The sequence below is a fragment of the Ochotona princeps genome, chromosome 6 (genome assembly GCF_030435755.1).
Source record: "Ochotona princeps isolate mOchPri1 chromosome 6, mOchPri1.hap1, whole genome shotgun sequence".
Classification (NCBI taxonomy): Eukaryota; Metazoa; Chordata; class Mammalia; order Lagomorpha; family Ochotonidae; genus Ochotona; species Ochotona princeps.
In genome coordinates, this window is record NC_080837.1 from 1126969 (window position 1) to 1262982 (window position 136014).

The 136014-nt window shown below is 45.0% G+C and overlaps 1 protein-coding gene and 1 pseudogene across 5 annotated transcripts; one reads left to right on the top strand and one right to left on the bottom strand.

The window, feature by feature from the left end:
- Window positions 1-6219: 6219 nt before the first annotated feature.
- Window positions 6220-104764, bottom strand: UACA (uveal autoantigen with coiled-coil domains and ankyrin repeats). 5 transcript variants are annotated; one of them, XM_058665424.1, is made up of 19 exons: window positions 103878-104761; window positions 64274-64407; window positions 59886-59974; window positions 56191-56255; window positions 52041-52098; window positions 43201-43271; window positions 42994-43100; window positions 39355-39536; window positions 36848-36885; window positions 34114-34182; window positions 32680-32787; window positions 27628-27660; window positions 26608-26706; window positions 23299-23335; window positions 22506-22558; window positions 16509-19244; window positions 11015-11167; window positions 9236-9301; window positions 6220-6414 (listed from the first exon to the last, which is right to left on the bottom strand). In XM_058665424.1, the coding sequence occupies exons 1-19, from the start codon at window positions 103953-103955 to the stop codon at window positions 6343-6345; spliced, it is 4248 nt and encodes a 1415-aa protein (XP_058521407.1). In that variant the 5' UTR covers window positions 103956-104761; the 3' UTR covers window positions 6220-6342. The 5 variants fall into 5 exon arrangements, with proteins under 5 accessions (XP_058521407.1, XP_058521408.1, XP_058521410.1 ...); XM_058665425.1 differs by lacking the exon at window positions 103878-104761 and adding an exon at window positions 66109-66329; XM_058665427.1 differs by lacking the exon at window positions 64274-64407 and having other exon boundaries at window positions 103878-104764.
- LOC118760826 (U2 spliceosomal RNA) lies at window positions 23963-24083 on the top strand (annotated as a pseudogene).
- Window positions 104765-136014: the final 31250 nt, after the last annotated feature.

The window sequence follows — 136014 nt, forward strand, 5'->3', positions numbered from 1 at the left end:
CATGGTGGTCTACCAGCTAAAGTCCTCACCTTGAACGCACTAGGATCCCATATTGACACTGGTTCTAATCCCGGCAGTTCCACATCCCATCCAACTCCCTGCTTGTGGCCTGGGAAAGCAGTGGAGGATGGTCCAATGCCTTTGGACCCTGCACCCTCGTGAAAGACCCAGAGGAAATTCCTGACTCCTGGCTTTGGATCAGCACAGCAGCGGCCGTAGCGGTCACTTGGGGAGAGAATCCTCAGACGGAAGATCTTCCTCTCTGTCTCTCCTATTCTCTGTATATCTGACTTTGCAATAAAAATAAAATAAACTTTTTTTAAAAAAATTGCATCCAAAATAAAGTGAGGATCAAAGGTATTCTTTTACTAAAATTTAAAAAATTTAAAGCTTAGATTTTTTTTTTTTTCTGTTTAGGCTGTACCAGCCAGGTTTTTGCTTGCTTGTTGTTTTAAAATTTATTTTTTGTATTGAAAAGGCAAATCAGATTTGCAGAGAGAAATATCTTCCATCCTCCAGTTCACTCCCCAAATGGCCACCGTGGCCAGAGCTGAGCTGATTCAAAGCCAGGAGCCTGGAGCTTCTTCCAGGTTTCCCGCATGGGTGTAGCGCCCCAGGCTTAAGGCATCTTCCATTCCCAGGCCATAAACAGGAAGCTGGATGGGGAGTGGAGCAGCTGGGACATGAACCAGAGTCCGTGTGGGATCCAGGCACTTGCAAGGTGAGGATTGGCCATTGATCCAGGTTCCAGCCAGTTTTTCTTTAAGGCTGTTGCTGGTATCATTACTTGGTAATAAACTCAGATACTCTTAACTATGTTTTGTTTAAAACAGTAACCTTATGTCAAGTAAATCCTCTTATTTTTGTATCATAGTGTCAAATAGCAGTAAAACAAACATGTTAAGATCCTTAATCTACTGCTATGTTTCACTGTAAAATTTACCTTTGTTAAAACTTGCTTCTGTTCAAATTTGTTGAGACCACACGTAAAAGTATCCTAATATTACTTTGGCTGGTATTTTCTAATTACTGTATAATATTTTGGGAATGCAAATTTCATTTGAATGTCAACTGCAGTTAAGCATGTGCCGTTTGTTTTTCTTACTCAGGTTTTGTAATTTGATGGAATGTTTTTACCACAATTTAATAAATGTTTGCTTTATTTAATAAAAATAAATAAATAAATAAAACAGTAACCTTTCTTTTCATTTTTCATTCTAATTGTTCATGCTTATGGGCAGGGTGGTGATTCCATACATGTACACAACATAAAACAATCAGATCTGTTTAATTAGCATTTCCTTCTCCTTAAATGTTTTTCTTTAATTTGGGGAGCTTCATACTTAAAAATTGTGCAGACTTATAAAGCAAGAATGTTTCCAACTGGGGGGAAACAGGGATCTAAATGTAAAAGTAAACCAAGGACGTGGCAGAGGTAAACATTTGGTGTGGCAGTGAAGACCCCCTTGAGATGCTCATGTCCCGCAGGGGAGTGTCTGACTGGAGTTCTGGCTGCTCTGGTCCCGGACAGCATCCTGCCCATGTGTACCCACATGGCAGCAGGTGATGGCTACTGCCCCTGGGTCCCTGCCACCCACAACAGAGGCTCTGATTGAGTTCCAGAAAAGGCTCTCGGGTTTTGCCTGACCCAGCCCTGGCAGTGGCAGGCACTCAGGAAGTGAATCAGTAGACACAAGATGAGCTCCGTCTCTCTGCCTCACAGACGGTTTAAAAACAACACCACCAGCAAGGGTCCTCACTGTCATGTGCAAGTGGGGATGACCGCTCTACTTGGACGGCAAGGATGGATAGCCATTTGTGGGCAGTCCTACCAGTACAGGTCAGTTGTAGGAATGTGTCTGTGCTGTTCTGTTCCATGACGAATGTCCCTGGTTCTTTCAGGCCCGGTGGGAGTTGGGCTTAATGAATTGAAACGGAAGTTGCTCATCAGTGACACCCAGCACTACACTGTGACCGTCCCCCGTGAGTTGCGTCCTCCTTAGCCTGCTGCTCTCTGCCTTGCCTAAGGATGGATGCTGAGTGCTCACAGAGCCTGCGGGGCCCCAGCCCTGGGCAGCATGCCTGAGGTTGGCCCTGCTGCTCAGAGAGGCGACGGGGCTTGCTGCAGACCGCAGAGATGGTAAAGGCATGACTACCCATAAGGTGCCAGGAAAGCTGGAGCCAGAACTGACTGAGGCCCTCTGCCTCAGGTTAACAACCATGCAGTGGGGTGCCCAGGGTTGGAAAAGCCCCCTTTGGGTTCTCAGTTGCTGGGTTGTATTCTTGGCTCTGCCGCTGATAAATAGCCATGTATATTCTAACAACACTGGTTATGGTATACCAAAGACTGGTGACCACAAACAGTCTTTAGAACAACCAGATTCCAAATACTCTCGAACACTCCAACATATACATTTAGATGAACAGAGGCTTGGGGATTTTTTTTTTGTCATACAAAAATTGATGAGAATAATAAAAATAGGTTTAAAGCAGCTAAAGGATTTAGACCAACTGGAACGATTCTGTTTTTCTAAAAAGCCTTCCAACTCGAGAGAATGCACCTTTCGATCAGCCAAGGATGCTAGATGGATTTTACAGGAAGTGAAAAGATGCAGAGAATGTAGGGACGATTCAAGGACTGGGCTCCTGCGCTCCAAGGGACGCAGCTAGGCTGGTATTGCAAAGGGCATTTTTTTGTTCACACAGAACACAGTAGGACTGGAGAAAGGCAGACCTCGCAAGAGGAAAGCCGTTGAAGCATGTTTTCCACCTGTGAATAGCTACCACCACAGGCGTGAGCCATCTCATAGTGGCATCAGGAAGTGGCTTTCTCATAGGCTGTAAGAATATGAAGAAGACCTTGTGAAGGTCATGCCCTCAGGAAATTTCACTTTGTGAGACCCCATCACTAGCTGCGTCCAGATCCTTAGGGTTGCTCTATTGTGTCTACAATTTAAATGTGAAAATGCGCCTCCAGTGCGGCCTTCAGGGCAGTGAAGACAGACCCAGGGAAAAGTAGCCAAGTGTGTTCTATTACTGATGGACCCTTCACTGACAAGAAAGGACACCAAACGGTCACTGGCCTGCTGTGGTTTAGACTGCCTTTCCTCTCACTGAAGGTTGTAACCGGCTACATTGATGGGATTAAAAACTTGATAGGCATAGTGGTGTCATACATTTAGGGGTCAGGCTTTAAGGTCTACCTTCTTGGCCAAGTGCCTGTGCAGGTTTGAGTGACGTGTTCATTCCGGTAGTACAGCTTCAAGCAAGACTATTACAATTGCAGATGTCAGAGGAAGCTATGACCAGTGCCATCTAAAATCAGACATATATGTGGGCGTTGAAATACCTCATTACCAGGCATATGAAAAAAAATTCCCAGTTCTTCTACTGTGAAACTAGTGCGCTGCAGGACCGCCTCAGAGAGGGAGGGAAGAAGCAAGTGTGTAAAATCTGTTAGTGGAAAGCCAGTCCTGCAATGCGGGACATATTCCCACTCAAAACCTGGAAGATTCTGCAAGGAGCAATGAGGTCACATGGTTAGAACAATAGAAAATGTTAAAACTCTGCAAAATACAGCAGGGTCAGAAAGAAAGAAAAAAAGCTTGTGGAAGAGGCAGTCTGTGAGAAAGACTAAGCTAATTTACGTAGAAATAAAAAAAAAAAAATAGGTATAGGAAGCAATTACCGTCTTGAGAGTAGCATCCTTGTGGCAGACCTGGCCTGGGGTGTGGGGGACACTGAGGCACGCAGGGCCAGAACTGAAAGAACAGTCATGGACCTGTTGGCAGATGGATCATTCTTTATTCAGGCAGCAGCAGCCCACAAGGTTTGAATCCATTTATACAGGGTTACATAATAGAGGTCCTTGAGTTAGCCCACAGAAATGTACCAAGCCTGCTGCGCCCACTGACCAGCAGAAAACGTGGTCTGTCCCAGGGCCCTGCCTGGCTGCCAGGGAGGCACAGCAGCTTGCAGTCTTAACACTGTCAACATGTTTACTTGGATTTTCTTACAGTTCCAGCCCCTTCTGACCCTGACCCTCTGTCTAAAGGAACAACTTTTCTGATAACATATGAACAATGGGGGAAAATGTCAATGAAAGAACAATTTAGCTTTTAACAGAGGACTGTATGGCAACAGGAATTCATGACCTTCACCAGAATCCTCACAAACGCGTAGGCAGCAACTACTCCTCCTGCTTCTGCGCCACAGCTCAGATCCCAGGTCTTCTTCAGAACACAGAATGGCCGAGCCAGTACCACTCTCCCACTGTTTACCTGGGAAGCTTCTGCCTTCAGTATCAACAAGTGAGAGAATGAGACCACAGCGTTAGTTTCCAGGGCTCCTTGGTATGTTATTCTGGAGCGCCAACTAAAAGTGGAAATCATCATCTGTACTTGGGACTCTATTCTACTCCAAATTCCCCAAAGATAACAAGCCAATGGGCTCCTCTGACTTGTAACCGTTGATAAAGATGTTCAAAACAACATCCTGCAGAAAACATTTTACTACTGGTTGAAGAGAAAAATACACACAAGCTCCCATTCCAGGAAAATAGAAACTGAATGTGAGTGTTCTGGTTAGGCCTTTGCTGCATCAGGTCCACAGATGACGACACGCACATGGGCCAGACCGATCAAAGCCAATGCAAACTGCTCACGCCTACATGAAGAAGGAAGAGGAAACCTGAGTTTGACTTCTCCTTGCTATCTGGATTGTTCTTTGCCATGAGGATCTATCATGATGCTCCTTTTCCTTATTAAGACAGAATCAGAAACTTGGTTCAGGATACACAGATCACTGTTACGGCACCTACTGCAGTCCTTGGAAAATTCAGCAGAAATGATCCATTAATTCAAGTATTTGCTTAAAGTCAAGTTCCCAAGTCTCAATACAGGTAGTACATACAATATTAATACAAATAATAAGAGATGTAAATCTTTCTTAATGAGATGCAGGTAATAACAAGTGCTTGTTACATTCTTATAAACATGTCCAGTTTTATTATTTTCTTACTATATATTTATATATATATTCTTAAATTTTACCATATTATCATACTTTTTTTTTTAAAGACTTATTGTATTTTTATTGCAAAGTCAGATATACAGAGAGGAGGAGAGACAGAGAGGAAGATCTTCTGTCCGATAATTCACTCTGCTAGTGACTGCCATGGCCGGTGCTTTGCTGATCCGAAGCCAGGAGCCACGAACTTCTTTCCGGCTCTCCCACATGGGTGCAGGGTCCGAAGGCTTTGGGCCATCCTTGACTGCTTTCTCAGGCTACCAGCAGAGAGTTGGATGGGAAGCAGGGCTGCTGGGATTAGAACTGGCACCCATATGGGATCCTGGCACGTTCAAGGAGAGGACTTTAGCCACTGGGTTCATATTATTATACTTTTTATGTTAAATGTTAAGGCTGTTTCCCCCAAAACAATTCCCTAAGCTCATTTTGTAGGAAAATTATACTTCACATTACTGCTGTATTACTTTCCTATAAAAAAGTATTAAAAAAAGTATGAACATGGAGGGTACAGGTTCATTTGCTCCTACTACAGAAGCAAATGTCAAAATGACTGATTTAAAAAAAGTGCAAAGCTCTTGCCACTTTGAACAATCTAGTATATCATTTATCATAGTTCTTCAAATATTATGGCAAGAAAAGTCTCCCCAAGTAAAATTTTAAATCCTTTTACAGATTTTAAAGCCATTTTATTTTAAATTCCTGATACATGACACCCTTGATTGTTTTTAACCTCAAATAGAATTTGGCACTGAGAATCACTTATGAAAAAAATGTATTTAAAAAGGTTTCAAAGTCAAGAGCATAAGAACTCAAAGGCGCTCACTAAGCGGCCACAAAGATGGAACCTGTCCAGCCAGGTCACAAGGCCGTCCCTGAAACTCCAGTAGGTCTCACGGCTCCACTGCGGATCTGAAAGGCTTTTGGATCCCCTTAAAAGTGGCACCCACTGAATCAACTCTTCTGAAAGAAATCTTTAAAAATAACTTTAGCCAAATCCCTCTTCATATGGACCCACTCTGATGGCTCAGGGATAACAAGGAAGCTCAAAGACTTAAACAAATGTAATCATGCATTCCTGAGAACCAACCTGATAAGCTACTGGCTTCCCTCTACTATTAGTATATACAAATGTAAGATTTTAATGGATGAAAACCTCGGTAACATATGTATTTCATGGAAAGGACCAACAAATGGAACAAATACATTTTATTTGAACTGCTCCAGCCCTGGACATGCCAGGGAAGGCCGCGGAGTTGCACCCAGAACATTCAGCACCAAAGGGAAAGGCAGGTGTTGGCTGCTCATAGCCGGCTGCTAGCACACGAGCCCCTGCCGCATCTGTATGATCTGAAGTAAGGCCGCCTGAACATCCTCATCCATGTGACCCTGGAGAGACACGAGAAAGGGGAGAGAGTGAGAACATTACAGACAAGGCTTTGTCACACAGCACGGCTGAATCTCTGTCACGGTGACTAAGAAAGTCAATTCATTAATCATGCACGCCACGATTGCTCTTAATTTCAGTTAACAGGAAATAGATGGACACTCTGCCCCCTTTCGTTTTAGTAATGGTCCCAGCAGCCTAAGCGATCAGCAAGTAAACAAGGACTTTTCCTGTTGCTGCTCAAGCTTTGGTTTTCATTCAGAAGAGTGACAGAAGAAAAACAAATCCCCATAGCCACATAGTTTACATAAACAGAACTACATGTCATTATCACTTTGCAATGTGCTTTTAAGAAACACTTCCTCGGGCCCGGCGGCGTGGCCTAGCGGCTAAAGTCCTCGCCTTGAAAGCCCCGGGATCCCATATGGGCGCCAGTTCTAATCCTGGCAGCTCCACTTCCCATCCAGCTCCCTGCTTGTGGCCTGGGAAGGCAGTCGAGGATGGCCCAAGGACTTGGGACCCTGCACCCGCGTGGGAGACCTGGAAGAGGTTCCAGGTTCCCTGCTTCGGATCGGCGCACACCGGCCCGTTGCGGCTCACTTGGGGAGTGAATCATCGGATGGAGGATCTTCCTCTCTGTCTCTCCTCCTCTCTGTATATCTGACTTTGTAATAAAATGAATAAATCTTTAAAAAAAAAAAAACTTCCTCCAGGTACTTAATTATTAGACAGTATCATATTCTAGGGATGTTTAAAATGTGCGTCTTCTTGCCCTAATGAAGAACATTTGAGATATTCCCAACCTGTTGGACAGAATCCCAAGAAAAACCTTGCTGGGTCAAAAGCCAGGCTCAATTTTTAATTGCACAAAATCCTATGGAATTTCCTTCTATTGCAATACATCTTACACTCTACATGCACACAGTTGTCTTCTGACATGAATATTAACCATGCATATGTATATATATATTTTTTTAAAAATATATAACACATTTTAATATATACCTGTTTTAATCTGACAGGCAGACAAGACAGAATAGTTGTGAACGTCCATCACCTGGTTCATTCCCAAGTGCCTGCCGTGATCAAAGCTGGGTTGGGGTGGAAGCCAGGAGACAGGAACTGAATTCTAGGTCTCCCATAGGATTGGCAGGAAACAATTATTGGAGCAATTACCTGCTGCCTCCTCAGGTCAACAGTGACAAAAAGCTCAAGACAGGAATAGAATCCACCCACCATAACACAGGATACAGGCATTTCAAAGTTATGGTAAATACCTGCTCCCACCACACAGATTTCAAAAAAAAATAAATAAATAAAATAAATTAAAAAAAAAAAAAAAACAGTAAGAGAATGATTAAAGGGAACTTAATAGGCTTCCAAACCCGCTTCATTTGTGTTTTGTTTTTACTGGAGTACAAGAATAGGGTTCAGCACAACATTTCCTGTTTATAGAAGTTTGGCTTCCAAATTTGTTCCTTTAACATTAGCGTGTTTAAATTTCCACCATTCACCACAGCTGGCCTATCTGATTGTCTTAGGTAACTTTATGATGCCAGGAGACAAGATTATTTCCAAGGTCAATTACTTTTGTTATGATTCATTACGATTCACTCGCAAATCATTTCAAAATTCAGCAGTGCTTACTGTGCAAGTAGAAAGGCTTGTCGGGTGGTTGCCTCTTTCGGTGGCCCACACGATGACCTCCTCATCTGTCCCACCACAGTTATCTGCACTTTCCTTTTTTCTTCCCAATCATCCTGTTCCACGGTTAACCAGTAGGCCTCTCTCAGGACTGCAATAAACTAAACTTCCAGCCTACTTCGTACCCACTGAACCTTATCATCTTCTAATTCATTCTTGTTGACTGGTTTTATCTCCACTGCTTATACAAAATGCCAGCTTATTAACTTTCAGATTTCTTTTTCTCATTTTAGTTCTCTGTTAAAAGCTATCTTTGAAAAATTTTTTATACGTTTTTCCTTCCCTTCCATCTGTCTTTCATGTTTTTATTTAAACTGTGTCACCCAACCCAAATGGTTCTTCTTACCGTTGTGGTTTATCATCAACACACACGGATTTGCTCATCTTCCTTACAGAACTATTCTGAGAACTCTGGAGACACTTCTCACCTGGTTTTCATAAATCATTAAGTACCACATGCTTCACATTAATTTTTATCTTAACGTATTTTATGATTTAGTTCCATAGGTTCTGGGTTGTCCGTGCCCTTCCCCAAGGTCCCACATTAAACATCTTCTTAGTGTGATGTTTTTCAAAAAGCCTTCTCAGGATACCCCTGAAGAAGGGCACGATCTGTGCTTTACTGACCCAAGGCTGACTTAGACATTAGTATCTCCTAAAAGACACACTTTTCTTTAAAGATCACCATTATGTGCATGTCATTTTTATACTTCTCTAGTCCTTTCTGCGTTTAGAGAGTAGTCCGAAACTACCAAGAAACTTCTCTCCATGCTCTTCTCTTGGCTGACAGCCTTACGATAATCACTGCAATGATGTTCCACAAGGTCTGGAGCATGGAGGTGGAGGTGAAGGGGTGACTACCAGGACCATCATGCGGATAGCTCAGGCATTACTGCCAGCAAGGCTATGTGTTGACACACTGTACTCAGTGAAGGCTGGTAAGACAACTGTGAACTTATGCTGGACCACCTACAGATTTGTACATTTTCCTGGGATATAAGCAACCCATGATGAAAAGAAACACAACTGCTTTTAAATATGGTTTTAAATAACCATATGGGGTAGTTATTTTAAATTATCATCTATGGTACCATTTCTAAAGAAGAAGCAGTTCCTTACCTGCGCAGCACTAAGAAGGTGTGTCCGGTAGATTGCAATGACTTCTTGGTGCTGTCTGTTGGCATCCTAGAAATGCGGACAGAAGAGAGTATCAGCATTCATGTTCCCAAAGACGGCCAATGACGGTGCTGCCCTTAGGCCTGACATCACAGGGCAGTGTTACTAGGAAAGTGCATCTGCTGCTTTTTGGTAACAATCCACCCAGAATCTGCCAGATGCAGGGGCCCCACATAACAACAGCATGCCCTTTACCAGTGAGCGTGTGGGGACACGCTGAGTAAAGGCAATGCCACTCACCCTAGGTGACTGGATACTCTTGCCTTCTCACACGCAAGGCAATGCCTGAGCAGACACACATTTCCTCGGCTGTGGGTCAGGGACACAGCTCCCCAGCTCCTTAGCCCACAGCCACACCGTGCTTAGCTCAAGCTTCTGAGGCTGAGGGAGCTCCTTCCTCACATCACTTTGGGCTTCAAAACCTCAGGGGAGAATCAGAGTAATCAATGGCATCCTCAGTATGGCCTCAGATATAAGCATACCTCAAAAACCCCAGGGACTATGGTATTGGAACATATTTATTCTGGGGCAAAAGCATTTTGAAACGCATGTGCACACACCAGTTCCTATCCACAGGCAGGCCAGAAAGTTTACCCTGGGCCTCCATGTGCTTTTTGCTTTATCCAGGAAGACCCTCCCTTTACTTAGGAAAACACCACTTATTTTACAAATTCACACCAGCACTCCTCTCCCCTTCAAAAACAAATCCTACAATCCCAATTCTCTTTCCGGAACCTGCTCAGGTAGGACTGTGTCCCTTGAGTCCATGTGTTGGAGTCTTAGTTCCCAGTGTGGAGAGATTTTATCCTCATGGCTCAGGCACGGGGTCCTAGTGGAGGATGGCTTTGGCTCTGCCACGGCTCCGGACTGAGGTCCCAGGGGAGCACAGCTGGCTCTGCCCCAGCTCAGGCTTGGGGTCCCAGCGGAGGACCACTTTGGCTCTGCCCCAGGTTAGGAATGGGGTCCCAGGGGAGCACAGTTGGCTCTGCCCCAGCTCAGGCTTGGGGTCCCAGCGGAGGACCACTTTGGCTCTCCCCCGGGTTAGGAATGGGGTCCCAGAGGAGCACAGCTGGCTCTGCCCCAGCTCAGGCTTGGGGTCCCAGCGGAGGACCACTTTGGCTCTGTCTCACTTCCTCCTGCCATATGATCATCAGCAGGAAGCCCCTCTTGAGGGATGTGGCCCCTTGATCGTGGCTCTCCAGCCTCCAGAAACATACACCAAATATTTCAGTTCACTCTAAACCTCCTAGATGGTGGTATTGTAACAATACAAATGAACTAAGAAAAAACCTTTATCACTTAGAACCCACTATAATAATTTCATTTTTTTTTAATATAAAATTTGCTTTTTCCGTTCGACAGGCAAAGGGACAGAGACAGTTAAAAAGAGCTTGCACTGACTAGCTCATTCCGCAGATGCCTGATAGCAGCAAGGTACCAGGGCAGTTCAGGCTGGGAGCATGGTCCGCCACGGAGGTGGCAGGAGACCAGCTGTGTGAGTTCTCATTGTTGCCTGCCAGGCACTCACCAGCAGTCAGAGTCAGGAATGTAGTTTCTGACATACAGAAACAATATGATCTGGCATACAAATCAATATGATCAAAAAAGCAGTGTATCAGCAACTTTTAGCAAAAATGACTCCGTGTGTAGATCTGGATCCTTCAGGCAGCCTGACACACACTTGCCCCCAGGAGCCACCAGGAGACGCCTCTGGGTACTCACGGCCAACTGCTGCCTCAGCGACTTCACTTGGTGCTGCAGACTGTCGATGAGCTGGCTCTGCCTCTTGGTGGGGCTGCCGCTCGCGTAGGTGAGTTGGGAAAGGCCGTTGAGTGCCTGTTTCAGCCTTTCTACATCAGTCAGCAGTTCAGTTATCTTTTTAAAAGAGGAAAAGATGGTGAGAGAAACACAAATTAACTTATCCAATGATGATGAGCATCTTTGCACAGAAATAATTTCTTTTCTGAAGCAGAAACTTCATCTTTATATTAAAAAAGTGAGGTATAAATACTGCCAAGATGTTCACAGTATATAAAATATAACTCTATTTCTAAACTAAACTCATCTCAGTATACACCATGCAGAAGAAATATCAAGAATTAATAAATAGAGAATCAAGATGGCGGAATAGGGTAAGGACACGTTTAAACAGATGGAGAAACATTTAATCAGGATGAAGCAGAGAAGATACATTCCAGGAACTAGGAGAGGACAGAACAACAGCAGAGGGGTTCCTGGAGACAGACAGACACAGGAAAGCAGCGGACACAATGGTGTGGTGTTGCAGTGACTGATACTCCAGCGGCATTCAGCTAACAGTGATCTGAACTCCACCAGCAGCCGGAACTTCACCAGCAACCAGGTGGGAAGGGACTTTCACTGGGAGCTTGGGAGGTGAACCCGGGCAAAGAACTGTCCGTTCTGTTGATCTGTTTGATTTGACCAGGAGCAGAGACAGAGCAGCAGATCCCAGATGGGCAGTGCGAAAACAGGATAGATTTCACAGCCCAGTCAGCCCTTCAGAGCCAAATTGGGTGCCATTTTGTCTAAGCAGGCAAAAGCAAGGGAAAGGACTGAGCATACGCCGAGCTGGGCGTGAACATGTTTTTGACTCAGTGAACTGTAGCAACGCAGCATTCTACAGGTTCCACCCAAGACAGGTCTGGGTAGCACGCAGACCTAATGGCCAGGAGATCAAGAACTCTAGTAGTGGTACACCAGGCACCATTGTGTACACTGTGGCAAATGCTTTAGGACTACAGGGGACAACAGTGAACTGTGATTGTGCTGAGCTCGTGAGAACTCACTGAGCTCAGTGGATTGCACTAGTTCCGCAGGTAAATAATACCAACTGTGGCTTCGTACGGGTCAAAATAGGTCCGCGTGGCACCAAGAACTAACGTCCAACAGGTTCTAACAAGATCAGCACCACCAACAACCTAGCTATATAGGACACCTGGTGTCTTCCCTAATCCTGGGACCTGCTCCAACCAGAAGTGGGAGAAAGGTTGTACAAACAACGGTACAGCCTCAGCATGGTATCACAGGGGGTGGTGATCGGTGAGCCAGCACTTGGGGCTACGGAGACTTAGTGGAAATCTAACATAAGAAGCCAGACCTGGAACTCGCTGGAGGGAGTGGCTGGAAGCAAAGAGTTGTGTACCAACTGCAGTAAGTAAAATCAAATTGTAGACCTGTGGGTGACACAGCTTAAAAACCTGCCCCAAGGAGAAGACTGCTACCCAGAAGTACAATGACCAAGAGCAAAAGAAGAGACACAGGCACAATGAATATTACTGAAAAATCCCCTGCAAAGGAGCAAAACCCTATGCCAACCTCAGAGTTCACTAAGGAAGACATCGAGAAAATGGGGGACACAGAATTCAGAAAACTCATTTTAAAGCTTCTGATCAACAATGAGAAGCTCATACAAGAGTTCAAAGAATTTCAGAAATATTTTACACAAGCAACAGCAGCAATAAAGAAAATCAAGGCTGGTATATCAGAAATTAAGAACACAGTAGAGCAAATTAAAAGTACAGTGGAGAGTCTCCAAGAATTGGAAGATATCTCCTATCATCAGGGGGTAACAAACAAAAAGCTGGAAGCATAGCTGGATCAGGCCAAAAAAAGTATTCAAGAATTGAAAAACGCTATTAAGAAGCCTAATATAGGGCTCGGCAGCATGGTCTAGAGGCTAAAGTCCTCGCCTTGAAAGCCCCGGGATCCCATATGGGCGCCGGTTCTAATCCCGGCAGCTCCACTTCCCATCCAGCTCCCTGCTTGTGGCCTGGGAAAGCAGTTGAGGATGGCCCAAAGCTTTGGGACCCTGCACCCGCGTGGGAGACCCGGAAGAGGTTCCAGGTTCCTGGCTTTGGATCGGCGCACATCGGCCCGTGGCGGCTCACTTGGGGAGTGAAACATCGGATGGAAGATCTTCCTCTCTGTCTCTCTTCCTCTCTGTATATCTGGCTTTCCAAAAATAATAAATCTTAAAAAAAAAAAAAAAAAAAGAGGCCTAATATAAGAGTTATGGGAGTCCCAGAAGGTGCAGAAAGAGAAACTGGTTTTGCAAATATATCTAATGAAATAATAAAGGAAAATTTCCCTAATCTGGAGAAAGAATTGGGAAACAACATCCAGGAGGGGCACAGAACTCCCAACACGCCTGATCAAAAACGATCTTCACCAAGACACATGATCATCAAGCTCTCTTCAATTGCACATCGGGAAAAGATCCTTAAATGTGCACGTGAAAAAAATCAATTGACATATAAAGGAATGCCAATTAAGCTCACAGCAGATCTCTCACAGGAAACTCTACAGGCAAGAGAATGGAGTGACATATTCCAGATCCTAAAAGAAAAACATTGTCGGCCTAGGATAACATATCCAGCAAAGCTTTCTTTTGTCTTTGGAAATGAAATCAAATTCTTCCACAGTCAAGAAAAGTTACAAGAATTTGCCTCTTCCAAACCTGCCCTACAAATAATATTTCAAGATGTTCTCTTGACAGAGAAGAGGAACAGCACCCAACAAAACCAAAGGCAAATGGGAAGAACATCTCAGTAAAATGACAACTGAAGATTAAACCAATGAACAACCCATTCCTAAAATGACAGGACCAAAGTACCACCCATACATATTAACCCTGAATGTAAATGGCTTAAGCTCAAATGTCATAGATTAGTAGACTAGATTAAAAAAAACAAAACCCATGTATTTGTTGTCTAGAAGAGACACACTTCACCAACAAAGATCAGTGGAAACTATATCGCATGGGTTTTGATATTTTCTGTTGGTTTCACCTCTTCAAACACTTTCTTCTGATTAAATTCTTTAATGACTCATAGATCATACGTAGCATCATTTTCTGCAAGAAGGTTCTTGATTTTCATTTCTTCAGCTACACGTTAGTTATTTAGTAGCATGTTATTTAACTTCTTGGTGTTGTTAATTTCTTTTTCTTCCTGATGTTGATTTTGTTTTGTTTTTTGTTTTTTGTTTTGTTTTGGCTTTTCCTTTAAGGGAATGTATAATAGCTGTGTAATGGAGACTGTCATATTGAATAATATGCTATTTAACTTCAAGGCATTGTAAATTTCTATTTTACTCCCTATTGTTGATTTTGTTTTATGACTTTTCATTTGAGGGGATGTACAGTAGCTGTGAAATGGAGACTAACATATCCAGATGTGAGGATACAATGTAGTATGCATCTCTACTTCCAGACAAAGATGGACTTACAATGAAACTATATCTTTACAATAGGATGCTGGACTCTCTGCCATTGTCCATGCCCGCAATGATGGCCATATGAAGAACTATACATTAGTAATGATATACAGGAACTAGGTGGGGGTGGGGGGGTGGGAAATACCAGGAGCCTATGGAACTGTATCATAAAAAAATAAATAAATTTTTAAAAAGGATTAATAAATAAGTATACAAATACTAAGGTATCAGTGTGAAATTAATTTTCTTTAAAAAAAAAAAAAAAGACTTTAACATTCGCTTATTTAGAGACAGACTTGCACACAGGCCTCATCTAACCAGTTCATTACAGAAATGCCCGGAACTCAATCCACGGGCCTCAGCCAAAGTCCTCAAGTCAACACTTGCTGCCTACTGAGGTTGTACATGAGTCAAAAGCTGGAACTGGGAACACAACCAGGAATGGACCCCAGATACCACCATGCAGAATGTAAGCAGTTAAAGTACTACCCCAATTCACTCCTCTCACGAAATGCAGACTCTCTCAGAAATGTGTCATTAGGCTGTTGCGTCCCCTTTGAACATCAGAGAGTGAGTCACAGAAACATGGATGAGATCACCACACGCAAGTTCAATGGTTTCAACATCATGATGTGGTACGTAACTGCAAAGGAACACCTAGGAAGAAGTAAATGCAGTCTTCCAGAGAATTATCAGGCCATAAGAAGTGGGATCCCCTGCGTCCCCTACATGCCCTGTTGCATTCGTCAGAAACACTGCTTTGTGTGGTAAAGAGAAACTAATCGGGGGGCTGAGATTAGTAGAAGCAGCACTGGCTTTGATGTCAGAGAGAGCTGGCTTGTGCGAGCCTGGCTAATTCCCTTTGACTTTTCTGAATCACAACATTTTCATTAGTGAAGGCTGAAAAATTTTTGAGAATTAAGAAAAATCAAACTCAGTGATAAATACACACCAATGGGTTCAATGAATGGGCAGCTGCAAGGCCAATAATCAACTACTGTAAAGTGGTATTACTATACTCACAGCTACCTTCCCAACAAGCTTTTCAACACTGGAACCCTTGATGTGCCAGAGTTGGGGACTTTCACTGAGTAGGGCTGCGGCTGTTCTCACTCACCCAGCTACCTGGCAAGAAGCGTTAATAACTGCTTCTCAAACTGACACACAACAACAGTCACCCCACATCTACATTTGACCGATTTGCTGCAAATACCCATTTCAAGCCTCTTGAGTACTTTTTCTGCAAATTGCCCCATGAGTACGGAAGACAGGAAGGAAGAAGTTATACACCCTGCTCTAAAAAGATGGCTGAAGATGAACCACATAATGTGAACACTGTGATAAACATTTCCAATGGGCGGTAAACAAGGGAGGGAGGAAAGCAGGAGGAAACGAAGAGGAAAGGAGGGAGGGAGGGAAACTAGGAACTTTGCAAGAACCGTGCACTCAGGTTAGATCGCTCAAAGAAGGCAGCAGGTGAGAGAAGAAAGTGTGTGAGGATTCAACTTAGTGAAAAGACAGGACAGGACAGCCATGGGCCAGGAGACTGGTCTGCAGAATGATGGACCTTGGCTCCTGGAGACAAGTGAGCCAAGACCAAGTCTAGGATGCAAGCTCCCTGGGGTCAGGGTTCCTTGCAACAAAGAAACAGCTTTTAGCTCCTCTCCTCCAACCCCATTCCTCACATGCCATAAATCACTGGATCCCCATGAAGCAACTAAACCCTTGTCTCCCCATCTGCCTGCAACTCTTAGCGGCTCTAACTGCAGCAGCAGAAACAAAACTGCTTCTGACATTGTGAATTCCCTTTAAAAAAAAAACAGAATTCTTTGCATAGCAGTGGTCAACTGGACAGTTGACCTGTTTTAGTAGTAAAGTGAGCCTATCTATGGGATGCGATGAGGGAGTCCCATTCCCCTACCCTGGCAGGCCCGGACTGGCATCTCTGATAAGCGGCCATGGAGACTTGCTCTATGCTTACCTTGTCATCTTTGGCTTCAAGCTGTTTAGCAGATTCTTGTATCCTTCTCTGTAGCTCGGTGACCGTTGTTAGGGACCTATCGCATCGCTCCTTCTGATCCTGGAGTTCCTGTTCAATGTTGAAATGCACAGATTCCTTCTGCTCTTTTGGGGAAAGCTCCTTCTTGCCACGCAACCTCTCCTCACAGACTTCCTCATACTTTCTATTCAAACTGGCCAGTTGTTGGTTTAAGTTGGAAATCTGAGCCTCCAAGTCTCTTTTCATTGTGTTATACTTGGACAAATCAACTACCTCTCTGGCTTCCAGCTGTTTGATCACCTGTCGAGCCCTCTGAACCTCAGTCTGGAGTTTGGAGACTTCTTCAGTTCTGCTTTGGCTCTCCTCTTCCTTTTCTCTCAGACGAGCCCGAATGAGCCCAACCTCCTCCTCCAACGTTCCCTTCACCTGCAAGTGCTCTGTCAGGGCCACAGAAGAGTTCTTTTGGTTCTCCAGTAGTTGGTGCAGTGTGGCCACTGTCTGCTGCTCTTCCTCGAGGCATTTCTTCTTCTTCTTCAGTTCCTGTTCTAGATGTTCTATTGTGCCGTTCAGGCTGCTCTTCAGAGCCTCCACCTGTTCCACAGGGATGTGCTGCTTTTGCAGAAGACTGTGCACTGCAAGCATCTCAGAGGTCTGTTTGGCACTGGTTTCTACCAGCTGCTCATTCTCCTTCTTGACCTCTGCGTATTTCTGTGACAGGTCACTGACCTGCTTGCTGAGCTCGTCAGCTTTTTGGCTGAACGCTCTTTCCTTTTCCTGAGAATTCTCAATCAAAATACCCTTATTCTGTAAATCTTTCTGAAGAGCCAAGATCTCCTTCTTCAACTTGTCATTCTCCTCTTTGGTTTTCCTAGTCTCTTCCTCTTCGATTCTAGACTTCCGTGTCTGCTCTGATAACTGCTCTTTCAGCTCTTTCTCAGTGGCTTTGAATTTGCGCTCACACTCTTCAAAGCTGACGATGGGAGCGTATTTGAGCTGAATGCACTCCTGTATCGTGTCCAGCTCCTTTTTCTGGGCTTGAATTTCAGCATGCAGCGTGGCGATCTCCTCCTGACCTTTTCCGTAATCAGCCATCATTTCTGCCCTGTCAGCCTGTGCCTTCCGCACGCTCTCACGCAGAGCGCTCACCTGCGCCTCGTGCTCTTCTAGGCGGATGTACTCAGCCTTAATGTGGTTCTGGGTGTTCTCCAGGTTTCTCTTTAACACTTCATTCTCGTCTCTCATTTTGAAAACTTCCTGATTTGACTGTTCCATTTTTTTCTTCACATCCAATAGTTCTCTCTTAGTTTTATCTAAAGTGTTACTCAATGCCATTTTCATCTCTTCGTGGGTCTTAGCTGGCACATACTGGGTACTCAGAGTCTTTTTCAAGTGAGTGTTTTCAGACAGAAGCGCACGTATTTTCTCTTGACCTTCATCGCATTTTTTATGAAGTTCAGACAGCTCTTTTTGAAGTTCAGCAATACTGGATTTCAGAGCCATTAGCTCCTTCTCATGTTGCTCAGGAGGCACGTACACGGCTTCCAAATGGCTAACATTCTCACGTAAACTGTCATTTTCCAGCTGCAATTTCTCTGCTGCCAACTTCTTCTCTGTGTATTTTTGTGTTACGTCTAAAAGCTTTCTATTCAGGTCCTCGATATCCACATCATGCGATTTTTTCAGTTCTTGGTTTACTGTTAAAGGGACATAGTGAGTTTTGATTTCCATAGTGAGATTGTGTACTTGCTGGTTGAGGAGTTTATTATCCACACAGACTTTTTCCATTTCCTTTTGTAAAGTCTCGTTTTTCACGGTGAATTCGGTGAGCTTCTTGCCAAGCTCTCCTGACTTCTGCTCAAGGCTGCTCTTGAGCTGCTCATGCTCCTCTGGACTGATCCGCAGAGCAAGTTTGGCCTTCGCATCGTCGAGTTCCCTCTTTAACTGCTTGATTTCGCTGACTGACTTTTCATAGTCTCTTTGTGTCTCCACTAGCTTTTTGGCTTTCTCATTCACTTCACCGGATAATAGGCTTTTCATGCTTTCAAATTTTTCTTTTGGAATAGAAAGGGCCAACTCTGCTGATAATTCTTTCAATTGCCGCTCCATCTCTAACACCTTCCTCCCTTTCTTCTCTCGGTCCATTTCACACAGACTCATGTTCTTTTGCAATCGTTTGTTTTCTTCTATCAGCTTGCTCTCACCCCTCCTCCGCTCTTCCACCAGCATCTCGTTTTGTTGGATCTGATTTCTTAACGTGCCTACTTCTGCTGCAGCGCCTTCGTATTTGGCCTTCATGTCTTTCAGCTGCTCCTTCAGTTCCTCGGTGAGCCTGAGGCTCCCAGGAGCTGCCTCATTTGTGAAGTGCTCTTTCAGGGCCAGAAAATGGGTCTGCATTTGTTTAACTTTACCTTCTGACTCATACATCCTCTTCTGCACGTCCTTTAATGCATCTTCCAGCTGCTTGATCTGCTCATCCGAGTCCTCCTTGACCCGCTCACATTCCAGTGCTAGAGCCTTGCATTCAGCCACCTTGTGAGCCAGCTCATTTTGCAGCTTGAGTCGGTCTTGCTTTGCTGAATCACAAAAAGTTCGCATCGCTTCCAATTCTTTCTTTAAAATTTCATTCTCCGAGTACGAGCTTTGGTTGGGGGAAGATAGCTCCAGAGGTCTTAACATGGATCTGCTTTGGACGTGGGCTGCCATGCCTGAGGGAGGACACTGGAAAGGGGAAAAAAAGATACCAGTTACGAAAGTCTGAAGAAGACGCCCTCCACACTTACCAAACCTTCAGAACAACTTTTAACATCACCAGTGGTCAGAGCATTTTCAGGCTGCCAAGATGGGGGGAAAAAAATACTGATTTTTGTGGCAAGAAAAAACAGTTCTTGCCATAATTTTTCTTTCCTTTCCAGTTCAATATGTCTACCTACACCAGATGGGCAAAGACCGTAACACAATATAAGTATGCACTCGTCCTATTGCTTATGGCAGGCACATAATGTGCTGGGAACACCCACAGAAACCCTGAAGTAAACACAAGGACTTCAACTTTAAATATTCAAATAATTTAAATATTTAAATCACATCACACAGTATTTATCTTCCAATAACAGATAAGACTTTTTTTTTTTATTGCAAAGTCAGATATACAGAGAGGAGGGGAGAGAGGAAGATCAACAGCCGGTGCGGTGCCAATCCAAAGCCAGGAGCCGGGAACCAAGAACTTCCTCCAGGTCTCCCACATGGGTGCAGGGTCCCAAGGATTTGGGCCGTCCTTGACTGCTTTCCTAGGCCACAAGCAGGGAGCTGGATGGGAAGTGGAGCTGCCGGGATCAGAACTGGCACCCGTATGGGATCCTGGCACGTTCAAGGCGGGGACTTTAGCCACTAGGCTACCAAGCCAGGCCCGAGATATGACTTTTGAGTGCCTTCACCCATAAATCTGATTGTCCAAGGCAATGGCACAATTGGCTAAGCCCATTTGGGTGCCAGTTCATGTCACAGCTACTCCACTTCCCACCCAGCTCCCTGCTTTTGGTAAAGGAAAGCAGTGGAAGATGGCCCAAAGCCTTAGGACCCTGTGCCAACATGGGAGGCCCAGAACAGGCTCCTGGATCGGCTAAGCTCCAGCCATTGTAGCCATGAGGGGAGTGAATTAGTAGGTGGAAGATCTTTCTGTTTCTCTTCTCCGTAAATCTGCCTTTCCAATGAAAATAAATAAATCTTTCTCTTTCAAAAAAAAAAAAAAATCAAACAAATCGAGCTAGTAAGAACTTATAAAGAGAACACTGGACAACTCAAAAAAGAAACAAGTTTCCTTGTCTGAAACAAGATACACTAGTACGTCACATATCACCTGAGTATTACATGTGATTGACATATTGTCCCCTCCATTAAACAGTGACCAAGAAAAGTACAGCACCATTAAACTTCTTGGTGTAACAGTTCAAGTGCTAGATTATACAATTAGCAAAGATTCAATTTAACTATATTTACTTTCCGTATATACCCTGTACAGATACTGATTTTTTTTAAGGTTTTATTTGTTGGAAAGTCAGAATTAAACAGACCGAAAAGAGACAGAGAGATCTTCCATCTACCCAAATGGCCATAAAGGGGCAGAGCTGGGCCAAACAGATACAAGCCAGGAGCCAGGAGCTTCTGCCAAGTCTCCACTGTGTGTGCAAGGGTCCAGGGTGTTGGGCTACCCTTAGCGCACTGCTTTCCAAGGTGCATTAGCAGGGAACCAGATTGAAAGTGAAGCAGCTGGACTTCAACCAGCAAGCAAATAAGATGTCAGCACAACAATATCCCCATTATGCCACAATGTCAGCCCCAACAGCTTCTGATTTTTGACAAAAGATCATGTACTATAAATACATTTTATTAATAGGTCTCAATATTACTTTAATCTTAGCTGCCTTACTTAAGATACATATATTTTAAAAATGACAAGAAATCATTTCCCAGGTATGGTTTCCTGTTAAATTGTCTTTCACGTTAGCAGTTCATTTTAGAGTAAGACTATCATAATTTACCAAAAAGTTACTCACACAGCTTCACAACCTGTACTTGTGGTCATTTTTTTTTTTTTAAGGTTTCTTTATTTTTTATTTGAAAGACAGATTTACAGAGAAGAGACAGACAAGTCTTCCATCTACTGGTTTACTCCCCAAATGGTCACAATGGCCACAGCTGAGCCAATCCAGAAACAGGAGCCAAGAGCCTCTTCCGAGCCTCCCACCTGGGTTCAGAGGCCCAAGGACTTGGGCCACCCTCCACTGCTTTCCTAGGTCGTAAGCAAAGAACTGGATCAGAAACAGAGTAGACCAACTGGCACTTATGGAATGCTAGTCCCACAGTCCCTTACTTGTTTTAATATCTTATCTAATATTTACCTAATCTGGTCTAATATCTATCTAATCTTTTAGAATATTTGTCAGCTGATTTAGCTTCTTAGAATTCTCCATCTTGGGGCCAGTGTTGTGGTGAGCGGGCAAAGCTGTTGCCTACAACACTGGCATCCCCTTTGGGCACTAATTCTCGTCCCAGATGCTTCATTTCAAACCAGCTCCCTGTTAATGGCCTGGGAAAAGCAGCAGAAGCACCCCTAAGTCATGGGCTCCTGTCATCAAAGTGACCGATCTGAATGAAGCTCTTGGCTCCTGGATTTGGCCTAGCCATTGCAGCCACCTAGGGAGTGGTCAGTAGACCTAGGGAGTGGTCAGTAGAGCTTTCTTTCTGTCCTCCCCGCCTGTTGCTGTAACTCTTTCCATATAAACAAATTAACCATTAAAAATAAAGAATCTGCCATCTTAAAGAGATCTTAGACATCATACTGGCTAAGTCTCTCACCCTGCCTACAAATGAAGGTATGGTATGAAAAAAAAAAAAAGCCAAAATATTTATCAGTTACGTAGTCCAGAGAAGGTGTCAAAAATAAAAACTCTGAATCTACTGGAAAGAAAGGGGAAGGAGTAGATTAAAAAAAAAAGTAAGAAAATGGGACCATACTCTCCCTTGAAAGCTTTCTTCATTTTGATATGAATTTCTAAAACACAGAATATGTACTTAATTGCAAGGAAAATAGATTGCAAAGTTAAAACATTTTGATTATCTATAACTGGCTGCCCGTTTATATGGACAAATATGAAGAGTTACAACACTGCAATTCTACTCACTGATTTAACACACTGTCATCATAAATCTTCTATAGGGAACCAGAAACACCACCTTTTCCTTTTATAATTAAACACAAGAAGGTAAGACCCACTTCAATCATGAAAATCTGAATTATACACTTAATTTTAGATACAATGCTTTTCCGTTTATATGAAGACCCCTCCCCCCACGCAGGTGCAGGGTCCCAAGGCTTTGGGCCGTCCTCGACTGCTTTCCCAGGCCACAAGCAGGGAGCTGAATTGAAGACCAAAATATTTTCATTCAATATTTTAATAAAATTTAAAGCCACAATATTACCTGTGAGTCGGTCATATATATTTGGCCTTGTTTAAGAAGTATATCTTCTTTTCCTAAATAGATGCAATTGAATAACATTAGTTAACATATCGCATTAGTCTAAGTAAGCACTTTTAAGGAAGGTACTATGAATTTAAGTGTGATTCTCTATTATTCAAACATAGGAGAAACAGGTACAACATTAATCATCATTATTCTAAATATCTGTACCATTTCCTTATTTGAGAGAGAGAGAGAGAGAGAGAGAGAGAGAGAGAGAAAGATCCACAGCCTAGTGAATATCATATGTATCTCTAAATGTATGTAAGGCTTTTGTACTAAACAAGCTACATGATTATTACGTTAGCTTACTCTTAGTCACAATAAAAATAGCATTCTTAAAGCTTATCAGATAGAATCACCATGGTTTACTAGGAAGTCATAAAAATAAACTTTTTAGAGAAACTACATAAAATGGGAATAAAGGTATAAAATTAATGATGGAGAGTCTTAAAATAATGAATCAATAAATGCTCCTGGAACTTGTGTTTTTAAATTTTCCTCTTCCCATAAGAAACAAGCCCCAAATTTCATGAAGATCTCATAAGCAGTATGGCAAACTGCCTAAACCACACAACACACAGTATAGAAACAGAAGAGGCTGAGCAACCTCAAAGCCTCAGAGACCACCATGCTTGTCCCAGTGATCCCAGCGCAGCGCCCATGTTCAGTAGCAGGTAATTTATCAGGAACAGTGAGACAAATCAACAGGCATGGATGAATGAATGAATAACAAACCATACTTTACACTTACGATTACTGAAGTGACTTCCTGGTCCTAAATGATCACTCTGAAAACAGAAACACAAATTAAGCCATGTTAGTGTGTGCTGCTCCATTCTGTCATAACCACACCGTTACAATCCTCACTTCTCATCAGTCTGATTGCATAAAATGAGAGAATAAGCCACAACAGAGAGATCGGCTAGGAATAAACCACTTTACTAAGCAGTTTAATAAAAGCAGCCAGGGACCTATTCTGTGGCTCAGTAAGTTATGCCTCCACTTGTGATGACAGTATCCCAAATGGGAGTGCTGTTAGACTTACAATCCAGCCCCTGCTAAGGTGCCTGGGAAAGCAGCAAACACGGCCCAAGTCCTTGAGGCCCTGCCACTCATGTGGAAGAACCAGATGGAGTTCCTGACTCCCGGCTTTGGTCTGTCCATCCCTGGCTGTGCAACCATTCAAGGAACAAACTGGGAAAGACAAGATCACTCTGTCTCTCCCTTTCAAATAAATACATTTTTAAACAATAAAACCAGGTAGGTAATCAAGGAACACTTTATTGCTCTGCAGAGGGAAAAAAAAAAAAGTGAGGCCCAATGGAATGAAAAACATGTAGTGTTCGCTGCTGCTTTCCCTCAGAAGGAAGAGGTATCGCCTTCATGTGAGGGACTCTCTTATATCACCACCAGGGATCGCTTCTCGGGCTTTTGCCTAAGATCAAGTGTAGTATCTGTCCTTATCAGTTTAACATCACCACCAGGGAGCTGAAACCTAATCCATCTCATTGACTGGGACATGTGATTTAAGCCTTTGCAAAATTATGAAATATCGACTACTGTCAAGGACAAAAGACTTATGTGATTTACCAAAACTGAGTCAAAAAAAAAAAGAAAGAAAAAAGAAAACCTGATTCAGTAGTTGTCAGAAAGAGACGAAAAGGAAAAAAAAAAGGCCAAGCCCCAGGACCATACAACTTGACTAGCACCAACTCTTCTTAACCCATTGTTTGAAAGAGAACCCTCTAAAAATCATTCTCTTGAGGATAGCATGATCTTAATTTCAAAACCAGACAATGATACAATTCATAAAACTATAGACCAATATCCTTGATGAACATAGATGGTAAAAATTCCTAACAAAATAGTAGTAAACATAAATTCAACAACAACCAAAAAGATCATCCATCTTGGGACAAGTAGGATTTATCTCAGGGACCAGGGATGGCTCAACATTTGCTAATCAGTAAATGTGAGAAACTACATAACAAAACAAAAGATAAAAGTTATAGAAGCAACACAACAGAAACAGAGAAAGTACTTGAGGAATCCCACTGATAATTTTTAAAGTTAAAAAAAAAAGTCATCTATAAGTAACACACCACAATACAATAAACACAATATTATGTCAAGCCCATAGCCAGTTTCTAGAAGCCTTTTCACTAAAGACCAGGAATGAGATAAGGAAGTTCACCGTCACCACTTATTCTCAATACAGCCCTGGAAGTTTTGGTCATGGCCAATAGTCAAGAAAAAGAAATCAAAGGAACACAAATGGGAAAGGAAGAAGTCAGTTATCCCTATTTGCAGATGGCATGACCCTTAATAGAAGGCAAACCATGAGACTAAACCAAAAGCCTACTAGAACTGAAAAGAGAATTCTGCAAAATCGTGGAATACAAAACCAACGTAAGTTCCTACAAACCAGTAATAGTCTGGCTGTGAAGGAACTCAGAAAAGCAATCACATAGACAATAGCTACTGAAAATAAATAAATAAAGGAAGGAAGGAAGGGAGGGAGGGAGGGACGGAGGAAGAAGAAAGGAAGGAAGGAAGGAAGAAAGAAAGAAACAAACAAACAAAGTCCGTCCTTGGGATAAACTCAGCAAGAGATGAGAAAGATCCCTACAATGAAAATTATAGACCACTGATAAATGAAATAGAAGACTAACAGGTACTGCACAGTAGCCTAGTAGATGAAGCTGTCGTCTTGGTGCACCAGGCTCCCATATGGATGCTGGTTTGTGGCCTGGGAAAGCTGTCAAGGCCAGCACATTTTCAAGGTCCCTGTCACCTGTATGGGAGACCCAGAAGAAGCTTCTGGCTCCTGGTCTCAGGTTGGCTCAGTTCTGGCCGTTGCGGTCACTTGGGGAGTGAACCAGCAGATGGAAGATCTTTCTATCTCTCCTTCTCTCTGTAAATCTGACTTTGTAAGGAAAGGAAGGAACAGAAGCCTATCAAAAAATGTAACAATCCGCCACGTTCACGGACTAGAAGAATTAGTAGTACCAAAATGTTCATATCACCCAAAGCAATTTACTCAAGTCCCATTGTTAAGAGATGGGGTCTGTTGTCAAATCACCACTGCATCCACATTCATGCAAAGAGGGGCAGGTAATGAGCCCCAACAGTTTGTACCCCCCCTTCCACTTCTTGAGGACACAGCAAAAAGGCCCAAACACCAGCACTTTCAATGGCCAAAACCCTGAGACACAAATTGCTGGTTGTTTGTAATTATCCTGTCTCTGGCACTTGGTTAAGGCAGCACAAACACCCGAAGGCTCTTACTGTTCGCCATACTTCTGAGACACTCCCACCAGGCTAAAACGACCCATGCTGAATCAGGAACATGCCCTGGTATCCTCAGTGGTGACACACAGTGTATGGACAGTCCTGCAGCTAACAGTAAAGGAGGGACTGGGGACAAGCAGCAGGTGAGGAGGACTTCGCGGGCTGGTGATGCCTGGTTTCTAGATCTGCATGTGTCCAGCTCTGGAAACTCACCTGCTTTGACTATAGTTCCCTCCTAAAGGATGCTACTGCTCAACAAAGAGTTAAAAACTTTAAAAATCCTCTGTAATGGCCCCAACCCAAAGTGAGTATATGCTCTTGACATACACTGCTCTCACCAGTGTCCTGACTATCCATACATACACAGTCCTTTCTGCAACGAATGTCAATGGACCATTGCTCGTTTATGATCCTTTATCATCCTTCCTACCAACACCGGTGCCAGTCTATACGTAAAAACATAAACTGTGAAAAAGTTAAGTTTGGACAACCAAGAACTCAGGGGAAGAAACCCAGGAAGAAAACTAAATGTCCATGACGTAGGGCCAACTGAAAGGATCTCACTTGACTTCCGCAACTCAGTGGAGAAAGGGGCCAATCCCCAGTCATCCCATCCCCTCCACCCCAACCACCCCCAATTCTGCCCAAGAAGAACAAGCTCAGGACCTTCCAGAAGTTGCCCCAGTCACACTACAAAGAACAGGTCAAGTCGGAAGCCAAACCCTTTAGCACTACTCAGGATGAATTAGAGGAAATAATTTTTCTATACCTCAAAATATTTATATCTATTTTTCAGAGTCTCAATAGTTCTTAAGCTTTCCTCATGTTGCTTTTCTTTGGCTGCCAAGAGGGACTTCAGCTTTTCTCTCTGAAATAGAAAGGAGCAAATACAGAGTAAAATCACGTGGTGCTTGCAACTGGGTTAAAGTATGCGTTACAAAATGTAAACCGGAAGCACTGTGGAGGTGAGAATTACTGACTTCCAACCTCGCAGAGTTTAACTGTGAGTACAGTTGGTAATGAAACGGGCAATACAGACAAGTAACACTTGGCAAATTCAAGCCTCTACCGACTGTGTTAAGTCAGCATACTCAGACATTTTCTTTGAAGTCAGTTTTCCATTTTTCAGTGACATGTTTCACAGAAATGGACATTCAGAGGCAATAAATACAAAACCACTGTACCCATAGCTCCTCTACTGTCACATGTAGGCTTCGCTTTTTCCCTTCAAGCAATGACCACAGAGAGAATCCTGGCCTCCATCTCAATTCAAGACACCTCAATGACAACAGGGATGTGTGTGATGGTTTTATTTCAGGCCCTTGTCATACAGAATTAAGCCTTCTCAGGGCTGATGCAAATAAGGTGCACAACATGATAAAGAAAGTGATCACACACAGACAAGGAGCACAGACTGCCCTGCACAGAGAAATGCTTGACATGAGTGGGCAGTGGCCATAAAATTAGAAACCAGGCAAAATCAGGGAGAAGAGACAGAGAGGGGCCAACAGTCCCTTCACACTGTGGTCTGTGGGAGGAGAAAGAGAGAGTGCCTCCGCGGATGTGACGCTACCTACATAAGCTCCACATGGCGCTCAGTATTCTTCCTGCCATCTAGCCTCTTTCCAGGTCCCAGACAAAGCAGGGGGGGTTCTGATGGTGAAGCAGGAAGTGGATCACCACAAGGGGTCACATCATTTCCAGCTCACCACATCTAGTGTATGCCTCACCCACATCATTACTCTCGATTTACAAAACAATCGCTTTAAAGTAAAATTCATCATTTTACCTCACTTTCCAGATCATCAGCAACCATCACTTCCTAAATTTAAAAAGAAGAAAGGTATTTTAATCCCTGAGACCTTACTTGAAAAGACATGAGCTTGTCAAACACCTGCTCATAAGAGCAGCCCATGAGTGTGTTAAAGTACCTATGCTCCACCGGCTTGCTGTGCGAACTGCTCCTCGCTCTTCCTGCTGCCCAGCTCAGAAGCACTTCTGACCTCCGTTCCTAGCTGCTCCTCCTAGCCAGCCACCTGCCCATTCCTCACTCAGAACCCTGCTGCTTCTCTCCCAGAATGCCAGGAAACAGTTCTGTCCTTTCTTAGTACGATACAGGCAAGTGATTACTAATTGCATTCTTCTGTTTTAACTTCTTTTTGGTAAAACATATATACAAATGCATATACAATGTCCTACTTATCTTAGCATTTTACTAAAAGATTTATCTTAACTGGAAGGTAGATTTACAGAGAGGAAGAGACAGAGAAAGATCTTCCATCCACTGGTTCACTCCTCAAGTGGCAGCAACAGGTAAAGCTGAGCCCATCTGAAGCCAGAAAGGAGGAGCTTCTTTCAGGTCTCCCACGTAGGTGCAGGGTCCCAAGGCTTTGGGCCATCTTTCTCTGCCCTCCCAAGTCACAAGAAGGGAGCTGGATAGGAAGTGAACTAGCCAGGAGACAAACCAGTGCCCATATGGGATCCCAGTGCTTGCAAGGGGAGTATTAGCCAATTGCACCAGGCCCTTATATCAGTATTTTAAATAAATGACTGCTCATCTGTGTCACTATTCCTGCACATACAAAAGAAAAACAACATTTTTATGTTACACTAAAATGCTATTGTTGTTCAGAACCCCAGAGAACCCCCAGTGGCACTGGCATTAGAGTCTTTGAACAAAGGTTGCATCAGGCACCTGGAGGCAACCCTTCTTCCCTCAGCCAGCACAGTCCCAGGGCTCGACCACAACCAAGCCAGCCTCTTGTGCCAGAACCACAGGACTAACGCACTTCCAGCCTCCTGATCTCAGTGAACGTGTACGAGCTAACAGGCATCTGCTTAAGCTGCCAAGTTTAAGGGCAACTCCTTACAAAGCAACAGAGGACTTAGAATTCACCCGGCACATCTGAAATGATCTATTTCCTCATCTGACAGGGTACTCGGCTGGCTATCAAATTCCAGTGACTATTTTTTTCTTCCAAATTCTGAAGGTGTTGCTGCACCATCTTCTTGTTCAAAGGTTTCAGACAGAGATTCAAAGATATTCTGGTTTCTGAACATTAAACACGGCACTTGAGAGACAGTGTGTGTGTGTGTTCGGGGTGCTTTGTAAGGTCTCCTTTGGCCTCAGTACCTTGAAGTTTCACAGTGAAGCCTCAGAACAGCCCTCATTTCACCCACTGTTGGTCTCGGAAACTGAAAACATCTTTCAGTTCAGGGAAATGCTTAGTTACCCCAAGGATGACTTTCTTCCCTCTGGTCTCTCAGCAACAATGACTTAGACACTGGACTTCCTGCTGTCCAGTCTCCCTACTGTTTTCTATTTTCCAAGCCATTATCTTTTCCCAACACCTAGAAGACACTTTATCGGCTTTAGTTTTGCTATCAGGATGTTTCTCTTCTATAACACCCTGTTCTTAATTCAAAGATAATGACATCCTCTTGTCTCATTAAAAAATACCAGGCAAGTCTAGGTTGATTTTTGCTTTTTTTGTTTTGTGAGAATGTGGAAACAGACTGACAGAAATCTTCCATCCCCTGGTTAACTCCCTTAGTGCCCAAAATAATTGGCTGGAACCAAAATCAGGAACCAGGAACTCATCCAGGTCTCTCACACAGGTCAGAACCTAAGTACTACAGCCATCACTGCTGCCTCCCTGGCTCACATTGATACAATACCAGAATCAGGTGTTCAAGTTGGGTATTGAACCCAGGTACGCCAGTGTGCGACATGGTCTCATAAACAGGACCCTAACCAACACGTGCTCCTTAGGAAACACCCCCCACCACAGCCGCCAAATCCTTTTAATGCATGATCCATTTCTTCCGAGTTTCTCCCGTGTGCAGAGCCTCCATCATGCACAGCAGAGGTACTCAGTTACCAGGCATCCTGGTGTCTGCCACCGCTTAAGAACTTAACTGCAAAGTAATACCTCGATTCATTAAAGAATTTCCCTCACAGGCTCTGAGAATCCTTTGAGAAGCCCTCTAAACTCGTGCCTGGCTGGGGAGGAGCTCCCCAGGGTATTCAGTAACCAGGCAGGTGGGGACTGGGAGGGTCTAACACTCACAGCATCAGTGGTTTGCTTAGTCCTGCATGTCCTGAATGTTCTACTCATTTCACTACACTCAGGGACCTCACTCAAAAAGAGACAGCTTGGGGCCCGGCGGCGTGGCCTAGCAGCTAAAGTCCTCACCTTGAAAGCCCCGGGATCCCATATGGGCGCCAGTTCTAATCCCGGCAGCTCCACTTCCCATCCAGCTCCCTGCTTGTGGCCTGGGAAAGCAGTCGAGGACGGCCCAAAGCTTTGGGACCCTGCACCCGCGTGGGTGATCCCGAAGAAGTCCCTGGTTCCTGGCTTCAGATCAGCGCAGCACTAGTCGTTGCGCTCACTTGGGGAGCAAATCATCGGACGGAAGATCTTCCTGTCTCTCCTCCTCTCTGTATATCTGACTTTGCAATAAAATAAATAAATAAATCTTAAAAAAAAGAGAGAGAGAGAGAGAGAGACAGCTCTTCAGCTATCAAACTTCTTCATTTTCCTTAAAAGGAGGAGAGTAGAGTGGAGCAATTGAGGCTAAAAGGCAGAATACAGGGCGTATAAGAACTTATTTCTTAAACAGATTTTTAAACACTCCCAAATTCAGAAGTCTTCTCAGAGGATCTGCTTTATATGTCACTTGACTTTCTCCACTGCTAGCCCCACACTGAGATTTCAACTTCTATTAAGCCACTTACTTTTATTTTAACCAGGAATTACCCCAAGCAAAGCGGTACCTAATTTTTTAGCAAACAGATTTTTTTCTTTTTATTCACACATCTTGCATCCATGTCTATGCTTTCCCATGACCAAGAATTAGCCCATACCTTTGCCCTGTGCTGTTTCATGTCTTGCCAGGAGTGTATTCTTAAGCAGTTCTTTTTCCAAGGGACTAGAGGGGAAAACTCTCAGAGGGTAGAAGTCTTAAAATGTCTTTATTCTGTCCTCATTCTTCAAAATCTAGGTTGAAGGCTCATTTGCATTCTGATGATGCTGTTGGGTCTCTCCTTAAGACTGATAAATCTGCTGTCTGTCAGCATGTTCTTTCTACGAAGACCCTGCTTTCAAAACTGACGAGGCAGGGCTCCACAATGTGCTATCTTGCCCTGCCTGTATCCGGTAGGTATATGCAAATCTGTACAGTTGTTTGAAATCAAAACCTTCCTCGTTCTTAAAAATTACCAGTAACTATTTTCTTCCTATATGATTTGCAAATGCTCTATACCCTTTTCTTCCTTTGCCACAGTTGGATGAATTTGTTATATTACCCAAATGCTTGGGTCCCTGCCACCCTCACGGATGAGCTGGATGGAGTTCCAGGTTCCCGCCTCTGGCCTAGTCCAGAACTGGCTGGTGGAGCCATTTGGGTAACTAACCAGTGGACGAAAGATCTTTCTGTTTCTCCTCTTCTCTAGATATCACCTTGCCCTTCAAACAAAGTAAACAAATCTTTTTTAAAAATTCACAAATTTGCTTTTGAATATATTCAGCTTCCAGAAAATCTAAAACAAGCAGAGTGAGGCAATAAAGAAAAATAGAATCATAAGGTCACAGTTGCACTATTACGCACTTTGTACTCTTGAACAGGAAGTATTACCCAAAACATTTACCTATGACAAATCATGGGCATGATGAAATGTACATTTAAAAAGTGAAACAAGGGCCTGGCACGGTAGCCTAGTGACTAAAGTCCTCGCCTTGCACGCACTGGGATCTCATTATGGGCACCGATTCTAACCCTGGCAGCCCTGGTTCCCAGACAGCAACCTGTGTGTGGCCTGGGAAAGCGATCGAGGACCCTAAAGCCTTGGGACCCTGCACCCACTTGGAGACCTGGAAGAGGCTTCAGGCTCCTGGCTTCAGATCGGCACAGGTCTAGCCATTGCAGCCATTTGGGGAGTGAATCAATGGACAGAAGATCTTCCTCTCTGTCTTTCTTCCTCTACGCATATCTAACTTTCAAACAAAAACAAAATCAGTCTTAAAAAAAAAACCAGGGTTATACAATTGGGCCCAGCGTAGTAGCCTAGTGGCTAAAATCCTACTGTTTTGCATGCACCAGGATCCAATATGGGCGCCAATTCGTATCCCAGCTATTCCACACTTCCCTTCAAGCTCCCTGCTTGTGGTCTGGGAAAGCAATCGAGGATGGCCCAAAGCCTTTGGACCCTGCACCCAAGTAGAAGACCTAAAGGAGGTTCCTGGCTCCTGGCTTCGGATTGGCTCAGCTCCAGCTGTTGCAGCCACTTGGGAAGTGAACCAACAGATGGAAGATCTTTCTGTGTCTCCTCCTCTCTGTAAATCTGACTTCCAATAAAAAAATAAATAAATAAAAAGTGAAATCATTACACTGTCACGCATTGCCTCCTTTCCTTCTGAAAGCAATAATTCATGCACTTTTTCTAGCTTTTCAGCTTTTTCAACACAGAATAGCTTACAGATCACACCACTACTGTAGATTCTGTCCCCAACCCTGCTGTCTCAAATGTCCCCTGACACCTTCTAGCTCCTGTCCATCCTAGCTCCAGGAGGAAGAGGCCTGTAGGAGGATAGCCCTCACGGAGCTCCTCCTCCCAGCATGTCCATTCCACTGCCCTGATCTAGTTTGCTCCAGGACTTTATATTTAACATGCAGTTTCCTGGAACAGCCTTGGTCACTAGGAAGACATGACTCCCCCTGAGGTCTGTGATCTGATGCTACCTCCTTCAGCACCCAGCTCCTGGGATTCTGAGCAACTTCTCAGCGATGAGGATCACCTGTGCTCAAAGTCCTTGGATCTTTTGTTATACAAATTATTTACCTCATTCAGTTGTAACTGCAAACCATTGACTTTGTCTACAAGTATTCTTTGCTCTTGCTGAATTTTTCTCAACCTCTCTTTCAAATCTTCATTTTCAATCTCCAAGTCCTTAAGTAATAAAGATAACATATTGTAGGGCAATCTTTACAAAGTCTTAGGAAAGAAATTCTTAAAATCAGCACACTATTATTTATAGACACATACAACAAAGGTAAGTATAAAAATACAATAATTTCAGTGACACTCGAACAACTTAACATTCACAAGTCAGTAACACGAAAATAACTACTTGATGATGTCTGATAAGTGAAAGTATACACCAGGGACCAACTCTCATGTTTCCAACAAATAAAAAAAATATCAGCACCTGGAAACAAAGCTTGCCATTCCAGCTTTCCCAAAGGTTATGAGCCCATGCTGATGTTTTGTTCAGCAGAAATGGCTGTTGTTTTCAGGTTACAGTCAGGGACAGGCAGTGGGCCTAGCAATGAAGGCATCCATGTCCCACATGATCCCATAGGTGCTGTATTCAGAGTGCCTGCACTGAATGCCCAGCTTTGAACCTAAGTCAGCTCCCCATTAATACAAACCCTGGGAGGAAGGGTTGGCAGACCAAGCACCACCCATGTGGGAGACCCAAACTGGGTCCCCAGTTCTGGCTTTAGTCTTCAACATGGGGGCATTTGAAAAGTAATCAATTGAATGGAAACCCTGCTTCTTTCTGTCTTTCAAATAAACTTTTTTTTAAAAAGATAAAGTTCATCTTGTCAACACTACAGAATAACCGAAGAAACACAAGTAAAAAGCTTTCATTATACAGAAATGTCCATTTCATTTGTAATTTCATTGTGTTGCAATCACAAACTAAACTAAGTATGGATTCTCTTCTGACATAATCGACATAATTATTTTCAAAACGTTCATCAAAATAAGAAATAAAAAAGTGTGTCTAATTTAGCCAAATTATTTTCCCTAATCAAATTCAGGAAGATTTTAAGGAAAAGTTCAGATGTTATTTTATCCATATTAATGACCATCACTTTGACCTTTATTACCTAATTTTTATTTAATTTTCCAATATGAATACAAACATGGTTTGCATCACAAAACAGATACATTTAATCAACAAAGGCTTAAATAAAGTTATTTGCTTTCTCTTGTACATAGTTAACAGGACTTTCTAGAATACTCTCTAATGCCATATAACTTAACTACATAGGGCTGGCCCAAACATTGGTAACAAAATTCAATTCCTTCAGAAGGGACTAAGTTAAACAAACACTAGGAATCACAAATCGTAAGACACCTTACTTTCCCCGACACATGTCACCCTTTCTCCATTTCTTGTTCCCTGACTTCTCCCCACCCCACCAATACCACCAGAATTCATGCCAAGGGGAAACAACTCTCAAGGGTTTCCTTTTTCCATTTTACCTGAATGTTTCGATGCTGCCTCTGATTTGATGTTGCATTTACTTCACCTTGCAAAAGTGTCAAATTGCGCTTTGGGAAATATAAGTTGGCAGGTAAGTCTGTTTTCTCAACAACAATACACCCACTTAGCAGTTTAGCCTATCCAATATTAAAACTAGCTGCGTACAACACAAGGTGGCAGTATTTCCACTTACAAACTCAAAACGGAACCTAGGTCCAAGACAATTTGGTATGCAGCCCGTACTACTTCTTGATTTAATTGAAACCTTTTTTTTCTTCTTCTTTTTTAACTTATTTTATTACATTATGTTAAGGCATTTTGATGAGAAAGGAGCTACAATCAGGACAGGCCCATTTTAAAAAGGTATTCTCTAGCTATAATTGTGCCCAACCACATCTGTAGTCTCTGCTTTTCCAGTGGGTTCTGATGTCTGCTAGCCTAATTCACGCACTCAAGCCTTCATTTCAGAGTCCTCACCAACTGCCTTATGTTCCAGCCAACCCAGCCCAGACCACATCAACCCATTCTTTCCCATCTGCCTCCTGACGTGCAAGCCACAAATAAACTCTCCTGCAGATCTGGTTCCATGGAACCATGCACAGCTGACTGGTGGCCCAGCCCCTGTCCCTGCTATGGCTATTGGTTTTCGGTTATATGGTTGGTTATATGGTTATTGGTACACATCATAGTGCCTGTTACCTCCAGGCACTGGTGAACAGATATCCATAGCCCTTGCTCCTCCTCTGTCCCCAAGGACACACTCCTGCCACACTGTCCTTGATGACTCACAGAGATGCTAAACACACTTCCACCTTCCCTCAGTGTATGAGTCTGCTCCCACAGAGCACCCCCGTCTTTAGCCCTCCTCATCACTTAATTCTATTTTGTCTTCAGATATACAGACCTCTCTCTCATCTACTGGGAGCTCTGCGAGGGCAGGGATATTTCCCACTACAACATCTGGCACTCGGAAAGAGCAGTTAGAATGCTGTAGATGTTCAATATTTACTGAATGACCAACCAAACTGGTCTTTTAAACTTGCCAAGTTCAGTAAAAATTATGCTTCAACACAATAAACTGCTAAATACAAAAATGAAAACAGACACGAGACAGCTGAATAGTATCCTATAACCATTTTAAGGTGGATAGAAGCCGGTTGTATATAAACTAAAGTTGAAATGTTAATGAAGTAGTCACAGGATGTGGTTAAGAACCCGCATTTTCTAACATATCAGTCACTCAATACCATGTCAATTAACCCCATAATGTTGGAAACTGTTGTTGATGTTATGTTATGGCTTTTAATTGGTCGGAACGATATTCTGCCAGCTCTGCCTTTAGAGATGGTCTCCCCAAGAAGCAGTTGAATTTGTCTGGACAATAAGATGCTGGACTCTATGCACGGTACATGGTTGCAATGAAAGAAACAAGACTGCATTTGAACTGTAATACTGCAACAAGGTGGAGTAATCCACCAAGGGGGGAGGGCTTGGGGAGGGGCTGGGGGAACCTCAGAGCCTATGAAACGATGTTATAAAATGAAATCCAATTATAAAAAAAAAAACCTAATTACACAGTAAGCTTCTTGAAAACAGAGATTACGTATCTTTTAGCACCATGAAGAAAAAATCCAATTTATAGCAGATAGTCACTATGTTTATTCAACAAATATTGGAAATATAGAAGCTCACAGAAAAACGTTAACTCCTTGTGCTACTGGATAAATGCTAAAGCGCTGAGCAGAGTATCGTTCCCATGTTAACACACAGGTTCTATGCAATTCACGAGAAATGGCTGGCATACACATCACAGCACACATCTGCCTTCACTCTACTCCATTCTATGTGAAAAATGACCAGGTGGGACAACTGTCCCGGATGGAACACAAAAATGTCAACAGACATGACCCATGCGTGAATGCATTCACTGTTATCAACTGAAAAGGAAAACAAGCTTTGATGAAGTTTTTGAATCAGGTGACAGGTGATCAGATGTAGTATGATGATCAGAAGGTACCTGCTTACTCTCCTTCGGGGTTTGCAAGTGCCCAGGTTCCTCACACTAGAGAGAAGCTGACAGCCTGGAAGGAAACAGCCAGCAGTGGAGGAATGCTACCTGCACTGGCGTTGGAGCCGGAGTGCTGAAAACCAACCCTCATACTTTAACAGAGAGTGAACAGTGAAAAGCACAAGACATTTATTCAAACTGACACACAAAACCAGAGTTATCCAGTGATTTGTTAATAAAGTTAGTACAGGCTGTGAATTATTTTATGTATTAAATTCCTAAGGTCTCCAAATAAAAACAGGGGGAAAAAAGACTGAAATTTAAAATAAAAAAAAGGTAAAGCATAATCAGGTTTGACTTGTATTTCCTTAATTTCTTACTGCATTGAAAACATTTTCCCACAAAAGTAAATATTCCACTTAATTAATAAGAGACCGTAGGAGAAACTGTCTATGATCTTCCACGTTACAACTCATCATTTCAGTATGTCAGTGAGGTGTGCTATCTGCTACTTGAAAGGGCTGGATACTCAGGCCTCCAGTTAGAAGACTGCATTGCAGTTAAGATCATTGTCTCAAATGATAGGATCTCACGATCTTAATATCCAGGGTTCCACAGGGTGTACGTGGAGCATTGGCACTCAGTACAGTTGTAAATAACCATTAGCTGGCCACCCCTAGGGACTGCTCTTAAACCTCACATATAATTTTTTAATTAAGATCTACCTGTTGTACAGGTGGTCCCTTCTTCCAATGTTCTCTCCCTGAAGATTTAAAAAAACAGAAAAAATGATGAGAAAGTAGTTAACTCCGAGTTGCCCATCCCCTAAAGTACACAACTGAGTTAATATGAAATAAATCTCCAGGAGCTTATTCTTAACCTAACAGGCTAGACACCTGCCTCCATATCCAAGTAGCTAGGTTTCACATCTGGTTCTCGCCCCTGAATCTAACTAAAAAACTAACCTAAACCCTTGGGAGTCAGGAGTGATGTCTGAAATAACTGTGGAGTTTCTAACATGGGATTCTTGGATTGTAATTCTCAATGGAACAATCATCGTGGGCATTTAGGAACTGAATTAGTGAATGGGAATTTGTTCTCTCTCTCTCTCCTGTCTCTTGTGTCCCTCTTCTCCTGTCTCTCCAAACCAAAAGTTAAGATAAAGTCAAAGTTTCTTCCAAAGCTTGCTACTTTTTCATTTTATTTCCAACACTTAAAGCAATACTAAAACACAATTATATCTACAAAACTACTAGTTTTTGGATATACAATATTCAAGGTCAGAGAGAGGAGAAGGAAAATAGACAAATTATACCATGTCAATACAGGCTAATCCTCTGTAGGAAGCATCTCCCATGGGCAGTGGTTTGTGTCCCAGCTGCTCCATTTCCAATCCAGCTCCCTGCTTATGACCTGGGAGAGTAGCAGAGGATGACTCAAGTACTTGGGCTCCTGCACCCAGGTGGGAGACACAGAAGAAGCTCTTGGCTCCAGATCAGCTCAACTCTGGCTTCTGCGGTCTTTTGGGGAGGGAAACAGTCAAAGGAAGATTCACCAGTCTCTCCCTTAGTAAGTCTGACTTCCAAATAAAAATAAATAAATCTATTTTAAAAAAAAAAAAAAGAGAGAGAGATGTACACTCTGAAGCCGGTGATACAATTTCTAGGAAATGATCCTAAGAAGATAATAAAAATATGCTCAAATATTTACAAATAAAGACATGGTATTGCAACTAGTGAAAATTTACAAATACCATCTATAGGAAATTGTATTTATTAAATGAAATTTAAATAAATTTTTAAATCATATGCATGAATAATAAGACATTATAGTAAAAGATTTATTTATGAGGAAAAAGCATTCAAAACATAAGAATATAAGGTTGAACTCAGGATTACAGATGGTTTCAATATTATATAAGGAAAAGTGAATGATATTCTTCACAATGTTCACAGAAACTCTTAGTGGAAGGAAGAGTGATTTAAATTTACTCACTATACTTAATTTTCTAACTTGCTTTTAACAAGTTGATTTAATTTTTATTGCAAAGTCAGATATACAGAGACGAGGAAAAACAGAGAAGGAGATCTTCCCTCCTTTATTTGACTCCAAGTGGCCATAACGGCCTGAGCTGAGCCGATCTGAAGCCAGGAGCCAGAAGCTTTTTCCGGGTCTCTCATGCAGGTGCAGGGTCCCAAGGCTTTGGGCCGTCCTCGACTGCTTTCCCAGGCCACAAGCAGGGAGCTGGATGGGAAGCGGGGCTGCTGGGATCAGAACGGATGCCCATATGGGATCCCAGCGACATGCAAGGTGAGGACTTCAGCCACTAGGCTACCACACCAGGCCCTATAACTTGTTTTTAAGAAACAGAATAACACTTGCTATGAGTGTTTGATAAATGTAAGTGCGAAGTATTTATTTCAAATGCACAGAAAGGAAGAGGAACAAATGGCGGAGGAGAGGGACAGAGAGGTACAGAAAGAGACAGAGACCCCATCTCCTGGTTCATTCCCCAAAAGCCCACAACGGCTGCAGCTGGACCAGGAGGAAACCAGAAGCCTGGAACTGGATTTCGGTCTCCCACAAGGCTGGCAGGAACCAGCCACCATCTGCTGCACCCCTGATGTATCAGCAGGAATTTGGGTCTCAAGTGGAGGCTGCGCCGGATCCATGGCATTCTGACATGGAACACAAGTGAACCAAGCAAGAACTCGGTGACATGCTGCGCCACAACGCCTACCTCAATAAGGCTTTTTAAAGTTTGCTAAGTTCCAATGTTACGAGTTTCCCTACTCCTTATCAAACAAAAGTTTTACCAAAAACAAACAAACAAACAAACAAAAAAAACACCTTCCATTGATTCTTCCTCCTCAGTTTTTAAATCACTCTGCAGTGTCAGGGCTCACTAGATAAACTAGATGAAATACAAGGGCTCTTCAAAAAGTTCCCAGATGTGCATATTGTGGAAAAGTTACGAATGTATTTCAAAAATCATGTACACTAAAATTATCTTTTAATTCTCCTGCATGGACTTTCGGATGGACCCTACCACACAGCACACTGTTGGGAATCCTGCAGACTACAGCAGAGCCAAGTCCACAGCACTAAGGCAGATCAGCTAATCCTACTTGTCAGGAAGGAATGCTGTGCTCTTGAGACTCCAGTTCTGCTATCTAAGTCTTCAAACCTGTCTTTATTACCCTGGACTGTTGTCACACAACACTGCTGGTACCTTTGTGGGTATTTTCTGATGCCGTCTTCAATAAGGTCAGAATGTCCAGATTGTCACCAATTCTTGCATAGTATGCACTGTCGTGGCCCAGGGCATCCAGCAAGCTGATGTCAGCTCCATTCTTAATCAAGACGTCCACTGCATCCTTGCAACCATACTCACAGCCTAGCATGAGAGCAGTTCTGAAAGTGAAAACAAAAGAACACAAAATTATGAAAAAAAAAAAAAAAAAGAAAGAAAACAGTTCAGAATTTTTTTTTTTAAACCAAAGGCTTCATTCTTAAATAGCAAATGCCACTTGAGGAAGTTATATTTGTTGAAGATTTTACTTCATGTTTTTATCTTGTATTCTAACTTCATCATATGTATAAAAACATAAGTGAAACAAATGCTAAAGACAAAGAACCCTACCCACGTAAGTTCTGTATCGCATCAAAATGTCCTAGTTTCACAATTATATTCCATGATCTCTATTTTAGTCAACAGTTGATGAAACAAACAGCTACGTGGATACAAGTGAGATGCATTTACGTTTCTCAAAGTCTAAGAGCCATGTGAATATTTGGCCCCGATTTTATTACCAATAAAAAGGTTATTCTATCCTTAAAACTATGATCTTTGCTTTTTCTACAATAGAAAATCTCATGATATTGTTCTTGATCCTTGGGTACAAGCTTAAGACTAATCTGTTTAACTGTGATAATAATTTCTCGCTTTTGATAAAGTGTCTTTCACTTAAAAAAAAAGAACCCTAAAGAAACAGTGTCAAAAACTAAGATATCTAGTCTACGCAACACATCCTGCCCTATCTGACAGCTTTTGGGGTGGATTTTGAAGCAACAGGAACAAAGTTGCCTTGAACAGAGGGGCTAGTGTTACAGTGCAGAGCGGCAATCCACCACCCGCAATGCCAGCACCCCACAAGAGCCACCCAAGTCCAAGCGAGTTCCCTGCTAACAAGCTTAGGAAAGCAGCTGAGGATGGCCACTGCCACGCATGTGAGAAACCCAGAAGGAGTTCCCAGGCTCCTGGCTCAGGCAGACCCCAGCTCGGACTGCCATCGTCACGTGGAGAGTAAGCCAGTGCATCGATGGTCTCTGTGTCTCTTCCTCTGTCTCTGTAACTCTGCCTTTCAAATAAATAAAACAGATCTCTAGGGGGGAAAAAAAGAACTATCTATGTGACTCAGTCAAACCATCCCTCTCTGGGATTTTGAAAGTAAGGTTTCTTAGTCATACTTGGATCAAACCATATTATCTCCAAACAAAAAAAAATACAAAAACACATTTCGTGATAAGGACATTAGCAGTGGACACAGGGCCTGTTGTAAAAAGGAGAATATGGCACCTCATTTGGTGCTGTAGCAGAAGAACAGAACCAACCGGACAACAAACCCAAACAAACGATGACAGCAAAAAATCTTGGAGCCAATGAACACTGGGAGGGTGACATTATCCTTGATCGGTGGTGTCGGCAGCATTTCAGATTTATCCAAACCACTTGGACAGAGCCCTCGGAATATGTACACACTGAGACTCTGGGTTGACATGAGGTGGCAGCTCCTCATCCCTGGGTACTAGGACGTGTGGAAAGGCATAAGTGGTTTCCCCGTGTTTCACCCCTTGCCCCAGGAACAAGAAGAAATAGCAAATTTGGAAGCAATGAGTACACCCATTTTCTCTAAAACTCAATCTTTCCCACCCTGATCCACCATGTCATCATTATAAAAAATAAAATTTATAAAAAAATAAAGATAAAAAAATCACATTAATATTTGAGATGTTCTAGAATTCCCTTTTATGAGATGACCGGGCAATAAAAATACTGAGAACTATATAATCTGACGTGTAAAGTCTACTTATCCACTTCCAACAAACTACAAACAAGACACATTCTCAGGAGAGAAAGCATCAGTTTTACTGTTATCTTCTACAAAATCGTAGAAATTTCAATGTTAACCCTCCACAACACTTCATCTAAATGTGGGGGAATAACTCAAGATATTTGATGACTGAAATGTGATCATAAACATCAGAATTATACTGGAGTAAACAGCATGATAAACTAGCTCTGAAGAAAAACAGGAGGAAAGCAGATGTAAATCACCAGAGCCTATCAACTGAAATAACACTGAATTCAGGAGTGAGAATACATTGAGGGAATGCAGGACATAGAAGGGACTTTGTTTCAGAGGAGGCAGCACTGACTCCTGGCAGTATAAGGAAATGAAACACTTCAAGAATATATCACACAAGGCCCAGTGCGATGGCTCAGGGGCTAAATCCTCGCCTTGCATTCACTAGAATCCCATATGGGCACTGGTTCTAATCCCGGCAGCTCCACTTCCCATCCAGTTCCCTGTCTGTGGCCTGGGAAAGCAGTCAAGGACGGCCAAAGCCTTGGGAACCTGCATCAGTATGGGAGACCTGGCCCCTGGCTTTGGATCAGCTCAGCTCTAGCTGCCGTGGGGAGTAAACCAGCAGACAGAACATCTTTCTCTTTGTCTCTTCTCTCTGTAAATCTGCCTTTCCAGTTAAAAAAAAAAATCGAAAAACAAAGAAAGAGTATCAATCACATAGACATGACAGATTCCAAAACACCCAGGAATCACTTTCATCTCAAAAGATCCACAAACGAAGGAGCAGAAAACAAATATGATTTAAAATAAAGTGTCTTATTTATCTATCTATCTATCTATCTATCTATCTATCTATCTATCTATCTAAAAGGCAGATGGCAGAGGGAGAAAGAGAAACAGGAACAGCTATCTTTCATTTTTTGGTCCACTCCCCAAATGGCCGTAAGTGCAAGGCTGCGCCAGGCTGAAGCTAGGAGCCAGGAGCTTCATCCAGGAGTTCCACATGGGAGGTAGATGTCCAGGTACTTAGGCCATCTTCTGCTGCTTTCCCAGGTGCGTTAGCAGGAACCAAGATTGGAAGAACCAAAAACAGTCGGGACTGGAACTGGCATCCACATGGCATGCTAGCACTGCAGGCAGCAGCTTCACTCACTGCGCCACAGTTTCAGCTCCTGGATATGATTTTTAAATCTTATTTATATTCATTTCATTAAATATTTTCTTTAAAACTTAAAATAGGAGCCAGTTTTGTGCCCACAGGGTTAAGACACAACATGCAATGCCAGTATCCCACATGGGCTCTGGTTCAAGCCACTGTTACTCTCCTTGTGATCCAGCTCCCTACTAACGTGTCTGGGAAGAGAGCAGAGGCCGGCCTGTGCACCCATGCTGGAGACCCGGATGGAGCTCCTGCCTTCAGCCTAGAACAGCTCTGGCATTGCAGCCATTTGGCGAGTGAAGCAGTGGGCAGAAAAATCCCTCTGTCTCTTCATCTCTCAGTAGCTTTGCCTTTCAAGTAAACAAATAAATCTCATTTAAAAATAACTGTGATGCAATTCCTCTTAAATTTGGATGACAAAATGGTCAAACAAACTAATAAACTGCTTTCATTCAGCATTTGCTCTCCTCATCATCCCCTATTTTCCTCTCCCTGCTTCCTAACAGATGGAAAAAAAAAATGAGAAATGGATCCTAATTGGTAAGGTGAGTAAATTCAGGAAGGGAGAACCAAGAAGACTAGGGAGGCAGGGCACAGCAGCAGACAGGAAGCAAGCGGTCACCTGTTCTGTTTGTCTCTGGAGTTAACATTTGCTCCTCTGTCGATTAGCAGTTGACATATAGCTGGCCTACACATCTGAGTAGCCAGGACAAGCGGGGTCCGCCCATCCTAAGGAACAAGAGAAATAAAACATCATCAAGGCAACAAATGCAACAAAACAGTTTTACAATGCATGCAAAGAAATCAGGATAAATTTAATTTGACTCACTATGTCTTTGGCATTCACAGAGGCCCCGTGGTCGCAAAGCAGCTGTATGCTGGAAGGACAGTCGGCCATAGCTTTGAGAAACAACAAAAATGACCAATGATTGATGTGTTGGTACAACACATGGTGCTTTACTAGGTCAACATATTCCATTTCTTTTTTTTTTTTTTAATATTTATTATTATTGGAAAGCCAGATATACAGAGAGGAGGTGAGACAGAGAGGAAGATCTTCCATTCGATGGTTCACTCCCCAAGTGAGCCGCAACGGGCCGGTGCGCGCTGATCCAAAGCCGGGAACCAGGAACCTCTTCCAGGTCTCCCACGCGGGTGCAGGGTCCCAAGGCTTTGGGTCGTCCTCGACGGCTTTCCCAGGCCACAAGCAGGGAGCTGGATGGGAAGTGGAGCTGCCGGGATTAGAACCAGCGCCCATATGGGATCAAGGCGAGTTCAAGGTGAGGACTTTAGCCGTTAGGCCACGCCGCCGGGCCCGAACTATTCCATTTCTAACACACCGAGCCACCTCCTTCACAACCAGTTCAGCATTTGTTCATAACATCAACTTTCCATCTTAAAATACATTCAATCAGTTTATGAATTTTTATAATTTATTGGGACAAAGAAAATGGTGTGGAAGACAAGAAGATACTGCCATTGTAAGGGAGAACATGAATAATATAAATAAAATTTCTTATTAACAAATTTCTAACTATGACTACTATTGTCTTGATCTTTGCAGTTACCCATATTTTAGAAGAATCATTCACATGATTATACTGTGAATAATCATGTGAATGATTCACAGTGAAATTTTTTTACAGATTCATTTTTCTTATTTTTATTGGAAAGTCAGATATACAAAGAGGGGAGACAGAAAGGGAGATCTTCCATCCGCTGATCATACTCCCCAAGTGGCTGCAATGGACAGTGCTAAGCCGATCCGAAGCCAGGGGCTTCGTACAGGTCTCCCAGATGGATGCAGGGTCCCAAGTCCTTAGACCATCCTTGACTGTTTTCCCAGGCTACAAGCAAGCAGCTGGATGGGAAGTGGGGCCACAGGGATTAGAACCAGCTCCGATATGGGATCTGGGCATGTTCAAGGCGTGGACTTTAGCCTTGGCTGGGCTGAAACATCCAACAGGAAGAAGTAGAATGGACTGAAGGCCAGCAATGAGGGCTGGCCCATGGACCTACCAGTAGGCACAAGATCTGACATAGGGAGAGATTCTGATGGAGGAGCTTGGGAAACTCCTCTGTCAGGACATAGTCCCTACAGGTGAGCGCAAGAATGATGATAGGGAGCAACCCAGAGCAAGCCAGAGAAAAGATACCCGCTGGCATACATATGGCATAGGTAGGAGGTCAGACCAGGCTGAACCTGTTTATATCACCCACTGGTGAATCCCAAGCACCAGAATAGAGTGTGGGTCGGGCCGGGTTAGGTCACGAACCAAACCAGTGCACATTAAGGAATGCCAAGGTGAGGTGAGCCATACCAGATGTGGACGCAGCGCCCAAACAGCACACGTGAGAACAAGGGAGGGAGGGGACGGAGCCAGCAGGAGCAATGTGGGCTGCCTTGCTGGACAACCACTCCCACCGGAAAGCGTGAGTTGGGATGGGGGCAGACCAGATCAAGCAGGGCTACAATACCTGTGGGCCTCGTGTGAAACAAATCAGAGAAGAGCCAGGTTGGGCTGACTGTTCTGACTGGTGCAATCCACAATTAGAGTGGGTGAAGGTTGGCTGGGCTTTGCCGCAGCATTAGCTGACAGAGGCTGGCACTGGGGCCTTAATCTGTCAAGTTAAACTCCAGAACCACCTGGAGAGGGCATAATCCAGGTGAGCAAGTGGCCTAGTAGGGAGATAGTGGGCACCTCCCTCTTGGGTTACCACTTCCACTGGAGAGCACGAAAACCAGGACAGTGGCAAGGGTGGCTAGACAGAAAGGCACCCGCCAGCATGCGTGTGGGCTGGATAGTAGGGTTGGTTGGGTTGAACTAGGATTCAATGTCCATTGATATGTAGGAGAGCTAAATGGGATATGAGACAGACTGAACAAGTCTGTGGTACATACTGGCAAGCATGGGTTCCAGGATAGGGGCAGGTCTGGTGGGGGTTATGGGGAGTTGCCCCAAATAGGCTGCAGCTCCCACTGGTTTGCATGAGGGCCGAGTATGAAGTGGGCAGGATCAGGCTGGGATTACAACACCCATCGGTTCACGTGGAAGATAGGTCTAGAAACAAGTGATGCAGCAATTGCAACGACCAGCATGTGCATAAGCTGACTGGGGCGATGGACTGTGCCGGACCCTGTACTGGCAAGCACACACATAAGAGTCTGGGATCATCTCAGATGGAAGTTTCTTTGGAGATCCCTCCAACTGAACTGCTGATCTCAGAACCCCAACCAGGAAGAGACTATGTCAGCCAGGGGATTTTGAATAGATTTCATCGCGATTGGAACAGTGAGATTGGCAGCAACCCAGAACTGCTGAACTACCGAGCAGGACCCTCGGAGTGTGCCTCCCATTGGGGACCTGGGATGGGTGGGAGGCTAGGTGGGGCTTTTCCCTTTGTTTCTTCCCTGACCCCAGATACAGGGGAAAAAAGTGATGAGATTAGTTTGGAAATAATGGTATTAACCACTTTCCTGTAGCCCCTGACCCTTTGCACCCTAATCAACCAAGTAAGATTATTTTAAAATAGTAAATAAATAAATAAATAAAATTACAATGCACATACTGTTGCTGAAACAAACAAACAAACAAAAAAGACCTGGCTCCCATATGGGATCCCAGCACGTTCAAGGCGAGGGCTTTAGCCACTAGGCTACCGCGCTGGGCCCATTACTGTGAATTTTTAAAATATGACTCATATGGTTCATAATCCCCACAAGAGCTGAGATTGCAGTTTCTGACCTTAATGATACTAACGGAGTCATTTTGCAAAACTCTGTGATCAAATCACATCAGGCAGGCATGCTATTGCCAGGGCTAGCCATACTCAGGCAGCAGTGAGGCAGCTGGAGGAACCAGGGTTGAGCCAGCCAGGTGAAGGGCTCACAGACAGCCACCCCATCTGCAGGAAGGAGTTGGGGTCTGGCCCAAGTTGAGAGCACAGTGCGTGTCTCAGCAATGACTTACAGCAGATACTCTTCGAGTACAGCCAAGTTGTACAAGCTATCACAATCAAAGATAAAGATCCCAGCAAGAGTAAAGCAGAGGCAGACGTTGTGGTTTAGTGTAAAGACGGCACCAAACTGCAGCAGGGCAATAAATAACGCCATCATTGGGTGGAGTGACAAAAACAAGCACTGTGACTGGAGCAGCCGAGTTCACGGACGACTAAGCTGGCACAACAGTGGGGAAAGTGGACGCTTAGGCCATGCCTATCCTAAAGTTATGCTTGGAAAACATGAATCTCCAAAAAAAAAGAAAGCCAAATTCATGAATCAGAAGAAGAAATAGAAGAAATAAAGAAAGTAAGATGAATGCAGGCAGCCTCAGCCAGGTTACAGTCCCCCCAGCACATCAAAACTGAAGGACAAACAAATGGAAACCCAGACCAAGGAACCCCCCCACCATCCCAGGATTCCAGATGCCCGAGAAGATCTGAGTGATTGAAATCATATTTATTGGGTAACTATCCTTTAAAAAGTTCAGTTGGGCACTAGATTACTTTTAGAAGTTGAACATAAAAACACTATCAATATACTTTTTTTTAAACTAAAAAAATAGTTCACAGGAAATATGAATATCACTTTTCTATTTTGCCTAAGTGTGGCACACGTTGAACATCCCTAATTTGAAACCCAAAATGCTATAAAATCTGAAACATTATTAATACCAACATGTCACAAGCAAGACTTTCGATACTTTGGAACTGTTTCATGAGCATTACACATACTTTATACCTGAAGGTATAATATTATTCACATTTTATACGGTATAAAATCACCTTCAGGCTAGGTGGATAAAGTTCATATAAAACATAAACCAAATGCATACCACACCCAGGTTCCATCAACAAGGTAACTCACTATGATAAGCAAACTTGCCAAAATCAAAGAAACCTGGAATCCCAAGTACTTTCAGTCCCAAGTATTTCAGATAAGGGATACTCACTCTGTGCTGAAAATCAGAAGTGCCTAGTATTAATACTGAAAAAGCTAATTTAAATAAGAAAACAACATAATTATATTGGTAGTGTTGCCATTTCACGAAAAAAAAAATTAAGTGATTTATCTGAATATTAATGTTCATTATAAAGCTTTCTGCATCTATCTTGTTTCCATGAGGACTTTTGAAATTGAATCTTTAAGACAAAACCTCAAACATGTTAATGAATCACTTAAAAGATATGTCTTTTGAAAAAAAAGTATACTACTTTCTTCTTCGGTTAACACCAGGGTTCATATCTATATTGGAAAAACTGTGGGACCAGTTTGTGGAGAAGCAGGTCAAGCTGCCACCTGCAATATCAGCACCCTGTAAAGGAGGGACCGTTCTTTCAGGCTAGAACCCCATGATGCACCTGGGCAAAAACTGGAAGACAGCCCAAGTACTTAGGCCCTGCCACTCACAGGGGATCCCCAGATAGAGTGCTGGGCTCCTGGCTTCTGACTAGCCCACCCAGACCACTGCAGCCACTGGGGGAACAAACCAGCAGATGGAAAATTTTTTTTTCTGTCTCTTCCTCCCTCCTCGTCAATCTCCTTGTCTCCCCGTCACTCTCTCCTTGTCATTCTGCAGTAAATATTTTTATGTAACTCCAAATTTAACAATAAAAGATGAATTAAACCTGAATACATTCATTCAGAAACTCTAAACTTAACCACTACCCAGGTCCAATTACAAGCAGGAATGAAAAAAACCACGAAGCATGATAAATGCCAGAATCGTCACATACTGAACACACACAATCAGCTCTGCAGGGCGTGGTGCAGACTTCTGGCTGCTCACCAAACTGGCTGGTGCAGGGAAACAACTCCAAGAGCACCGTGTAGTTCGGCCTGACTGGGCAACCTAGAGCCCTCAGCGGAATTCAGCCAACGGATATGTGCCACTTCCAGGCTTCCAAAGCAGGCTTGTACCTTCCCCTGCCAGCTTTCCCCTTCCTGCAAGCTGCAACACAGAGGCGCCTACTATGAGCCTGCTCTTGGTACTGAAGGCAAAGACCTAGGAGACAGCAGCACTGCCAAACAGCGGAGAGCTGAGTCCCTGAAAGTCCCTGTGGAGCACAGGCACATCTGACCATCAGGGCTGTGAAATCAAAGCACACACTCAGGACTGTTGTCATGGTCAGTGCTACCACAGGGTCTGTCTGGCACGGAGCTGGTCTCAGTTCTGACTCAGACAGAACCTGCAGTCGGCAGTGTCGCCACCGCAACCAGGACCTCATGTCCACAGCAGCGCTTCAATGCTTGGGAAGCAGATGGTGAGTCCAATTAGTTGAGACTAGAAAAACGCAGAGTATCCTGCTACTCGAGATGGTTGGAAGAGATATCCTAAGCTGAAAGATACACCATGAGAGTCTGAAGTCTTTCTGGCCAAGCAATAGAAAAGAGCCCACATGTGAGCACGTATCAGTAGCTGCTGACTGTTCTTAGCATTCAATAAAGGAGAGCATGGATAAGCTCAGGTTGGGGTTAGCTAACCCTGAACAGAGATGGAGGGATGGAGGGAGAAGCCAGGAATCTGGGTCCTTGTAGCTATGATAAGGCCAACTGCTGCCTGCAGCAAACTGTGGGAGAAAAACTTTGCTCACAGTTTGTCTCACAAACCTTCCCCCAAAAGGGGCCTAGCACGGTGGCCTACTGGCTAAAGTCCTCGCCTTGCATGAGCCTTGCATATGCATCCCATATGAGCGCTGCCTCTAATCCCGGCAGCCCCACTTCCCTTCCAGTTCCCTACTTGTGGCCTGGGAAAGCAGTCGAGGACGGTCCAATGGCTTGGGACCCTGCATCCATGTGAGAGACCTGGCAGAAGAAGCTCCAGGATCCTGGCTTTGGATCAGCTCAGCTCCAGCCATTGCAGCCACTTGGGGAATGAATCAACAGATGGAAAATCTTCCTCTCTGTCTCTCCACCTCTCTGTATATCTGACTTTTCAACAAACAAATAAATAAACAAATCTTTGGGGAAAAAAATTCCCACAAGGAACAAGTCAAACCTTCCCACTAGGAAAAAGAGAAGATCCAGTCCTGGAATAGAGATTAGTCAAGGACATTGAATTCCTAGTGAAGCCTGGTATCTCAGAAGTCTTGGAAGTACTGGCCATGAAAATAAAGGAGAAATAAAGAAAGGTGAAGAACCACACATCTATAAGACAACTTTAAAATGGTCTCTGGCATATTGAAGACTGCCAGTAAACACACCAGAAATCTAGCAAGGCTGTGAGCAGCCAAAACTCTGCAAACTCACAGACGCTCAGTTCCCTGAAACGTGGGACTGTTCTGGTCCTTAAGTTGCCTCCATGGATGCCCAACTCAGTTATAGCCATGTGAAGCCACAGCAATCTCACAGATGGCAGAGACAGGATCTCCATTCAAAACAAGAGCAGGAAGGTGCTGGTATCCAGAACGTGTCAACCCCAGGACCCGAGCGTGAAGTCTAGCCCTGTGCAAGGCAGAGCAGGTGCTGACAGGGGACATTCACTTGTGGGGCTCTGTGTTTCCACCTCACCTATCCTGGGCTTGTTCTATCACCACACACTGTGAGCAGCAGACATCATCAGAATTTACAGATTGCTGCGCCATGGAGAGCCACATCAGCCAAAACCAGAGAACTACACCCGCCCAGAAATATTAGTAATTTGATCCAGATGCAGGAATGGGATTGATTTGTGCATCTTTTCTCTTGGGAATGGGGAGGAGGGCTCTATGTGTGGGAAGCAGGGGCTGCTACAGAAATAGCTGCAAGACCAGAGGGTTGGAGATATTGCAGCGAAAAAAAAACAAATTTTCAGCAAACTGTTCCTTCTTCTACTGAGTAGTAACTGGGCCATGTCTCCTCACCTTGTGACTCCATTTCTGAGCCTCGTTACAGATAGGCACCATCAGTCAGCCTGGTTCTGAGCAATGGGCTATGAGTACAGACTTGAAAGCATCTCCATGCATGGGTCTTAGAGCCTGGACACCTGCTCTCCAGCTGCCAGCTGGAGCACAGCACACAACTCTGCTTCTACCAAGTCACGCACAGAGACCCCAGAGGACAGAGGAGCAGTGGGGGCTAAGGATGGAGGTCATATGGGACCCATGATACCATCCTATGTAGCAAAAGAACAGAAGAAAATTCGCTGATACATTAAGCTATTATAAGTGTATAAAATATACCAAAAAAAAAAAAAAAAGCTCCAAGAAGATTAAGGCATAAAAATGTGGGGAAAAATGCGAAGCAAGGCAAGGAGAATACATGTTCAATGCATAGCATGCTAACCCACACAAGAACACTTTCCTTCCTGGGCCTTCTGGTCAACTGTGGGAGTTTATACTTGAGGAGTCAGGTAAGAGATCATGCTATGGGACCTTCCAGAAACACTCAAATAAATTTCTAAATTTTTATTTGAAGTATCTTCTTAAGTAAGCGACACCTAAACAATAATGAAGACAAAATCCAAATAAATACCTAATAAAATCTGTGAAATCACTGGTATATTTTCTTAAACAGAGCACATTATAGTGGATATAATATTCAACACTAACAAGCCTATATAATAACAGCACTACCATTTTTAAAAAGTTAATAAATGACAGCCAATATTGATGGTTTAATTTGTGCTTACTCCAGTAGTGTTATTAGTTTCATTTTCTAAAGGAGAAAATAAGAATATGATTAGGAATATTATGACATGTCTTCCTCTTTCTCATACTCCTATAATTCTTGACCATACACAGGTAGACATACACACACACACACAAACATACACACATACAGAGGCACAGGAGTACTCAACGCTCTGTGTTAGCAAAATTATACTTTATTCGCCCATGTGCTTTCATGATTCAACAAAATGGCCTGTAAATACTGGTTGACTGAAGGAGGCACAGTCTAATAAACTTCAAATCAGAACATGTGAGTAGTTTTCAACATTAGTTCTTCATGAATTACATGAAAATAAACATATTTAGAACTTAGGTATTAAGTCAATGCCTAGATATTTTGGCAAGCATGCGGCAAACAAAAGCTTCTCTGCCAGCGTTGTGGTACAGTGGGTAAAAGCCGTGTCTGCAATTCCAGCATCCCATGTGGGTACTGGTTTGTGTCTGGACTGCTCCACTTACGACCCAACTTCCTGATAACGGCCTGGGAAGACCAGGAAGAGAGCCCAGATGCCTGGGGTCCTGCAACCACATGGCAGACCCAGAAGCTGCAGACTCCTGGCTTTGGCCTGGCTCAGCCCCAGCCATTGCAGTTATCTAGGGAGTGAACCAGAGAATGCAGTGTCTCCCTCTGTCTCTTGCTCTCTTAACTCTTTCAAATAAAAATATAAATCTTTAAAAAAAACAATAGAGGCCCAACATGGTAGCCCAGAGGCTAAATGCTTGCCTTGCATGCGCCAGGATCCCATATGGGTGCCAGTTTGTGTCCTGGCTACTCCACTTCCCATCCAGCTCCCTGCTTGTGGTCTGGGAAAGCAGCAGAGAACGGCCCAAAGCCTTGGGACCCTGCACCTGCATGGCAGACTTGGAAGAAGCTCCCAGCTCCTGGCTCCTGATCAGCTCAGCTTCGGTCATGGTGGCCACTTGGGGGTGAACCAGCACACAGAAGATCTTTCTCTCCGTAAAATCTGACTTTCCAATAAAAATAAATATTTTAACAAATAATAGTAATAATAATCTCACCTGCATCATGAAGTGCAGTTCTTCCCTGCAGGTCAACATGTTCAGTGGGACAATTGTACTGTGGAAAAACACAAAATTGCTCATCTAGAGAAGCTTAAATTTAAACCTCAATAGGCACACTCAAATGACAAGCTATTCATCTTAAAACACAACTGATTGTGTTTAGGCAATCCAGGAACAATTTTAACAAAAAACACAAAACACATTATATAACTATAAATGTAACAGTGTTTTTACCAAACAGGAAACATATGGTACATTATAATAGCATGAACTACATAAAATGTTATTGTTTCAAGTCTTTTTTTTTTTTTTCAGAACAATTCAAAACAAAATATTGAATTGGAAAAACACATGCTTCTGCTGTGAAACTTAATGACCAATATATAACAGGACTCTGAAAGCTTATTTCAGCCAAAGAGTTCATACAACTCTTTTAAGTCTGAGTAGCGGCACAGGTGTCTGGATGCCCCAGCCATGTGGCTGTGGCTGGGGGAACCCATGTTGGACCAGGCTTCTTGTTGGCGATCCTAGCTCCCCGTCCACTGCTGCTGGGCGGGTGGAGGGCTCATGGGCTGCTAGACCACCAATCAGTGCCAGGATTTGTCAGCTGGTCACCCAATAGTGAGCTCTGGGGTATTGGGACTATGGAATTACTGCCTAGGGACATCCAAGGATAAGGCCACTATACGTTTAAGTGAGGAATGAATGCTGAGGGACACTCAACGACAGGGCTACTGTACTGGCAGATAAGAGAAGGGACTGAGACCTGGTTGTTTGGAGGGGAGAGACCTGAAGGTCTTTATGGGTCAGACTGATGCACCAGCCCACATGGGAGTCCTGGGTTGGGCTTGTTAGCATGGAACATGGCTGACCACCACTTGCCAGTGCACACGCAGGCTATGCCTGGGGGCCTGTCTAGCAGGGCTAGATCCCAGTACCTGACAGTGAAGTGTCAGATCAGGGGATGGGTCACATTAGACTAGGCCATGACAACAACTAACACGCAAGAGAACCAGGCCCAGGGGTGGATTCTGTGGGAGATAGGTGTGCCTAATCCTATGGAACTACAAGTTCCGTTAGTTAGCTTGAGAGGTAGGATGGTGATGGGCTGTTAGGTGTGACCATGGAACTCACAGATGCTCACCAATGCCGGGACTGGGAACAAGCAGGGCAGGTCCTAGCAGCAGCACCCATATGAGCACCCTGTGGAGTGAGCCAGGCTGCACCAGCTCATACAAAGGCTGGGACAAATGGAGCAGGCCATGCCATGTAAGGGCCAAGCACCTGCTGGTATGCGTGAGATCTGGGTCTGGGAGTGGCATGAGTGGGGGAACCTGGGAACCTCCCCTAATGGGTCATAGCTCCTGCTGATGAGCACATGATCCAGGCCTGGATGCTGGGCAGGGTAGCTCCATCTGTCAGCAAGTGTGTGAGTTGGTTTTGGAAGGTGGTGGCCAGGCAGGGCCAAACAAACCATAGTCTACTGGCAACTGCAGAAAACAGGATGGAGTGCAGGTCATACTGGGCTAGGTTGCCATAGCTACTGGTCTGCATGAGCCAGGAATGAGAGCAGACTGAGCAGGGCCAGGTTGTAGCAACTGCCAGCGACAGTTATGCCTGGGGGCCGGCTGGGCCAGGCCAGGCCAGGCTACAGCATCTGCAGGCAAAGGCCAAGACAGGGGAGAAACTATGCCAAGCTAGGTCAGAGCACCACTGACACATGCAAGATCTGTGGCTGGGATCAGCCTGGTTGGGGAACTAAGCGAATGTCATGGCATGGGTTGTGGGTCCCACTGGTGAGTGCAGAGGATGGAATGGGGTTTGAAGTCTGGTCTGGACATGGCTGCAGTGTCCCTCAGCATGGGTGTGGACTGGGTCTGGGGCATGCAAGACTAGGCTAGACTCCAGCATCCACTGGTGCTTGTGAGAAACAGGTTGGGTATAGAATGGACTGGGTTAGGTCTTTGTCCCTGCTGAGCCATTTGTGAGCTGTGTCTGGGTGTGCACCAGGCTTGGCTGGGCTTTAGCACCCAACAGTTAAGAACTGGACTGGATGATGGCTGGTCAGGAAAGACCACTGTTCTAGATAGGACAGGAGGTAGTTTAAGTAGGGGTGGCCCATGAACCTACAGGGGGGCATGAGATCTACCACTGGGAGAAGTTCTGATGGAGAAGTTTGGCGAATTCTTCTGTTAGTACACAGTCCCTGCAGGTAAGTGCAAGAACCAGGAAGGGGAGCAACCCAGGCCAGGTCAGGTTACAGAACCCACAGGCTTGCCTTTGGCTCAGGTCTAGGGCAAGCCAGGCTGGGCCAGTTCATATCATCTGCTGGCAAATCTGACAGCCAGAATGGTATGGGTCATCATGCCTGGTCAGGTCACAACACCAGCAAGTTCACATTAGGGCCAGGGCTGGGGGATGGCTGGCCTAGCTAGGCTATAGTCCCCACCAGCGTGAGCTGGAACTGCGGGTGGGCTGGGCCAGGTCAGGCTATAGCACCCACTGGCAAATACCAAGGTGAGGCGGGCCATGCCAGACTGGGTCACAGTACCCAACCAGCACACATGAGACCTGGGGGAGAACAGGCAAACCCATTAGGGGGCTGTAGGAGCTCCCCTGCTGGGCCACTATTCCCACTGATGATAGTGAGAGATGGGATTGGGGGCACACCAGGTAGGGCTACAAGACCTGTTGGCTTGCATATAAGCTGGATCAAAGACAAGCCAGGCTGGGTGGACTGTACCTACTGGTACATGCATAGGTCAGAGTGGGTGAGGGTTGGCTGGGCTTTGCCACAGCATCAGCTAGCAGATGCTGGCTGAGGTATAAAACTCTATCAAGCTAAAGTGCAGAACCACTAGGCTACAACTCCCACTAGTTTGCCTAGGTGCCAAGTATGCGATGGGCAGGATTGGGCTGGACTGCAACACCCATTAGTTTGCACAGAAGATAGGGCTGGAGACAACTGACCCAGCAATTGCAACTGACATTGTGCACATAGGCCGATTTGGGTGACAGACTGTACCAGACCCTGTATTGGCATGCATGCACACACAAGAATCAGGTCTGGGATCACTTCAGATAAAGTTTCTTTGGAAATCCCTCCAACTGAACTGCTGGTTTCAGAATTCCAATCATGGAGGAAATCGTAGGTTCCATGGTCTGACTGTGGAATGCATGTGTCAGAACTGGGCCTCCTCAACGGCTTAGATGGAGCAGTGGGCAGCATATCTAGGTACACATGGATATGGCAGACCACAGGAACCTGCAGAGGACACCTTGTACCACAACAGGATGGAGGACAGAACAAATCAATCATATGCCCCAGTCACATATTGGCAGTGAAAATTTGGACAGAGATTCTAAGGTGGACTATGTCAGCCAGTGGATTCTGGAGAGATTTCATCGTAACTAGAGTGGTAGGAGTGGCCCCAATTCAGAACTGCTGAACTATCAAAACCACTTGAACAGGACCCTCGGAGCATGCCCCACATAAGGGACCCTAGGATGGTTGGGAGGGTAGATATGGCTTTTCCCCCTATTTCTCCCCTCACCCCAGAAGGAAAAAAGAGAACGTGAAAATAAGGTCTAACTGAGCTTCCTCTAGCCTTGACCCTTCATACCCTAATCAAATACGCAAAAGTTATCAAAAATAAAATTTATACAATTAAAAGACAAAACAAAAATTCTATACACTGCTGTACTGTTAGAATTTTAAAATAAAAATGCATATCTGGAGTGAGAAATTCATCATAAAATAAAATTTAAAAAGTTCATAGAATTCTGACTAAATCTTTAACTACTGTTGGTAATTTGATGTAGTCTGATCTGTGTTTTACAGGATCAAGGAGATCTACATTGTATCACTTGACCTTCAGTCATTTTCCAGACAAGAAGAGATTCCAATCTCTAGCAAATGTCAACAGGAAGGCCAAGTCTTTGTTATTTGTTTTTAATACACCGCATTATGCAATTCACTTCCTCAGACTTCTTGCTCTTTATTGTTCACATTCCTTCACACACGATGGACAAAATATTATGTCAGCTAACAGCCAAGGTTAGCCAAGCATTTTCTTTGATATCAAATCACGAAAAGATATGTCAATGATTCAGTCAACAAAGAAACAGCATCAACCACTTCTACTACCTGGAGGAGCTTCTGCAGGCATAACACATGGCCATACTTAGCAGCCAGGTGAAGAGCATTTCTCCCTAGAAAATAAATAAAGGAAAATATCTGTGAAGCATTATTAGCATTACATGATTTTTCATGAAGATAGACCTTTTTTTTTCAAAATTAGTTCACAGGACACTTAATTTGTCAGCAGGCTTACAGTTTGCTGAGATGACGTCACCTGCTTTGACAGTTTCGCGTCAGATACTGCGCACGCCAAAGCAATGAATAGGACTAGAACATTCATCATGCAAATCCACAGAGAGCAGGACCTGTCTGGTCCACCACTGTGTCCGTGGAGTAAGGGGCACGCAGGTAAACACTGGAACAGGCAGCAGGGGACGGGAAGAAAAGGAGCATGAGGAAAGAAAGGGGAAGAAACACCTCCATGACACAGAGCATCATCAAAAAGAAAAAAGAAGAAGAAAATGGCCGCATGGACACCAGATTAAAAAAAAAAAAGTGTAAAGTCACAGAAAGGACATTCTCCAAGAATTATGCTTCGGTTAAAGCTTCAAGTTCACAATGAAAGTCTGTCTTGGCAAGTCAAATAATTTGTTCAAAACAATGTGTTCAGGCTCGGCAGCGTGGCCTAGTGGCTAAGGTCCTCGCCTTGATCCCACATGGCCGCTGGTTCTAATCCCGGCAGCTCCACTTCCTCTCTATCTCTCTTCCTTTCAGTATATCTGACTTTGTAATAAAAATAAAATAAATCTTAAAAAAAAAAAAAAAAACAATGTGTTCTAAAATATGTGACCTAAAGGAAATACCGCACTGGGTAAAAAGCAGAGGTTAGCAAATAGTCTGAAATGTTTACTCTGAGCACTGGCAAAGTAATCTCATATGAAGTAATTCTATATCCAGACATATCTGAATACATTGTTATTTTTGGACACCTATCTTTCTCTGAATGGTGAAAGAGTTCCACCAGATTGTGTTGCCTTCCAGTTTGCCATGATCTTCATATTCCTCTAACCTCACAAATTTCTTAAAACATAACTTGTTTTCATGAATACATTTTTCTGCCAGAGGGGACGTAATGTACATTCTGTTCCTCCTAGATAGAGCAGTAAAGTGGCTTTCACCTGTCAGTTTTACATGAGCTCATACAAATGGGTAAGTTTTCCTAAGCCTGATCACCTCTACGCTAACACTAACCAGCTGGAGACAGAACACATTCAAACTACAACTAAATATCCTCCAGTGATGAGAAAATCAGACATGATCATTTCAGATTTCCAAGTCCTACTGACCAAGGATAAATACCTAAGCTTTGAAGGTGACCAAAAGCAGTGCCATTAACGGTGAAGTAACAGATGGTACAGAGTGGGCACTGCGGGGGGTGGCAGTGGCGACTCCTCTGGTGGTGAGCAAAATGGTACAGAGCTCGGTTACACAAAAATGTCAGGTCAGGGCTAAGAAAAGGCCCAAGTCAGACACTCGAAATGGGCAGCGAAACAGCGGGGAGATCTGAGATCTTGGTACCCATGAGTGCGAAGCACAGCAGAAGAGCATGCCCAGTAAGATCTGGGCCACAAATGCCTCTAAACTACACAAACTTTAAATCCAGTCACTTAAAACACACTTTCAGAAAATATCTTCTGGTATAAAATCTTTTAATGTAGCAAATGGTTGTTCTGGATTGCATTAAACCCTGTTAGAAATTGAGAAAAAGTTCCTGCCCTCAAGAAAGAACAACTTGGGCCCGGCGACGTGGCCTAGCGGCTAAGGTCCTTGCCTTGAATAAGCCAGGATCCCATATGGGCGCTGGTTCTAAGCCCAGCAGCTCCACGTCCCATCCAGCTCCCTGCATGTGGCCTGGGAGGGCAGTCGAGGATGGCCCAGAGCCTTGGGACCCTGCACTCACATGGGAGATCTGGAGGAAGTTCCTGACTCCTGGCTCCAGATCAGCACAGCACAGGCCGTTGTGGTCACTTGGGGAGTGAATCATCGGACGGAAGATCTGCCTCTCTGTCTCTCCTCCTCTCTGTATATCTGACTTTGTAATAAAAACAAATAAATCTTAAAAAAGAAAAAGAAAGAAAGAACACCTCAAGTGACAAATGTAATACAACAAATGTAGCGGAGTTGCAGCATAAGCAAAGGACGGGGAGCAGTAAGCAGGGTGCTTGGGACACGGCCTAGGGGAAGAGCCACTGAGCTTCACCTGCCTTTAAAGGGGTGGGCAGCAGTCACTGCAATGGTCACCTGGTAGAGAGGCCCAGCGCAGACAAGAAAACAAGAAAAGACAAGAAAACAACAAGAGAAATCTGCTTGACCCAAAATCATCACAGTAAATAAATGGTCTTCAGAGTTCTGATGAGATATGGCTAGCCCAACGGGGCTGGTGTTGTGGCATTGGGGCATCTGATGCCAAAGTGCTGGTTCTGGTCCCAGCCACTCTGATTCCAACCAAATTTCCTGCTGATGTGCCTAGAAACACAGTATTTGGGCCTCTACCACCAATGTGGGAGACGAGAACACAGATCATGACTCCTGGTTTCGGCCATTACAATCATTTGAAGAATGAATCAAGGGAGGAAAAAGAGCTTTCTTGTTGTCTCTCTCTCACATGCTCCAGTCACCCCATCACAATGCCTTTCAAATAAATGAAACTGTTGGGGCTAGAGCAGCAACACTGCAGAAGGTCACTGCCCCCACCCTGTGGCACTGACATCCATAAGGGCACCAGTTTGTGTTCCAGCTGCTCCACTTCTGATCCAAGTCTCTGCTTATGGCCTGCTAAAGTGGATGACGCCCCAAGTCCCTGGGACCTGCAACCTCATGGGAGACCCCAAAGAGGTGTCTGGCTCTCAGCTGCTGATCAGCTAAGCTCTGGCCATGGCAGCCATTTGGGAAGTGCATGGGCAGATGGAAGACCTTCTCAATCTCTCCTTTCTCTGCAACATCTGCCTTGTAGATAAAAATCAACAAAACTTTCAAAAAGCTATTTTTTTAAAAAGATTCATTTATTTTTATTACAAAGTCAGATATACAGAGAGGAGGAGAGACAGAGAGGAAGATCCTCCGTCTGATGATTCACTCCCCAAGTGAGCACAACGGCCTATCCGAAGCCGGGAACCATGAACTTCCTCCAGGTCTCCCACGCGGGTGCAGGATCCCAAAGTCTTGGGCCATCCTCGACTGCTTTCCCAGGCCACAAGCAGGGAGCTGGATGGGAAGCAGAGCTGCCGGGATTAGAACCAGCGTCCATATGGGATCCTGGCACGTTCAAGGTGAGGACTTTAGCCGCTAGGCCACGGCGCCGGGCCCTAAAAAGCTATTTTTTAAAGTGACCAAACAGAATGGGTTCTTTGTTGGAACAAAAAGGTCAAGAACACAGAGCTCAACTTACCTACCCATTGCAGCGCCTCGAGCAGGTTTCCTAACAGTTCAGCTCCTCACATCCTCATGATGCCGATGTGAAGAAAAGGAGTTAATACATGCAAAGCCAAGCAGAGCGGGTACCTAAGTGTCACACAAACACCGTCTGCTCTTGTGGTTGCTGCTTGAGGCAATTAGTTCTCTATGACAAGATACCTACAACTGAATGACTGCAAAGTGAGGGGGTGTGAATTCAAACTAAATAACCCTAACAGGTCTTCAGAAAATGAGACTTGAGGATGTTGGTGTCCTCCTTGGTGGCTGGCTGTGGAGACCACACCTACCTGCAGTGTCACTGGTCGTGATATCAATTCCATGTATCAGGATGGCATTCAGGCACTCGAGATTCCCCTTTGAGGCCACAACATGGAAGCTGAGAGAAAAAAAGAGTAGTTGGTATGTCACAGAAACTACCAGTGGCAATTTGAATGTGACATTAATCCCACTGCTTCTTCAACACACGCACATAATTTAAATATTACATCACAATAGGTTGAGAATCGCTAATTCAAAATTAAAAACTCAAAAAGGGGCTGGTGCAATGGCTCAATGGCTAAATCCTCACCTTCTAAGCACCAGGATCCCATTGGGGTGCTGGTTCATGTCCCAGCTGTTCCACTTCCCATCCAACTCCCTGCCTGTGGCCTGGAAAGGCAGGAGACAATGGCCCAAACCTTAGGACCCTAAACCCGTGTGGGAGACCTGGAAGAAGCTCCAGGCTCCAGGCTCCAGGCTTCGGATTGGCTCAGCTCCAGCCATTGCAGCCACTTGGGGAGCAAATCAGCAGATGAAAGATTTTTCTCTGGCTATCCTCTCCATAAATCTAATCTGCCTTTCCGATAAAAATAAATAAATCTTTGTTAAACCAACAAGTGCTGACCAGTTAGCAAAACATCCCATTATTCTTTTGGCATCTAGTACTTCAGAAATCAACAAACATTTACAGAAATATTTTGTGTCCAGTTACACCTGGCCTTGACTACTCTGTCACATCTGAACCGTGAGGACAAGCACAGAGGAGTTGCTAGCAAAGGATGATGGCTCAGGGTAACGCAGAGCTGAGGTCCTGAGCCAGGACGGTGACAGCTCTGCAGAAGACCAAGGACAGCAGGTGCTCCACGACGCTCCTGGTATGGACACTGTACACAGTGCTCTCCGGGGGCAGCATCCCTGGCACCGCTGTGGGACAACACCCCCCTCAACCGCTAGGGCGCCCAGTCCCTCCATTCCTGCCTCTCTCATTCTGTACAGAGCTGAACATTCCATAATATATAAGTAAATTCAGCGTTCCCCTATATTTAATCAACCTCTTCTGTCTCAAATGGTAACTGAATAAGTACAGGAATTTGGGGTCATTTTTCTTTCTAGTATTTCCACACAACCAATAACAATGTTAGACAGATGGAAACTCTCAAATATTTGAATGCCTACATGCTTGGAAACAACACCTGATGCCAGCCTGCAATCCGTTTCCATATATTACTACACTCAGTCACATGACGTTGTTAGCTTTACGATCAATAGCCACACATACTGGGGACCAACATCTAAGCAAAGCAAGACTGAGTAATTTGAGTTAGAGAGAAGAAATGTTTCTGGTAAAAACAATGCACTGTTCTTAACAGTCAGTTAAATACCAATTTAGAGAAAAGTAAGTTGCTGTAAAGCTACAAGGTAACAGTTTGTCTCTGCAACAATGAAGAACGGAAATTAGATTCCGTAATCCACACCAGAAGTTTTTAAAGAATGTCAATCCCCTTCAAAACAATGGAATTTAGTCTCAACGATCTTGAAGACCCCATTTGTAATGGTTTGCCTGTTTTAATATCTCTTTCTAGAGATGTAATTGTATTTGAAAGGCAGAGTTAGAGAGAGAGGGAGATTTTCCACCTGCTGGCTCACTCCCCAGATGGCCGTAAATGCCAGAGCTGAGCGATGTAAAGCCAGTAGCCAGTAGCTTCTTCTGGGTCTCCCATGCAGGCACAGAGGCCCAAGGACTTGGAACATCCTCCACTACTTTCCCAGGCCATAAGCAGAGAGCTGGACAGTAGAGCAGCCAGGAAACAAACCGGCACACATATGGGATGCTGGAACTGCAGACAGAAGCTTGGCCTACTAAGCCATAGCAAGCTCTCTGTTTTCATGTCTCAGCTCCCAAACCTGAAGACTTTCAAAGTGGACTGAACTGACACAACACTGGTGACGAGTGAAGAAAGTACAAAAAATATAAAATACCTTATTAATGTTGATGGGCTATCAAGAAAAGGAATCATTAACATGTATGAAAAGAGTTATATATGTATCTGAAAAACTGCTCTATAGAAGTATACTTAGTAAAATGTTAAGCTGGTGATTATCAAAGCAAATTATAAAAATGTCATTGAAAAAAATTAAAGAAATGTAAGGAAAGAGACAGGCATATGTAAGGAAAGAGGCAGATGAGAGAAAAATATACTTATAAAAATGAATATATGAAATAATACAAAAAACACAGAGGCTGTTAAAATGGATGATTTTAAAAATGTGACCCAATAACTGCTGGCTACAAAAATACAATCTGAATATGATGATAATAGAGATAAAAATAAATTTTGAATAAAATTTTTAAGAAAGGGGCCCAGCACAGTAGCCCAACGTCTAAAGTCCTTGACATCTATGCACCAGGATTCCCATATGGACTTCAGTTCATATCCCAGCTGCTCCACTTCCCTTCTAGCTCCCTGCTTGTGGCCTGGGAAGCAGTAGAGATGGCCCAAAGCCTTGGTACCCCATACCCACGCAGGCGACCTGGAAGAGGCTAAGGGTTTCAGATCAGTTCAGCTCCGACCATTGAAGCCGCTTGGAGAGTAAACCAGCAGAAGGAAGATCTTTTTTTATTTCCAATAAAAATAAGTAAATCTCCAAAAAAAAAAAAAAAACTTTTTTAAGAAAGAAAACAATGGGAGGGTTTGGGGAGGGGTGGGGAGAACCCAAGTACCTATGTAACTGTGTCACATAATACAATGTAATTAATGAAGTAAAAATAATAAATAATTTAAAAAAAAAAAAAAGAAAGAAAGAAAACAAGGACCCGGAGCGATAGCATAGCAGCTAAAGTCCTCGCCTTGAACGCCCCAGGATCCCATATGGCTGCCGGTTCTAGTCCTGGCGGTCCCACTTCCCATCCAGCTTCCTGCTTGTGGCCTGGGAAAGCAGCTGAGGACGGCCCAAAGCCTTGAGACCCTGCACCTGCATGGGAGACCTGGATAGGCTCTGGGCTCCTGGCTTCGGATCGGATCAGCTCCGGCCATTGCAGCCGCTCAGGGAGTGAACCATCAGACGGAAGATCTCCTCCTCTGTCTCTCCTCCTCTCTGTATATTCACCTTTCCAATAAAAATAAATAAATCTTAAAAAAAAAAAAGAAAACAAATGAATCACTGGCCAAAAATATCTTAGTAAATATTCAAAGTATTCAAAAACACTGCAAATATGAATACGCAGAAATGAATGAGGTTTTAATGAAGAGTTTCATCCCAAAAAAAGATCCTCTCCGTCTTTTAACATCTTATCATGTGGGGAAAAGAAACAAAGGAAAAAAGGCACTAAAAGGTATTAAATGATCACTCTACTGTGAGTCCTACAAACACTTCAACATTAGCAAACAAAGGGGCCGACCTCAAATTACATAACACTGCTGTCAAATTGCTACTTGATCAAACTGAAAAACATAAACTGCAAACTTTTCCAATTTCACTGGTCTTAAAAACGTTTTGATTTATAGTCATGCCTTGTTATCTTTAACTATCTGAGCATTCCAAGGTAGTGACCCACAACATCAGACATTAACTGTTCACTTCCTAATATTCATCTCTATATTTAGTATCTGGCTTCAGTTATAATATTCTGAAGAAACCCAGGCAAGTTTAAGAATGGGGATTTCAGGAAATGAGATTTTTCACTTACAACTTTGGGCGATTGTACCTACCAGAGTTGAGAAGGTCTTACAATAATCTTAATTTACCCTTAACCCAGCTGCTCCCCACTTGAACAGACAGGAAAGTAATGAAGTCCTGGGGTGGGTGGAGGCAAGGCGGGCACATTGTGCCTCTAGCGCCGCCACCTCCTCTCTACGGTGTCGACAGGGAAGAGGGAAGGCTGTAACTTACAGTTCTGTGACGTTTCTTGAAATCAGACCACATTACACAAGGCCAGTAAACTTTCTCCCACTCTTTTATGGTACCACTTCAAAGATCAAGAATGGTAACATAAAAAATTGACAGACAACAATGGGCTTGGTGTCTCAGTAACCGCAGGCTGCATGACCACACAGCCTGCACAGCCAGACCACCTGGCAGACCTAGGAATCCAGCAGGCCTGGGTGGAGACTGCAGGTGACACAGTGGGTGAACACATCTCCCAAGTCTTTTTTTTTTTTAAGGCTTATTTTATTTTTTATTGGAGAGTCAGATAGACAGAGAGGAGGAGAGACAGAGAGGAAGATCTTCCACCCAGTCTCCCACCCAGGTGTAGGGTCCCGAGGCATTGGGCTGTCCTTGACTGCTTTCCAGGGCCACAATCAGGGCCAACTCCCAAGTCTTAGGTGTGCACATATGGCTTCCATCACCTGCAACAATCACACAGATCGGCGCTCCACCCGCACCCGGGCAGGCTTCCATCCCCTGCAGCACTTACGCAGATCGGCCCTCCACGTCCAGTTTGGCGGGATTGACTCCCTTTCTTGCAAGGATCGCAGATACTTTCTCTACATCCCCTCTCTCTGCTGCCTTCATCAATCGGTCGTCATATTTATTCCAGTCAGCTGTATGCTGCAGAAAGGAAGAGATAAGTCAACACGGCCCATGCTTGCCGTCGCGGTCCCTGAAGCCCATTTACTGATCTGGCTCTGACAGATGTCAATTATCCTCCGTGCAGTGGCATGTGTCCGTCTGACGACATCCCCGATTCTCCACTCCCCCACCACATACCTACAGAAGCACTATCTAAAAGGAGCTTCTAGAAGAAAATGCACAGAATTATACGTGGGCACACTCATACTCAACAGAAGTCATTATGTGAACACAAAATAAAAAGCCATTATGGAGCCCAGCGAAGTGGCCTAGTGGCTTAAGTCCTCTCCTTGAACGCGCCGGGATCCCATGTTGGCGCCAGTTCTAATCCCGGCGGCCCTGCTTCCCATCCAGCTCCCTGTGGCCTGGGAAAGCAGTAGAGGATAGTCCAAAGCCTTGGGACCCTGCACCCGCATGGGAGACCCGGAAGAAGCTCCTGCCTTCGGACTCCAGCCTTTGTGGCCTTTGGCCACTTGGAGAGTGAACCATCAGAAGGAAGATCTTCCTCTCTGTTTTTCCTCCTCTCTGTATATTTGCCTTTCCAATAAAAACAAATACATCTTAAAAAAAAAAAATGAAGATATTCAGGATATTCTGAAACCAAAAAGCTGAACTTTTACCGAATACACAGAAATTTCAGAAAACAGAATAAAACATATACTGAACATTTAAGCTTCTATACCAACTTAGAACCAAAAACAAAAAGTACACAAATTTTTCATTTTACGGACAAAGCAAAGCCTAACAAATATCAGAACTGTAGCAATCTCCCAGGAAAAATAAGCAAGGTGTATTTCTTCCCAAATGTGTTATCAACGTGATTATCTGCCCTCCAATCACTACTGATCTTTTGATTCAATAAGTCCTGAACTCAAACACTAAAATGAAAACTGAATTAAAAAAAATTAAAAATTACACTTTCCGCTTCCTCCACACACACTATTTTAATGGAACCTGACTCAAACACCTATACACACTTGACAACTTTCATCTCTAAAGGAGTTGGTATCCGGAGATTAACATGAAAAGTTCAAACTGCCAACCGCGAGTAGCTCTAAAATAGCTCTACTTTATGACTCAAAGTCTGAACTACATTTTCCTTAGCTCTAAAACACAAGGTTTGCTGACTGTAATCTGAGTAATAGAACACACAAGCTTAAGAGGCACTATGTTTCCAAATGCCAAAGAAATTAAGCCATATTTGGCACACAAATATCTGCTCTGAACTGCTTAGTTTATCCTTGCAAATAAACCAATTTTAACTATATTTCCAAGTAAAGTGGCACATGGAGAAAGAAGTTACCCACATCATTTTTTAAAAACCATAAAATCAAAAGCTGAGCTTCTTAAATGTGATACAAATAAAGTCAGAAATATTTGTGGTTCTTAATTCTAGTCCACCAAACTCCATTTTCACTTCTGGTCCAATGTAACTGGCCAGCAGCACTACTCAATTATCAAGATTCTACCAATCTGATTTTACACCCAGAGAAACAAACAGGAATGTTTGCATTCAATTACTGACTCAACCTGCTCATCAAATAAATCAGGAACAAAATAATATTTAAAAAAATACTAACAGGTAGTGACCAGTTACTTAAATGCACTAATTTAAAACCAGGCAGTGCAGAAATCCTCCTGGGGAATCCTGCACATCCCAGCAGATCACCGGATACCTACCCGGTTCTCAGGAGCACAAGAAAGCCAACAGTTCATCATAGACAGGATTTCGCTTTTGTTGCTGACAACAGACTACCCTGCAGAGCAAACAAATCTTTTCAGCTCACAAAGCAAGCCCTCACACTCCTAACCAGCGACCCAGTCCCTCGCACGCCAGGCAACGCTTAGCACAGTGTTGGCTTCATCTTCGTGATCCTTCTTCGCCTTCATAATGCTGGACAATTCTCTTATTTCCTGTGTAGCCCTTAATGAATGGCAGCTCCAAGTCAGAGATTCTTCCTCTTTCTCTTTCCTTCGAAGCGGCCTCTCCCTTTCAGGCTCCCGCTGGAAACCCTGAGCTCCGCATTCCGCTGTGGAGCGCAGCAACAATTGGGGAGGCTGCCAGTGCATGATAAAGCCCTCTACAGCCTGGCAGTTCAGTAAACGGCGAGTATCCGGTCTCCCATTGGTGGGTTCTGTTTTAGATTCCATAGAACCTGACAGCTGAGTGACAGAAAGGAGCAGCTAAGAATATATTACAAATGCATGCTTTTCCTCTGAGTAAAACATTTTTATTCGACTTGGAAACAGGAGCCGAACAAATCGTAAAACATGCTTATTATATCAGAACGGTTTGCATGACCTGACGACCAAGTCGTTCAGAGATAAGTCTGGCTATTCTACAATTTTCAAAACACATTTCAGTCTCAGGATCATCTCTCATGAAGTCAGAATAGCCTGGAAAAACAGAATGTAAAAATCTATTCTGAGAAAATGTGTCACACTTTATTTAAGGGAACACACAGAGACAGTCATACTTTCAGATCGTGTCCGTTTCAATGTTGTGCGTCTCTCGGTCTCCTTTTGCACACAGCCGGGTTTCAGCTGCCAGCTGCTGCCAGTCTGTCTCTTGGCAGATTAAACAAGAAAAGCTCCAAACGCTGCCAAGACATCAGACACAGGGTGAGGAATGACTCGGGGCACATTTTAAACTGACCTTAGTTTTCTTCATTGCAAAGTTTAGCACACGGCTTATTATGTCAAGTAACCATTTTATCCAACGATCTGAACTCAGTGGACCAGAAAATAATGAAACCAATTAAATAATAAGCTAGACTAGAGATAAAATTGTGTTTGAGGGCATAACAGACACCTTCTCCACATCCTCTATGACATCCTGACTTGTACGAACACCCATATATTGTTGGGATATCCACAAACTTGCCGTGTTTTCTCACCATGCTCTAGTTACCAAAACAGCATGAGGATAGTTTACACCTCCTCTAAAAGCACGCATTCAGGAAAACGGCTGCATGGAAAAGCAAAACCTCCCAGGCAAGAGTTCGCAGACACAAGGTTAGCTGATACACTCAGATCATGCTGCCAGCCCAAAGAACATCAACAAGACATTTGCAATTATCTGACCTCAAACCATCAGGCCTTTATTCTAGTTAAAAAATACGTACACAATGAACTATATTTCACCACTTTTTTTACACACTGATTTTTTTTCCTCCCAAACTGTAGGAGATACCACAATGGATTCGTTTATCTAGACCCAGGGAATCCACACAGGATTTCCACTTACAGAGGAAACCAGGGGCAAACTCGGGCTCTGTCCTTTGGTTAACAAAGCAAGGACATTCTTTATGGAAACAGGAAATTAAAGGCAAGGCAATAGAAATCAATAGGAAGAGGAAAGTTTGCAACTGTCAGAAACGCCATATAAGGATGTCCACGCTCAGGAGCTGGGGTCTGCGTGTCCCGGTGCAGGGGGACGCCCTGAGCTCTCTTCTAGAGCTTCATCTGTGGCTGCCACTCTGCTAATCACACACTCACCTTCAACAACAGCTACTTCCCCGCAAGCCTAGCCAATTCCCAGCTCTGCTGTCTCCAGCTTCTGTTGGGCTCTTCCTGCCCTTGCTTCAGGTGTTTCTCAAAAGGCATCTCCTCGGAGAACAATCCTCAGAATGGTTTGTAATCAGCTGGTCCCAATCCACTCCACAGTCCATACCCTCATGTACTTGACCTTTCTTCGGTGGACTCGGGGGCTGCCATTGCTCCACCTCTCATCTGTTCATCACCCTAACTGCCTGTCTCCAATCCCTCCTGTGTGACCAACTCTCCAGGGTCTCTTCTGCATTTCTTGAAACTACATAACTGATTTTTATTTTTTTTTAACATTTATTTACTTATCAGAAAGGAACAATAAAGAAAGAGAGGAGGAAAGGGAATCTTTTCATGACTTTTATCCATTTGGTTTCATTTATTCAAATGGTTGTATGGCTAGGACTGGGATAGGACAAACACAGAAGTCTGGAATTCCAACTGGGTCTCCCACATGAGTAACAGAAGCAATAGGACAACCACAACCATTATACCATTATATGCATTTGAGGATTTTTCTCTGCTATTCAAATAAATAAATAATTTTTAAAGCCATGCTAATATGAGCCCGGTGCAGTAGCCTAGCAGCTAAAGTCCCCGATTTGCACACACCAGGATTCCATATGGGCACCGGTTCTAATCCTGGCAGCCGCTTCCCATCCAGCTCCCTGCTTGTGGCCTGGGAAAGCAGTCAAGAATGGCCCAAAGCCTTGGGACCCTGCACCCGCATAGGAGACCCAAAAGAGGCTCCAGGCTCCTGGCTCCTGCCATTGCAGCCACTTGGGGAGTGAATCAATGGAAGGAAGATCTTTCTGTTTCTCCTGCTCTCTGTATACTTACTTTTCCAATAAAAATAAATCTTCAAAAAAATGGTTTTATGAATACCATCAAAGAAATACAGGGCAAAAGTAATTTTTTTAAAAAGTAGGCCTACATAGTGGGAGGTCTTCAGTCATTCTGCGGTCTGCCCCAGGAAGTTCTCAAAAAAGCCTGAACTATGTAAACACATATGCTCTCTGTTTCCCTGCTGCCTGGCTCTCCATAGACTGTTTCTCCACACGTACCCTGCCACTGCCAGACGCCAGACTAACAGGGCTATCTTAGACGGAGAGCCCCCTAGAGAGAGCAGAAGCAAGCCTCATTCTCATGTATTTTACTGACAGGAGCAAAACCTGACCAATTCGTTAGCTATACCTGCGAGTAATCAACTACTACTAAGGCTGAGCTTGACTTCATAAAGCACAACAGCTAATGAAAACATGACACAATCAGAATATCAAATTGTGCAGTCCATTCTCAATGAGCCTCACCCCAAGTACCTTAAGACACCCTAATATATAACACCCATGCACACTTTCCATTACTTTGAAATACTTGAAAGTAATGCTTTGGGAAACAAATTTTTCATTTTAAATAGTTGAAAGTTTACAGGATCAGGTGGCCCCACCGTCCAGGACCTGGTGAAGGCTGTTCATGGCTGATGTAAATACAGAGTATAGGCTGAACTCTACAACAAATCAAGCTTCTTGTGAGAACTGTCCTTCAAGTGCACAGCCCCAATGACCCAAAGACCTCTCACCAGCTCCACCTCTCAGATACCATCACTAGACCTCCATCCTCAGTCCTCACTGAAGCATCGGAGTTTAAACAGCTACATGAATTCTGAGAAGGCAAATCCTATCACAGTCTAAAGAAAATGCATACCTAAGGCAGGCATGTGGTATATTGGTTAAGTCACCTGTTGGGACGCCCACACAGTAAGAGTTCCAGCTACTCTGCTTCAATCCAACTTCGTATAAATGTATGCTGTGGGGATCAGCAGATGAAGAGCTCAGCCGTGGGTCCCTGCCATCCACGAGAGACGTGCACTGAGTTCTGGACTCCTGGCACTGGCCTGGACCAGTCACAGCTGTCATGAGCAGGAAGATTTTCTCTCTCTCTTTCTCTCTCTCTTTCTCTCTCTCTCTAGCTCTCTCCATGTCAAATAAAAAGAGAAATAAATAGATAAATCAATAACTATGCATACAAAACACCAGAATGAACATTTTACAAGAAACACGAGAAATAACAGAACATAAGCAACTATATACATCACAGCTTGTATCACTGTATCATGCAATCAGAAATATTCAGCAGAAGAAATTATGGCTTCTTAAAATGCAGCAAGGAAAAGATAAAAATGGACCTATAGATTAAAACTGACTTCAGAAGATTTCAATTAAGCACAAGGCATGGAACTGAAGTACTCTCAATAAATAAATCATCCTTTCAAATAAATGAGTGGGAGGAAGGACTTTAACTACTAGCCAAATATTTAAATCAGTGAGCAAACCACATTCAACAGCCCATTTGAAGGATCACACACTTCCATGAAGGGAGATTAATCACTGGAATGCAAGAGTAGTTCAAGATACAAAAATAAATTAGTGTAATATATCACCTGGACATAATGAAGGACAGAAATGATCATCATCTCAGTTGAGGTAGAAAAAGCATGACAACACACAAGAACCTTTCATAACTAAAAAAAAAAAATCTTAGAATGGAAGGAAATGACTCCAATATAATAAGGGCTAATTCACTGCTAATATCATACTCTCCTGAACAACAGAAAGCTTTGCTTCTAACACCAGGCACAAAACAATGTACTCATTCCCACTATTTTTTTTTTAAGTTTATGTTTTATTTATTTGAAAGGTAGAGTTACAGGAAGAGGCACAGAGATTCTTTCATCTACTGGTTCACTTCCCAAATGGCCACAATGGCCAGTGTTGGGCCTGGCCAAAGCCAGGAGCCACAAGCCAAGAACTTCTCCCACGTCTCCCTCCCACAAGCAGTATAGTGGCCCAAAGAGTTAGGCCACCTTGCGCTGTTCTGTCAGACTCATTCACAGGGAGCTGGATCAGAAGTGAAGCAGTCAGGCCTTCAAACAGCTCCCTATGAGATGCCAGCACCACTGGCTGAGGCTTAACGTTCTGTGCCACAATGCCAGTCCTTGCTCTCACCACCACTATTCTACATAATGCTGGGAGGCTTAATCAGGTCAATTAGCTAAGAAAAACAAGTAAAACACATCTAAATTAGAAAGGAACGAACGAAATCTTCTCTGCTCATGTGTGACATGCTCATGTACGTGAAAAACTTAAAACTCCATACACATGAAAAGTTATTAGAATTAATAAAGCAATTCAGCAAAATCGTTCAATACTAAATCAACAAAGAAAAATCATTTGCATTTTATATACTACCAAGCAACAGCCTGGAACAAAATTAAGAGAACAGTAACATTTACAATGACATCAAAAATAATTAAATACTTAGGAATAGACAATATATTAAAGACTTATATGCTAATAAGGACAAAACTGTGCTCAAAGAAATCAAAATACCCACACACAAAAAAATGGAAAGCTCTCTTGCGTTCATGGATTTAGAAAACTTAATATTATCATCCAAACCAACCTACAGATCAACAAGAATATTATCAAAATCCTACTGGTATATATATATATATATATATCCTAAACATGATACAGATCTCAAATCACTTTATATACATGACCAATTCTAGGGAAGAATAAAGCTTCCTGATTTCAAAATATATTACGACGCTACAGTGATCAAATTGAATGCTTCAGTGGGCATTCGGCATAGCAGTGAAAACAAAAACTTGAGCTGCCTGCATCCCATATGGGAATGCCTGGGTTTGGGTGCCATTTCCTTCTCATTTCTTGTGAGTCTGCACCCTCGGGGGCGGGTGGTGGAGAGCACTTGGTCCCTGACCCCCACGTAGGAGATCTAATAGTTTGGGGCTCCTAACTTAGGACCTGGCCTAGCCCCACTGTTGCGAACATTTGGAGAGCAAACTAGTAGATACAAGATTTTTCTTTGTCAGCTTCTACCTGTCTCTCATGAGCACTCTTTCTCTGCCCTTCCAATAAACAGAAACTTTAAAAAATAAGTACTAGTGGTATAGACGTACATACCAGTGGAACAGAATAAGCCCAGAGACGATCAGGTGAGCAACAAGTGGGCCAGGACCGTATACGAACGTTTTAAATTGTAAAAGTATTGCACATTTGATGTCAAAATCCACAATACATTTAACTTTACAAGTGAAAATATAAATTACCTATAGTTTCACCCTGAAAAAAAATGACCATTATTTAAAATTCTGCAAATAACCCCTAGCCTTTTAAAGGCCACATGGGTAGGGGTTTCTCCACACACCAACAGATCTTCCAGTGAACAATATAACTCGGACACTACTTATCTGGAAGTAGTGTGAAACTCCATAGACAAAAGACCCAACGCCACAAGGCTGTCTACCCCAACTTCAGATGCAGCTACAGTTTTAATAATTCTGCCCCCTGTCCCCAGAGCCATAGCCAAATGAACTTCTTTATAAATGGACCAGTCTCAGGCATTCTGGTACAGCCCCAGACAACACACCAAGACAGATGGCAAATGCAAGGCCCAAGCAAGAAACCCCAGTACCCCCATCTATTTTGATTCATCTCTCACAGGACTAAAAGGAAACACTTTCCTTAATGGCTTACCCCCTTTACTATAGAGGTCACTACAGAAGCTACAGATGAACGCCACATGAAGAGATGCATAGGAAAAGTATGTAGACGAGGACCCAGAGCCTCCTTGCCCTGTCACCAGCCTCCAGCACTCAGGAAGCTCACTGAGCCCAGCTCATGTAGACATCAGAATGCAAGTGTGATTGAGCCCATCACTGCCACAGGTCATCACCTCAACTAGAGACCTTCCATCTTCCAAGGAGGTGAAAGGATACCTACAAAATGATTATACAATCCTTGTCTGAACTTCTTGCCTGGAGCTCTGTTAATGAGCATTTCCATTTCTATCACATCTGAAAAAAAAATTCTATAATGTAGAAATGCAAATCTCTCTTAAAAATTTAACTATAGGGGCCTAGCATGCTAATCCTCCACCTGGTTCATGTACCGGCTGCTCCACTTCTGATCCAGCTCCCTGCTTATGACCTGAGAAAGCAGCGGAGGATGGCTCCTGCCTCCTAGCTTCAGATCAGTTCAGCTGTGGCCATCTGGAGAGTGAGCCAGCAGATGGAAATTTTTCTCTCTCTCTCTCTCTCCTTATCTCTCTCCCTCTCTCTCTCTGTCCTCTCTGTAACTCTACCTTTCAAATAAATCTTTTTTAATTTTTAAATACAATAAATGACATGGCCAGAATAACCATCAAGGATGAAAACTTTCCCAACACATACGTAAATTTGTGTAAAGAACCTACCGGCCATCAGGGATGGCAATGGGGACGCTGCGGTCAATGAGAGCCACTCTCCCTCCTAACGAGGCTTCAGATACTAACAACGGAGGACTGAAAGACACTGTGAGAAGAAGACTAGGAAGACAGCATGACGCCAGGTATGAGCCACAAGGAAGGAGAGGGTTTGACAGCTGATGTTTCCGATGAGCGGACCACTGGTGACAGAGCTGGACCAGTGTGAAAGAAGGCCAGTGGCTGATATATGGTGAGCAGAGTATCCCAGAGGGAGGCCAGGATGGAGGGGAGAGCAGGAACCAAACAAAAGCATAGAATTACACCTGTATATATCACTGTATCAGACGCTGTAGCCTCACCAGATTGCTAAGAATGACACAACCCTACATTTTTAAATATCCATGATTTTTAAATTAACTGTATGAATAACATTGACATCTTTTCTCTTTAATTTCTGTTTAGAGGGGCCCGGCGGCGTGGCCTAGCAGCTAAAGTCCTCGCCTTGAACGCCCCGGGATCCTTATATCCTCATATTCCTGGCACTTTTTTTTTTAAAAAAAGATTTATTTTTATTACAAAGTCAGATATACAGAGAGAAGGAGAGACAGAGAGGAAGATCTTCTGTCCGATGATTCACTCCCCAAGTGAGCCGCAACAGGCCGGTGCGTGCCAATCCAAAGCTGGGAACAAGGAACCTCTTCCAGGTCTCCCACGCAGGTGCAGGGTCCCAATGCATTGGGCCGTCCTCGACTGCTTTCCCAGGCCACAAGCAGGGAGCTGGATGGGAAGTGGAGCTGCCGGGATTAGAACCGGCGCCCATATGGGATCCCGGCACGTTCAAGGGGAGGACTTTAGCCGCTAGGCCACGCCGCCGGGCTCTCCTGCCACCTTTTTACTGTTTACTTGCCAAACTCTATTTTAGTGGAGCACTAAGTCTTTGACTACAATGTAATTTTTAACTGTTATCTCAAAAACTAATATATATGTGCATATTTTTAAAGATTTATTTTATTTTTATTGGAAAGTCATATGTACAGAGAAGGAGAGAGGAACAGAAAGGAAGATCTTCCATCCACTGCTTCAATCCCCCAAGTCGCAACAGCCAGAGCTGAGTCAATTCGAAGCCTGGAGCCAGGAGCTTCCTCCGGGTCTCCCATGCAGGTGCGGCTTTGGGCCGTCCTCGACTGCTTTCCCAGGCCACAAGCAGGGAGCTGGATGGAAAGTGGAGCCGCTGGAACCAGAACCGGTGCCCATATGGGATCCTGGGGTGTTCAAGGCGAGGACTTTAGCCGCTAGGCTACGCCGCCGGGCCCCCCAAAAAAAATTTTTTAAAGAATTTTTTGGAGATTAAGGAAAATAGCTTTTAATGGAGAACTTCTGGTAACTTTTAGAATAAAGTTTAAAAGAAAAATTCTACTCTTACTATTTTTTTCACTCCCAAGACTCTATATTGAGTAAAATCCAGCTGAATATTAATTTACCTTGGTATTTTGACAAGAGACACCAGTTACCTAAACGTAGCACATACCATAATAGACCTCACCTGCTTCAGACCTATAAACCTAAACAAATTTTTCAAGAAACTATACTAAAACATCAACACACACACACACACACACACACACACACACGAGAAATAAGTAGATATTCTAAGTAAAGCTAAACAAGATGCATATTTGAGGAAACTTCCCCCAAAACATCTCTCATATTGCTACTGCCCCCCCCCAACTAGCAAACACAATTTCTACCACAATTCATAAGTGAACACGGAGCAGGAAGCAGGAACACTGAAGATGGGGGAGCACAGCTCAGAACAGCTCTGGGATCACGTGATTGAGGCCAGTTAGAAATATTTGCCCGCCCCATTTAGTCCAAAGGTCATCTATTCCTCTCTCTTACACAACAGCAAATCATGTAACTGAAAAGGAAAGGCAAAATGTTAAAAATAAGCCAGGAAACTAAAGCCATACAATCAGCTTCTTTCTCCGTGACCCAATTCCACGATATTTCTGTACCCGTACTTAATTCTGCCCCACCCAATCCTCTCCTCCGTTCACCACAATTCACAGTGAAGAACACAAGGGACAGAGGAAAGGGAAAATTATATCCCATCAACCATTCTTTTCACCAAGACAAATAACAAACTTAATTTTCCTTTTTTGTATTTCTCAACATAAAAATATCAAGGACAAAAAAGATGATGGGAAAGATGATATAACTTAATTGCTTTTGTTTATTTGAGAGGCACAGAGAGTCAAAGTGACAAAGCCAGCAGGAGAGTTCCCAACTGCTAACTCACTTCCCAAGCACCTGCAACAGCCAAGGCTGGGCTGGGCCACAGATGGAGCTGGGAATTCCACCCCGTCTCCTCCTGGCTAACAGGGACCCAAGCACTGAGGGAATTCCACCCCGTCTCCTCCTGGCTAACAGGGACCCAAGCACCGAGCACCATCAGCTGCTTCCCAGGGTCTGCAGGAGTGCAATGCTGGAAGGAGGAGCACAAGAGGTACTTAACCCCATAGACTCCTACGTGAGATGGGGGCGTTTTAACCTATAAGCCAGATACCTTCCCTGGAGATACAACTTAAATGATAAATCTAATTTCTTCATGTTCTAAGGTGATTACGTAATCTAAAAAAATACTGTAACAAACTGAAATCAGAAGCACTGCTTTGCCAAGATGTTCTAGACATTCTATTTCACTCTGTCATATATATGTCTACTCCAACCATTGTTAAAATCGTCTAGGTACTCAAAAGGGGAAGATAAATATAAGCAGGTTGTTGCTTTTGCATTTTTAATAAGTAGCTTTTTAATTTTTAATAAGTATCACTTTTTAATAAGTATTTTTAAAAGATTTAGTTAATTTTTATTGGAAAGTCAGATATACAGAAAGGAAAACAGACAGGAAAGATCTCCCATCTGCTGATTCACTCCCCAAGCGGTCGCATCAGCCAGAGCTGAGCCAATTAAAGCCAGTAGCTTCCTCCGGGTCTCCCACAAGCAGGGAAGTGGGGACTCCGGGACACGAACCAGCACCCACATGGGATCCTGGGGCGTGCAAGGCGAGGACTTTAGCTGCTAGGCTACTGTGCTGGGCCTATAAGTATCATTTTTAAAAACAATATAAAAGTTTATTTAAAGGGTAAAGAAATGTAGATCTACTTGGCCACGCTCATGGACAGAACGGGCCAGGAGGGCATTTGTTTTAAAATTTTCCTTATCTCATCCTTCTTCAAAAGAAGCATTAAGTGCTAAAGTAAATATATGAATAGATCTTAAATAAGACAAACTGTTATACAAGAAAAGAGCTCTCAAAATGTTTACATTTGTGTTTCATACCCCTTTAAAAATGTATAGCTACTGACTATTTGGCAGAGCATGAAGTGAAATGGGGATAGAAAGGAGCTTTTTTTTCCTGCAATTAATTTTAAATGTATTTAGTTGAACACCAGAGAGCTTCCAATTGCTGGTTTGCGTCTACAAAAGCTAGGGCTGAGCCAAAACCTAGGCACCAACAGCTCAGTCTAGAGTAGATCTCCCATGAAGGTGGCAAGGAACCAGGCATGAGCTCTCCTACTGCACCCCAGCTGAGACCTAGAATCAGGGGCAGAGCTGATTCAAGTTTTTAAAATACTTGAAGGTAACTAGCAAATTTTTAAAAGAAAAAGGTAAAAATCAAGGAAGGTCAATTATGATTCTCCACCCTTCTATATACCAATGAACAGAGTAATCACCGCTGGATATTGACAAATACTTTTGCCAACATCTGACAAACTTTACAAAACAGCTTTAAGAAGTTCAAAATATGGCCCCATGCAGCAGCTCAACTGGCTAACCCTCCCTGGTCAAACATCAGGACCCAATATGGGTGCCAGTTTGTGTCCCAGCTGCTCCACTTGCCATCCAGCTCCCTGCTTGTGGCCTGGGAAAGCCGTCAAGGATGGTCCAATGCCTTGGGACCCTACACCTACATGGGAGACTCAGAAGAAACTCCTGGCTCCAGGCTTCGGATCAGCTCAGCGCCGGCCATTGCAGCCACTTGGGGAGTGAATCAGTGAACAGAAGATTTCTCTGTATCTCCTTCTGTCTGCAGATCTGCCTTTCTGATAACAACAAATAAACCTTAAAAAAACAAAAAAGACACATACACAAGCATATGTCAAAAAGCTCATGAAATTTGTATACTATGTAAGACAATTCACAGATGTCAACATTTTGTTTGCACCGAAATAAGATTATCTTTTTCATTCCTTTTTCTATACACTTCTCTGAAGTCCCCTAATGCATCTGTTAAGAAGCTCTAGTGGAATTTAATCACAATATAAAACAAGATATTTTTGTTCCGTTGGCTTTGTAATTTCTCTTGGCTTTGCAAAGCAACATTAAACAAAAACATGTTTGCTAGAACTCAAAAGACCCTTCAAGATTTAAACTGAAAATAAATGGACTTACACTACTAGCCAATATTCTTAAAACTTAACATGGGCTCTATAAACAGTTGCATATAAAAACATAAGGTTACGGTAAGCATGTTTCCATAAACAAATCAAAAGTGAACTGTTTTTCCTGTTAAATATTTCTACACAAAAGTGTAACTCTTCCCACACAGCTCTTTCACTCAAAATCCTTGCAATTTGTCTTAAATTTATGAATCTCATGTAAAAAATACGCAGCCAAATACCTACAATGTCAGGATACACATAAACAGTAGACTGATGGACTTGTAACTGTTGAAGGCCTACATTATTATAATAATACAGGAAAAATTGGGGGGCAAGGAGGAAATACCTGAACTGTAACATATCTCTTCAAACTACTTTCTTTCTCATTAAATTCTTCACTGATTCATAGATCATACAGTAACATCATTTTCTTCAAGAAGGCTCTTGGTTTTCATTTCTTCAGCGACACATTAGTCATTCAATAGCATGTTATTTAACTTTATGGCATTTTTAATTTTTTTATCCCTATTATTGATTTTGTTTTGTGGCTTTTCATTTAAGAGGATGTATAGTAACTGTGTAATGGAGACTATCATATCCAGATGTGAGGATACAATGCAGTATGCATCTCTACTTCCAGATCAAGGACGGACTTCCAATGAAACTGTTTACTATATCTTGACAATACAATGCTGAATTCTCTACCATTGTCCATGCCCACAATGATGGACATATGACTGTGTATGAAGAACTATAATACAGTAATAATACAGGGGAACTCATTGTGGGGGAAGAGTACTTGGGGAGGGGATAAGGTAAATCCCAGGGCCTATGGAACTGTATCATAAAATAATAATAATAAAGCAAAATTTAAAAAAAATTTAAATGGGGGGTGGAACCTAGGCATTCCATGGTGGGCAACTCAACTGGCACCTTAGCTACCACAACAAACATCGTCTCCTCAAATGACATCTTCCACATATCTCACCAAAAACCTCCATCTGAAGATCAAACTGAAATCTGACAGGAGTCATCACTAGCAGACAGCAGAAGCAGTGGTAAGTGAATTGTTTCAAGCTTAAGAAATGATACAAGATGGAAACAAGAGTCTACTATACCCATGAATACACAGTACCAGAAGTGGTAAACATACAGTTCAAAGGGCCCGGCGGCGTGGCCTAGCGGCTAAAGTCCTTCCCTTGAAAGCCCCGGGATCCCATATGGGCGCCGGTTCTAATCCCGGCAGCTCTGCTTCCCATCCAGCTCCCTGCTTGTGGCCTGGGAAAGCAGTCGAGGATGGCCCAATGCATTGGGACACTGCACCCGCGTGGGAGACCCGGAAGAGGTTCCAGGTTCCCGGCTTCAGATCGGCGCGCATCGGCCCGTTGCGGCTCACTTGGGGAGTGAATCATCGGACGGAAGATCTTCCTCTCTGTCTCTCCTTCTCTGTGTATTATCTGGCTGTAATAAAATGAATAAATCTTTAAAAAAAAAAAAATACAGTTCAAAATAAAATTTCTTTGTTTCTCATTTTCTTTAAAAGAAAATTGGCCCCTTGACGTATTGTGGACTTACATGTAAGAATACAGTACCTAAGTTCAAACAACAACAACAAAAATGTAGCCACTGAAAAAAGAGATCATTGGAAGATAGGGTCCAGCCAGGAAGCATCAGTGTCAAATACATCAGTACAACCACCTGGGACAACATGATAGAGACCCCCAACAACTACAGTAACACGAAAGACCCCCAACAGATCACCAAATACCGTGCAGCAAAGTCCAGCCCAGCTGCAGACCTGAGTCATCAGGAAGCAAAACTGGCAGAGGCCACTAAACTTAAACCCTGAACTGTCTGAGGCCAGAGTCTAAACTCCTTCCATTAATAAGAGCTGCAATTTATTCTTTAGGTTTTAGACACATACATCTTGTAATCAAAGTCAATTATATTAGAAATATTAAATTATCTATATTACATAATAACACACAATACAACCTAACAGAATTAGATCAGATATAATATTATGTGTAACCTATGATACATATATAATAATATATAATATAAATGCCATGCGGAATATATAAGTACATAAATTATATGTGTTAATATTAAACCTTAGAAACCAATTAGAAATATATGGGAGAGTGGTTCAAACAGGTCATCAAATAATGAAGTCAGAGGCAGGAGGAGCTCAAGTCGGGCCTTGCACACAGGTGACGGGACTTTCACCTGTCACCCTGGCTTATCCGTAGTGCTCAGCTGTTGCTGGGAATGATGAACACCTAAAGGAGTACCCTACCATACAGGCAGCACCTGGAACTGCTAAGAGTCAAAACTGAAGCTTTTAGAAGAAGCAATTCTGCCTCAGGACTGTAACCCTGCCTGAGCTCCTTGCCCGATCTGCAAATCTCACACTTGCCATCTTGCCTGCTCCCCAATTACGTAAGTCAGTTCCTCAAAATAAACTTTTTTTATTTGCACACATAACATCCTGTGAGTTCTGTTTCTCTTCAGAACCCTGATACAGCATATGAAGATGATATGCCCATAAAAATAAAAATTATACCCCGACTTTTGGCATCTTCTTCAAAACCATCATTATTATTTGGACTCACTCCCTGCTCCGTCACAGTCGGTAATATACATCCACGTGTACACGTGGAACTTAGACATGTCTCGTATGGGAGGAATGACCATCTCTAAGTTAACAACTTGGGGGCTGTGAGACGTGAGATATCTAACCAGTATAATGTGAACAGATGTGACGTACACCACAGTGAAGCAAAGCTAAAGCACCACTCCGAGTGTGGGCCAGCCTTCTGGCTCCTGAGTACTCTCCTAACAGACTGGCACATCCCACAGAAGGGCTGTCCATCTCACCCATGCTTAGTGGCAGACAGCAAGAAAACGGATACTGGAAATGGTAAACCACATGATGCAGTGACAAATAAAACTCAAGTGAAGAAGAAAACACCAGTTGGTCCAGCAGTTGGGACACCCGCAGGTGTCAGCTCTCGACGCCAGCTTCCTGAAGATGTGCGACTGTGATGGCTCACAGAACAGGGTCCTGCCTTCAATATAAGGATACCTGAACTGAGTTCCTATTTCCTGAATGCCACTTTGGCCCAGTTCCAATCACTGGCATTTGGGAAACAAACCTGCAAATGCAGACTTGTGTATGTGTTTGTGTGTGTGGTGTTCCAATTTTTTTTCTCATATAGACAAAATTAAGTATCTTACTGAGGACGCCGGTTCAGGCATTACTGAGGATGTTGTTCAGTGCTCTGTCATTAAAAGGATAAAATACAGTTGGAAAGTTAAGCTGAATTTAGGCATACTTAGAAAGGAATGAAAGAAAGTAAAAACTAGAGAGCCATGCATGGAATTCCTGCAAGGCGAAGGAGAAACCTACAGCAGTGCCCCACCTCCCATGTATAGAGAAGCGTTCCAAAAGCCAGTTCAGACAGCGACTCGGGGCAAAGACCAAGTCAGAAGTAGACTGTCATGCTGTTGTTTGGGTTAACATTTACTTATTTATTTTGAAAGAGAGAGTTAGACACAGAGGAAGAGGCAGAGAAGGAAAGCCATCTTCCATCTATGGGTTCATTTCCCAAATGCTTGCAATGGCCGGAGCAGGGCCAATCCAAAGCCATGAGTCCAGAGCCTCTTCCAGGTCTCCCACTCAAGTGCAGGCGCCCAAGCACGAGGGCCATCCTCCACTGCTTTCACAGGCCATTAGCAAGGAGCTGAATCAGAAGTGGAGCAGCCAGGACTGGAACCAGGCACACAGGATGCCAGGGTTGCAGGCCGACTTAGCCTATAACACCACCACTCCGGTCACTGTCATGCTGGTGAAGACATAGAAAGTAACACAAACCCAGGAAACCCTTTCAGTAGCAAAGGGTTTAGAAATGATACCCCTGCCACCGTCCCTCATCCATGCACACTGGAAAGCACCAGAATGTAGCCCCACAGAAGCTCAGTAAGCACAATATAATAGTGTGAAAATCTAGAGGAAAAGACATAAGGACTTGAGGAGAGAGCCATTAGCACATGGCTTAACTAAAACAAACTGCACTGCAAACCAAAAACATTCCAACTTGAGCTGCCGCCTTCATAAGCAGGAAGTGGGCAGAGGGTTGCTCAACCCGGTTCCACCCCCAGACAGGAAGAACACATCCGCCAGGACTCTATTCAAATGTGGACGAGGATGATACACTGAAGGAAATGCATCACCGCACACACAGCCAAGAGCCAAGAAAAACAGACTGGGAGCTAATCAAGGAACATCCCCTGATGCCAAGAAAAAGGGCCGGTCCTCTTTACATCAACCGAACAAATGTATTCGAAACTGCCAGGGCCAGTGGCTACCACTTGTTTGCCCTCTTTTAACGAATCATCATTGTGGTTATCCTACCCCTGTCCCACCACTCCCCACTGGAGAGAGGCAGGGCGGGGATAACTGCCAGTTCACTTCTATCTCCCAGCAAAAACAAAAGGAATCCACAAACAGCAAACCTGCAGACATTCCAGTGAGGTTTAGACTTACAGACTATTGTAACTGAAGAACCTTGGAGGCCTGTTCCTTGAGGAAGGGGAGTTGCTGCTGTATGCAGAGGGGAGGAAAAGGTCATGAATGTGACCAAGGGGACAGGCTGAGAGTCTAGTCACACCAAGGATTCTCCACACTGTCCCTGGAAGAGGCTTATTTGTCAGCTCCCATGGATTTAAGACTGCCTAAGAACCTTCTGGAAAGAACATCTGTCCCTCAGCCTCAGTGATCTGCACCCCTGGCAGTGACAACACTATGCTTTTTTAAAAGATCTATTTATTTTTATTGGAAAGGCAGATATACAGAGAGGAGGTGCTGGAGTCCAGCTCCAGCTGAGTTCAGAACTCGCGAAGGGTGCGTGGATGAGGCGCAAAGAAGAAAGAGACGGACCACTAGGATTCCTTGATCATAATGGACAATGCGGGAAAGCTGTCCGCTTTATTTATGCAGAAACAGTCAAACTCTGGCTCATGGTCAAGTGGGTGTTTCTAAGGATAATTCTGCCATTTGCTTTACCTAAAAACAATAGAAGTTCCTACTACAATTCTTATTCTACAACTTAATCTTGTATCACAAAGAAAAGGAGAACCTAAAGATTAAGGAAAGAATGAAACCCTAAATATAGGTCCCTTGATTAGCATAAGGTCAATGGGGACAGCCAAGACAGTACAGATAATAGAAGGCCCTTTTGTAAGACATTATTATTGACATTAACCTCCAAGCTCACATTGTGTAAAAAGCCAGCCTCACAGTAGCAAATGGATGGATTAGAATTCTTCCGCAGGGTGGTCCAGTATCCATGCAAAGGAAGGTAGAGCTGCATTCAGGTGGTTGTAGAGGCATCCACCCTGGCCCTGCAGGAAGTTCCTTGCGGCCCTGCCTACAATGGAACAATACTCTTCACACCATCCTGTCCTGCACATCCACTGCACAGACCCCAACAAGGAGGAGAGACAGAGAGGAAGATCTTCCGTCCGTCGATTCACTCCCCAAGTAACGGCAATGGCTGGAGCTGAGCTGATCCTAAGTCAGGAGCCAGGAGCTTCTTTCCGGGTCTCCCACGTGGGTACAGGGTCCCAAGGCTTTGGGCCATCCTTGACGGCTTTCCCAGGCCACAAGCAGGAAGCTGGATGGGAAGCGGGGCTGCCAGGATTAGAACTGGCACACACATGGAATCCCAGCACATTCAAGGAAAGGACTTCAGGGGCTAGGCCACCACACTGTGCCCTACAGCAGCAGTTTTAAGAGGTTAACAAAAGTCTCAACCAGCCCTGAGCTCTGCTCACCATTATGCAAATGACAGATCCAGGTCAAGGCTATTTATTCAGCGTGAGAATGAAGGCAGCCCAAAGCCTAATGTGCATTCTAACATTAGTGTGGGGAGTTAGGGCCTGCACAGTGGCTGATCAGACTAATCCTCCACCTGCAGTGCCGGGATCCGATCTCGGTACTGGTTCTAGTCCTGGCTGCTCCACTTCCCACTGAGCTTCCTGCTTAGGGATTGGGAAAGCAGTGGAGGATGGCTCAAAGCCTTGGGCTCCTGTACCCATTTGGGAGACTCCACTAAAGCTTCTGGCTTCTGCTTTCGGATCAGCACAGCTCTGGCTGCTGCAAGCCATTTGGAGAGCGAACCAGCAGATTGAAGAACAATTTCCCCCTAACTCTACCATTCAATAACTGTTTTTTTTAAAAATTCAAAACTAAGACTAACACTAAATTTTTTTGTATACCACAATGTCAAAAAAAGGGGACAGATTATTCAGTGTTTACTCCATACAGGTGGCTACTTGCTTTTGTATCATAATGTTACAGGGTGCAGCCAGTGATAGCCAGCACCCATTGACAGTGGGCAAATGAAATGTGGCTGTGTCTCCCACCCTCTGTCCTGCAGGTGGGTCCTGACAGCAATGGAATGTTGATTCCATCCTCAGGCACTCGCCCACCACACTTAGGTATTCGCTAGTGCCCACCTGTGACTCACCTATCATCTGAGAGGGGACAGTATTGTACTGTTACCACTCTCCTCACAAGCCCCTTTAAAGGGTCCCATGAAGCAGGGCTCTCTTTCTGGCCAGGTGCTTCCATTACTCTGGCACCTCAACTCTTGGCTGACCCAGGACAGGTAATCCCCTGAGCATGGTCCATGTGTACTGCTTAGGTGGGACAATGGATACAGCGATATTATTTCTGGTTTGTGTGCTATCAGGAGTTCCAGGAGGGGTGAGGCCTAGAAGTAGTGGAATGTGGGCAGAGAAGCCAGGGAAAGGAGAATGTCTGCAGCTTTGGAAGTGTGCTCAAACTTATTCGTTGCACGTCTCTTAGGATAACTTATATTGCTGGGGAAGCTGGGACATAGGTCTTCAGCTTAACGGATGGACTTCAGGGTAATGACCATTTGTTCCTCTTTGGATTATGTTTGGTTGGATTGCCATATGAACCTGTGATTTGTTATTTCTAGTATGCTCTATTAGCACCAAGCTTGCTTAATAAAGACTCCTTAATAAGCTTTAAACATATCGGGTGTGACCTCGCTCACACCCTGTAACGATTCACCAACTGCAAAAGATGGAGGCAAGGAAAAGGTAGCACCTTGAACTCACATTAAGTCTCAATCCTATTAAATAAATACATTATTCATAATAAAAATTAAACTTGTATTGATATACCAACTAAGACAATACATCTATTATCTCTCCTTAATAATTTGAGTATTATAGCTCAGAATCCAAAAGTCAGATAATAGCTAAATTTCCATTTTATCAATGCGATAGATTTACCAGGCAAATAATGCATTAAAATGATAGATTACGCAGTTTAGACAATTTTTTAAAGATTAATTTATCTTTTATTAGAAAGGCAGATTTGCCGGGAAAAGGAGAGACAGATTTTCCACCTGTTCATTTACTCACCAAAAGGCCATAACAGCCGAAATTGAGCCCATCCAAAGCCGGGAGTTCTTTCAGGTCTCCCACATGAGCGCAGGCTCCCAAGGCTTTGTGCTGGAGTCCAGCTCCAGCTGAGTTCAGAACTGGAGAAGCGTGTGTGGATTAGGCATACAGAAAAGAAACGGACCACTACGATTTCATGATCATAATGGACAAATGCAAGAAAGCTGTCCCTGTAAGTAGTTATTTGAATATCCCACCCTGGACGCTGAGCCATTTCCTCTTCCTCACAGCTCACTAAATTCCGCGCCAGTCCAGCCATCCACCTGAGAATCCCACCCCCAATCTCCCAGCCCCATCCCCAACTCTGCCCACTTACCAATCATTCTTAGGCAATCACCTGTGACAGCTTCAAGTACCAATCCCCTGGGGCCTACCCTCAATCCCTCCCAATCCCCGCCCCCACACCTTGCAGGCTCACCTGAGTGACCAAAAGGCCCCTGGTGCAACTCTCTCTCTTTTCCCGGCTTCCCCCTCTTTCCTTCGCTTCCCACCCCCACTGATCTCCTTTCCCGCTGCAATCAACCTCCCAAGATACCTCATTGGCTGGTGTTTTCGGCCCATGGTAAAGAACCAGGCTGCGGGAAGTAGCTGTGCATAATATCGTAAGAACTAGAACTTTAACTTTCTAAAATAACTAACAGTCCCCTTTATTTATACAGAAATCCTCACAAGCTCTGGCTCAGACTTTTGCCGTCATGGTCAAGTGGGTGTATCCAAGAATAATTCTGCCCTTTGTTTCACCTAAAAACTCAATAGAAGTTCCTACTATAATTCTTATTCTGCAACTCAATCTTGAATCAGTGACGGGAAGAAATGTATCACAAAGAAAAGGAGAACCTAAAGGTCAAGGAAAGAATCAAAGCCTAAACACAGGCCCCTTGATTAGCATAAGGTCAATGGGGACAGCCTGAACAATAAAAGGCCATTTTGCAAGACTAGTATTACTGACATTAAACTTACATTGATAGTAAAAAGCCAACTCCACAGCAGCAAACAATGCCTGAATGGATTACAGAATTCTTCCACAGGGTGGTCTGGTGTCCATGCAAAGGAAGGTGGAGCTGCTTTCAGGTGGCTGTAGAGACATCCCCTGGGTCCTGCCATGCAGCAGGAAATTCCTTGCGGCCCTGCCTGCAATACTCTTCACACCTTCCTGTCCCCCACATCCACTGCGCGGACCCCAGCAGCTTTGGGCTATTCTCCACTACTTTCCTACAAGCAGGCAGATGAATTGGAAGTGGAGCAGCCAGGACACAAAAAAAAAACCCACATGGGATGCTGGCACTTGCAGGTGGAGGATTAGCCAGTTGAGCCATAGCACCAGCCCCCAGTTTAGACACTTTAAACATTAACAAAAACCATTCAACAGCGTTCTAATTCTTAATAAGATAGAGGCATTAATTTATTATTTAATAATATGCTTATACTACAAAAAATTAATAGTCAATAAAAAATGAGGAAAAGAAGGCAAGGAAAAGACAACCTAACAGAGCAACCATCAAAATGTATCCGAGGGCTTGGTGCAGTGGCTTAGTGGCTAAAGTCCTCGCCTTGCTTCCACCAGGATCCAACATGGGCACAGGTTCGTATCCCAATTGCTCCACTTCCCTTCTAGCTCCCTGCCTGTGGCCTGGGAAAGCAGTCGAGGACAGCCCCAAAGCCTTGGGACCCTGCACCTGCATTATAGAGACCTGGAAGAAGATCCTGGCTCTGGGCGTTGGGTTGGCTCAGCTCTGGCTGTTGAGGCCACTTGGGGAGTGAACCAGCAGATGGGAGATCTTTCTGTCCCTCTCTCCTTCTCTCTGTAAATCTAACTTTCCATCAGCAATTGTATGTGATGTCTACACAGGGAACTGGAGGCTGGATCTGTTCCAGACCCGGCAAGTCTCCCAGGCTTCAGCCCAAAACAGGAGGGGCCACAGCAGCCAGTGACGTCACCGGCCTGGCGGGATTCCAGCCAACCAATGGCACACCTGAATGGACATTCCTTACATAACTGAGGCGGCACAGACAGCCCCTTTGCCAACCGAAGTGTCTAGAGGAATATAAAACTTCTGGACCTGTATCTCAGCTGCCCTTTTCGCCTCCATCTTCCTTCCGCTCTGCACAAAGGGGGCCCAGGAGCGGATTTTCCAATACAGCTTCTGTTACAACTATGGATAACCGGTTGATATTATTCCACCAGCGGGCAGGTAGTCGGTGGTCATTATCTAACAGTATGGTTTACTGCATGTCTTTCTTACCCTTCAACACCTAGATATACTTTAAATGTTTAATTCAAAACAATAATATATTATACAGATATTTCAGCTAATGGGATATTGCTAACTTGAGTTCTTCAGAACTGCTTATGGATAAATATTTCTGACTTGGAGAATTAGAAAGGTCATCAAAATATTAATCTTTTTGGCTCCCTCTAGTGGCAACTAAGTGAGTGGGGTGTTTTTTCTATAATTTAGTTTTCAAGCCACAGTAGCAAGCACATTTGGGAAAATGAGAAAGAATTTTTGAGTGAATGCCTACTACCCAGCAATGACACAGTCCTAAACTATGTTTCCAAGACTATGTATCTGCTAACACTGGTTAAATTTCTTAATCTCTCCAAGTGTCAGCTTCTCAGCTGTAAAATGAAACTAACAACTACCTCATTAATTGTAAAATATTTGCTTTAGATACGGTCCCAATTATTAACAGAAGGAATAAAAGATAGCAAAACAATTGTAGTTAAGTACGACTGCCACCACAATCAAGCCACTTGCCTGTGGTTTATAGCACAAAGAAGGACTCTGAGGCAGGCTCTGTGGCACAGTGGGGTGCCACCCCCTGGGATGCCCAGAGCACCTGGGCCCAAGTTCTCTGTTTCCAGCTGGCTTGCCTAGTCACGCACCTGAGAAGCAAGCAGTGATGGTACTGAGTTCCTGACAGCCACGTGGGAGAGCCTGATGAAGTTCATGACCCCTGGCTTCAGCCTGCACTAGTCCCAGCTCTGCAGGACATTTGGGAAGCGAACAGAAGATGAAGATTTCCCCCATCTCTGCTTCTCCCTCTCTGTCACTGTTTCTTCCCAGTAAATAAATAAACAGATACATAAATACATAAACCTTTTTTAAAAAGCATGACTTACATGGACACTGAATGCCAATAGACTGGAAGGCTAATGTAGTGTACTGACACTCCCTTGATAACCTATCACTTCTCTCAAGAACAAAGTCTTCATGGTCCCTGAGGCTCCTCGCTGTCTGGCCCCACCGGGAAGCTGATACTCTTCTTATACTCTTCTTCCGGTCACCTGATTATTACGGTGAAGCATTTCACGGATTCCCTCTTGCACTTGTGGGAACAGTGTCTACGTAAGCTATCTCACTGAAGTGACGGAGTGGTGTATGGGAACAGTGTCCCGTCTACATATGCTATTTCACTGAAGGGATGGAATGTATTCTAGAACCACTACCTACCCGCACACAGGCGGCACAGAGGCACCTACCAAGTGGCTGATTAATGAAATCAACAAGCACCAAAATCAGAGTAGTTCTACATCTGACAGCTTCAGATAACATGTGGTCACGTAAATGTAAAATAATACTCCCAGTATTTCACTTTTCGACTCTTCTCAGACCAGTTAGTATTCATGGTACCCTGCCAGTGAATGTTGGAGCAGGGGGAAGGCCACACCAAGCCAAGTCAAAACACCCATAAGAATGCAACAGATGGGCCCAGTGCCATGGCCTAGTGGCTAAAGTCCTCGCCTTGAACGTTCTGGGATCCCATTTAGGCGCCGGTTCTAATCCCCGCTTCCCATCCAGCTCTCTGCTTGTGGCCTGGGAAAGCAGTCAAGGAAGGCCCAAAACCTTGGGACCCTGCACCCATGTGGGAGACCCGGAAGAGCTTCTGACTCCTGACTTCAGATTGGCACAGTACCAGCTGTAGCAGTCATTTGGCGAGTGAATCATCGAGCGGAAGATATTTCTCTGTCTCTCCTCTCTCTCTCATATATGTATATATATGACTTTGCAATTAAAAATAAATAAATCGGGCCCGGCGGCGTGGCCTAGCGGCTAAAGTCCTCGCCTTGAAAGCCCCGGGATCCCATATGGGCGCCGGTTCTAATCCCGGCAGCTCCACTTCCCATCCAGCTCCCTGCTTGTGGCCTGGGAAAGCAGTCGAGGACAGCCCAATGCATTGGGACCCTGCACCCGCGTGGGAGACCCAGAAGAGGTTCCTGGGTCCCGGCATCGGATTGGCGCGTACCGGCCCGTTGCGGCTCACTTGGGGAGTGAATCATCGGATGGAAGATCTTCCTCTCTGTCTCTCCTCCTCTCTGTATATCCGGCTTTTCAGTAACAATAAAATCTTTAAAAAATAATAATAATAATAAAATAAATAAATCTAGAAAAAGAAAAAAGAATGCAAGAGAATGAGGTCAGGGGAAGATTCTTCAGGGGAATTGTGGGCTTGCCTCTGGAACTGCAACACATGCCAGTTTATGCAGAGTAGGGGTGGTGATGGACCAATCCAGGCTGAATCACAGAACTCGCCTGACAGGAACCCACCTGACACTCCCCCAGCTGGGGATGGGCAGGGCCAGGCCACAGCACCTGTCAGCACATGCAATGGCTGTGACAACAAGCAGACCATACTAAGTAGGGTTGCTGCCCCCATTGTCTACGTGAGACCCAGGGCTGGGAGCAGATTTGGCAGGGGAACTTGGGAAACTCTCCTACTAGGCCACAGCTTCCTCTGGGGATCAAGAGAACCGAGGCTGGGGTCCAGCCAAGCCAAGCCAGGCCAGTCCAGAGATAGGCCAGGCTGGTTCAGGCCTCAGCACCTGCTGGCATGCACATGAGCAAGGCGAGGGTGTGAGGCTGTCCCTGGTGAGAGCTGAGACTGTGGGCAGGCCAGGCCAGGCTGGGTCAAAGCACCCACCAGTACACACTAAGACCAGGAGCCAGGAATGGGTCTGATAGGGGAACTCCGGGGACTCCCCCCTGCCAGGCTGCAGCTCCCACTGGTAAAAGCAAGAACCGGAATCATGGGCAGCCAAGGCTGGGCATGGTTACAGCACCCATCTGCACAGGCTGGGCTAGGTCACAGCACCCACCAGTTCACCAGAGAGCCAGGTCTGGGGATGGGCCAGCTGGGTTAGGCCACAGCACCCTTAGTCCGCATTCCTCTGATCAAGAAGCCTTACCCATCCTGGGTCCTGAGTAAAAGGCAACAGTCAGTAATGGAAAAAAGCCTGGTCATTTCAACTGTCGCAGTGAACACTCAGTGCCCGTGGCAGGAAAGGATGCAGCTGGCAGCTTCAGGCAACCCTCATCTATCCAGCCTAAAGAGGGATCCTTCACTTTTACAGTGTGCTTGAGCCCTCCAAAAGGGCCCGGCACCCCACATCTCTGCCAGGTGAAGGGGCTGTGACCAAACTCAATATACTTGTCCTACACTGTCATTTAACCGAAAAAACAGGACACTGGGTGACAAGTAAAGCCCTTGTGCATGAACAGGAGGAGCAGGGACAGCTCCAGGAATGCTGGGACTGGCCATCCAGACGCAAGGCAGGAGACACAGAAATCCATTTCTGAGTCTGCCTTCACAGAAGCAAGCAGCCCATCGGAAAGCTTTGTGGTTGCTGATCTTTCACTGACGACAGGAGACTGGGTCTCCTCTCACAAAATGCCTAGTCCAAACTTTGACAAGATGGAAAACATCTGAGGCTACCCGAGAAAGCCATAAGCAGCACTGATAGTGCCAAACAGAAACTGACAGGACTGGAACAGTCCTCCCAGCCCAGTCCTTTCCTTTAATGTTGGGAAGGAAAGACCAACTTTTAAAAACACTCAGCTCAGCTCTAGCCACTGAAACTTTAGCAAGTGAACCAGCAGACAGAAGATCTTTCTTTCTGTAAAATCTGCCTTTCCAAGGCCTGGCGTGATAGCGTAGTGGTTGAATTTCTCGCCTTGCACGCCTGGCATCCCATAGGGGCACCAGTTCTAATCCCAGCATCCCCGCATCCCATCCAGCTCCCTGCTTGTGGCCTGGGAAAGCAGTTGAGGACGGCCCAAAGCCTTGGGACCCTGTACCCACACAGGAGACCTGGAAGAAGCTCCTAGCTCCTGGATCCTGGCTTCAGATTGGCTCAGCTCCAGCCGTTGCGGCCACTTGGGGAGTGAACCATTGGACGGAAGATCTTCCTCTCTGTCTCTCCTCCTCTCTGTATATCTGACTTCGCAATAAAAAAAAATAAATAATTTTTTTTTTAATCTGCCTTTCCAAGAAAAATAAATCATTAAAAAAAAAAAAAGAGCAGGACAGAGAGGCTGTCACCAAGGTTCTGAAACTGAGGAGGAAATGAGGACATTCCAGAAAGCTTCCAAAGACCTGTCCTTTAAAAAGTTGGGGTTACGTTTAAAACTGGGTTGTGACTGTTCAGCCATGAATTCACATTTGCAACAGAAATGATGTCCCAGGAATCCCTTTGCAAGCACTATTTACCTACATTACACCAGGGACACTGAGACACAGCATTCATTGCTTGAGGTTCCCTTATCCAAACGCTTTCAGACCTCAGACTCTACCAGCAGAGCATTCTGTTCTGAAAATCAGAAACCCAAAATGTTCTGAATCTGGAAAGTCTTGGCTCAAACTTTTTGGATTAGGAGCATTCAACTTAAAAAAAAAAATGTATCCATTTATTTTTTTTTTATTATTGGAAAGTCAGATTTACAGAGAAAAGGAGTGACAGAAAGATCTTCTGGCAGCTGGTTCACTCCAAATGGCCACAACAACCAGAGCTGAGTGATCCAAAGCCAGGAGCCAGGAGCTTCTTCAGAGTCTCCCATGTGGGTGCAGGGTCCCTATGCTTTGGGCCATCTATCTACTGCTTTCCCAGGCCACAGACAGGGAGCTGGATGGGAAATGAAGCAGCCGGGACAGAACCAGTGTCAATATGGGATCCCAGAGTACGCAAGGCAAGGACTTTAGCCACTAGGCTACCATGCCAGGCTCAGGCGCACTCAATTTTTAATATATATTCATGATTAGGTGTGAGAATTTGAATAAATCAGTTTCTTGAAGAAATGCCCGGAGAACAGGGTGTCACCGTCACAATGTTGGGAAATTCCTTCCATTCCTGTGGTGCGCTCTAGGGAACAGCTTCAACTCTGAGCACTCCAAGAGCAGCTGAGTTTCTCACCCCATTAAAACCAACAACGCAAAGACTACAGGCTAACTGCACTGCATTCAAAGAGACATTTCTTTTGCCTTAGGTGTGCTCACAGATCGCCACACCCAGCAGTGTTTACAGTGAGTCTGAAGTGCACTTCCTTCCTCTTTCCTGTCTCACCCTTTCCCAGAATATCAAAATTGTTCCGCAGCAAGAATGCAATTAAATCTAAGCAAGCAGCGCACTGCCTGCTCTTATCTCCTTAGAGCGTATGAAAAGGCTCTGGTCAGTCAGGACAAGATTCCGAGTAGACCAAGTCCTTCCTTCCTTTAGTTTAAAGGCCACGGACAAGCAACTCCTCACCCAGCTTTGCAACTGCAGCTTCCATACCGCCACATCGAAACCTCTTTTCACCCTTGTGATTGGCAGCTGCACCATCCAGCCCGCCCACAAAAACAAAAGGTTTTACTTGAGAATCTACAAGTTTGTGAAACCAACTTATTGCTGATATAGCGGACAGAGTTGGCAATTAGGATGACAAAAGCTACACACAAGTTTTTCACATCTAACACTTGCAGGAAAAAAAAAATCTCTTGGGCCTAAGTTTGCATGCTCTAGGAAGTAAATTTCCAAATGAAATAAAGCTCTTAGATTTTCGTAAATGCTACCTTAAAAGTTCTATTACATATGACAATCTTATTTATGAAATTGAACATCTTTAACATGGAGACGGAGGGTACAGAGGTACAGAGGTAGAGAGTAAAGCCATCGCCTGTGAGGATGGCATCTTACATGGGTGCCGGTTCAAGTTCCAGCTCCTCCAGTTTTGATCCACTTCCCTGCTAACACGTCCGAAAACACAGTGAAAGATGGTTCAAGTGCCTGGGACCTGCTCCCTAATGAGAAACCCAGTAGAAGCTCCTGGCTTCAGCCTGGCACAGCCTTGGCCATGGCAGCCATTTGTGGACAGAACCAATGGATGGAAGTTTCTCACTCTTCCTGTCTCCTCTCTCTGTTTAACACTGACTTTCAAATAAACACATAAATCAAGAAAAAAAAGGGAGGGAGAGGATTTCCATTTCTCCCATTAAAAAATTACATGGTTGGACCCAGCGTAATGGCTCAATAGCCAAATCCTCACCTTGCAGGCACCAGGATCCCATATGGGTACCAATTCGTGCCCCGACTGTTCCACTTCCCATCCAGATCCCTGCTTATGGATTGGGGAAATAGTGGAGGATCGCTCAAGTCTTTGGAACCCTGCATCAGTGTGCATGACCAGGAAGAAGCTCCTGGCTTCAGATTGGCTCAGCTGCAGCCCCTGTGGCAATTGCAGCCATCTGGGCAGTGAATCAGCAGATGGAAGATCTTGCTGTTTCTCCTTCTCTCCATAAATCTGATCTGCCTTTCCAATCAAAATAATCTTTCAAAAAAAAGAACAAGTTATACAGCTGTAAAAATGTCCTTGCATCTTACTTTTCTATTGAGTTGCTGACATACAGAAGAATCATGTTCTCTCTTTAGAACATAATTACTGCCCCTCAAGGACTGTGCAGTGCAAACATAGATTTAATGGGACTTACACAAGACAGAAGGCAGCAGCTCCAACCGCTGTTAACTGTGTAACCTTGGTGGTTCACAACTTCTCTGGGTCTCGGGGCCACTGTTGTATAAGTCAGTCCCTTCTCTCTAGCCCTTGTAGCAGCCAATGAATTCAGGCCCTCACTAGCTCTGCCTATGCTACGTACAGCAACTCCATAACTCTCCTACCTACCTATGGACTTGACAGACCTCTAATCTGTCCTGAACAATACCACAGCAATCCACCTGCACCTCCCTTCGTCAATGGACATGCTCACCTCTGCACCGCTAAGCCAGAGTTCAGCGCTCTTTTTTCTTTAAATGTTTATTGGTTTTTATTGGAAAAACCAGATATACTGAAAGAAGAGACAGGGAGGAAATCTTCTACTGATTCATTCCCCAAGTGACTGCAATGGCCAGAGCTGCACCCAATCCGAAGCCAGGAGCCCGGAGCCTCCTTCGGATCTCCCATGTGGGTGCAGGGTCCCAAGGTTTTAGGCCACCCTTGACTGCTTTCCCAGGCCACAGGCAGGAAGCTGGATGGGAAGCACGGCTCCCAGGATTAGAACCGGCACCCATATGGGATCCCAGGGTGCGCAAGGCAAGAACTTTAGCTGCTAGGTTACTGCACCAGGCCCAGAGTCCAGCACTCTCAAAGTTGACCTATTTTAAGCAACTCCAAAATTTACCCTCAACTTCCTCACCTTCCTATTTCCAATCCAACCCCCCTACTGTTGCTGAGAACACACAAACCTGAGTTAACACCCAATATCCCATCCCCCAACTCCCTATTCCTCTGTTCTATGCCTTCTTTCTTGCTGTTCCCTTCCCTGGATCTGTCCCATCCACTTAACCTAAATAAGAAAGTCACCTGCCAACGGATGTTGCCAGGAACCAGGAGCAGGAAAAACGTGAAGCAACTGCTTAATGGGTACAGGGAATCCTTTTGGGTGAGGAAAATGATTTGAAACTAGATAAGATGCTGATTAGAGAACAATTATAAATGTACTAATTAGCCACTGAAAGGTTCACTTTAAAAGAATTAGTTTCTTTCAAAAGAAATTTTTCTTTAAAAAAAGTCACTGACTTCCCCATCCTCTGCCCAAAAGCACTAACACCTGATGCGTTCCTTCATCACAGCACTGGCTATGGCCTAAGCAGGCCTTTAGGAAATACCTGGGACAACAAAGGTTTCTGTGAGATATCTAGGAGATGGGACCCGAGTCTAAACAACAAGTCCACCAGCATCGCGTAGGTCTTGCACACACATAGCCAGAAGATGACTTTACACCTACCTGAGTACACCTGCACTTTGAATGTGACATGCACCCAAGGTGAGATGTGGCAACATACACATGCTGTGGCACTGGTACTCGCATCTGGGATCGTATGGGTTTCCAAGTTTTAAATTAAGCATTCTGAACCTGAAATTCGTATTATCTATATTTTCAGCTGCCCCCACAAAATTATGAGCCTCTTATCATCTTTATTTCCTCACTGCCCCAGTGGTCAGCTCAGGACAACCAAAGCCCTTGAAAAAAATTTTTTTTCACAACTGAAAAGCACAGATTTCACCTTCCCTCTTCGGGGCAAGAGGCCAGATAGACCTAAACTATATAATCAAAATCTACATGCACTTGTATGAACTGGAAAGAAAAAAAAAACCTGCAAGAAGGCAGTCCACCATGCTATAAAGGACAAGACTGTGCCCTCTGGTAAAAGATTCAGTTGCTAACAACAGGAACCAACATCCACTGAGCTAACTGTGTAACAAGCAAGCCCCCATCATATGTCACATTTTCATAAGATAAATACAGCTAAAAAAAAAAGAAAAGAAAAAGAAAAAACTTCTCATTTTCCAAAGAAAGAAACAAGGAAGTTGCCAAAGGTCCAAGCCTGGTCCAGGAGCAGCAAAACTTGATCCCCAGTCCCCTCACTGCAGAGCTGGCCCTGGGGCGGCGGCACATTCCCTGCCCCTACACTCACCCAGGAATGCAGTCAGAGCCACACACGGCATTCCTTGGCCTACACCTGGTCTTCTCTAAGGCTTGGAAAGCACTCTGTTGTGCTCAAATACGTGTATATTCACTGCAACAAACGCATTTATATGTCATGCTATTTTAAAATATAAAATTACATTTCTTCGAAAATGTATCAAGACATGAGTCATGGAAAAAACACATCGTGTATCAAAAAGACCTTGTAGGTAAGCTTATTCCTCTTGTTTGCAGCTGGAACACCTGCTCTCTTAGAGCCACACCCACAAGCCTGCCTGAGGAGACCCATTCTCAGAGAAGGTGGCTCTGCCAACAAGCAAGCCATGAACCACAACACCAAACACAGCAACAGTCGCAGGCGCTTCCTTGGTTTAGAAAGCATGACTTCTGTGCACTCTCTCAAGCTCTCAGAAAATCTCACACGCTGGAAAGACGACCTTTCACCAAGAGACGGGGGAAAACATCTGTATATGTAGAAGGGAACCCTCTACTAGAAGAGCTCCTGTCCAACTGTGACAACTTACCAATAAGGGCAATATCAAAACCACGGCATTCACACCCACCCCACAACACGGACCCTTTCACACATACACACACATTCGCACAACCCTCCAGGGAGCAAACCAACCCACTGCTAGTTCCACTGGATTCTTACTTCACCCTTACAGACCCTAAACAACTGATGCTAAATCCAAGGATGGCAAGATGGTATAGTGGGGGTAGTCACAAATATAAAAGTAGACACTGAAGAAAAATTTGACATGATTAATATCAAACAACATATAATATCGATCATACTGCTTACCGACACCCTGTAATGAATATGAAACGGCCAAGAACCTCAACACGCTAACTACCAGAAACTTGAACACACACAAGCTAAAAATAACTACTCCGAGAAATTAAAGAGAAAGTGACAAGAAAACAACTACTGGGAGAGACACACTGTTCTTAAAAGTATAACCAGTTATACTACTAAAAAACAAAAAAAAGAACAAAAGTATAACCAGTTAAGTAGTAAAAATGAAGTTGTGAGAACATGAATAAAGCATCAGAAGATAATTAAGGAATGAGAATTAGTAACTGAAAAAAAAAAAAAAAAAAACAGCGAAAAACATGAGGAAATACGAGTAAACTCCCCCTCTTTAGAACTAAAAATACACAATAAAGCAATGATCTTTTCCTATCAGGTTGATAATTATCTTTTTTTGTTGTTTTTTTTTTTAAATATTGATTTATTTTATTACAAAGTCAGATGTACAGAGAGGAGGAGAGACAGAGAGGAAGATCTTCCTTCCGATGATTCACTCCCCAAGTGAGCCGCAATGAGCCAGTGTGCGCCGATCCGAAGCCAGGAGTCAGGAACTTCCTCCAGGTCTCCCACACGGGTGCAGGGTCCCAAGGATTTGGGCCGTCCTCGACTGCTTTCCCAGGTCACAAGCAGGGAGCTGGATGGCAAGTGGAGCTGCCGGGACTAGAACCGGCGCCCATATGGGATCCCAGGGTGTTCAAGGCAAGGACTTTAGCTGCTAGGCCATGCCACCGGGCCCGATAATTATGTTTTCAATACCAGCATCCATTAATGAAATGGTAATAGTAAATGCAATCACTAAAGAAAATACAAAATTGAGCCCGGCAGCTCCACTTGCCATCCAGCTCCCTGCTTGTGACCTGGGAAAGCAGTCGAGGATGGCCCAAATCCTTGGGACCCTGCACCCATGTGGGAGACCCGGAAGAGTGCCTGACGCCTGGCTTCGAATTGGCTCAGCTCCAGCCGTTGCACTCACTCGGGGAGTGAATCATCGGACGGAAGATCTTCCTCTCTGTCTCTCCTCTCTATATATCCGTCTTTCCAATAAAAATAAATAAATCTTTAAGAAAAATAAAATAAATAAAAAGAAATGTACAGTTTTAGTTCCAGCCTCCCACGATGATTGCCCCTAGCCTGCAGTCCTCTGGCTCCTGGCATAACTGCCTAAAATCCCTGGCAGTCCAGTATAGACTCCAACTCCGCCAGCCACCTGAGAAGCACAGCTCACGTCTACACCTCAGCTCCACATCTCTGCAGCTCCACACCACTACATTCAGCTCTGCTTTTGCCTGCAAAGCCAAAAAAGCCACTCAAATTCTCTTTCTGGCCCAGCACCAAGCTTCATCTTTTAACCTTCCCCATAAAGTCACCCTAACCATTTGTGTTCCCACAGCAACTGACAGAGACCTCTACCATTCTTCCACTGAAATACTGTCATTTTCTTATGTCTGGGTCCTCGAATATTCTGGAAGCCTATGACTGTACCTCACTTATTACAGAAACCTTAGGGCATCCACTAAATTAAATCATGTAAGGAAAGCATCACAAAGCACCCAGCAACAATGATCAATGCATCACGAATCCTGTTTCAGCTACACAAATCACAGCTCACAACCCCCACAATTCCACATGCCTGACACCATTTCAATTAATTCCATACTTTATTCCATTTCAAAAGTATTTCTAAATGTCTAAATCACTAGTTAGGGTAGAATACATGCTATCCTCCATCCATTATCCTAAAATTCATCTTTCCACATTGATAAAATACAACAGAAACTTCCTCTTACCAACAGTTACCCTCAGCTACAGTACAGACAGGATAAATTCAATCAATGCTTATTCTTTCCCCTTTTCTAGCTCTCCAAAGAATGCATCTATTATCTCTCCAGCATCCTCCAAAACTGGAAGTGATTTTTATTTTCTTTAGCTTTCACTATGAACTCCTTGTTAATGACCAAATGGCGCCATCCTCACCCCAGTGACAGCCTTTGGGGGCTCCCTGCAGAATACAGATCTTTGATGGCCTCCTTGTATCCTGGCGTTACAAGGGATTCCAGGCACATAGCGCCCATTTTCTGCTCTCAGCTTTGGAATTACTCACAAATGCAAAGACGACCTAATTATTAATCCATACTCGAGCCTATCTTGTGTTTACCATGAATGGTCTCCAAATTAAATATGGTAAGTGTTCAGTAAGGTCCAGTTCCCGAACTGATTTCTGAACTAAACTGCCAATCTGAAGCGCAAGAAATAAACATACACAATCATTTCTGCAGCCTTATTAAAAGAAGTAATTAAAATTCTTAACTACTCATCACTTAAAGCTTTACAACTCATAATGAACCAAAACGCCTACTAGAGCAACTTTGCTCTGCTATTTTCATAAAACTCAGCAACCCAAAGAAGCATGATGGTCTGGTCTGGTCTGGTCTGGGCAGACCTTAAGTAAAAGCAGCAAGGAAAAAAAAAAAAGCCTTCTTCACTGTGATTCTCCTTCAGGAACCTCAGAAAACACAATTCAGGAACAACCACAGGAAGCGGTCTGAGTAAAGCTTTAATCAAGGCAAGCATTATAATTAAAGGTTGGGACCTTCATGAAAATGAATAAACAGTGCTCAATTAGGCATCATGAGTTTAAAGGGAACTCTAACATCTGCGATACTGGTTAGCCACATTACCCGAAAGTCAATGTTACAATAATAATAACCTAAACATCTTTTTTATACACAAATCTCTGCCTCATTCTCACAACCACAAGGACAACAAAATCATGTTTCTACTTTTACACTTGCTGCACATCCCAAACCAACGATCTCAGCGGGACTCAAAAGAAGCTTGGGAACATTATTTTCTATCCCTGTATTTGTAACTCCATCAACAAAAACATCAGTGTTTCGTCAGGGTGCTGAGGCATTAGAGAAATGCTTAAGAACATACTTAACTGATAAAAAAAACCAACACTGCCCCATCCTAACAGCAGTCTAAAGAAAAGGCAGCAGAAATAACCACTGCAAAACCTGCCAGGTCAGAGATGACCTTGACAGTCAAGAACCTGGGCACAGGGAAAAGTGAACTTGGAGCACCTGCCAAGAGGTCGGCTAACAGAATTTGTTTGTAGCCTTTTTACTAGTTCTGGAATGGTAGTCCCTCAACTTAAATCGTGTGAAAATGGAGCAAGCCCTTCTAATTGTGCATACAGTTGACAATACAATAAATCTTAAAAAAAAAAAAAAAAGAACGGTGGGTTAAACACATTTGAGGATTAGTTCTTTAGAATTATCATATCTTGCAGGCAGCTATACCTTTTAATCATGAAGTAAAACTTTCTATTGCATTTCTTTTTGCTTATTAAGTTGAACTTCCAATTTCTGAAGGGGACATTAGATGACTAACCACTATATCCGACCTAGCAGATTATGTGTACAGGATCCCAGATGGGCGCTGGTTCTGATCCTGGCAGCTCCACTTCCCATCCAGCTCCCTGCTTGTGGCCTGGGAATGAAGTCAAGGACAGCCCAAAGACTTGGGACCCTGCACCCGTGTGGGAGACCCGGAAGAAGCTCTTGGCTCCTGGCTTCGGATTGGCATAGCACCAGCCACTGCACTCACTTGGGGAGTGAATCATCAGACGGAAGATTTTTCTGTCTCTCCCCCTCCCTGTATATCTGACTTTGCAATAAAAATAATTAAATCTTTATAATAAAAAATAAATAAATTTTTAAAAGATACAATACATCATAAATTATGTCATAAATGTTAACAAAACACAAACCTTAGCTGACTGCCAACGCATTTCAGGTAATGGATTCAAATATCCAAAGAAAACTATGAAATAAACATTTTAAATCAAAGTTGTAAGAACAAATTGGGATCATTACCACAATAATTAAATGGATACTTCAGTTTGGGCAGCCAAGCAGGAAATAGAGATAGAAAACCGAAGTTGGATAATCTAACCTTGCACCAAAATAAATCCCACTTGCATCAAGGACTTAAATGTACTACAAACCAAACAAAAAACCAGAGGGCACTGCAAGGACTATTACTGTTGTTCTTAATGTTTAATATAAGACCAAGATACAACAGCAGCTAACAAAAGATTATAAATTGAAGAACAAGAAGCTACTTTTTGCATAGCAAATACTATTCTAAGAAAGTCATAAATAACCAACTAAAAAATACTAACAACTAATACTAAAATGGCTAATTTGCCTTACATAAAGTTACAAACTGAAAAACTCAACAGCTCAATAGAAAAATGAAAAGTTGTCTACAAGAGGTAAAAGGCTCATAAAAATAGAAGATGTTCAACTTTACTCCAGCAAGGAAACTACAAATCCAAAGCAACCCGAGATACCACAGCTTACTTATCAGGCTTGCAAAGATGACATCTGAAGCTATCTGGCATTTAGCCAAGTGGCTAAGATCCCGGTTGAGGTGATGTTCTACCCACTCAGTCCTAGCTCTGGCTCCTAACTCCACTTCCCACAACGCCGACGCCAGGAGGCCATGGCCATGGCCAGTCTTCTGACAGCCCTGGTCCAGCTGCCCACAACACAGACGCCAGGAGGCAGTGGTGATGGCTCAAACATGTCCTGATAGGCCTGGTCCAGTTGACCACAACACACACCAGGAGGCAGTGGCGATGGGAAGTCTCCTGACAGTTCTGGTCCAGCTGCCCACAATGCAGATGCCAGCAGGACAGGGCGATGGCCAGTCTCCTGACAGCCCTGGTCCAGCTGCCCACAACGCAGACACCAGGAGGCCGTGGGAATGGCCAGTCTCCCGACAGGCCTGGATTGAACTCCTCGTTCCCATCCTCAGCCTGACCAAGCTGTCAAGTAGGGAGAATGAACCAGCAGATACAAGCACTCTTTTATCTCTCTCTTACTCTATCTCTTAAAGAAAGAAAAAAAATTAAACAATGAAGCATGCTTTTAAAAAAAACATGGAAAAAAATGAACTCATACACTGGTCCAATGACACAGGACAGGCAATCTGACAACAGCGTCCCAAAATCACAATTGCATGTCTCCTTTAACCCAGCAAATCCACTTTTAAAGGATCAATCTTGCAGGTTCATTTGGAAGTACACACACACACACACACACACACACAACCCAAATAAATACAAGATTGCTCATCAAAGTGTTGTGTATTACCACAAAAGATGTGAATAATGTAAAAGCACTGAAAGGGTCCAGCTATCTACAGCCTTAAAAGAAAAACTAGGGAACAGTAAAGACAGTGTGATACTATTTGATTGGAGAATGAATATTTACATCCACATTTGCTACACAGCAAATTTGAAGGCGCGAGTAAACAAATGATCAACCCCAGAAGTTTCTGAGCAGAGGGTCCATGTGGCGGAGGGACAGGGTGAGACATTCTGTCATTAACAGTTATAAGTATTTATATTCCCTCCAAACATCGAGCCATAAGCTATAGCATTCAATTCAAAGCCAAAAAATAAAATACATAAAAGTTTATTTTCTAGGATCCAAAGAAGAAAAGAATCTTAACACTACACATGTGACCAAAACAGTACACTGTAGAACAGCAGGATCTATTTCTTGTTCACGTCATTCTATCAATGCTTAGCTTCATTTCACCTTATTAATCACAATATTTTCATTAAAATCCTTAATGAAGAGCCCAATATAATGATCTAGTGGCTAAATCCTCCCCTTATAACCACGAGGATCCCAAATGGGCATGGGTTCATGTCCCAGCCGCTTTACTTCCCATCCAGCTCCCTGCTTGTGGCCTGGGAAAGCAGTCGAGGACAGCCCAAAGCCTTGAGACCCTGCACCCGCGTGGGAGACCTGGAAAAAGTTCCTGGCTCCTAGCTTCGGTTCAACTCATCTCTGGCCTTTGTGACCACTTGGGGGGTGAATCAGCTGTTGGAAGATCTTTCTCTCTGTCTCTCCTTCTCTCTGTAAATCTGTCTTACCCCAATACTTAAGTTAAAACTAAGAGCTGGTAATGTCTTGGAAGTAAACAGGCTCTGGTTATAATTCTGTGTATCCTTCTCTACTTCATGCTGGTATTTTATAATAGCAAGCTCAACACAGTGATAGCCACAGAGTTAAGCTCAGAGAAGAAGTAGATGTTCCAAATGTATAAAATGCAAAGTGGCATACTGACAACACTAGTAACAATTACAGTCGGGAAACAGGACACTAATTAAGATATCTGAATGAAGAACAAAGTTCATGTACATGTATATCAAGAAAAAAACTAATGTCCAAACTTCTCTGCACCAAAATAAACTTAAAATTTCATTTTTTCAGTAACTTTCGAAATGTCTGCAAACATCCACCCAAGGGAGACATAAATCCTTAGGGAAAACCAACTGAACCGGGGAAAACACAGTTAACAAATCTAAACAATCCTATCTATTACAAACCTGAAATCACAACCCGCGTTAGTAAAAAGTTGAAACAACTCAACCAGAGGGAATCGCTTTTCTACGAACTTACGCTTGTATTTTCCTACACGAAATCAAACGGGTCATCTGAAATTTTTGAAATGAGAAGTGAAAATCTAATTCCTCATAATTTTTTTCTGTGTACGATACCCCTAAGGAAGATTCAAAGCTTAACATCTGCGGTGTTGCGACTAGGCACAGTCTGACGGGAACAGATCCAGGGGCACGTTCCTGCACACTGCACGCAGGTAGGATGGCAGGTGCACATCCCCCAACCCCAGAATTGACATTCCCCTATCCCAGATGTGACGCCCCCCACCCCAGGTGTGACGTCCCTCATCCCAGGTGTGCGCCCCCGACCCCAGGTGTGAAGTCCCTCACCCCAGGTGCGCGCCCCCTACCCCAGGTGTGACGTCCCCCATTCCAGGTGCGCGCCCCCCACCCCAGAATGAAGTCCCCTATCCCAGGCGTGACGCCCCCCACCCCAGGTGTGACGCCCCCACCCCAGCTATGACGAGGCCCCCGCGGCGAAGCCCCTAAGCGGCGGCCGACACCCGCGCCGGCCAGTCCAGCTGAGGCAGGGCCGGAGTCCATGACCAGCGCCGCGACACGGTAGCTCTGCCTGAGGGGAGGCTTCGCGGGGCCGCGGGGCGGGACGCGCTGAGGGCCGGCGGACGATCAAAGGTAACGCAAGCAGCGAGGAACTCACCGCGCCGGCGGCGACAGCGCCGGGCGACACGGGACCCGGTGCATCCTGCCTCCTCAGGCGGGACTTGAGGCTCTTCATGGCGGAGGCCACCCCTCGGCGGGCGCCGCGTCCGCGCCTACTTCAGAGCCGCGGGCCGCAGGACCGAAGCCGTCTAAGGCCTCCCTCCTGCAGCCAATCGGCCGCCGCTGCGGCAGGGGGCGGTGCCAGGTTAGGCCAATAGGAATCCGCAGGAGAGGCGGGACTTCCCTTTCGAACTTGACCACAGTCTTCGTCTCTAGGCGGCGGGCGTGAAGCGCGTGAACCGATCGCGAGTCCGGGTGGAGCTCGGTGTAGATGGATCCCGGTCTAGATGAGAGCAGGAATACACGGAGCGTGGTCTAGACTGGGACCATTATGCACCGAGTGCCGGTGTAGACGAGCACGGATTTATACATGTTCAGATGCAGATATAGGTGTAGGGGAATCAGTCCCTGTTCAGCCTGGGTCTGCGCTCCTTGCCGAACGAGCCCGTCCCGAGATGTCCGAAGTGGGGCGCCCACTCACAAGCTACCAGCCTCCCCCAGGGTTCTGCTGCCCAGACGCCGACCCCGGCCGCGGCCAGCCCAGTCGCACCCCGCCCGGAAGCCTCCAGGACCAGTGGGGACTGTGTGAGCAGGCTGCAGGGTCAGCAGGTGCCCCTTGCTTGTTCAGCCGAGAACCCACCGCTTCGGAAGGACAGAGGGGATGTCAGGAGGAAGAGCAATTAAAAGGGATCAAGTTTTTGTGAATATGTATATGGATGTACTTAACGTACCATGGCCTTTTCTTCAAAGAAACCTTTCTACGGGTGAGAGTATTCAATGATGTGAATTCTCAGACATCTGGATTAATGAAAAGTATTTAAGGAAAGACTCCGCAGAGCAGAAAGTCATCTGCTGTTTGTGAGACATCTTCAGAACTCCCTTAGAATCTGTTTTAGCCCCAGTGAAGTGCTGATTCTAACCTGTGCTTCTCTGAAAAGATAGGATCTGGCCCTCTGTGCAAAAATGCGTGCGATTCTTGAGCGTTTCCTTGGAATTAGCAAAGGTCTGTTTGGAAGACTTATCAGAAATCTTCAGAGCTGCCATGGAAAGTAAAGAACTACCAAAAAGATGACTGCAGGTTTTCTTGATAAGATCTATGGCAAGAAATTCCTTTTGACATTTTTCCCCAATATCCAGTCTAAAAGTTTTTGTGCGTGGATGTTAGATGTGCCACTGCCATTAGATGCCAGTTAGATGCGTCACAGGAACCACCTCACCAGACACCGGCACCTGTCTCTCATCTCTACCACCAATGAATGACAAACTGTCATCACAAAGGCTTAGGAAAGGCACCTCTCCTTTGTTCAAGAACCTTCAAAAACCTCTTGGGTGGGGGTGGGGGAGCGGGATGGAGCAGAATCTAACTCCTTAGCATTTAAAGCTCTACAGCATAGACTCTGGCATGCCAGGCAGATACTGATCAGCCTCTTCCTCCAACTTTGGGTTATGCCTTCTGACCCTGCCTACAAAATCCTACACCCCCAATAGTGATGGTTAAGAGGGTTTGGGGCCATTGAGAGCTTCTGCAGCTTGATGCAATGAGATCTGAGTGCTGCGGACTTAACCAGTGTGTTCACTTGGTGAAAAGCCAGTGAGCCTGTACCCTTTGCAATATACACTTTTTATATATTCAAGCAGGTTCTAAGGTAAAAGGTAGACTGCTTCCATCATCACCTAGCTGGAAATGATCTTATCATCTTCTGACTCAAATGATTATGCTTATCTTAGTAACCATAATCCTAAGAAACTCTACTTGGGTTCACTGCTGGGCTTCCCGAAATCTGGGAGTAACTGACGTATGTTTTTTTTTTTTTTTTAAAGATTTATTTATTTTATTACAAAGCCAGATATACACAGAGGAGGAGAGACAGAGAGGAAGATCTTCCGTCCGATGATTCACTCCACAAGTGAGCCGCAACGGGCCGATGCGCGCCGATCCAAAGCCGGGAACCAGGAACCTCTTCCAGGTCTCCCACGTGGGTGCAGTGTCCCAATGCATTGGGCCGTCCTCGACTGCTTTCCCAGGCCACAAGCAGGGAGCTGGATGGGAAGTGGAGCTGCCGGGATTAGAACCGGCGCCCATATGGGATCCCAGGGCTTTCAAGGCGAGGACTTTAGCCGCTAGGCCACGCCGCCGGGCCCTTTGAACTGTATGTTTGAACTTCATAGAAAGCATGCTCTAGAATGCTGATACATTCTATCGGTTGTTAGAGTAAATTTCTGTGTGTATTCTGTGTGGTCTCGTACCTCCCCACCCCCGTTGTGAAGACAGGTGAAATGACCTTGGGGGCTGTGTTGCTGCTCCCATAACATTTGTCTCCCTCAATACCTGTGTTCTGAACTTAAGATAAGCACCCATTTACTGTCCGCTCCTCGAACTCTCTGATTCTTAAATGTTACGTGCCTCGCAAGAACCCTGTCTCCCTCAGTAATTAGCTGTTGAGTTAATTTCAGCCTTGTGGGCTAAAGATTACCAAAGCCCTGGTGAACACAGCCTTTTTCGGCTCTCACTGGCTAAAGCAAAGGAAACAGAGCCACAAGTATAACTTGCATCACATTCCAAAAATGTTGGGCAAGTTATTTTTATGAACTGTCTGCATGATGTCCCCACGGTGTCTGTGTCCAGTGGCCTTTACGGATTTTTCCAGGCTAGAAACTTGATAGCTGATGTCTGTGTATTCCCAGTGGAGAGCAGCTAAGTAAATAGCACTGGCTGGAGTAGGTAATAAAGCTCTTTATATTAATCTGGAAGACACCACATGAAGCGTATCACTACAAAAGGCGTGTCCCCAGACAGATTTGTTAACTATTGTTATATTTATTTGTTACCTTTCCTTCAAAGCAAAGTCCAGTTGCTAACTTAAATAGACTTGTGTCTGTTCACATACTGGATTTATTTAAAACATTTTTCTGATTTTTTTTTTATAATACAAGCAACTAGGAAGGATATTTTGTTTGAAAAAATTATTTTGACAGGTTATGCATCTATATTGAAAATATGTTTAAAAGTTAAATAATACCAAAGGAGGAAGTTTTCTTATCATCCTATCCCTTGGACTCCTACCACAAAACAAATTGTGTTCTAGATTAGCAAACAAAGCTGACGTACCCGGGTATTTCAAAAGGTTCACGGGAAATTGAAAGTATTTCATGCAAACAGTTTTTTAAATTGTACGTATGCAGCTCAATTGGACAGCAACTCACTAAACTGCATAGTAGGCTTGCAGATGTGAGGAATATAGAAGAAAGGAGAAGATCAGAGGATATCTCTGCATGAAGTGAGGCCACCGCACCTTGAACATTCTTTGCGGGAATGTGCCCTGGGACAAGTACCACCAGGCCAATATAGAGTACCCAGGAAACCCACCAGAACAGGGAAAAGGACCACAATAGGGAGATGCTCATGGCAACACCAGTGATGATAATAATGAGATAACTTCTCAGAAGACAGAGAATGAACAACACGCAGAATCTAAAACCTACACAGAAAATGTTGCCTTTTCAAACAAAAGAGCTGGCGCAGGGGTTTGCCTCGTGGTTAAGATGCCTACAGAGTTCTATCCCTGGCTCTCCAATTTCCTGCTATTGTTTATCTTCAGAGGCAACAGCGTTGGCTAAAATGATTAGGTCCCTGCCATCCATGTGGATTGAGTTCCTGGCTTCTGGGTTCAGCCTGGCGCTGGCCCAGCTGTCTCAGGCATGTGTTGGCTCTCTCATTCTCTCTCTCTCTCTCTCTCCTCTTTGCTCTCTCTTCTCTCTTTCTCTTTGTTAGTGTGTATGTATGTCTGCCTCTCAAATTTTTAACACCTTGAAAATGAATACAGAAAACAGCTGGAGATGTCCTTGCAGGCAGGCTTTTGTTACAGATTGCATGTCCAGTGATTTCTTAGGAGCCTGGCCAACAAAGCCAGTCAGTAATTCCATGGAAGGCCCAGAACACAGTCACAGCCTCCCAGTGTAAATACCTAGACAGCGAGCTGCCAGAACCACCCACATGTGGCCACGAGGTCATGAGGAACCACACCCCGCCCAGAACTCATGGCAACCCCAGGAATGGGAGACCTGAGGCAGCTCTCACACCCTGTCTTCTCGCCACAGTCAAAATTAAAACACATTGCGTAAGAGGCATTTAAAAAAAAAATAAACAAGTCCTCTTTGGCACTCATTTTAAAACCATCTGCATTTCTAAAGGCTCTTCAGTGCTCCGTCCTGGATAACTTGAGCGGGATGAAGCAAAGTAGGAGGAGATGATTTCTGTTCTGAGTAATATAGAGGATCCTCTGGGTTTCCTTAATGATCCGGCACTGAAACTCCAGGGATGCCAGTTTCCTCTTACCCTCTCCTGCTGAGGGTTATTTTGGATTTAGAACTAACAAACTCTAGTTAAGCCATTTTCTGGCAGAGGGCTGCTTCCTGCCTGCCTATCTTCCTCGCCACATGCAGGCTCTCATTCACCCTTGACACATGAAAGTGCCATCAGTTTCGTTCCTGAAGAGAGGTTCATGGTCAGGAGCAGAACTGGGCTTGTCCGACCGTAATTAACCTTGTACCTAGAAGCGATCAGAATATTCGGCATTATTGCCTGGGGTTCAGATTTAATGTCAAGCAAAGCCAGCTTGTTCCATGGTGAAAATGAATATCTGCTATGAAGTCTCAATTACAGAAAGCTCTAGAAATGCCATGGGCTGCACTTTAAAGAGAAGATTGAAGGCCCTGGGTGTGCATGGTTCAAAGGCAGAAGCTCTTGATTACCTGTTTCAAAACAGCCTGCTCAGCCCAGAGCCCAGATAAACACCAGGAATTGGTTCAGGGATCCATCACTGACACAGCAATAAACGTCTGTGGACTTTGGAGTTCTCTTATCTTGGCCAGGATATCAGAATAAGTGTATTTATTTTTATTTGAAAAACGAAGTTTTACAGAGAAGAGAAAAAGATATCTCCCATCCACTGGTTTATTCCCCAGATGGCCCCCACACTCGAGCTGGACCCGTCAGATACCAGAAGCCAGGAACTTCTTCCTGGTCTCCGGATGTGTAGGGGCCCAAGGCTTTGGGCCATCTTCTGCTGCTTTCCCAGGCCCTAAGCAGAGGCTGGATTGGAAGTGGAGTAGCTGTGCAAAAACTGGCACCCAGAAGGGATGCCAGTGCCACAGACCAAGGATTAGCGTGCTGTGCTACTGTACCAGTCCAAGGAAGTAGCTCTTCAATAGTAATTACTTGCATGATTGACTGATTTTTTTTTTTCAATTAAAAAAAATCAATGAGCAGAAGACTAAAATTCTTGCTTCCTGGAAGAGAATGGTGTACGTATAAGTTTCTCCCTTCTGGCCAAACTATTTGTACTGATGTCTACACATTCATTATAAAAACTACTTTTGTGTGCAGTTGTTCAGCAATACTTAGCTACAGAGTTCACTTAGGAAAACTTTTAAAACATTTTTCAACAGAAATGTTCTACCCTGATACACTTCATAAAGCATATTTTCTTCAAGGAGATTCTACTCATGGGGCCTTGTCCACCTGTGTTTAATATTTGTGGAACACATATTAAAAACTATTCAGTGATGTGGATACGCCTATTTCCTATTCCTAGTCATGACTGCTGTTGCCACAAGCAAAATCTGTAAAATGACCAGTACGTTAAAACACCAACATATTCTCGACTTCAGAAGGGTTCTGTTTTGATTGTGTCTTGTTAAGCAGATGCATGTGTGATGCTCCATAAACTTCAAAACTACCTTGGGCCTGGACAGCAATTAAGGGCAGTCCTTTGCAACCTCAAAGGGTGGAACGTGCAAACTTACAGCAGATCAAGGTGAAGCATTTTGAGAATAAACTGAAAGGTGTGTCTCTTCCACTATGGAGATGTGATGCTCTGGGAGACTAACAAACTCTTACACCCCATCAACTCACTGGCTCATGACTGTGAAGTGACACTCATCTATTGTGAATAAGGCCAAACCCTTTCCACTCAGTAGATTAGGTTCTCATTAGGCAAATCAACCCTAACTAAGATGACTTTGGCAACTCCCAAATATGAATCACAGCCTGTCCCGACAATAAGATAGGCTTTCATATACAACCTGCATGCTCACAGCAGGAAAACACCCAGCGAGACCCGTGTCCCTCCACATCAACACCTATTAAGCCCTTGTTTTATCCATGCCAGAATGTTGACACTTCGAATGCTTTAACTCACACTACTATGCACAAAAAAGTTGAAGTGACTTGAAGCAAATTTTACAACCACCCTTGACAATAAGAGCTATATGTGAGGGAGGTGGGTGTTACGATTACAAAGATTAAACCATCACCAGTATCAGCGTCTGGGTTCTGGTCCTGCCTCTGTTTCCAGTCCAGCTTCTTGTTAATGTGTACCCTAGGAGTCAGCAGGTGATGGCATCAATGCTTGAGTTCCTACTACCCACATGGGAGACACAGCCAAAGTTCTCATCTCCTGGCTTTAGAAAAAGTAGGTGTGAGGGAGAATTTTTGTTCACTATTGAAATTACTATGGCTGTTAACTTTGAAGTTTGCTTTTTCCGTTTCCTCTAACTGGACAAAACAAACATGGAAACAGCCCGTGGCAATTTCAGTGCTGGAAATGGGAAAGCCCAGCAGATTCTCTCCAGGAGTGAACTTTTCCTGCTACATTTTTCTATAATAAGTGCCTCTTGTGGTTGTGTCTTTGCTTGTAGGACAGTGAGCAGCGTAACAGATACTCTCTTGACTATAAGAGATCTCTTTGTTGGACGTCCAGGATGTCCATTTGTCCCTACAGCATCTGTGACATCCACAGCCAATGGCAGATGATTAGGGAGACATTGCTGGGAATACATCAGGGACCAGGGTAGACAAAGGGGCCATTCCCCTGGAGCAGAATTCTAGCCAAAGTGCTGGAGAGAGGAGCCCATGTAAACAAGCGAATAAATGACTATGGTAAATTCAAGTTATTGGAGATGAGCAACAATTTTTATTAAAAAAAACTTAGTGTGGTAGAGAACAGAGCAGGAGATGTCTACCGAAGATTGAGTGCTCAGGAAGGTATTTCTGGACAAAAAACTTAGAAATGAGGTTTGAGTGACAGGTGGGCTGCTGCCCAGCATGGATATGGACACAGAACTCTCCAGGCAAAGAAAAGATACATACAAGGGTACCAGGGAGAGAAGGGGGGGCTTCAGATCCACCATGGTGAGAGGAAGTGAGCCAGAAGAGAGCGCAGGGTCTCCCCAGGTTGGAATTTGGATTTTGTTTCTCTAATAGGAAATGAATGAAGCAGGGGATGAGCCAATTTATCTAGGTACTGGGAAGGTTTTTCTGATAGTGGGGAGAGGACTGATCTTCAACGAACAAGAGAAGAAGCATCAGGGTATAAAGGGGACTGAGGAACAGTCTAGAAACAGAGCCAAGTTCTGACACAGGAATGAGACGCTAGGCAGTCAGGCAAAAGGGCTCCTTAGCTGCCCAGAGAGGGTAGCCTCAGTGGGCAAATCCAAGGACGAAACGGAAAGGGAGGGTTGGAGACAGTTTGGAGAACCACGGGCAAATAAAATGGAGCACAGGGACCCGTTATGAGAGGGAGAGTCAAGGGCCAGGATTTGGGCACTGCAGCATGCAGAGATGAAGCAGATGGGAAGCCCCAGCAGAGCAGGCTGGGACAGAATAGTTGGAGAGAAGACAGAGGATGTGACAAACACAGCAGGCAAGGGGGTGGAGTTTCAAAGGCCATCCCTGACAAACACCACGGAAAGGACAGAGAGCGCAAAGACAAAGGAGTAACCACTAGGGCTGGCATCATGGATGCTGCTCACAACACTGGCAAAGCCTTAAGAGCAACGCAACAGAACAGAGGGAGGAAGGAAGGAAGGCCCTGTGATCTCCTGGTATAAAGGGAAGCAGAGGATCAGAGGGCAGGGTTGGAGAGGAGTGAGAGGTGAGCAGAAGCTTTTTGATGTTAAGGGGGAATCTTCTAGAAGTTCTGGGCTGACTGGGAGGAGAATGAATTACTAGGGCAGAGAAGAGAGGAACATTTCAGAAGCAAGATCCTGAAGAAGATGGAGAGGGCCGTGACCCCTGAGGATCGGCTCAGACATGTCGCCTGTAGTCACAACACAGAGGCAGAACATACATGTGCAAATGTCAGTGAGTTGGTCTGTTTAATGGAGGGACCAGCGGAAGGTCACAACCAAACCATACGGTGATTGAGCAAGCAGCAACTTGCAGAAATTGGAAGAGAAACAGATGTAGTCTTCCTAATTAATAAACAGCTGATGCTGTTTTCAAAGTATGAATGTAACTTCTCAGCTGATATCTTTCTCATGAAATACACCTCCTCGTGCCCAGTGCAATGGCTCAATCCCCAGTGGGTGCCATTTCGTGTCCCAGATGCTCCACTTCCCATCCAGATCCCTGCTTGTGGAAGGATGCCCCAAAGCTTTGGGACCCTGTACCCACATGGGAAACCTGGAAGAAGCTTCTGGCTTCCGGCTTCAGGTCAGCTGAGCTCCCACTGTTGCAACCACTTGGATCGTGAACCAGTGGACAGATCTTTCTGTATCTCCTTCTCCCTGTAGATCTGCGTTTCCAATTAGATTTTTTTAAAAATCTTTAAAAAAAAAAGTGGATCAGCTCAAATAGGAAACCCTTCCTCCTGCAACATGTAAGTCACCAAGTTGAACAGTGATCAGAACCCCCACATCTCACCCTTTTGGGTTCATGTGCCACACACATCAACATCACTAAACGTCAGAGAAATAGAGCCGTGTTTGAGGCTCTGTGCTATGGGCATCGGTTCACACTCCTAGCATCTGAGTGAGCAGCACCTGTGATTATCTGGTTATATACATGGTAAAACTGATTTCAATATTAGACACTGGGAGGCTGTCCATGAGGTGGCAAGGATAGAGTTAGCAATTATTAATCAGGTCATGTTTTTATGCATGGAGTTAACTGGGTGTAAAACCCATACCTGGTATTTATGTTCGTAATAGTTGCATGTATAGAAAAAAAAAATAACACAAAGCCAAAATTTAACTAAAATGACTCTTATCCAAAATGTCTCACAAATGAAAGTTGAAACACTTCAGACAGAAAAAAAAATTTCATCAAAACCCAGAACATTAGAAAGACCCATTAACCCAGTGAAGTCCATCAAAGAAGATGACAATGGAGCCCTACGAAGGGTTAACAGCTGATTGTTCGCAGCAGGTGGGGAGGGGCCTGATTATGCTTATTATCCTTTTCTGTGAGGTCGCACTGCAGCGAGTCAGCTCCAACACAGCCTAGCACAGCTCTAGCACAGCCTTGGGAAAAGTAGTGTGTGTTTTGTTTGGCTTTCATCTTTTACCTAAAATATGGGAAAGATTACATGAAGAAAGTACAACCAGATTTCACTGTTGGTATGGGGGGAACAAGTATGTGGCACATTGAATTAAGTTGCTGATTGTCACATCAACATCAAATACCAGAGTGCCTGGGTTTGAGTCCAGCCTCTGTTTCCAATCCTGCTTTCTGCTAATGGGCCTGGAGGGGCAGCAAATGATGACCAAATTATTTGGATTCTTGCTGCCCTGTGGAAGACTCAAATGGAGTTCTGGACTCCTGGCTTCCGCCTGGCCCAGCCTTTGCAATCTTAGGCATTGAGAGCTGGGATGTTGAACCAAGAGCTGGAAAACCTCTCTTTCTCTGTTTGCCTTCCCCTGTCTCTCCCTCTGTTTTCCCTCTGCCTTTCAAATAATATTCTAAACAAAACTTTGAAAAAAAATTGATGTAGAGGGGCTGGTGTTTGGTGCAGCAGCTAAGTTGCCATTTGTAAGGGCACCTGGCTCAAGTCCCAACTCCTCCTCTTTCAATCCAGCTACCTGCTAATGCATAGCTTGGTAGGTAGCAGGTGACAGCTTAAACACTCAAATTCTTTCTTATCACATGAAAGACCTAGACTGAGTCCAAGTCTCCTGGCTTGGGTCTGACCCAGTTCTGGTTGTTATAACATGCATTAGGAAAGTGAAGTAGTTAGTAGATAGGCAATCTCCTCTCTTTCTCTTCTTATTATGGGGTGCAGCCAGTGATAGCCAGCACTCATTGACAGTGGGCAAATGAAATTTGGCTGTGTCCTGCAGGTGGGTCCTAACAGCAATGGAATGATAATTCCATCCTCAACCACTTCCCCCACGTCCTAATTTAGCCAGGATATTGGATGCAGACAAGTCCAATTAGTCTAGGCATTTTTAGCTACAAGCCCAGTTCCTGTTCCTGCCCATCCCAACCAGCACTAATCAACTCCTTAGCCCACAACACTTAGGTATTCGCTCTTGCCCACCTATGATTCACCTAGGAACTGAGAGGGGACAGTATTGCATTGTTGTGTAACCACTTCCCTCACAAGCCCCTTTAAAAGGCCCATGAAGCAGAGGCTCTCACTCTCTTTCTGGCCAGGTGCTTCCATTACTCTGGCACCTCAACTCTTGGCTGACCCAGGACAGGTCATGCCCTGAGCATGGTCCCTGTGTACTGCCTAGATGGGCAATGGTTATAATAATGTTGTGTCTGGTTTGTGTGCTGTCAGGAGTTCCAAGAGGGGTGAGGCCTAGCAGTAGTAGAATGTGGGCAGAGAAGCCAGGGAAAGGTGAATGTGTGCAGCTTTGTAAGTGTGCCCAGGTTATTTGTTGCATGTCTCTTAGGATGACTTATATTGTTGGGGAAGCTGGGACATAGGTCTTCAGCTTAGTGGATGGACTTAAGGATAATGACCATTTGTTCCTTTTGGGATTATGTTTGGGTGGATTGCCGTATGGACTTGTGATTTGCTATTGTGCTCTATTATCACCAAGCTTAGTTAATAAAGACTCCTTAATAAACCTTACACATGTCTGGTGTGATCTTACTTGCAACATCCTCTCTTCAGTTAAATGAAAAAGAAATAATAGCACATGAAGTCAAGGTGGCTTCCTAGACGGCCATTTGTTTGTGTTACTGCAAACAGAAGTGACACAGCTTCCCCAGGGAGGTGCCTAAGATGGGGGTGTGGATTATATTACATCGTGTGGCTGAGTTTTATGCATGAAACAATCCATGCAGGGAGATTTAGCTTGATGGCATTTGAAACAAAGGATTCATTGATCCTCTAGTCTCCATGTTAAGAACAATTATACTCCCTAGGCTGGCACATTTACATAGGCATAGGTGATGATTATGTGAACTTCCAGAATCGTGTCTTTCCAGTTTCAGGCTAGATTCATGTCAGAACAGGTGTGGCTGAGACTATAAGGCCAAAGCAAGCTTCCGGGACAGAATCAGTGTTTGCTTTCAGACTTGCCGTCCCCCTCCCCCACCTATTTTTTTTGTTTGTTTCATGTCAGTATTCCTGATGCTGACGGAAAACTACAAGCTTAGTTAATGCAGCCCAAGTGTGAGATTTGGTTCAATAGCCTGGAAAACAAAGGAAGTAACAAATAGCATTATTAAAGATAGGAAGAATTAAGTAACAAGAGAGGCTGTGTCTGGGGGGACAATTAAGCTCAGTCCTTCCTGCCTTCACTAAATACTTCCTCCGAACCTAAAGCGTGGGAAGCACTGGTCAGGCCCCTTAGGATTCATCACTGCCTGCAAAGGAGAAAAGATCCCCACATGATTGCCTGCTGCTGCTCCTTCTGTAGGCTCGGCCCTCACCCCCTCAGCCTTTCCCCTTCCCTGAACTTTCTGTGTGTCAGAGCTCTGACATATAGAAGAGGTCTCATGTAGGGCATCAGAACGTGATCAGAGCTGGGTGTCTGGAACAGAAGGCAAAGAGACAAGAGTTAGACATGACAGAGAAGGAAGGTCCAACAGGGGCCTACCAGCATGTGGTAAGAGCCCATTTTTTTTCCCTGAAGGACCTGGGAAACTGAATTAGTTTTGTGGTAAGGTAGTTCGTGACTAATGATACTGCATCTGGATGTTCTTGAAAATTGTACTGGTGTGCTTGGCAACAGCAGCACATGTACTAGCTTTGGAAGGAGAATTGTACCGGTTGGGATTTCTGATAGGTTGGTAGGGGAATATGAGAAGAGTGCATTATGACTGGGAGCAGCAAGGGATGAGAGCCAAAGAGTGGAGTCCTGGAAACCAGGGGAAGGAAGACGATTAAGGAAGAGGCCAGCTGTGTGAGAGCCACTCATCAGTATGCTAGCACGGACTGAAAACCAGCAGTGCACTCAGCACAGGGGAGGTCTCCAGTGGCCTGGGTGCAGGCAAGCAGTGTTGATGGCGTCCTGGGTGCCAAGGACCAACTCTGTAAGCAGAATGGACAGGAGGAGGTCAGTGAGCTGTGCTGCAGCATGGGTTAAGGAAATGGGACCAGCAGCAACCCCAAATACATCTCACAGTGACAAACCTCTGTTTCTCCCCACTGGAATTCATCCCACTGCATTCCAAGGATAGATTCCCTCAGTAGCTGTGGCCTCTGTTCCTGTATCTCAGCAACCAGCACAGGGAATGACCTGGGTGCTTAGTAAAGACCTGTGGGATGACGGTAGAGCACAAAAACTGGGGAATGGACCCTCTTCCCTTGTGAGCTATGCAGCAGCAGTATCTTCTTTGCACTCAGAGGACAGCAGCAGATCCTTGGAGGGAAATCAGCTACCTGCTGTGTGAAGCCCTCAATGGTAATCCCACTAGAGAGACTAATGTTTGCTTTTCAGGATCAGTGTTAGCAGAGGGTACAAATAGATATAAACACAGAGCATGATGGGGGCTTTCAGTGCAGCATTATGAAGTTAAGCTGCCAGTTGCAGTGTTGGTATCCCAAATGGATGCTGGTTGGAGCCTGGCTGTTCCACTTCTGGTCTAGCTCCTATCTTGGACCGCTGTCGCCATCTGTGTATGGAAGATCTGTATTTTTGATCTTCCTTTCAAATATAAATTTAAAAAAACAAAAAAAGAAGGAAAGAGGGACCCAACACAGTAGCCTAGTGCTGAAGTCCTCTCCTTGCAGGCACCGGGATCCCATAGGGGCACCGATTATAGTCTCGGCGACCCTGCTTCCCATCCAGCTCCCTGTTTGTGTCCTGGGAAAGCAGTCAAGGATGGCCCAAGGCCTTGGGACCCTGCATTTGCATGGGAGACCTGGAAGAAGCTCCAGGCTCCTGGCTTTGGATCAGCTCAGCTTGCGCCGTTGCGGTCACTTGGGGAGTGAATCAATAGACAGAAGATCTTCCTCTCTGTCTCTCCTCCTCCTCTCTGTGTATCTACCTTTCTAATAAAAATAAATACATCTTAAAAAAAAAAAAAAGAACTCCTGACTTTTGCTGCTCAGCATAGTAGCTCCTAGAGTGTAGTGAGAGCTGCTGTTACCAAGCTTGGGAAATAAAGACTCCTCCTGACATCCTACACTTGGGTCCAGTGTGATCTCTCTCACGCCCCATGACAAACACCATCAGCCTGTGCAGCAACTGTGTGCAATGCCGTCACCTAGAGGAACACAAATCACTCAGTCTTTACAAACAGGGTGCCAAGTGGGAACTCAAGTATGGTAGGACTTCAGGCTTTGAAGGTCAAGAAATTGCACCTGGGCCTGTGTGTGAGAGAGCAAACGGACAGAAGTAGGTGTGTGTGTGTGTGTGTGTCTGTTGTTGTTGTTGCTGTTGGGGAGGCTTCCTAGAGGCCCAGACATTGTGTCTCAGGACAAGCTTGAGGACAGCAACAGGCACATGGTGTCTGTAACTGGAAGGCAGCAGAAGAAATTTCAAGGCCAGGGGAAGGAACCCAGGAGAGCAGACTGGAGGGCATTTGGAGCTCTGCTTGCCTGCCTGCAGCCAGCCCGGCAGGTGCTCCTTCCCCTGTGGCCCTAAGTGCTCTGGTCGCCTGGGCATGTTCTCTGGGCTCTGCCCTCAGGTGCATTCCAAAGCTTTTGTTCATAGCCTCCTGCTTCCCAAGAGGCTGTTGAATCCGCAGCCCACACCCTCCCTGCTGGAACTAGGCTCCTTCTACCCATCACTCCCTAGATCTCCTTTGGAGCAAATGCTGCACACTGTGCAGGAGATTAGAGGTACCCTGGATGGAGGCCAGAAGTCTCTAAATGGAGGAGTTGGGAGAGCCCTGCTGTTTCTGATAACTAGCTGATATCTCCCTATGCAGCTTGGCCTAGTCTGTCCTGTGAGTACAGCTTTGTTTCTTCTTGCAAAGCCACCAGTCACATTGGACCAAGGACCCACTCCTCACTACCATGCCCGTATTTTAACCACCCACAACCAAAAGAACCCGTTTCCAAACAGGGCCAAGTTCCCAGGTTCCAGGAATTGGAGCTTGAGCATAGGTGTTTGAGTGACACACTTCAATCCCTAAATCCTGTAAACAGAACGTACAAAATAATTACCCTAGAGGATGAGCAAGAACATACTCAAGTTTCTACTTCTACCTAATCTTTTTCTTAAACATTTATCTATTGCAAAGAGAGTTTCAGAAAGGGAAAAAGAGAATGAGAGATAACAGAGATCTTCCGTTTGCTGATTCGCAATGGCTGGCTCTGGACCAGGCTAAACCTAGGAGGCAGGAGTCTCCTACATGGGTGGCAGGGACCCAAATACTTGGGCTCTCTTCCATTGCTTTTCCCCAGCCATTAGGGAGCTTGACTGGAAGTGCAGCAGCCAAGACACGAATGTGCGCATCCATATGAGATGCTGGGTTCACAGGGAGCAGTTTCACCTGTTGGTTCCTATCTAATCCTTTGTTTAAAGAAGCAAGAATTGATGCTTCACTTATGTTTAGCATGGGAGCGATCCCAGCAACTCCCTTGCATTGTGCTCGTCAGAATCAGTTAACCCGGTGAGGAGCCATGCTAGGAGACACCAGAGGGATTGATGACAGGAATCGGCTTCTCTCAATCTCTTTGCAGGGGGAGACCATCAGGTCCTGCTTTATAGAAAGGGGCCCTTTAGTACCAGGCTTCAGAGGGGAAGCACAGCCATGAATGTTCCCCAACCCAACATCCTGCTAAAGAGCAGATGATGGCCAAAGGGCTTGGTTCCCTGCCACCCACCCATGGGAGACCAGGTGGAGCAGATGAACTTTAGCCCCAGACCTTGGCCTGGCTGTTGGAGAAATTTGGGGAAGAGATCTTGAAAGATCTCGATCTCTCTTCCTTCCTTTCTCTCTTCCTTCTGCCATTCAAATAGATAAAAATAAACTTGAACAGACTTTAGGACTGTTTCCACTGCTAGATGCAGTACTCACGGTCTTAATGTATGGGAATAAAGAGGTTGAAACACCCTGACAACCAGCCCTGCTGAAAAGAGTAATTGTTGCTCATCCATAATAGAGATTCTAAAATCATCCGGCCAATTCCCTGAGGCCAAAAACAAGCACTGAAGTAAGGGGCAGAGCCAAGGGAGCCAGGAGGCAACTCTTCAGCAGCGTGGAGGCAGGGGACCCAGCTCTGTGGGTATCCCAGGCAGGGTGCTGGACGTTCATCCCCTCTTTGTGCCCAGTCTTCCAGAAAGAATGCCCTGGAAACGTTACCCACAGATCAGAGACTCCCCAGCTATGTTTGGTCTTCAGGTGGGCTTGAGAAGATCTGTACCAAGGCTTTTGTATCATTCCTGGTCTCACATCATCGAGAATAAAGGGCTATACTGTGCAGTTTCATAGAGCAGGTGCCTCAAAATCGGGAAAGTGGGATTATAATGCTGTTCCCTGGGCCTGGTGCAGTAGCCTAGTGGATAAAGTCCTCATCTTGAACGTGCCAGGATCGCATATGGGTGCCAGTTCTAATCCCAGAGGTCCCACTTCCCATCTAGCTCCTGCTTGTAGCCTGGGAAAGCAGTCAAGGGACCCTGCACCTGTGTGGGAAACCCGGAAGAGACTCTGGGCTCCTGGCTTTGGATCAGCACTGCTCTGGCCATCGTGGCGGCTTGGGGAGTGAATCAACAGACAGATCTCTTCCTCTCTGTCTCTCCTTCTCTCTGTATATCTGATTTACCAATAAAAAATAAAATAAATCTTAAAAAAAAAAAAATCTTCAGCCTCCAGACAGTGGGCAGTAGGCAGTGATCTTTTAAAACTCCTTGTCTGCGGAAGGGGCTTTGTGTACATGTAGGGATTTACGGCCATGGGATAAGCTGGGTCTGAATGGGCAGAAGATCCCTTTGACAGGTGTTTATCCAAGACAACAATTTATGATTGGTCTTATCAGCTCGCTGTGTCTGAGGTTATAGGCCGTACAGGCCGGTGCCAACTTGGCGGAATCTCAGGGTTATTTTACTTGGGCCTAATTCTAGCAGGTTTGAAGTTAACTATTTGTGTCCCAATGGCCTAGCAAGTCCTAACAGCCCTCATTTTTCAGTCACTTTGTTGGCATGACCATTGTCACCCAATGTTTTAGGTTTACACTGGGATCCACTACTGATGCTATGTGATCAGTGGGCTTGGACAAATAAATCCAGAATCACACACAATGAGTGATCTTTGCCCCAAAGTCCTCTATGGCTGCCCCTTCATCTCTGCCTGCCTCAGCCCTGGCAACCAATGACATATTCGTCTTGCCCAGAATATCATACTAGCAGAATTGAGATCATGTATCTTATAGGCTCTTCTAGCTGTGTTGCTTCACTCAGTAACAATTGACTATTTGTGCTCTTCCATGGGGGATTCTTAGTAACATAACTGTAACAGATAAGATAGTCACCAGGCTTAAAGGCAGTGGGATGTGGCTGAAGTCCAAGCTGGCAGTTCTGTCACGTGAGCTAGACACGAGATAGATGTAACAGGTGCAACCAGCAGGCCTCACTGGCTGATTAGGATGTGGTGATGAGACAGTGAGAAGGGCAAAGTGGTTCCAATCACCTGGGCAGCGTTTCTGTATACCAGGCGGGCACACAGGCATAGTGATGGTGTAGGGGCCAGAGACACGGTCCCCTTTCAGCTGTCTTGAACTAGTCACTTGCAGTATTCTCACATGGTGTCTAAGAGTCTGTCCAAGTGTAGAGTTGAAGAGGAGAATTTGGATGTCTTGAGCCACAGTGCTGGGAAAGAGGGACCAGAACGTGCAGACAGACACAAGCTGGGACACAGTCCAAGGAAGGCAGCTCTCGGGCACGGCTTGAGAAACACAGACCGGCCAGGGTTAGGAGGGAGACCAAGACAGACATTAAGCGCAAGTGACATTGACAGAAGCCAGCAGCCACATTCCTATTTACTGTCCTCCTCCCCAGAGCACACTCCTGCAAACGTTCTGCACTACCGAACCCCAACTCTGCCCTGCTCCATTCACGAGAGAGCACCACGCAGCAAGGCTGCATTTGCAGACTTGGTAGCAATTAGCTGGACCTGTATTTGCTCTTCCCTCTTAGCTGCGGGCAGAGCAGAAGCTGGCTGTTACAGTAGCATATATATCATTTATACCAGCAGAAACTCACCCACGGATGGGAAGGCAGCAAGTATGTAAATGACAGAACCGCAGGCACATGTACATGATGGAGCAGGGTTGCGTCACACTGCTTCTCCTAATGGGGCTGGTGGGGCCCAGGACCCCTGAGAGACCCTGCATGCCAGTCTGCTTGGCACTGCACATCCACCTGCTCACTTCACACCTGGAGTTGACATGCCTGGGGCTCAAGAATCTGTGTTTCCCATGTTGCAGTGGCATCTTAGCCTGCTTTCTTCACATGCCCACGCATAGTTCTGTGTTCTCAACCTTTGCTGCTGCTTCGAACCTTCCCTGGGATGGGCTCTCCCTGTGGAACATTTTTAAAAATATCTATTTATTTTTATTTGAAAGGCAGATTTAGAGAGTGAGAGAAAAGAGAAATCTTTCATTGCCTGGTTCACTCCACAAATGGCCACAATGGCTGGGGCTTGGCGGATCCTAATCCAGGATATTTCTTCTGGGTCTCCCACGCAGGTGCAGGAGCCCAAGGATTCAGGCCTCCCCTACTACTTCCTTGGGCACATTAGCAGGGAGCTGGATATGAAGTGGAGCAGCCAAGACTCAAACCAGCATCCATATGGATGGTGCCATAATTGGTGGTGAGGGTAGGAGTTATGCCACAGCGCAGCTTCCATGTTTAAAGTTTTAAAATGAGGCTGGCATTTCACCTGGCACTTCACAGTGCACTTCACCTCCACAAGATTTTCTGACACCCAGTAGGGATCCCCTTACCTGCAAGCCTCACATGCAGTGCCTCGATCAATTCCCTGCCGGTTCCTTTCCCAGGAAGGTCCTTACCTCATTCTTACTGGGTGGAGGATTCCCAAATACATCCCCGTCTTGGACATCCTGCTTCAGCCAGGGTAAACCCTGAGCAGTTCCCTCCATACACCATCCCTGCTCCCTCCCGAGTTCACCTGTTAGTATTAATTCTCTAACAATCAATAACTTCTGAATTTCTCCTCTTCCTCTGTCACCTAGGCTTTGTGACTCTACCCCAAGGACTTGAATGACGCAGAGAGAATCACACCCCTCCCTTTATAAGCAAGGAAATTAAACCAAAGGACTGAAACGATTTAGGCAATAAAACTTGAGGGTGTCGGGCTGCCAGTTCTCTGAGCCTCAGGTGTCCATGTCTGTGCCTTCCACAGCTCACCTCCACTTTTTAGAAGACCCAGATTGCTCAAACACTCACCAATGGTGGCTACGTCCCAGGCAGGGTGCCTGCCTGAATTGGTTGCTGGCATCCCATGGGAAGCAGCTCTGTTGCAGCTGAAAATGAATAATGGTGACTTGGTGTCTTCTCCAATCACAGCTTTGAGGGTTCCCCCAACCCAGAAGGCAGTGGTTTGAGCTTGCTACCTGGAAACTTGTCTCTGGCAGGGGTGGCTTCAGTACCATAGATGCCAGTGCAATCTCTCTGAAGCAGTGGCTAGGGCTCAGGTTCCTCCTAATTCTTTTTTTGTTTGTTTTTAAAGATGTATTTATTTTATTACAAAGTCAGATATACAGAGAGGAGGAGAGACAGAGAGGAAGATCTTCCGTCCGATGATTCACTCCCCAAGTGAGCGCAATGGCCGGTGCTGTGCCAATCCGAAGCTGGGAACCAGGAACCTCTTCCAGGTCTCACATGGGTGCAGGGTCCCAAAGGTTTGGGCCATCCTCGACTACTTTCCCAGGCCACAAGCAGGGAGCAGGATGGGAAGTGGAGCTGCCGGGATTAGAACTGGCGCCCATATGGGATCCCGGGACGTTCAAGGCTAGGACTTTAGCCACTAGGGCATGCTGCCGGGCCCCTAATTCTTTTTTTTTTTTTTTTTAAGATTTATTTATTTATTGGAAAATGAGATACGTAGAGAGGAAGAGAGACAGAGAGAAAGATTTTCCGTCCAATGATTCACTTCCCAAGTGACTGCCGTGGCCAGAGCTGAGCCAATTCAAAGCCAGGAGCTTCTTCTGGATCTCCCAGCAGGTCCTCAGGCTTTGGGCCATCTTCAACTGCTTTCCCAGACCACAGGCAGGGAGCTGAATGGGAAGTGGGGCTGCCAGGATTAGAACCGGCGCCCACATGGGATACCAGGGTGTGCAAGGCGAGGACTTTAACCACTAGCCTAATGTACCGGGCCCGCTCCTAATTCTTAATTAGGACCTGTTTAGACCACAAGAGAATGAAGGCCAGTCTCCCAGTTTGATTAGGTAAGGAGCCTATCAGATGGATTTTAGGGTCAGGCAAACTTAGTTTAGTCAAGCTCAGCTCAGCTCACAGAGGAGTTCTGGAGGTGTCCCATTGCCATGAGTCAAGTCCCCATTCTGCCATCAATCGTTGTGGGATTTTGGGCAGGTCATTTCGCCACTGGAGCTTCCAGCTCTACCCTATGAAAGTTCAACAAAAATGATTTTTTTGACCTTGGAAATAAAACTTGAAGAGTCTGAGGAGTCTGGGGTTTCAGGAAGTTCCGACCGTTCTCACATTGCTCCCTCCAAGAAGCAAACCCTATGTGCTTCAGAGGAAATGTGGCCAACAGAGCCGGTCTTGGGCACTCATTATTCAGTTGTTCTGTGAGCATCTTCCAAGACTTGAAACAAGTGGCCAGCTCTTTTTGGTTCTCAGTTCATTCTAAAGCCTCTTTCGTAAAGTGTTTTCCAACTCATCAACCCTGCCTCCTTCTCCCCTAGGCTCAGAGCAGTCAGCATGTGTTAGAATCGTGAAGCAATTCATCCCACAGCCTCTCTTCCAGAACCACAGTCCAGTCACTCAGCAGTTTCTCAAAGGTGTTTACTGAGAGATGGAGAGGGTAGGAGCTGGATCTGACATCCTGTGCCTCCCGCCGGGTCCTACACTGTGAACCACAATCAATGGGTCCATCAGCACTGCACATGGTATGGGGGAAGGTCCTGTGCTCAAGAAGGGTTGGTGTAGTTGAGGGAGATGGTCCTGCCAAGGAGTTAAGTGACATTGAAAAGAACACCTGCAGGCTTGTGATTCATTGAAATGACATCTATGAGGACACCCCAGCCTTTGGATAGTGGGCCTCTCACAACACACGGATACCATCTGGTGAGACGTCAGTCATGTGTCAGAAAGCATGTGTGCGTATTTTTTTTCAAAAGTGTTTTGCGATTGGCAAAGCGTTCCACCTCTTAAAGGTCCAGGATTTCATGCTGTTGCTTGTTCACCATGAACTTTTACAAGAAATGTCACGAAATTATGATGCAGGTTCCACGCCATTTGTTGAAGTTTAAAATGGTCCGTTTTTTTTTTTTTTAAAGAATTATTTTTATTGGAAAGGCAGATAAACAGAGAGAAAAACATTTTTTTTTGTCCACTGGTTCACTCCCCAAGTGGCCGCAATGGCTGAAACTGTGTGAATTTGAAGCTAGGAGCCAGGAGCCTCTTTTAGGTCTCCCACGCGGGTGCAGGGTCCCAAGACTTTGTACTGACCTCGACTGCTTTCCCAGGCCACAAGCAGGGAGCTGGACAGGAAGTGAAGAAGCCAGGACATGAACTGGAGCCCATATGGGATCCTGCATATCAAGTAGAAAAGTTAGCCACTAGGCTATCATGCTGGGGACCAAAATGGTCAGATTTTAAGAGGACTGTCCTAATCACTGTACAAACAAATCAGAATTTAAAGAAGAAAGTAGAACCATGAGCTGCATTTGGGCAATGGATTTCTTTTTCATGAAAGAGTTGGGGTTGGAACTTCACTCTTAATGGCGACTTGGTGTCTAACAGCAAGGTCAAGTGTGAGTGTTGAGCCACATCAAGCTCTGGTGTGTCAGGAGGGGGAAGGTACAACTCTACCTTGAGGCCTCCCCTCTGCCTCTGTCACAGGAATGCAAGTTCAACATTTGCTCACAGTGATGCACTGTTGAGGTCAATTTGTTTCCATCAGCTTCCCTTTAAAGCCAACAGACAGCAGAGAAGCTGTTCACTTGAACAATTGCTGCCCATCCTGTTGTCAGTAAGGGATCCTTGTAGCCTGTTACATCACTGTCCTCACCCCTCCTTTTAAGCACCATGGACAACTGAGTTTCGTCAGCCACACGCTGGGAAGATGCAGGGGACCAGAAATCATGCCTCCAGTTCCGGTCCAGTTGCGTTGTGTGTGGAGTGAATGGAGATACTGACTCATCCCAGATGTGCCATGAACCAGCTATCCTATCACCAACAAGATACTTGCTTTCCTGGGCTTTGATCTGATAAAAGGAGGAGCCAAAGAATCTTTAAGATCTCTCCTCTGGACATTTATTTAAAAGGCAGATAGAAAGATTTCTTTTTTCATTCACTCACTCACTGCCCAAATATCCACAACACTCAAGACTGGCCCAGGTTGAAACCAGGAACCAGGAACCAAGTGTCCCACATAAATGGTAGAGACCCGAGCCTTTGAGTCATCCCTGTTGCTTCATATTACTAGCAGAGAGCTGGGATTGGGAGTGGAATTGCGACTCAAACCTAGGCATCCCCATCTGGAATGTGGGCATTCCCAGCAGCAACTTCGCTGTGCCCAAACGCCACTCCAAGACCTCCTACTTCCTATCTCTCTGCCTTCAAGACTTGCCCGCAGGGAGCTGACTGCCCTGCTCAAGTCCTAGGCCCGAGGAGAGGTTGACAGAGGGAGAGACAGCATCCCTTTTTGACCTGCTTTTTGTCACCCCTGTCTCAGAAGGCCATTTCAATTAAAGCTGTTCTTCACATTGTTCCTGCCAACCTTTTCTTTGAGGGTTACATCTGCCAGGGAACCCGGTCTTTGAATTTGTTTTCCCTCACATCAGCAATGCTGCCCATTCACTCCCTGCACAATGGAAAGGAGAGCTTGAATGGCAAGCTCTTCTGCAGGGTTCTGCAGGGTTATGGTGCTTAAAAGCACCTTGGCCTTGGATCTATGGTCCTGCATCCAGCAATCCTCAGGCAGGAACTCTAAGCAGGGAGAGTATGGGGCCAGAAAAATGCCCTTCACTGGGTTAGGTTATTGCAAACCACAGCAAACCATAGCAAGCCATAGTTGCAAAACCACGGGAAACCATTATACTGCATAGTTGCAAACCACCGGAAACCAGGCAAATATCTAAAGCTGTGGGAGGTTCGGCAGCCCCAGGGGCCACAGTGGTGTGCTATACTGTGGTTGCACCCAATGCCGAAGAATCTGAAGTACGAGCATGGAGACTGCTGGTTTTGCAAAGTAATACATGGACAAAGGAAGGAACCAAATTGATTCATGTGATTTAAAAAAAAAAGTAGAATAAGTATTAAAAAGAAAAACTCAAGGATGTGAGCAGTGGTATTTCAGGTTGGGATCCTCTCTTCCTTATAAGGAATATTTTCTTACATTTTTAAAGATTGGTTTATTTTTATTTGAAGGGCAAATTTTTACAGGGAGGAAAACAGAGACAAAGAGAGAGGTTTTCCATCTACTGGCTTACTGCCAACATGGCTGCAATGGCCAGAGCTGAGCTGATCCTAAGCTGGGACCCAGGAATTTCTAGGAATTTTGTTGGGGTCTCCCAGGTGGGTGCAGGGGCCCACAGACTTGGGTCAAATTCTGCTGTTTTTGAAGTGGAGCAGCCAGGACATGAACTGGTGCCCATATGAAATGTCAGTATTTGTAAGCAGGGAGCTCCAGCCCCCCATGTTTTATTATTATGTTTTATCATGATCAGAAAATGAATAATATTCAGTTATCAAGAAACAAACCTGGATAAAAACATGTGGTGACAAACTGTCTTAGAGAGAATACAAGTTTTGTATTATTTATATAAGTTTGAAAGAAGTTTAAGAAAATCCCACAGTGTGGGAGATGCTGTTGGAATAGCATCAAGGAACTACCACCCGACACTCCCACAGTGACCTTGAACTGACACCAACCCCACAGTCTATGCCACTTCTGCACGTGGGTTTCCAGCTTTGTTTTTGGTAGGCATGCACAGTTCCCACAACCCAGCCCACAGTCAGGTATGGCTCAGTCCCAGTGGGGTGATGGGAGCCGCTTAGCCCCACTTGCTTTGCCACCTTGTTGTCTCTCACTTGTCCATCTTGACCTCGCCAACAGTGTCATTATTTTATCCTGGAGCTTGTGGAACATGTCTTCTCCCATTACAGCCCTGCCCTGCCTCTGTGTCTTCCGCCTCCCTGGTCACAGGAAACTGACTGAGACAATTGAAGCCAGCAACAGCGTCCAGGGGCCCAGGGACCTTGACATCGCAGGGAAATGAGCTGCAGAGTGGCACATTCCTGAGGGACCAGCAGCTGAAGCAGAACCCCATGCTAACTTCTGTGGGAGCTGAGAGGCAAGAGTCTTTCCCAGGCGCTGTGGGATCGACAGACGGGGAAGTCAGCCCCCAGTGTGAGCTGAGCCGGGAGAGGCTGCACCCACAGAGGCAGGAAATGCAACAGGGGCACTAGGTTGCCTTCACCTCTTTGAGGTCTCCCAGGCTCAAGCTCTCCTGGCGTGGACAGTCAGGAGCCAGTCAGCGGCACCAACTCCCAGTAGGAATCACAACAGGGATGCTAAGGCCTGATCAGCTGGGCATGGAGCTGGTGGGAAGTGAAAGATGCCGTTTTCCTACCCCCATGGAACCAAATCATATGACTTCTGTGATGGAACGAAATGGAGTTTTTGTAGGAGTCTTTGCGTGGGCACTGTTGTTGAGCAGAAATTCCCTTCAAATGACGTCAGAGGCGGGGCTCAGTCAGGCCAGTAGTCTGGTGAGTAAGCGCAGTCAGCAGGAGCTGTGGGAGGAGGCCATGGCCCCAGTATTGCTTTGACAGGGCCACTACATGATGAAGGTGGCCCCTCTCCAGTTCCCAGGGTATAGCCTCCTGCCCCCCTGCCATCCCATCATTGCCTGCAATGGTTTGAGCTGATTCAGGCCAAAGTTGGAGACTGGGAACCCACTCCATGTCTCCCAGGAAAGTAGCAGGGACCCACGTTACTTGAGCTTTCCCTGGCCCTGCATGGGGAGGAAGCTGGAGCCTGGAGCAGAGCCAAGGCTGAAACCCAGGCACTCCCACAGGAGACATGAGTGTCTTAGCCACAGGGTCAGATGCTCACCCCATGAATTCATCTTTTAATTCCATTTTCTATGAACTTTTAGGATTACCTATGTCTGCCTCGGGTGCAGTGGTGTCATGAACACCCACACAGCTAGCTCTTTGCTCAAATGCTTAACCCTTTCATTGGCTAAATTCCTAGAAGCCCAGTCCCTGAGGCCTCTTCCTTTTCCTGTGTCAGGTAAATTGAGTCCAGAATAGAGGGCTACAGGAAGATGAAAAGGTACAGGCAGGCAAAGAGAGAGGAGATGGACACCCCAGGCCAGGAGACTTGAGGTGCAGCCATGTTTGCACTGGACAAGATGAAGAATGTGACTGATCCTCATAGAATGTAAGAGCCACCAACTGAGAACAGGGCCCCAGTTCTACTGCCCTGTGAGAGTGAAGGGCTCTTCCTTCAATGCCGCATCCCAGAGGCTCAGCTCTGAGATGTTTGTGAAATGTGTGCTGTGCCGTCAGTCCCGTGGGCAGTCACGCACCTGCAGCATACCTAGGATGCATTTCTCCACCTTCTTTGTCCTCTGCTGCCCACAAGGGAATTGGGTTATTGCTGTTCTTTTTAAAGTTGTACTGGCATTTCCTGTCCTGAGGGCTTTGAAGGAGTCACTGGAAGATCTCAGAACAGACGCACCCATTGTCGGATTTGTCGGCAGCCTGGTTGAGATTCCCAACCCTCCCACCCCCAAGTGTTAGGGGCACAGCTGAAACTTGTGAGCCCAGATTTCAGGACAGAAAGAGTTGGCTGGGGCAGGCATTGCGAGGGCAGGGCGCAGATTTGCAAAGAAATTCACACAGTGCTGCGGCAGGAAGAAGGGTTTGGTTTGGGCATAAGAGATGGCGTTCTGTTGTGCGCTAAGGAGTTGATTAGCACTCCTTAAGCTGAGCACTACAGGAAATGGGCTTGCGGCTAAAAGCACCTGGTCTAATGGGACTCATTGGCATCCTATTGTTCTGTTAAAGGGCTTGGGGGAAAGAGTATATAAGGAGTAACAAAGACAGGCTTCAGAGAGACTTCCACCATCACTGGTCTCCTGTCGGTGCCTCATCCCCAGACCCTCGCCGTGTCCACGTTACTGGCTCTGCTGGCTGGAGCAGGGTTCTAGTGCTGCACAGGCTTTGCTGTGTGGTTTTGAGGAGGCTGCTTTCTTTCTTCCTTTTTCTTTTTTTTTTTAAAGATTTATTTTATTTTTATTGGAAAGTCGGGTATATGCAGAGAAGGAGAGACAGAGAGGAAGATCTTCTGTCCAATGATTCACTCCCCAAGCAACCACAAAGGCTGGAGCTGAGCCGATTCGAAGCCAGAAGCTTCTTCGAAGTCTCCCAAGGCTTTGGGCCATCCTTGACTGTTTTCCCCAGGCCACAGGCAGGGAGCTGGATGGGAAGCAGGACTGCTGGGATATGAACTGGCACCTATATGGGATCCCGGTGCATGCAAGGTGAGGGCTTTAGCCACTAGGAGTAGGCTGCTTTCATAGGCTGGTCCTGTTTCCCCATCACTACCATCCCTTCCTGCTCTCACTGCTCTGGTGCATTTCTCACTCATTAGAAGAGTTTCTAAGAATGTGACTCAGAGTACTTTGAAAGCTCTGATAGTCTCATGTGTTCTGATCACATGCTGGCCATGGAGTAAGAGAGAAATTGCCAGAACCTCGGTCTCCAAAAGTCTCATCCAGAGCAAGTTCCTTGTTTGTTGATGATCACAAAGGCTGCCTGATTTTATGGGACTTGCAGCAGCTGGGAACTCCCTGCTCTGCGAGTGCCTGGAGTCACCAGGGATGATGGAGCAGGTGCAGGGACTTCACACAGCATCCGGGATGAATCAGGCAGCACTGGCTGCCAGAAGGGTCAACCTGAGAAGGAGCAGGCAGGTGGCTGCATGTGCAGGAGGTAACACCACACTGCCTTTGCTCACTCTCCCTGTCCTGGTTCAGAGAATCTGGAAATGCACCGCCATCCCAGCTATGTCAGGGTCCTGGCTCCGTGTGTGGGGATCGACAGAATCAGCCCTCTCCAGAGAAGAATGGGCAGAAAGCAACCAAGACTGCACACAGGCCTGAACCTACCCTGGACCTTCCTCGAGTGGGAGTGGGGGGAGGAATGGCAAGGTGTCTTCTTTCCCTGGGATGCTGGGGGGGAGGGCTTCCTCCAGTGCCTTCGTTGGTGTTCATGCCAACTTCCATCCCAAGCGCATGCACTCTCCCACAGCTTTGAACTTCTGTTCTCCAGCAGGAGATACCCAGCTGGGTCATTTAAGGGTTGCAAGTTGATACTTCAGAGGTAATCCAACCATCTCCTCCTGTAAAGCCAGCTCTGGGAAGGCTCTGCCATCTTCTTCCTGCTTCGCATGACTATGCAAAGGAAAGCAATTTGCAGAGGTTATTGGAGGTGGGATGGGGGGCAGCAAGTAAATCTGCTCATGTAGTTGGGTTCACAGGGTAAGCCAAAGACCTGGAGCCAGGAGACCAGAGCTCTGCTTCCAGCCTTGTCAGCCCCCTTGGGCCTCAGTTTCCTCATGTGTCACATTCCCAGCCTGACTCGAAGTGTTTGAGGAATGATGTCATGGGAGAGAGGTTGAGCACACACCCTGGGAAGCAGGCCTATGGCCACAGGAGATGGAGAACGCTTGTTTGTTTTCCTAAGTGGGGCTGCCCCTCTGCCTCACTGCTGGAGAGGCTGTTGGGATCAGAAGTATTTGGCCTCTGAACTCTCTCTCTCTGGAGTGGAGCAGCTGTGGGTGGTAGGAATGTGGGAGAAGGAGACATCAGAGTTCGCAAGCAATGTGCCTTAGCCTGAGAGCTGGCCAGGTTTCGGGGCGGGGAGTGAGGGAGGGATCTAAAGTAGCTCTTTGTGGTCATGCAGAACACACTTATGTGATTGTTCTAGATGTTTGAGAACCCGGAGCCAAGAGCTTGAAGGGACACTTAGCCCAAGGAAAACAAGAGAGGTACTCATTCCCCCCGGGCCACACAAGCAATACTGAACGGGGAAGAAGAGGGGGTTCACCTGGACAGCAGCTCCCCAGTCCTCTTCTTCCTTGGACCCGTACATGTGGATCAGCTCAGCCACAGCCTCTCCAGTGTGGTGGCAACGCACCTGCTGTGTGCTGCGTCCTGCCTGCCTTTCCACCAAGCCCGAGCCTTGCCAGTTGCTACAGTCCTTCGCCAAGTGCTTTGCCTTGTCATACCCAGTGCCAAACACCGATCTGGCCCTGGAGCTCCATCCCTGTGCCCCCTCCCATGCCGACGCTAGGCTGGGTCCCATGCTTTGTTTTGGCTGATGGGATCTTAGTGAAGATGACAATCGTGGTGTTTTGGACAGCACTTTCATAGCATGCACAGCCCATCAACAGTCAGCCTACACACTGGCTGTGTCAGGGGTCCTTTTCCCTCCTCCCCCAAACCCTTTCTCAGATGACTGCACCCAGGCAAAGTCAACTGAAAATTATCTAGCTGAGTTTAGCCCAGATTGCTGACTGTAGAACTCTGAGCTGATGCCTCATAGTGACCACATTGAAGAGCTGACAGTTCATGTGTCAGAGAACTGGCTTGATGCCTGGCCGCTCTGCTTCAATCCAGCTCCATGATGATGCGCCTGGAAAGGCGCAGAAGATGGCTTAGGTACTTAGACTCTTGCCCCCCAGGTGGGAGGCCAGGATGGGGTCCTTTCTTGCTGGCTTCAGCCTGGCTCAGACATCGTGTGGCAACCATTTGGAAAATGAACCGGGAGATGGAAGAGCTCTCCGTCTGTCTTCTCCCTAACCCTCCCTTTCTCTGATGTTTTGCCTTTTGAAGAAATAAATTTTTAAAGACTTATGTATTTCCTTTGGAAAGGCGAACTTACAGAGAGAGAAGGAGATGGAGAGAGAAGTCTTCCATTCACTGACTCACTTTCCAAATGGCCACAGTGGCTAAAGCTCAGTCAATCTGAAGCCAGGAGCTGGGAGCCGGCAGCTTCCTTTGTATCCCCCATGTGGGTGTAGAGGCCCAGGGGCTTGAACTATCCTCTGCTGCTTTGCCAGACCTTAAGCAGAGAGTTTAATTGGAAGTGGAGCAGCTGGAACAATACTGACGCCTCATGTGGAAACTTCACCTACTAGGCCACAGCACTGGGCCTCCTAATAGATCATTGAGATGTCACCTGTTTTCAAAAACTTTTTGGTATCCTGCATGTTGGGAATGGTTGATGGTTACATTCTGACTCTTAACTTTAGTGAGTTGGTAGTGTTTCCTTGGAGGGATGGCTGGAGAATTTGAAGACCAAGTTACTGAAGATAGTTAGGATTCATTAGCGAGGTACATAAACAGGGGTGGGAATGACAGCTACACGCATGCTGTGTGTTAGTCATTCCTTTTCCACTCCATCACTCAGAGCTTGAGTGAGTAGGAAAACAGAATCATCCATGCTGAACGCCAGGCAGGGGAATTTTTCCACTAGTTGGGTTTTCCCGGGAGCAGTGATGGTGAACACATACTCCCTGGAGTGAACTCTCTCAGAAGTTGTTCATGTCACTGGTGACCACCGTACACACAAAAGACGTTCACAACAAGAGATTCTAGCTGGCTCTGCCGGTCTCCCAGGGCAGGCTGTGAGTAGGTCTACCATGAGTCTGGTCACCAGCCTCCAAGGCCCAGAAGGTCCGCATGGCTGTGCAGCCAGAGCTGAGTGGGCTCAGACAGCAGAGCTACAAGGCCGTGCTCAGGAGTGGCTGCCAGCAGGCTGAATACGAGTTCTTCTCTGGGATACAGTTCTTACCTGCTCCTCTCACTGAATTAGTCACCAGAAAGGCTGGGTTCCGCCAAGACGGTGGAATGAGAAGAAAGAAGGAAGAGGGAAGATCAAGAGGAAATGTTTCACGAGTCCAGAGAGCTGGATGGAACATGTCTGCCCCACAGCAGTGGGAAATCCTTTGACGTCAGGGTTGGCACCTCTCCCCTGGCACGTGGCCAGAGCAGTACGTCCCCCTTGCAGGCACTGACGCCTCTGCTGAGGCTAACACCATTCTTTCTGGGAGCTGAGCTTCCTCAGGCATGCTCCAATTAGTGGTTAGACTGATGCCAGTTCTCTGTTCAGAAGCACCTCCTGAGGACTCCGTCACAGGTAGACTTTTGTCTTCCCAAGCTCCTGACTGTTCATAGTCACTTGGATTTTTAAGGCTTCTCACTTCTTTGAAGATTAATATGGGATGCATTGACTTTATCCACCCTTCCACTCCTTAATTCAATCTACCCACCTATTATCTATCCATCCATCCACCCCATCCACCCACTCACCCACCCATCTAGCCAATTTATCCATCCATCCACCCATTCATTTAAAAAAGAGAGATAAACATATTTTTGTTGGAAAGGCAGATTTACAGAGCGAAAGACAGACAGAAATATCTTCCATCTGCTGGTTCACTCCTGAAGTGGCTGCAACTGAGCTGATCGGAAGCCAGGAGCCAGGAGCTTCTTCAAGGTCTCCCACGTGGGTGCAAGGTGTGACTATTTGGGGCCAGCCTTGACTGCTTTGCCAAGCCACAAGCAGAGAGATGGATGGGAAAAGAAGCAGCCAGGATTAGAACCGGTGCACATTTGGGATCCTGGCACATGTAAGGTGAGGATTTAGCCACTGAGCCATTGCACTGGGTCCTTTCTACCCATTCTTCCACCCATCCACTCATCTACCCATCCATCTTTCCATTTACTTATTCCACTTTATCTATTTATTCACCGAGTTTGCACTGGGAATCAGAAAGGCAGAGTTGCATTTGAACTCTGGCTCCAAGGAACCTCAGCGGTAAGGATGGTGACAGCAGATAGGCCATTCCTGTGCTTCTGTGAAGAGGAAATGAAGGTATCCTGGCTGAAACTAAGCAGAGATGGAGTCGAGGCAGTCAAGAGAAGAGAGAAATGTTCAAGGCAGGGAACGGATGTAGAGACAGCCTCGTGGGTGGGCAGTGAGGGAGGAGAAGACAAGGTAATAAAGACGACTGCATGATTAAGCTTTGGTTAATATCACTGTCATGGTGATTAATGGCTGGTACTTGGAAACACTGCCAGCAGGCCTGGCACTGTGCTGTGCAGTGTATAAACATGAGTTCACTTCCCTGTTACAACCTGGTGAGGTACACTCTGACAATGTGTCCCTCAGGCAGGTGCAGAGGGACCAGAAGCTCAGCTATAGTGTCAGAGTTGGCAAGGGGAAGGGTGGGATGACCCAGGGTGTCTGCTTCACAGCCAACTGGGTGCCTCCCACAAAGACAGGACACAGAGCAAGAAGACACACAGGACATGTAACTTGAGATGCGCAGGGAGAGTTCCGGGAGGCAGTTGTATGCATAGGAGGGAGGCCAAGCCACCATGAGCACGTCCCTCGTGGCAGTGGAAACCACAGCTCGGGGAAGGGGCCTCAAGGTTGGGGATGAGAGCTCAAGGTCAGGACCAACGCTGGGAATGGAGAGGAGACTCAAGAGACAAGCAGCATGTGGAGGAAGAGAGAGATTGTGGGAATGAGCCGACATATCTGAGATACAGACCAGGAAGGTGCCACGCACAAACAGAGCCTGACAGCTGCAAAGATACTGTCACGACTCTAACAGCTCCCAGGCACTGGGTCTCACGGTCACGGTCATCAGACTCCCATGCAGAAGCCCCTCTGGGCAGTTAGTGAAATGCATATTCCTGGGACTTGATGAGAGTGGCTCACGAATTCTCCCAGGACAAGCACAGGCCTGAAGACAGTGTTTGTTTGCCACCTGTCCACGGTTCTGGAGGATCAGCGCATGAGCAGCAGGCCCTAGACGGACAATGGTGTTTCAATTTTGCTGTTAGCAAGAGCCTCAGATGCACTGAACACATACACACATTCACAGACACACGTATGCACACATTCTTCTTGGTCACACACAGATACACACATACAAATTCACTCACACACATATACACACATTCTCCATTTCCATACACAGATACACATATGTACACATCATGCATGCACTCACACACACATTTACACATGCATTTAATGCATACACGTTTACATGCACACTCACCTACATTCCTTTCTCCCATGTACATCTGTACATTCACACACATCCCTACATGCACACACACACTCACATTGCCACACACATGTGTTCATACACATGTATGCACATTTTCACAATACTGTAACATGTATACACACCCATACTCACATACATGTTCACACACACATACATATACACACGCAAGCCTTTGCACAAAAGAGAGTAACACATTTCGTTAAGAGAAAATCACACAGAAACAAGCAGATCTAAACAAATATGGTTAATCCAATGAGGCAGAATTGGAAAAATAAAAATTGTTCTGGGACTACCATCATGGCATAACGGGTTGTCACCTCCTGTAATGCTGGCATTCCGTATGGGTACCTGGACAAGTTCCAGTTGCTCTATTTCCAACCCAGCTTTCTGTCAACGGGCCTGGGAAAGCAGTGGAGAACAGCCAAAGTGCTTGGGCCCCTGCACCCTTGTGGGAGACCTGTATGAAGCTCCTGGCTTGGGCTGCTGGCTGCTGGCCCAACCCTGTCCTTTGGGGAGTGAACCAGCAGATGAAAGAGCTTGTTGTCCTCCCCCCTCTCTCTGTAACTCTGTCTTTCAA

Coding starts and splice junctions, on each gene's coding strand:
- UACA (XM_058665424.1), bottom strand. CDS start 103,955: ATGAAGAGCCTCAAGTCCCGCCTGAGGAGGCAGGATGCACCGGGTCCC. Junction 26,707..27,627: donor CTGATGATCTGGAAAGTGAG/GTAAAATGATGA, acceptor TTTCTATTTCAG/AGAGAAAAGCTGAAGTCCCT. Junction 22,559..23,298: donor AGGAAGTCACTTCAGTAATC/GTAAGTGTAAAG, acceptor GCATCTATTTAG/GAAAAGAAGATATACTTCTT.